Source organism: Sander lucioperca, chromosome 11 (assembly GCF_008315115.2).
Source record: "Sander lucioperca isolate FBNREF2018 chromosome 11, SLUC_FBN_1.2, whole genome shotgun sequence".
In the NCBI taxonomy this organism is placed as follows: domain Eukaryota; kingdom Metazoa; phylum Chordata; class Actinopteri; order Perciformes; family Percidae; genus Sander; species Sander lucioperca.
In genome coordinates, this window is record NC_050183.1 from 11,530,926 (window position 1) to 11,652,821 (window position 121,896).

At 41.9% G+C, this 121,896-nt stretch overlaps 3 protein-coding genes and 1 long non-coding RNA gene across 7 annotated transcripts; 2 read left to right on the plus strand and 2 right to left on the minus strand.

The window, feature by feature from the left end:
• Positions 1 to 21,485: 21,485 nt before the first annotated feature.
• On the minus strand, positions 21,486 to 67,988 carry anos1b (anosmin 1b). The gene is made up of 15 exons (XM_031313895.2): positions 67,619 to 67,988; positions 56,978 to 57,025; positions 39,154 to 39,216; positions 38,186 to 38,393; positions 37,430 to 37,614; positions 35,514 to 35,643; positions 32,724 to 32,817; positions 31,934 to 32,177; positions 29,051 to 29,189; positions 27,306 to 27,542; positions 26,739 to 26,833; positions 23,602 to 23,764; positions 22,901 to 23,133; positions 22,444 to 22,587; positions 21,486 to 22,329 (listed from the first exon to the last, which is right to left on the minus strand). The coding sequence occupies exons 1-14, from the start codon at positions 67,793 to 67,795 to the stop codon at positions 22,447 to 22,449; spliced, it is 2,157 nt and encodes a 718-aa protein (XP_031169755.1). The 5' UTR covers positions 67,796 to 67,988; the 3' UTR covers positions 21,486 to 22,329; positions 22,444 to 22,446.
• Positions 45,081 to 60,949, plus strand: LOC118496311. Its single transcript, XR_004898861.1, has 3 exons — positions 45,081 to 45,223; positions 56,873 to 56,879; positions 60,939 to 60,949. It is a non-coding gene; the product is annotated as an uncharacterized LOC118496311 (long non-coding RNA).
• An 8,306-nt stretch (positions 67,989 to 76,294) lies between the features above and the next one.
• Positions 76,295 to 105,070, plus strand: swt1 (SWT1 RNA endoribonuclease homolog). 2 transcript variants are annotated; one of them, XM_031313893.2, is made up of 17 exons: positions 76,296 to 76,397; positions 77,909 to 77,978; positions 79,264 to 79,337; positions 79,466 to 80,549; positions 80,732 to 80,858; positions 81,417 to 81,518; positions 82,597 to 82,788; positions 83,857 to 83,950; positions 84,445 to 84,677; positions 85,305 to 85,453; positions 85,823 to 85,961; positions 89,153 to 89,292; positions 89,625 to 89,755; positions 90,098 to 90,244; positions 93,824 to 93,890; positions 94,040 to 94,107; positions 104,891 to 105,070. In XM_031313893.2, the coding sequence occupies exons 2-17, from the start codon at positions 77,913 to 77,915 to the stop codon at positions 104,997 to 104,999; spliced, it is 2,922 nt and encodes a 973-aa protein (XP_031169753.1). In that variant the 5' UTR covers positions 76,296 to 76,397; positions 77,909 to 77,912; the 3' UTR covers positions 105,000 to 105,070. The 2 variants fall into 2 exon arrangements, 1 of the variants encoding a protein (XP_031169753.1); XR_004898889.1 differs by lacking the exon at positions 104,891 to 105,070 and having other exon boundaries at positions 76,295 to 76,397; positions 90,103 to 90,244; positions 94,040 to 94,096.
• A 3,619-nt stretch (positions 105,071 to 108,689) lies between these two features.
• On the minus strand, positions 108,690 to 121,476 carry ivns1abpa (influenza virus NS1A binding protein a). Of its 3 annotated transcripts, none has more exons than XM_031313887.2 (15): positions 121,209 to 121,476; positions 117,221 to 117,511; positions 116,900 to 117,033; positions 116,406 to 116,575; positions 116,233 to 116,308; positions 115,947 to 116,120; positions 114,547 to 114,672; positions 112,838 to 112,948; positions 112,140 to 112,281; positions 111,686 to 111,910; positions 111,343 to 111,464; positions 110,989 to 111,115; positions 110,463 to 110,594; positions 109,996 to 110,169; positions 108,690 to 109,886 (listed from the first exon to the last, which is right to left on the minus strand). In XM_031313887.2, the coding sequence occupies exons 3-15, from the start codon at positions 117,008 to 117,010 to the stop codon at positions 109,624 to 109,626; spliced, it is 1,953 nt and encodes a 650-aa protein (XP_031169747.1). In that variant the 5' UTR covers positions 117,011 to 117,033; positions 117,221 to 117,511; positions 121,209 to 121,476; the 3' UTR covers positions 108,690 to 109,623. The 3 variants fall into 3 exon arrangements, with proteins under 3 accessions (XP_031169747.1, XP_031169748.1, XP_031169749.1); XM_031313888.2 differs by lacking the exon at positions 121,209 to 121,476 and adding an exon at positions 119,034 to 119,279; XM_031313889.2 differs by lacking the exon at positions 121,209 to 121,476 and adding an exon at positions 117,937 to 117,957.
• Positions 121,477 to 121,896: the final 420 nt, after the last annotated feature.

The following is a 121,896-nucleotide window of genomic DNA, read 5'->3' on the forward strand; positions in this document are numbered from 1 at the left end:
ACTGAAGAGTTGTGTTTTGCAAACACCCAAGACCGTGACGACTCCATGCACAGTGGATTAGAGTGGACTACTAATATGCTGTTTAACCTGTATGAGAACCACTTCAATGATCCTGAGTATCTCCAAAGATGTATAGTGGAATCAGTAAACGATGTGAACCATCACAGTGGACAGCGGCCACTGCGGTCCCCGCAGGCCCAGCTTCTGGTTCCTCAGCCAGTCAACCATGTTGTCGAAGTAACTGACCCAGACATGCTACAATTACATCCATCTGGCCATCAGCTATCAAGCCTCGATTGGGGACAGGGTGTAGCAGTGGCAGGGCCTGTGACGGGACCTGTGGCGACATTAGGACCTGTGGCGACATTAGGACCTGTGGCGACATTAGGACCTGTGCACGCAAATGGGGATGTGACTCTTGGGCCCTTGGAGACGCCTGAGACCTCACTGAGACGGAAACGCAATTGGAAAACGAGAGGTCTAACTAGAACAGAACTGAAGAAAAGTCACTATCAACCTTACAGCGCTATTGTGTACGAAATATGTGACGATATTGTCCAAAATAACGGTAGTACTATACTTCTTAATAGCCCTGAAGATCCCGGACCCGTAACCAATCCTTGTACGGGCTTGACCAGGCCACTACACAAGGCGTGGGAGATACCACACAACCTATGTATCGTGCTACCAACGTTAGACCGCAGCAAGTGTACATGGCCTCTCGGCATCGAAATCAAGGTCGGAGAAGACGAGCTAGGATCCCCTGAGAAGTTTGACCACAACCGAAAGGTACCCTACAGTACACTGAGCTACCAGTCCTCTAGAGAAATATACCGAACGGTGAATCTGGCCGAGCCTCCCTGTGACGGCTTCAAACATGTCGACTTGACAACCGACAAGGTACCGGTTTTGAAAAGGAGTGACACAATGAAGCTCCTTTTGGCCAGAAGTCACAAGCCAAAGTACCTGGGCTTGGTCTACACCATGCAAAATGTGCCTGGGTTGTTGGTGCAGAGGGTTATGTATAAGGATGTCAAGATTATAGAAGACGTCTTGGACATGCACACATCTCTCCAAGTGCACCCATTCATATCCAGGACGTTCGCTCTGCACCTTTCGGAGAACCCGTTCGAACGGTGTGGTGTAGGTACCTTTGTAGGCGAGGCTGTAGGAGACTGGAACTTGAGCTGCTTGCAAGAAAGGAAGTTCCCAGATCAGGAGACAGCCACGCTAGCCTACCACGTCTTACAGTGCCTCCTACGAGCACAGATCTTAGCGCTCAGGGTTCTGGGGTTCGCTATGAAGTGGCTACATCCGGCGCGGATTTGGAGATGGAATACTGGATTCAGAGTTGACTTCATCGGGTGCCTTGTTGACACAATACATATGTGGGACAGTGTTGATTCCCCACAGAGTGGGTCAGGTGCCATAGTCAGGACACTGAACCAGCTGGGTTTACTTAGTTGTTTGCCACGCCATGTGATGGGCCCTTTAATTGTGGCTCGGGCAACTGACACCGAGGAAGAAGCACTCCACAGTGTGTACAACCTGTGTCAATTCACAGAGCGAGAGACTTCGGTGCACAGTGACCTGGAGACCATACTAGGCTCTGACCGGTACAAACACATCACGCTGGACACCAGGAGCTTCATCCTCGAGCCCTACGGACCATTCAACATACAGTTTCACAACCAGTTCTTCCAGTGGAACAGAGCCATTGTAGTGGAGCCTGTCCTTGAGACGAAACATCCAGTCCTGGCTCAAGTAATAGCCACCAAACCTAAAGCGCAGAGAGCCAAGAGACTGCCAAACTCGGGCAGCTTCGGTTCTCAAAAACGAGCCTCTGGATCTGTGCCTAAGACTCCTGCAAGGGCTACTGTGAGTCTCGAGTAGTGCGTGAGTGCAGTAGCTGTCGATCGAGACCTTCACATTCACACTAACCATTCACACAGCTGGTCCAACTCTCTCTCGAGTAATGATTGTATCAGTGTCCCTTTTGGCTCTTGTGGGGATAGGAAGACAGTGTATTTCTACTATGGCCTTTTATTGCCTCTGTGAATCCCCTTTTGCTTTCTCTAGTGTTACACACCGTGCCTATAGACTTTTGCTTTTGTGAATGTCCCTTGTTGTGTTTATGCTCTTTCATGTTTGGAAATGCAGTGTCTTTTGTAGTATTTTGATTATGCCTGTGTTGTACGTTTAGCGGACATTAAAGACACTTCAAGTGTGTATCTCAGTTTGTTTTTATTTGCACACCAATCACATATGTACATTCTCACAATGTCACAGACGTGTACTCATCACTGGTTCGTAATGCCACTTTGTGAAAAGAAAATGACTACAATCTGGGTTGTAAATGGGAAATGAGTGTTCTGTGATCATCACTGGGAGCTTGCCATGAGCCTTGAGCATCAAGGACACTTCGTCCACGGACAACCACCGGTTGTACTGCATAAGATGATCAGTCAGACCTTCAGGGTCAACCTTTTCAACACTTAGGTACGACTTGATGCCCTCGTCGTGGCTATTAGACTCAATGTATTTGACAGTGGCGTTGACCAAGGTTTTGCGATCCACCCGGCGATCATCTAGACCCAATAGAGCAGCTACTGTGTGGAATCCGCAGTGGTTGTCGGACGGCACTTTCACAACATTCAGATTATTCAGTCTCGCGTAAGCGCGTAATGTACCCTTGTGATAGCAGTGTGCGTCTGTCATCTCCTGGGGTGCATGTACGGTACGTAGGTTGAGACCATGGGCCATTACGTGCCAGAGACCCCTATTGTAACAGAGGAAACCGGGAGCCCACGACGTGTAGTGGTTGTTGACGATATAATAATTGTATCCACTGACATTGAGCTCTAGGTTGACTCCAAATAAACCTCCTACAATCGCTGTTACAGGAATAAACTTGTCTTCGCTATCGCACGTTTTTTTGAACAGAACACGTATGTCATTGCAGACAGCAAGTATCGAATCATTGTAGTTGAAAGTCTTGACTGCTAAATGAACCATAACGGCCAGGGCTTCGGGTGTCAAAGGTTCCGTAGCAGTGGCAGCAGCTGTCTCGGTTGATGCTGATGTAGCTAAGGGGTTCCTCTTTGAATGCATAAAGAGGACCCAGAGTGCCTCTATGAGTGTACCATGAGAGCACGCACACGCTGTCACAGCTGCCGTACCCGGACTCTTTCCGTACACGGTAGACGCGATGTTGGCCATGCAAGGGTTTTTGATGCTCGGTGATATGTCCTGGTTCGTTTTTGATACCGGTTGCACATTTCTGTTAGTCAGGAATACGCAACTTTCGCGAAATCCTAACTTGTCTACGTCGACCACTAGCCCATTGCATATGAGCCGAGGCCCCTGGGGTCTGGCACGTTCACCATCGGCACCGGCGTCCTGCTCTGGTTCAATAGTCTCAATACGGCGTTCGTGTGTTCCAGATTCGCAGATTGGAGAAGGACAGCGCCGGATGTCCTGCCCCCCAGACTCTCTCTGTCCATCTAGACATTCAAAGGTCTCAACCGATTCATCTCTGCCTGCCATGTGTAACATGCTATCGAATTTGTAACCGTTCTCGTCCTCGCTAACGCGAAGCGTGTCGCACCACGGGTCGAACTCGTTGCCGGGTCCACGCAGGGCCTGTGCGATTGGTCTGGCTTGAGACCTCGTCAACGTGCCCTGGATGCTGCTATGTAGCCCGTGCGCGATATTGCCAAGGTATGTGAAGCGTGGTTCGCCTTGTTCGGGGTAGACGTTCCCATGCTCTTTTGCAAACCAAATGTCTCGGCTCTCTATCGCACTCTTCACGCTGGCTGGGGTCTGGTTCAGTTTCTCTGTGTAAGGCAGCTGAGCCAGAAGCTCGGGCACGTACACCTCCGCGATGCGTAGCACGGTCCCTGTGTCAATCAAGTCGCCGAAGACTATCCGTAGAGCATGTACAATCTCGCCGTGGTCAAGGACTACGTGGGTATCAGATCCCTCGGGTGCACGATTAAGTTTCAGAGCAGCGCACAGGTGTTTGTCAGCATCCGAACCGGTTTGGGACAATCGTGTCTTCAATACGGGCTGAATGTGCAACGTTCCCACGTACACCAGTATGTACCACGCTGCAAAGTACAACAGGCCTGCTGAGGTGACTGTGTGGCGTGCGCCGTACCGATAATCACCCTCGCTGTCCTCGACCCCAACCACGCGTAGGCCACAAGCTGCGAACGTCAAAGCTATTGTGGAGCTCACGAGTCGGTCAGGAACGCTGTCACCCTGTACCGCGAAGCACGGTAGAACACCTTTGCTCAATACGTCGATCATCAGACGCCTCTCAGATTCGCTTATGAGAGTGACTTGGGCTAAGGTGTTCAAGGGACCCAGGAGGTGCTTTGTGTAATGCGCGTAGTTGACTCTGACAAGCCCTCCGGTGCCCATTGGTGTGAAACGTTCCAAGACTTGGCGCGTCACACCTCTCCACGCTCTCGCCAGCAGCTCAAGTGTGTACTCGGAACTGGATGACACAGGGAGAGCCAGGGCTTTGAACAGCTGGTAACATGTCCTGGTGGAGTTGACAAACACGGGCCATATTCTACCCGAGAACTCACGCGCGTTAGGAGCCTTCAGCGTGAGATCGTCCAGAGCCGAAGCAGCAACCCTGGGGAAGCACGACACAAGAGCTTGTGTTATCACGCGAACCTCTTGAGCCCTGGCCTCCATCGCGTCGGGGGCATTGGTCAGGACATCCACCGCGGTCGACATGTTGGAGTCATTCAACTCGCTTGTAGTCGGGTACGCGGCAGTCCCGCGCGTAGGAGAGAATCCCTGGTTTTGCGTGATGGCATTCACCAACTCGGCTTCGGGAGTGAGATCTGCGTTATGCTCGAGCTTTGCGCTGCGTGCGGGCTTAGATGACACGAATGGAATGTGATCGTTGGCAAACATGACAACGAGAGCCTCCAGGTCAAACGAGGCTCCCGTGGCCTGGCACTCCTGGAAATTTATTGAGTGTGCCATGATTGACTGAGTCCAGGCTGCTAACAACTCGCGCACGTCAGACCGTGGAGGCTTGTGGATTTGACACAGGAGCCAGCACAGTTGAATCACAGCTTCGTTTCGCACCAGCCAATCGCGCTGGCGAGAAGCCTCGACTGCAGCACACTCCATGAGAAACACGCAGGATGTCAGGAGTCTACGCTTACAGTCTGGACAAGGAAGCTTTACAATGCGAGCCTCAGCGCAGCGCACTGACCGCACGGCGGACCAAGGGGTGTAACCGCACCATTTCATCTTGTTCATTATTGCCGTTACGAGTGTGCCACCGTGTACAGTGCGTTTGGCTTGGTTTTGGCACGTGCCGTGCCGAGCAAACACCAGGGAACCGCTCCTGTTCTTGGCCACAGACTCCCAGTCGTAAAACTCCTGAGCCCAGCCAAGTTTCAGCTCGTTGTTTGTGCCACTGAGTTCCTTGCGGTCATCGATCCAGTCTGAACGAAGTGCTTCACGGAGAATCGGGGCGAGCATCGCGTCGCAGGCAAAGGGTCCGAATAACTCTATGCATTGGTTCATGTTTTCTTTCTCCGAGAGCCACTTGTGTGTCAGATACAATAGCCCATCGTCGTTTTTTTGTTCGAGGACTATTCTGTTTAGCTCTGGTAGTTGTATACACATCAGACCCGCATGTCTCAACCTCGACACCGATCTCAAACACTGGGCCCTGTCGCTGAGCCATGTGCCGTTGGGTGACACGTCCTGCGTATAGATTGCACCTTGTAGGGCTACAAGGCGTCCATCCTTTACGTAGAGTATAGGCTCGGATTCCGGGAACACGGTTAGCTCTGGCTGCTCTTGGAGAATGTCTACGTAAGGTACCATGCGCCCCGAGTTCCACTCTCCTTGAAACGAGACCGTGGGTATAGGTTCGGTGCATCGTATTGGCTTGTCCTGAACCTGGTAGTCGACACAGACTAGACAAACAGTGTCAACATTGTTCTCACTCCTGTCCTCTTCTGCGTCGTTGCTTTTGTACACCAGGTGATCACAATCTGAATCCATGCTGCATCAAACAATCGGCGATACAAGAGATTAGTACATGCACTCTCCATCGGTCAACATCGAATGTCAGCCAAGTGCGGTCACTGTAGCGCATTCATTTCCGTGTGCTGGCACCGAGCTACGGAGTCTCTGAGCTTAGATCGAGTCTGAGCCACCTGCAGCTCCAGAGAGCCCTGGTTCCTGGTCAACTTCCTCACTTGCGAGACGAGCATAGACCTTTCGTGCAGCAGAGTCTTCACGGAGATCTCTCCCACTTCTGTCAGGGCTTCGAGTACCGCAAGATCGCTGCGAATATCAAAGTACAGGTCGGTCATGTGAGAATCCCAACTCCACTTGTGCGAACTTCTGTCCAGGCAGCCGCGCATGTCCTCTAACTCAGCGTGGATGACACCTTTGCGTTTTTCAAAATCCTTAGGCGCCGACGAGAGGTTGAAGTCTAGGGTTTTCAGAGCACGGGCGCAAGCTTCTCCTACGAGCCCTTGGGGTGATGGTGCCCACTTTGGCTAACATGCGAGCTATGTAGGCTTTTGCCTCTGACCAAGGCTCCCCGTGGCTCACACCAGGCCTGTCCTGAGTTAGGTTCATGAACTCCATGACCGTGATGTCCGTCGACACCTTGGAACACATTTCTCTCCACACCTCTATGTAGCGAACGTACAGATTGGTGTAGCGCTCGAGTATCATCCTGAGCGCCTCACCATCGGTGTAGCACGTGTTTAGAGCTTCGTGGACCGAAACTATGGCATGGTCGAACTTAGCCTCTTCTTGGCCGGGCTCGGTTCTAAATGCCTTTTGCGTTTGTCTCTTTGTGGCCAGGCGAACCATCTCCTGCACAAGGTTGTTGCGCCCCAGCGCAGCCTGCACCATGTAGTGGAGATGACCGTCGCTCGACTCGACCCTAAGTTCAGGGTACCTCTCTAGGACTTTCTTGAAGCCCATCATGAGCTCGGAAACGGTCTTGGTGTAGCTGGTCAGGACCCGTCTGTAGTTCTCGGCCGCGTCCTTACAGTGAGCGTCGTAGGCCTCGCATCGCAAACATCTCTGCTTGAAGCTGGTTGGGGGGCCCAAATGCGCTTCCGCTGGTCTTCTTTCTCTGGCTAATAAGAAGTCCTCGGTGGTACGCTTGGTAATTCTCCATGACTGCTGGGCCTGATGAGACTCGAGAGTGTCAACGTCCTCTTCGTGGTGACGATCGCTCAGGTTTAAATTGGATATTGACATATACTCGTCACTGTCGCTGCCTTCGACGCGTGTGAGTCTAAGCGAGTTCCTAGGTAACTCCTCATCCCAGGAATCCTCGGAACTCATAGTGTTGTCGTCGTCGTCGTCGTCTTCATCGTCGTGATGCAGGTCTGTCTCGCTGTCACATATCTCGTCCATGGGTCCCAGTTCCATTGACTGCACATAGCTTTCTTGTTGGGGAGCCGAGACCCGAGCGCTCGCTTGATCCTTGACGTGTTGGTCGTATTTTGCGAAGATTTTGGATACCGCGCAGGTCAACACATCTCCTAATGAGCAGAGAGAGCCATCAAATGTGTTGCCTCCTCTCTTCCAGAGCGAAGTGGCGACCATGGCCTGGTATACGAGCTTTCCTGAAAGAGGAAAAGCGCTGACGGCAGTGGAACATGTGGAACATTTATTTATTTCTTTGTTTCACATTGCCAGGTGGGGCTGAATAAGCATCTGTGCATTAGCAATGTATGAAATGTAGAACATGTACGTGTAACAGTCCAACTGTAGCCATCATCTGCCTATAAGCAGTCCTCAGTTGCGAATGCGATACGGTTTTTGCCGCTGAAGCAACGGGGATTCCGGCGGTGAGAAACGTGAGCAAGGTGAGTAACGCTAGCACACGAGCCAGTGAGAGGCTGAAGAGGAAAGCCTTGACAAATGAAGAGAAGATTTTTGAGAATTTGCGTCTCCTAATGAGCAGAGAGCGCAATCAAACGCGTCGCCTCTTCTCTTCCAGAGCGAAGTGGCGAGCATGGCCTCAAATACGAGCTTTCGTGAGAGACACAGAGCTCTCGTCGCTACCAGATCAAATGTATGTAGCCCGATGCCTTGTTCGCATGAACACCCCGTGGCTGCACAAAGTTGCCAACATCCGCGGAGAAAACGGGGAGCCGGCTTACCATGTAGTCTCACAGAGCTTCAAGTGTAGGCGTCACGAGAGGGAGCCGGGACTGACGTGCGCCTGCCTCGGGGTGTACTGTCCTCAACACATATCCGTAGACAACCATCTGAAGGAGCTGATGAACATGGTCACGCCAAAGGGATTCGAGAACGAAGTCACGGGAAGCAGCAGCACGTCATCCACCGACACCAAGACCGACAACACCACTCCCTTCGAGTCCTCGGTCATAAACAAGTTCCTGTCGAACAACAGCGTCACCCTGGACCACATGAGACGGGCGTCCGTGGTCAGAGCCTACCTGTGTCTCGACCCGACATTCGGAGGAGGCTCTAGGTCCTGTGCCGGAGTGTGCTGTGCCGTGGAGCTGGCGGGTGGCAATCTAGTGGTGAGTCGGCTCGCACGTTCTCCCGGGGGCGAATCTAAGCCCGAGACCAGAAGATCGCTAAATACGTGTCCGTAATTTAAAGGTCTGTAGTTTTCGCTACGCTGCTGCGGTCCGTTGTTAACCACCGGCCTTAGGTCTAACAGGGTGCAGATGTATGCGCTTATACGAGCCTCGTCCTGTATCGTCAAGGTGGTCTCCGTGTCGGGCACGAAGCACGAGATCAGGTCCAGGGCCTGGGTCCAGATGCCGCATGTGCACTTGGAGTTTGAGAATTTCACCATCCACCCTGTTACCGCTAGCGAAATAATGGTGTGAATAGATCCTCTTGTCCGCACGCTCTCCTTGATGACGGCCATGTACTTTAGGGCTCCGCTGCGAATGGTCTCGGCCGACGCGAACGCCGCCAGCACCATATCACAGTACCCCTTCCAGTTGCAGCTCGAGATACACCTGTGCACGAACTGCTCTGGGACATGGTTTCCGATCGCGAGTGTTACGGCCCTGGACAAGTCGCTGGGAACGTGGAGCGAATCACACGTGTTTTTACCCAGGTCCTCGCTTGTTGTAAACGGCGACTAAAGTGTCGATCACGAGTATTCTAGCGGGTGAGAAGGACACGAGCTGACTGTACAGGTTTCTGAGCTGGCCGTGATCCATGTTAGAGTAGAAGAGTACGTTGCGATGGAACATAGTGAACACTATCATGAACTCGTACTGTGATATCAAGTACTCCCATGGTATTCCCATCACGTTTCAACTTGCTCTCGAGCCGCCAGACATGTGGGACGAACATGATGATGATGATGATGATGATGATGATGATGATGATGATGATACTTTGTGTTTGTAGTCAAATCCTCCTGGCCCTACAGTCTGTGTTATACCTTTCTCTCGTTGTCTGACACCTCCCTAATCCCCCTTCTGTGCCCTCACCACAGGTTATGGCCCTGGAGAACTGGAGATACGCGACTTGGATCATGTTACTCGTCTACAGCTCTCTGCTAAGCGCTCTGTCAGACTGCTGAAGCTTCTCATGCCCAGAGTCATGTGAAGAATCCCCGTGGTCATAGTATTTGAACAAAACACCTACGTCATGCCCTGGTTGATGTGAACTCTAATCGATCACTCGCTAGCACGCTCCGGTTCAAGGTGCTGTTCTACAGCAAGTGGTCACATATCAACAACAGTACATGCTAGGAAGCACGTGGAGCAAGCACCACCTCCGCTATGGTTCTCAGTAACTGTGTCGCGATCAATATAGAAACCTGTATTACTGTGACACCGTCATGTCCCTGGGCTTGGCATGTTATCCGAGGCCATAAAGAAAACTAACATACTCAATCGAGCATGGCCACCGCCAGGGTTCGGCTCAGTAGCAGATGGCTCCACTAAGGAGTGTCATGTACAGCGCTCGCAAAGGTGAGTCATTGCCACAGATATCACAGCGAGTGTTTGGAGACACGCGATGTGATAACATTGCCTGACCTAGGCTCGCCGCAAGACCACGCACAGCAAGGTAAAGTTCTCCTCGGGAATTGAGAGAAGAGCTGTCTACGGTCACTACACCGAGTCCGCTGAGGTACACGGTGACCACAGGGGCAAGAAATCTGTAAACGTAGAGTACACCAGAGACGACATGCTCTCGGCTTTCTGCTTCTGTGTCACACGAGAGCGAGATACCCAGCTAGACAGGTCTATCAGACTCGGCGGCGAGGTTATTGCAACTAGCATGCATGCATGTATGTATGTACTATGGTGTCGCTGTTTACTATGTTGCCGCTGTACCTGCAACTTGATCTGATATAAAGAAGTACACCATAGAGAGTCTCGGTTGTTGTTTTTATTGAGTAACTGTGTTACGACACACATCACGTAGCTAGTAACCTTCAGGTTTCATAAGCAATAGAACATGGCTCACGTAGCATAAGCACAGGCTGTGTCAAAGCCAAAAACACATTGAGTCACATACACAAACACAAGAAAGCACAACGTTTGACAAATTCAATCGTTTCACAGATCCTCTTCAAACACGACTCCTTTGGGCCGTTGATAGCAGTCGAAGAAGCGTACACCACTCGGTGTATACCAAAAGCCTGCACCGGATTCTTCGTGGAATTCTAGACCATTGCTGCGCCGATATGCAACCTCGTCTTTGTGACAATAACGAAGAGCGGCATCAGAATCTGAGTCTGAACAATAAGACTCTTCCGTGTCTCGGTCGGAAAAAGAGTCATCCGTGTCAGTCTCTCTGTCTGAAGAAAACACAGGGTCCTGGTCACCAGGTCCTTCGTACCCGGTGTCTGCGTCTTCATTGTACAACGCCTCGTTTTCGTCTGTAACGCTCAGGTCTCTCCGGTACCTGACCTCATTTTACCGAGTACCACGGAAATTGTACCTCCTTGGCACACGAGTAAGTAGAAGTTTTAGTGTTCCCCTGGTTGCAGTTCTGGTGTAAGGGCAACCTGACTGAGCGGGTCCATTCGGCTGCAACTTGTGGAATCTAGTGCGATGTGGTGTGACACCTGTGGCGTTGACTCTCACCAGACACCCGCGGCTGAATGGCGAGTCTGTAGCGAGCGTAAAGGAGCTAGCTCGTAGTTTGACGACAAGAGCCCGCGCTACAGTCAGAGATGGGCTACAGTCAATGTTGTAGTCGGTTCTAATTCCAGTCAGAGTTCGACTCCCCTTTATCTAACTCCAGAGCCTTTGGGCAAGACATCCACCATTGAGACAAGTAGAAACCTCCTCTCGGATGAATGTGCAAGCTCTGTGCACAGATGAATTAGCTCTTTGCCGGATATCACGGACTTCTTGCATCTGTGTCACACAAGACACGAGATACATAGCTGCTAAAGGTCTATCAGACTCTCGGCGGTGAGGTTTATTGCAACTAGCATGCACGCCTGTGTTGTGGTTTTGACTTGATCTGATGATAAGAAGTACACCATAGAGAGTCTTTGTTGTGTTTTTTTAAACTCATGTAATTTAAGCACAGGCTTTGTCAAACACACACACACACACACACACAAACTCATTATTTGGGCCATTGATTGCGGTTGGAGATCTTGATGTTGAAGTTGAGGTCACCGTCTGTATACCAACAGCCTTGAGGTCCACCTTCATTTTCTCGGTACTCTAGGCCATTGCTCCGGCAAAATGTAGCATATTCTTTGGTGAAATAACGAAGTGAGGGATCAGAATCTGAGTCTGACTGAGAAGACTCGTCCGTGTCTCTGTCTGGAGAACAGGGTCCTGGTCACCGGGACGTTCATACCCGGTGTCCGTGTCTCGATCGACAGAACGTGTACCTCGTTGGACACGGGTCTTCACCATGGGATCACCGTTTGCCACGACAACTGAACCTCGTGTGGCACATATTGAAGACCCTGTTACACCGTGTGCCACGACTATTGAACCTCTCACATATCGAAGACTTTGTGTTACCGTGTGCAATTACGATTGAACCTCCTTCGGCACATATCGAATCAGAATCAGAAAGGGCTTTATTGCCAAGTACGTTGCACATACGAGGAATTTGTCATGGTGTTGTTGGAGCATGTCACACATACAAATATAAGAAGGATAAAAAGATATAAACAATATAAGTATAAACATATACACACAGTACGTATTAATAACGATAAAACAAATTTAAATAAATAGTAAAATAAGTTAAACGGTAGTGAAAAGGGACGCTACAGCAGAGTAGGTACAGTGGCATGAGGAGCCAGAGTTGGGGTGTGGAGAGAGTCAGGATGGATTCCGAGCCTTGTTTAGAAGGCTAGTGGCGGAGGGGAAAAAACTGTTTATGTGGCGTGAGGTTTTGGTCCTAATGGACCTCATCCTCCTGCCAGAGGGGAGTGGCTCAAAGAGCTTGTGTCCGGGGTGGGAGGGGTCAGCCACAATCTTACCAGCACGCTTCAGAGTCCTGGTGGCGTATAGGTCCTGGAGCGGCGGCAGATTGCAGCCAATCACCTTCTCAGCTGACCGAATGACACGCTGCAGCCTGCCCTTTTCCTTGGCAGTGGCAGCAGCGTACCAGATGGTGATGGAGGATGTGAGGATGGACTCAATGATGGCTGTGTAAAAGTGCACCATCATTGTCTTTGGCAGGTTGAATTTCTTCAGCTGCCGCAGGAAGTACATCCTCTGTTGTGCTTTCTTGACGAGGGAGCTGATGTTCAGCTCCCACTTGAGGTCCTGGGAGATGGTAGTTCCCAGGAAGCGGAAAGACTCCACAGTGTCAATTGTGGAGCCACAGAGGGTGATGGGGGCAGGTGAGGCTGGGTTCTTCCTGAAGTCCACAACCATCTCCACTGTCTTTAGAGCGTTGAGCTCTAGATTGTTTTGCTTGCACCAGGTCACCAGGTGGTCAGCCTCCCACCTGTAGGCGGACTCGTCTCCATCAGAGATGAGTCCGATGAGGGAGGTGTCGTCCGCAAACTTCAGAAGCTTGACGGACTGGTGACTGGAGGTGCAGCTGTTGGTGTACAGGGAGAAGAGCAGAGGAGAAAGAACGCAGCCCTGGGGGGATCCGGTGCTGATGGTCTGTGAGTCGGAGACGTGTTTCCCCAGCTTCACATGCTGCTTCCTGTCAGACAGGAAGTCAGTGATCCACCTGCAGGTGGAGTCAGGCACACCAAGCTGGGAGAGTTTCTGCTGAAGCAGAGCCGGGATGATGGTATTGAAGGCAGAGCTGAAGTCCACAAACAGGATCCTGGCGTAGGTTCCTGCGGAGTCCAGGTGCCAGAGGATGTAGTGGAGGGCCAGGTTGACTGCATCGTCTTCAGACCTATTGGCTCTGTAGGCAAACTGCAGGGGGTCCAGGAGGGGGTCGGTGAGGTCTTTGAGGTGTGAAAGCACAAGGTGCTCAAAGGACTTCATAACCACAGAGGTCAGGGCGACGGGTCTGAAGTCATTAAGTCCTGTGGTCCTTGGCTTCTTAGGGACAGGGATTATGGTTGAGGTCTTGAAGCAGGCTGGCACGTGACATGTCTCCAGTGAGGTGTTAAAAATGTCTGTGAACACTGGAGACAGCTGGTCAGCGCAGTGCTTCAAGCTGGATGGGGAGACAGCATCCGGTCCAGCAGCTTTCCTGGGATTCTGTCTCCTGAACAGTCTGTTGACGTCCCTCTCGTGAATGGAGAGAGTCGTCACTGAGGTGGGAGGGGGGGTGGAGGTGGAGGGGACCTTTAAGGAGGGCATTGGTGGGGGGGCCCAGGACCCTGCTGAGGTGGGCGGGGTGGAGGTGATGCACAGTGGCTGCAGCTGTAGGGAGGTGTCGTGGGGGATGGTGTGAGGACTGTCCTTTTGTCTTTCAAATCGACAGTAGAACTCGTTCAGGTCGTTGGCTAGGTGTCGGTCATTGAAGGAGTGGGGGGTTTTAGGCTTGAAATTGGTGATCTGCCTAAGTCCTTTCCAGACAGTCGCAGAGTCATTAGCTGAGAACTGGCGTTGGAGCTTCTCAGAGTACCGATGTTTAGCCTCCTTCACTGCCTTGCTAAATTTGTACTTTGACTCTTTAAATCTGTCTTTGTTCCCACTCCTGAACGCCTCTTCCTTAGCCAGCCTTAACCTTCTGAGTTTGGCTGTGAACCAGGGTTTGTCATTGTTGTAACTCACCCTGGTGCTTGATGGAACACAGCAGTCCTCACAGAAGCTGATGTATGACGTCACAGCCTCTGTGTACTCATCCAGACTGTGGGTAGCAGTCCTGAACACATCCCAGTCAGTACAATCCAAACACGACTGGAGATCCTCCACAGCTACACTGGTCCACTTCCTTGATGTCCTCGCTACAGGTTTGCAGAGCTTTAGTTTCTGCCTGTAGGCGGGGATCAGGTGGACCATGACGTGGTCAGAGTGTCCCAGTGCGGCACGGGGGACGGCGTGATAAGCATCCCTGACTGTGGTGTAACAGTGATCCAGAATGTTCTCCTCTCTGGTCGGGCATTTAATATGTTGTCTATATTTAGGGAGTTCATGAGTGAGGTTCCCTTTATTAAAGTCACCAAGGACAATAACTAGGGAGTCCGGGTTGGTCCGCTCCACACACAGTATCTGGTCGGCAAGCATGCGCTGCGCGTCCTGCACGTTGGCCTGCGGTGAGATGTAAACACCGACCAGAATGAATGAATGGAACTCACGGGGTGAATAAAAAGGCTTACAGTTTATGGTGAAATACTCCAGGTCAGGAGAACAATACTGATGGATCACTGTCACGTCGTTGCACCAACCGCTGTTGATGTAGAAACAGATACCTCCACCTTTAGTTTTGCCGGAGAGAGCCGTGTCTCTGTCCGCTCTGAAAAGCTGGAAGCCTGCCAGCTGCAGCGCAGAGTCCGGTATTAATCCACAGAGCCACGTCTCCGTGAAGCACAAAGCAGCAGATGAAGAAAAGTCCCTGTTTCCACTCAACAGCAGTTGTAATTCATCCACTTTGTTGGGCAGAGAGCGCACGTTAGAGAGGAATATTCCAGGTAACGGTGTGCGTGATCCTCACTGGCGGAGACGCACCAGCGCACCGGCCCGTTTCCCTCTCCTCCGGCGTTTCTCTGCGTGAGCAAAGGTGAGCGCACCTTTGACCAGAATGTCCAAAATTTCCAGTGAAGGGAGAAGAAAAGTGGGAAATAAGTCTGATGGTGTTGTTGCCCTGAAGTTCACGAGCTCTTCACTTGTGCATGAGATACGGGTACCATCGCAAGAAACAAAGTTAAAACACAAAACAAAACAAAACAGAGCGCTCCAACACACCGTGTCGCCATTCTGCGGCGCCATCTTTAGGTCAAAAAATGAGTGGTGGTCAATAATGTGTCACGTCATCCACAAGCGAACGTCATCCACAAGCGACAGCAGTCGGCGGGGACGAGGCAGCCGGCAGCTGCCTTCAACCTCCTACCTAACAGTCGGCTCTATCGCCTAGTTTTTATTATACTAATAAAGTGTTTTTAAAACCAAAGATACATTTTTACGTGTAAGTAAGTATTAGCCTCACGCTAATTTATCAAGACTAGGCCTACCGGCTAAACTAACGCTAGCTTCATGGCAACCTCTACACCTGGCGAGTCCCCACTCCCCCTCAGGATTTCCTCGTTGTTCAATAATACAAACAAAGAAATTGCTGACCTCAGGGAAGATGTTCGTCGGCTTTCCGAGGACTTAAAAACCAAAGATGCTTTGTTAACCGCCTGCTTGGACGTGGCTCATAATCAGTCGCTCCGGATCTCATCTCTCTCGGCGGCCTTCCAGGATACCGCGCCATGGGACCCAGCTGCCTGCCCACGCCCATCGTCCTGCTCGACACCGGTTATCAAGCCACCCTGGACTGAGGTGGTTTGCGGCCGAAAGAGAGCCTCGGGTAGGGCTCCATCGCCTCCTGCCCTCAGCCTCTCCAACCGCTTCAATGCTTTGTCGGAGTCGGAGCCGGTGGTGGCCAGTGCGGCTCACCGGGCTCGCCCCGCTTCAAAGCAGACTGACCAGCCGTCGTCACGGAAGACGATTGCTACCGCGCGGCGAAAGCTTCTGAGGGATGCGGTAGTCAGACGGTCCGGTGGCCTACACTGCCTGGATCGGCCAAATGACAACGTTCCTCAAAAACAATCTCCACAACCGAACGGTAAGCATTCTTCCTCTTCTTTTCCCTGCCCATCTGAAACCGACACTGACTGTTTTGCTCCCGTCACCGGCTACCCACACCCCCCCACTCCTCGTCCGCTCTTCCCCCTAACCACAGTAATTATTGGGGACTCCATCACTAGAGACCTACGGTTTCATAATGCTGTCACACACTGTTTTCCCGGAGCCAAAGTTGCAGACATCCTGGCTAAAGTTATGGACCTGATACCCTCATTTCCGACCTCTATCAAACGCATCGTGGTCCATTGTGGACATAACGACATGTCCACTCGGATTCAGGAGTGTGAGCGCACAAGGCGAGACTTTACCACTCTCATTGAGGCTTTAAAAAGCACTGGGAAGTCGGTTTTTATTTCGGGCCCACTTCCATCTCTAGGTCGCGGATCAGGCCTCTTTAGCAGACTACTCTCCCTTAACACCTGGCTCCAGCTCACATGCAGTATTCACAGGATAGGTTTTATTGACAACTTCAATCTGTTTTGGGAACGTGGCTCCCTGTTCAGCAGGGATGGGATTCATCCCAATACACGCGGAAGCCAGATGCTACGTGGAAATTTGCACCACGCCCTGCATACCCAGACCTCTGATTGACTGTTTACATCCCGTAAACACTCCCACAAGCACACTGACCAGACACACTCTCCCAAAGTCAATAATCAGAGATACAGCGCTATACGCCCCTCTGTGCTCCCTTCAGAGCAATCACCCATTCATAATCCCATAACCACCGTGTCTGTCCCCCGACTGAGACCGTTTAAACCAAACGCTAACAAAAGAGGTGCTATACTAAACAACCTAATTGGAATTAAAACAACCACTGCAACGACAGAACAGAATAGGAAAATCAAATGTGGACTATTAAATATTAGATCTCTGTCATCGAAAGCATTATTGGTAAACGAATTGATATCAGATAACCACATTGATTTATTCTGCCTCACCGAAACCTGGCTGGGCCATGACGAATATGTTAGTTTAAACGAAGCCACTCCTCCCAGTCATAATAATACCCAAATTCCACGAGGCTCAGGCCGAGGAGGGGGAGTTGCAGCCATATTTGACTCGAGCCTGTTAATTAATCCTAAACCTAAACTAAATTATAACTCGTTTGAAAGCCTTGTTCTTAATCTTCAACACCCAACATGGAAAACAGTACAGCCAATTATATTCGTTGTTGTTTACCGAGCACCAGGTCCATATTCTGAGTTTTTATCTGAATTCTCAGAGTTTTTATCATGCGTAGTCCTTCAATCAGACAAAGTACTTATTGTAGGTGATTTTAATATCCATGTGGACATTGAGAGCAATAGCCTTAGTACTGCTTTCAATTCACTGCTAGATTCTATTGGTTTCAGTCAGAGGGTGCATAAGGCCACGCACTGTTTTAACCACACCCTCGACCTTGTGCTAGAATATGGCATCAAAATTGACGATTTAATAGTATTTCCGCAGAATCCTTTATTATCAGACCATTTTTTAATAACTTTCGAATTCCTACTACCAGACTATACGAAATTAAATAAAAGTTTCTACACTAGATGCTTATCTGACAGTGCTATAGCTAAATTTAAGGAAGCTATTCCAACAGCACTTAACTCAATGTCATGCCTTAATATAACAGAGGACTGTTATGTTAACTCTAGTCCCTCCCAACTTGATAACTTTGTAGACGCTGCTACGGCCTGCCTACGGACTACTTTAGACTCGGTTGCTCCTCTCAAAAAGAAGATGATGAAGGAAAGGAAACTAGCACCTTGGTATAACTCCCAAACTCGCAAATTAAAACAAATCTCACGAAAACTTGAAAGTAAATGGCGTTCCACCAAACTGGAAGAATCTCGTGTGGATTGGCAAGATAGTCTAAAAAATTATAGGAGGGCCCTCAGAAATGCCAGATCAGACTATTACTCAACACTAATAGAAGAAAATAAGAACAACCCAAGGTTTCTTTTCAGCACTGTAGCCAGGCTGACAGATAGTCACAGCTCTATTGAGCCATCTATTCCTATAGCTCTGAGCAGTGATGACTTCATGACCTTTTTTAATGATAAAATTATAACAATTAGAGAAAAAATTCATCACCTTCTGCCCACAGCTTCCAACGACTCACCATTGGGCGCAGGAGGGCTAGAGAGAACGATAAGACCTGATACTTATTTAGACGGCTTTTATCCTTTAGACCTCCAACAATTAATGTTAAGGGTCTCTTCAGCTAAGCCAACTACCTGTCTCTTAGACCCCATTCCAACGAAGCTACTTAAAGAAGCACTACCTGTGGTCAACACCACATTACTAGATACGATCAATATGTCCTTATTAACGGGTCACGTACCGCAGTCTTTTAAAGTAGCTGTGATAAAACCTATTCTGAAAAAACCCACCCTCGACCCTGAGGTCTTAGCCAACTATAGACCTATATCTAACCTCCCGTTTCTCTCCAAAATCCTTGAGAAGGTAGTCGCTAATCAATTGTGTGACTTTCTGCATAGAAATAGTCTATTTGAAGACTTTCAGTCAGGATTTAGAATGCATCATAGCACAGAGACGGCACTGGTGAAAATCACTAACGACCTTCTAACTGCTGCTGACAAAGGACTTGTCTCCGTACTTGTCTTATTAGATCTTAGTGCTGCATTCGACACTATTGACCATACCATCCTCTTACAGAGACTGGAACATTTAGTTGGCATTAAAGGAATCGCACTAAGCTGGTTTAAGTCCTATTTTTCTGAGCGATCCCAATTTGTTAATATTAACGATAAACCATCCAAATACGCTAAAGTTAGCCATGGCGTTCCTCAAGGCTCAGTGCTTGGACCAATTCTATTCTCTTTATATATGCTTCCTCTAGGCAATATTATTAGGAAACACTCAATTAACTTTCACTGTTACGCAGACGACACCCAATTATATCTGTCAATCAAGCCAGACGAAAGCGGTCAGTTAGCTAAACTTCAAGCGTGCATTAAAGATATAAAATCCTGGATGACCCACAATTTTCTGATGTTGAACTCAAACAAAACGGAAGTTATTGTGCTGGGACCCAAGCACCACCGAACTTCATTATCTAAATATATAGCTACCCTAGATGGTATTGCCCTGGCCTCCAGCACTACTGTCAGAAATCTAGGAGTCATTTTTGACCAGGATCTATCCTTTAACGCCCACTTAAAACAAACCTCAAGAACAGCCTTTTTCCATCTTCGTAACATTGCCAAAATCAGGAACATCCTGTCTCAAAACGATGCTGAAAAACTAGTCCATGCATTCGTAACTTCCCGGCTGGACTACTGTAATTCTTTACTATCAGGCTGCTCAAATAAGTCCCTCAAGACCCTCCAGCTGATCCAGAATGCTGCAGCACGTGTTCTGACAAGAACTAACAAAAGAGATCACATTTCTCCTGTATTAGCTTCTCTGCATTGGCTTCCTGTAAAATCCAGGATTGAATTTAAAATCCTTCTCCTGACCTACAAAGCACTAAATGGTCAAGCACCATCATACATAGAAGAGCTTTTAGTACCTTATTGTCCCACTAGAGCACTGCGCTCCCAGAACTCAGAGCTACTTGTGGTTCCTAGAGTCTCTAAAAGTAGAATCGGAGCCAGAGCCTTCAGCTACCAGGCTCCTCTCCTGTGGAACCAGCTCCCAACTTGGGTTCGGGGGGCTGACACCGTCGCCACATTTAAGAATAAACTGAAAACCATCATCTTTGATAAAGCTTATAGTTAGGGAGTGAGGAGTTGCAGCATAGTAGAGTAGAGTAGAGGGAGGCAGGAAGTACAAGCCCGTTCCGGCAGGGGAGAGTACGAGCCCGGTCCAGGGCCCCTCTCTTTAGCCTGCCTCTCTTAGTTATACTATTATAACTCTAGACTGCTGTGGGAAGCTCCTTCCAAGGACACAATGAGCCGCTCCCTCTTCTCTCTTTTCACTTGTCTCCTTTTGTGTGCATCTTAGTCCCAGAAATGCCTGTTACTAACCTAGCTCTGGGGAGTTTTCTCCCCGGAGTCCCTTTGCTTCTTTTCACCCAGAACATCGCCTTGGAATTGGGTGGCACCTACACCGGGGTCCTGGGTGCAGCTGACGCTATGGACTTACTACACCCTGCTACGCTCTGCGTTTCCCCGCAGTGTCCGACTGCGTCCTGCCGCGTCCAACCGCGTCCACCCAGGCTGCTGTGCCACACTACACCCCGTAACGCCCTGCTGTGCCCTACTATGACATGAACTACTATGACTACCATTGTGATCACTGCTTCACTATCTTTATTATGACTATTATTGCCACCATTCACCACTCCCCCAACTGGTGCCGTCAGACACCGCCTACCAAGAGTCTGGGTCTGTCCGAGGTTTCTTCCTAACAAAAAAAAGGGAGTTTTTCCTTGCCACTGTCGCAATAGCTACTGCTAATGCTTGCTCTTGAGGCAACCACTGTAATAGTTGGGGCTTCGTAAAGTACAGAGTTTGGTCTAGACCTACTCTATCTGTAAAGTGTCTCGAGATAACTCTTGTTATGATTTGATACTATAAATAAAATTGAATTGAATTGAATATAATAACCTTCAAATTCCGCTTCATGTCTTTCCTTTTAATCTTCTTACTTCGACTTCTTACTTTTACTATTTATTTATTTAGCCATAAAATATCGCAGCCGTTTTGAATTTGAAAAGAGACGACAAGAACATCTACAACAATATACCTGTTTAAATTGTAAATGTAAATGCATGTAAATTAGTCTGTGTTGCCATAGAAAAAAAGGAAAATAGTGGATTAAGAGAAGGAAAACAATGGCAAAATATGATTTTAAATATAATGCTAAATATGATACAAACTGTTATCATAATTTCTAACCACCAGATCACTGACACAACACACAATGTATCTTGATAATCTTTAATTACAAAACACTAAAACAGGAAAACAATAAATAAAACTAAAGGTCAAAAAGTAAAGGAATTAAGTACAGAATTATCAACAGTAACATGTCATAGAGGTTGCATAGAGATAATTAACATTATAAATAGGCCTACTGGTGGCTTGACACCAGTAATTTCCCACCTTTTCAAAGTAATGCCATGACTTTTGTTAACAAAGAAATCTACTACAGGTATATATTTACTGTGTAAAAATGACACATATTATTGTTTAGTGAAAGGGGTGTACCATGTGGAGGATGGTCTGGCAAAGTGAGACTAGGTGTACCATAATGCAAAGTAATGATGCACTAGGCACAAATACGTCAAACAAGCAAATTCAGACCAATTTGAGTGAAGAATTAGCTTTTTTTAACATATGAATAAAATATTAAAATATATTTGAGCTTAATTCAAGGCTTTAGCTCACCAACTCAGAGCCACTGGCTTCAAAAATAATGTAGCAGATTATGCATTAAAATAAACACAGTCAGTCTGTTGCTATACATTTCTATTTGTACACAAGGTCAGTGCTGTATCATTCTCTACTTGCATGATCAAAAACAACAGGCATTATAAGTCTCTTTACAAGTGTCATTTGGCTCAAGTGATGTCAGATGCTTAGAAATGACCTGATCAGTCCCATCTAAACACCAAACATGTATAGATGCAGCCATGCAAGGAGTCTGACTTTTCACATACATGTCCTGCATTGCTGCGGCGCTGTGGCACTAATGCCAAGTGGAGTCATTTGGAAAATGCTTTTAATACAAAAATAGAAAAAAATATGGTTAAAGGATACGCATTTCTAGACTAACTGTAAATACATAGTGCTTTTTTAAACTGGCACCATGTACAGGTACAGGTTTTTTTTTTGTTTTGTTTTTTACAATTTGTACAAAACAATGTTGACTTAGGCCTTAACAGCTACCAAATTAATGGTTGACTAGATGAATGATTGATTTTTTTTCTATTTAAAGCGAGCTCACAACCTTCATGATGTTTGAAAAGTGATTAAAGTATTGGGGGGGGGAGTCAGAGTAGGAAATACCGTTCATATATGACAGTGATCTACTTTACAGAGAAACATTCTTTATTTTACAGCTTTGGTCATGTTTTCTGCACTGTAATGAAAGCAATTGTGGAAGACAGAGGAGAAGTGGATGTTGGTGTAGATGACCGTGATGCAGAAGACGGTGACAGCTGTGGGGTTTGTGCCTAGAAGAGATGATTGGTAGGATTAAAATGTATGCTGTTTTATCATGTACAGGGCTAAAAAGTGTGTCTATAGCTACACAAAAAAGCAGTGTCTTGCTGAGAAAGCACGATTACCTATCAAAGTGTGGTGTTGATAGCTGGAGTTTTTATGGTCTTGGTGATTGCGGCGCCGTTGCTGCCCCCTGCTGTTAGCACCTGGAGCTGAAGCTGGTAAACACTGTCAGCCTGAAGACCATGAACTGACACCGACCGCTGAGACTGTGGATGGTGAAGCAGGGTACTGTAAGTTCACAGACACACATGTACACTATTCTTGCTTGGCAATAACAAAAATATAGAATGTCACTACATTCATCCTTTATTGTACAATAATGTGTCATTATGAAATTAATCTTTTATTTTTTAACCTTTTTATTCTTTGAATGTTGAATGTCTGACTCATCATCCGAACTGAAAAGGCACACGCACACGCACACGCACACGCACACGCACACATCCCTCTCATATTTCTAAGGCATTTTCCTCCTGCTGCTATAGCACAACACAAGGTAGACCTCTTTTCGTGTCTCACCGGTGCGATTGTCTGTGTCTGGGAGATAACTGTGTCTTCCTGCCCTTCTGTTGCAGTGGTAACCCCTGATTGCAGCGTCCAGGTGAATTGGAATCCCTCCACAGCTGGTGGGTGCAGGGCATGATGGGACATCCTCCAGCGGAGCGTCATAAGCAGGGTGCCATTGACTTGCTGAAAGTCTACAGTTAGTCGTTCTGGACGCAGTACCACCTTTCTGCCTGACAGGAGGCGCTCTGACACCAATAAAGGACACAAAACAGTTTCTCATTTATGACAGAAGAACACTTTAAAATTATTTTTTAGTAGGTTTAATTTGTATGCTAAAATGTCAATACCAATAATCAAAGTTTGTTCATAATAGCAATTATTTGGAGTGCATTTCAACTACCGTGTGCATATAAAAAAAGATTGTTTGGCTACTGAAACTACTGGAATTTTGTGATATATATATAGTGTTTCAATGAGTGCAAGTTTGTACTTGTGTTTGTACTATGTTTTGAGTTACCAAAAGAAGACAAGGAAACCACTTTCAAGAACTACTTTTTAAATATAGGCATTTAGGGGTTACAGGATTAATTAAATAAATGAAACTTTTATAAATAACTTTTATGCCGTGCGTGCATGCGTGTGTGTGTGTGTGTGTGTGTCTGTGTGTGTGTGTGTGTGTGTGTGTGAGTGTGTGTGTCTTTAGTTACTCTTACCCTCAGTGTTGCAAGGCAAAGCTTTGCCTCCTCTGACCCTGATGGAGGAGCAAGTCGGGGTTGTAACCCAGGCAACAGCCTCTGACCCCAGGTTAGTGTTGATTGCCACGGCGACCCGATACTTACAGGCGAACAGCAGGCCTGTGATGGTGTGATGGGTGCCCTGGAGAGAGAGAAAATTAAGTCGAATTAGGGATAAAAAGAGTGTTTAAACTGAACACAGCTGGTTGTTAAGACTGACATATTACAGGGTTCCTTAAAATATACACATTACCCCTATTTTTGTTTGGGAACCTGTCTCATATAAGCAGCTTGTTAGCTCCATGTTAAAATAAACACCACAGTTTGAAGCCGCACTTGGCAGCGTTACAGCTTGGCAGCTTCAAATGGTGAGAAATGGCATAACTTTTTAAAAAAGGCTGAACTTCAATGAACAGAAATCATGCTCTGTGACATCAGCAAATTTCACACAGCACTTTGATATTTATCAACCCACTGGGTCAGTGATCATTTTAGACAAGAGGTTAAAGGTGCACTATGAGTTCCTGCATGCACTCTAGTCACGCTCATTCCGCTCCCCGTTTCCAGGTTAGCACTCTACCAATCAGATGGGTCATTTGAGTCCGACTGCTGGCAGTGCCCGCCCCGTCCCACCAATTATACATGTTAAATCGGCCAAAATGAAGGCCGACGGCCCCTCGGATGGACGACGGCACGGAACACACCGAACAGACTTGAGTCACTGACCTCGCCAGACTGTCCAACAGCCAATTATCGGCTTGGTGTGTCTCGGGCTAAACACTGGGACAACAGTGGGTAAAGAGAGTTTAGATTCTCGGCCCGAGCCCGAGCCCGACCCGAGCCCGACCGGACCTCGGCTCAGTTACAAAATGCAGCACGTGTCATGCGCGGAGTCTCCTCCTCTCGCACGCATCACACCGGGAGCTTGAAGATGTAAAGAAAAAAAGAAAAACAGGAGAATTAACTTTGAGCAAGTGTGGAGGAAAGTCGGAGGTATGGAAGCAGTTTAAAGAAGTCGTGGTCAGTGACAACAATATGTTGTTCATCATTGTTTCTTTTTTTTAACGTTTCTTCATTCAGATCCACTTGGCGATCCGTTCCATTCTAAACAAGCAGCGCAGTTTACATGCTTCGTCCTTGTTGTATTATTCTAAACGTGTCGGGTATAAATCGGGCTCGGGCTCATAATTACAGTTAATGTGTCAGGCCGGGCCGGGCTCGGACGCAACGTGCTCGGGCTCGGGCAGGTTCGGGCTTGATTTTTTGGGCCGATCTAAGCTCTAGTAAAGATATAATGTTGGCAAGTCCAGTTTTCTCTTGATGAAGTGCTGTGGGCAGATATCAAGTGCACTAAATATACTCAATACCAGTTCATCTTTTGACATGCTCCTCTCTATTGCAGCTTTACTTCATGATTTGGGTTTAAAATAGCTGCAATAGAAGGTGTTTTAAATGCAGATTTAAAGTAGATTTTGTTTTTCCAATTTCAGAATCAGAATCAGAAAGGGCTTTATTGCCAAGTACGTTGCACATACGAGGAATTTGTCATGGTGTTGTTGGAGCATGTCACACATACAAATATAAGAAGGATAAAAAGATATAAACAATATAAGTATAAACATATACACACAGTACGTATAATAACGTATTTAATTTTACATTTACAGTTTTTCTGAATTGCAAAAACACAAAACCCCATTCTCTGAACCAAATGTTCAGCGGCCTAAACCCATTTGTCAAATCAATCACTCTTCTTGCAAAACTCTAAACACATTCTCACTCGCTAAAACATATTTCACACTGTGATGCACTATTGTTGTAAAATGGTTAACACAGGCAGCAAAAGTTAAACACAACTACAACACAGTTGTCATCGTTTACACACGACTCAAAATTGTACACGTTTCCAGGTGATCAAACCAATTGTAGAGAATATAAACCAGTTCAGAGTGCACAGGTGGAACAGTGGCATACTGATGTCTGATTTTGCGGTTTCTCAATATTTTTTAGTGTACTGTCATGTGCTTTTCATTTCATGTTCTTTGTTCTTTGGCCTTTTGCAGTTGGACTACTGTATTGTTCTACAAGTGCCTAATACTGTAAACAGACATTTACACAAGTTGTGATATACTTTTTGTTTTCATTGCAAAATGTGTTTACTGTATGAAATAAACTTTTTTTTCTGTAACATGCCCTGGACACTGGGTTCTTGAATATGTGAGGTAATGTCTAATGAATGCTCTGTAGTGTTTAGTTAATGACTGGCTGTGTTTATGATCTGAAAACATTGTTTGATTTTGCCAGTAGAGTCAGGTGTTTTGTGAATATAGTTTGAGAATTTGGTTTACAGTTTTGAGAAAATGTGTCATAGCAATCGAGAAAAACTGTAATAGTCATTGCTGAGATGGTTCTGCAAATCAGTTCATTTTCAGTCAAACCCCTTCCTGTCATTTTATATTTCAATAAAGCAATATCCGCCAGGGATTTGACAGAGTTATGGTAAAAGTGATGTTAGGCAGACACAGAGCGAGATGATGGCAGACAGACAAAACAATAGATGCAACATTACGTCATAACTAATTGGATAATCGCCGCCATGTTACTTGGGTACTATTTACAATCGCCAGCTACGAGCATCAGCAACTATATTGTCAGCTGTGCAGCACATATTGCTTTACCAAAAGGACCAAAGAGAACAGGGAGGCTGACATTACTTTCCACACGTCAGTATAGAGCAGATAAAAGATTTCTTATTTACATATAGGTCAACTAAAACTACTAAAAATGGTCAGTGAACTACCTAACTTAATGGTTAGCTACCAACGGACCAGCTGAGTTCCAAGTCAAAGTTATGGCTGCTAGTTCTCAAAAGCTTGTTTCAAGCTGTTTATATCTATGGCTCTCATCCTCTGTCTGTGTGTAACTTTGTCTCTCTGCCATCATCTCGCTCTATCTCTGCCTAACATCACTTTTACCATAACTCTGTCAAATTGACTCTGATACACACATACACACATAAAGACACAAGAACAATGCTCACATAAAACCAAGACATCTATACACAATTTCACAAACACAGAGACACATAAAACTCAGCCAGGGAAGTTATACTGTACCTGCACAGTTGTTGTTCTCTCTGTGCTTGTAACATTAGTACTGCAGGTATGTGGACGCCACCGCAAAATGTATGGACCAGGGTGTCTCTGCCTGCCTGTAAAGCAAAAGAGAGGCAGCAAGACAGACATTACAAGTGGGCATGTGTTTGTGTTTATCTTGTATACATTTGTCATAAATTAGACTGTTTGAAAACTAAGAAAAAATGTGTTGGTAAACTCTGGATTCTGATTGGTTGTAAGGTGTGGATTCATTTTTAGTAACCGGACAGTATAACTGGACACCTGTGATGCAGGTTTTTGACTACAGTTCTAAATGAATGTGCAATTATTAACATGTTGGTGAAGACTGCAACAATAAGCCTCAGCTAAAGAACTTGGAGCGAGGGTTATTTGTGTGTAATAGGATAAGTAGCTTCTCAGTAAGAAGCATGCAATTTAATTAGTGTTAATTGTGTTTGATATTTTTGTGAATCCGGACAACCAAACAGTCACAGAAAGGAAAGAGAGGACTTTTAAAATAATGTTAGCTTCAATGAATATATTTTGTGTGTTTCAAAATCAACTCACCATGGTGAGGCCACTTCCAGAACACCTTGACCTGCAGCTGGTCGTCATGGTAATGAGGGGCAGCAACCTCTAGGCGCAGGTTGCCAGGGGTGACCCCCCCAGGGTTAATGAGGGATTCAGGGTGAGGCAGAGAGGATGAGAGGGGGAGGTCAGAGGAAGAAGGGGAGGAGGAGGAGAGGGAAGGAGAGGAGGGAAGAGATGATGAGGATGAGGGAAGCTCATTGGAGAAGTCTTCACCTTTCGTGGAGGAGAGGAGAGGAGAAAAATAATAAAGGTTACAATTTAAAACATTGGCTGATTTGACAGTATGTCTTCTGCAATGAGGGCAGTAAAAGGTAAAAAAAAATATTTTGAGTTTCAAGTTTGTAAATAACGAGGCAAACCATGAAACAAACTTGAAACTTTAGATGCTGGAGTGATATTCATTGTGTTTTTATGCGTGTATTGAAGAAGCAGTTTCTTAACCACTCTACAGTAAGCATTATTTATATAGTAGCTGTTCTGCCTATAACTGGCAACATCACAAAAACACATAATATGAATGACTGGATGTATGAAACCTGTTATATAGCACATGGAATATATAAATGTATTATATTGTGCCTGGAATATCATAAACTGGTGACGAGGGTGCAGCTGGTAGCTAGCATCCCCGTTAATTCATTCACATAGAAACACTAATTGGCTTTATCTGGCCTTACTGACCCTCAGGGGGAAAACCAAGCCAATATGTGGACTGTGTCAAATATTAATGCTGCTAAATTATAAATGGCAATATGTTCCATATAAAATTGTTGGTATGTGGTTTGATAATTGAGCTGCAGCTGGCTATAATCCTCTGCTGGGCTGACCGACAGGTCGCCTATAAATACCTCTGTTGCCTGGACAACCATTAACATCACCACTTTCCTCTTTTTTAAACAGTGCAGCTGTAGGCACACAAAACATGCTGACAGTCAGTAAATTATGTAGCTCTGCACAAACTAACAACTTACTAGCTAAACTCATTGACTCAATAATCTACAGCTCTGTTAGCAAATGGGTACAGTGGACTGTATGTACAGTCCACTGTACCTGTCCACTGTCTAATAATGACATGACAAGTTAATGAAATGTTTAGATGTAATGTACTTGAGTGAGTCTCTATTTGGGGTAAGGTTGCTAGGGGGTCCTTAGGAGGCTTTATTGTTGAATCATAGCAACACAAAGAGTAAAGCTACAGTTTACACTACTTGGGCAAGAAGGCTTGGGCTACTGAGCAACACTTAGCTTTATTTATAGCCCCTTACGGTTTTGTTCCTCTAAGACAAAACTGTACAAAACCTACTGGAGATTGGAGCCTCCCTTAAAGTTATATATTTCTAAGTGACTTTACACCTGCAGCTGGACATATTTATTAGTCTATCTAAAGATGTGATGCTTATCCATACTGCTGAGAGAGGCAATGGTGAAAACACTGTATTCATGGTATATGAAGCTGCAGATTTCTTATGAAAAATAATTAGTTCTTAGTGGAGCAAACTGCAGTCACAACATGCACCATGTATATGAAACTCTGTACAACCACTGTAAAGCATATACATATTAATAGACAGAAAAATAATTACTACCCTAAACTCTTTAATGCATTTTACGTAATCACATTCTACTGAAATTATGACGAGAAAATTAGATATAATGGTAAACAGTGTTACTGTTGAATATAACAAGTATACCATGAGGAGGAAGATGCTTTGTTTGTTTACCTGTATGAGTTATTGTATTGAAGACAATTTGGGCTCTGGGACTTTTCAGCCGTTTCTGACCCCAGTAGGCCACCGTCTGGACAGACAGGAAGTAGGAAGTAGCAGGCAGCAGACCCTGCAGCCACAGCTCACACTGTGCCTATAACACATTAAAGAATGGGAATGTGGAAAGATAAGTTTTCTTAACGGTTAAGAACAGTGGTTCTTGGCTACTTCTTACTCTGTCTGCCCTAATTCACTTTCACTTGCTAGATGTGTCCTTAAATTCGAAAATCAACTCAGAATCCCCACTATAGCCAGTACAGTTACTGCCACCATCTTCACCGTCCTTACTGTCATCATAATCCTCACTTTGAGTGCTCTGTGTGTGTGTGTGTGTGTGTGTGTGTGTGTGTGTGTGTGTGTGTGTGCCGCTTTGACAGTGCAGACCTGTTCTGCATTAGCCCGCTGTTTGACTGACAGCTCATTAACAAGCTCTTAGTCAATGAGGTCTGTCTGTCTGCATGGATTTGAGCTAGTCACAACAAAGAGATGCTTGGATGATAACAAGTTTGTGTGTGTGTGTGTGTGTGTGTGTGTGTGTGTGTGTGTGTGTGTGTGTGTGTGTGTGTGTGTGTGTGTGTGTGGAGTTATGTAAGTGCACACACTTAAGACAGAATGAGACAAAAGCAAGTTAAAAGCAGTTTTAGTGACCTGCAGACAAAATGGGGTTGAAGTATTTCCATTACTCTCAAGATAGACAAAACATATGGCCTGTACAGCTGTGTGTGTGTGTGTGTGTGTGTGTGTGTGTGTGTGTGTGTGTGTGTGTGTGTGTGTGTGTGTGTGTGTGTGTGTGTGTGTGTGAAACAGAGAATGCAAGAGAAGCCTGGATTTCTATTTTGGTGCATAATGTCAGTGGACATTATATGTAAGAGGCTGATGTATATTTAAAAGCACTGATTCAGCAGAGGTCTTTTCGTGTTTGAATATTTCCTCCAACTTCCCCTTTTACTTCAGGTTTAATGCTAAATCGCCCCAGTCCTGCATGAATTCCTGACTGACAGGATACACGTTTTATATCCATCTAGGGAATGTATGATCATGTGCTGACGGAGAGCAATAAAATATCAATGCTTTCCGTAATATGAAAACTATTTTACACAGCGTAGAAATGTTATTCTGTTCCTGACCTACCTGTTGGGATGCTGCTGTCTGTGTGTGTGTCTAGATGCAGCTGCAAGTAGGAAACACTAGTTAGGGGGCCTCATTTAAATTCCAGGCCTCCCAGCCAAGCAGAACAGAGGACCAGACTAGAGATAAATGGCTCCACAATGCTCAGCCTGGGATCGCCATTACTACTTAGGATAGCCAGGTCCATATGAAGTGCTTGCATTACAACCCTCAAACTTTGATGTTTATGTTTTTATTTCTTCTCTTGAAGTGAGTGCTCACATTAGAGTTGAACATTTAAGTGGGTCTATATCTGAAGGATCCTGTGCAAAGAGTACTGTTTACTAATTTGAAGAGAAAATGCTCAGTCACTGCATAGACAATCATAACTGTTGCGTCAAAGCTGTAATAGCGGTGTTGTTTACTGTGATTATGGGTATTTTTGCGTTGCTGACTGGACATACTTGCATCGTGAACATATTACATCACCGTCACGCCTATAATCATAATAGTAAAATCCACCCTCTTGATTGTTATTGCTGCATTAAATATCATTTTTAAAAAACAGTAAGAAACAGGTTACCGAAGTTACTCTTTGAATTGAACAACAAGGAGACAGTAGTGATTAACTTTATTCCTCTGTAAAATAACTTCCCATCATTCTCCTGGTCTAATGCTTGTAATGATGATTTACATGTTGTGCTGGCAGCTACAGTAATAAATATTCATCTTAACATCAATCATATAAGTCTACCTTTGCACAGTACATTTCCAGATGCTTTGACTTGAGTTTAACATGTTATCTAAATGCACGAAAGCCACTTCTCTCTGTTGCCAGTCAATCTATCATGAGTAAGTAGTCATGTTATTTCACCGCTGTAAAGCCAGACCTGTGTGTTGTCATAGCACTCTAACAAAGTTATGTCCCATGAAGATAATGGTCCGTATGTCTGTCTGAGGACAATATTGCATTTTCAGATTCACAAGGAACATATGCACAATATGTCTGCAAAAGTAAAGGAAAGTGTGCCAAACAGGGATTTCAGTGTAAACACGTCAAAACCAGATCTAAAGTAATGTACATGTAAACCTTATTTTGGTATATATATTATGTAGAAAACCTTAAAAAGTTAAATCTACTTTAATGACATTAAGTGTCAAGTTTTAAGTATGCAAATTCAACAAAAAAATGCAGAATAGCAAGAGCATTTTTTTTCATCACCTAATTTTTTAGCAGTTCCACTATGCCTCCACCTAATTTTCATTTGTAGGATTTTTTACTGGTTTACAGGCTCAGCAGGACATTCTTTAATTTGAGGTAATAATTTCAATGTCTAACATTAAGAATGAATATGAAGAAATGTTGAATGTGAGTACCATCCATTCTTATGGTGTTGTTTCCTGTTTACTCGTGCTGAACTTTAAACATACACAACATACAGATTGCTATGATCATATTAAATGAGTTAAATAGTTTGCTGTAAAATCACTGCAGTGTACGTGTGCGTGTGTGCGTATGTGCGTGTGTGTGTGTGTGTGGTGCATGGATTTACAGAGCCAGTAAAATCTCTCAGGTGCAGCTATAGATGTGCATGTGCACTTTTCATTTATTCGTTTTAAGGACTTGTGTGCCATGTGTTCATACATGTGCATTTCTGATGGGCATAGACAGTTAAATCATTGTATTCTTTTATTCAGTGTAACTGAGTTTTAAAAAAAAAGTTCCCTTACCCCCTGAGTCACTCTGGTGTTGCTCTCCTTTTTACCTTGTTCTGGTGTGCGTGAGTGTGTAGGACGTGTGTGCATGTTATTGTGCACTGTATGTGTGTGTGCATGCAGTGTGTGCATGTGTTTGTGTGCTGTGTGTGTATGCCGAGACATCCAGGTGACTCTGTAGTTGTGGACTGGCAGGTCGCCCTCTCTGGGGGGCTCCCAGCTTATTAAGACCGCAACTGTGACCCCACTTCCTCCTGACCTGAGGGGAGAAAGCAACAAGTCAAACAACATCGCAGCATGTATGTAAACACATTTGTGGTAATAAAGTAAAAGTTTAGAGTTTAGATTAGAAGTAATTGTTTATGAACACGTTGCACTGGTGTGGTAGATAATTAGTTGCAATACTTGTTTGTCATCTTCTTTCAATGTTGGGTTTCATATATTTAATTTATTCTATGTATGTGCTGTCAGACATGTTATCATCACGTTACAATTTGAGACCTGACCTCTGTTTGATTGCAATATTGCTGCTGATCCAGGAAATGGTCTAAACTTTATATGACCTTGTTTACCATTAAAACACACAAATAGAAAAGGCGCTGCAATTTATGATTGGAATAAGGTCAAGGCTGAACTGTAATTTGCATGCAGCTACGCCATCAGACAGGCACTGACAATTGACTTAAACACATTTTATGACTTACAACTGCAGCCTGCAGTCCTGAAAGGATGCATAGCAACTAACCCAGCAAGGAAAATAGCAAAGACATTTATCTATCTAATAATATTTCATCTATTGAGATACCTTTCTGTAAGATGGGTCCCTGGTTGTGAACCCGTCCAGTCTAGAGTGTGGTTGCTCACTCTGACATTCATGGGAGGCTCTGGAGGTGAGGGGTCTGCAGAGAGAGAGATAGTCAGAGAAAATGCTGTCAAGAGAGAAATGGCAGAAATGATCATCAAAATAATAGGTGTAGGTACTTTTCTCAGCTGCTGCCTGTTAAGCTTATTGCTGTGAGCGTAATAATTGAAGGTGACTGAGATGAGTCTTTCAACATTGTATTAACTCAAAGCATCTTTCATGGGGATTTGACAGGTAGACAGAGGGCATTGTTTAGAGAGATTGAAGTCAATAAATCAAAACGAAACTGTTAAAGAGGATAGGACATCCCCTGTGAAAATGACACCCTTGACATGTTTGTCCCAACTGTTTCTAATGACAAATAGCATACCCTCATACTCTCATCTCTTCTCATCTACTGCTCCAGTGGCAAGAAAGCATTACATTTATATGGAGATTTAGTGAAGACTAATTGGGTTTAAGATCATGATTCCTACAAGGCAAAGACTGTTCAACCAGCTTGACTGTATTGTAATAACTCAATGTCTGGGGGGGGAAAGCTAATTTCCTCTTGGTCTCATTCAAGTCTACAAAGCCAATTAGATTTCCAGCATCAAAGGTGAGCGATACTGGAGAAGCCTGAAGCCTCCTCTTTCAGTAGCTACCTCAACACAGACCAAAGACGACCACCACTAGTCACTGTTTGCATCCAAGATTAAATACTGTGCTCTTTCAACACTGGCTCTGTATCTCATTAGAAACTGAAACCCCAATCCTGTATTTGATTAAAACTACAAAATATATCTGATTAGAACTACATCCCCCATGGCAGGCCTCCCACAGGCCCAGGCTGTGCTTGGCTGACCCAGATGCAGAGATCAAAGTTAGGGCAGCATATTCGGAGTGCAAGACCTGGCCTGTTTGTGTGCATGTGTTTTTTCTTTGGAATAAGAAGGGTATATCTCAGTGCCAGCAGTAATTGCCAGATCATATCCAAGACACACGTTTTCTTTCACAATCAGCCGATTTCAGTCCATTGTTTCATAAGATGAAGACATCAAGATGAGTTCTCTGAACCAGACATTCCCTAGTAATTACTGTTGGCAGGCACTGTGCAACCCTAATATCTGAATGAACAGGAAAGGGGATTTTCAAATTCAGAGTCTCTCTCTGGTTAGAATAAGGTCACAGTGGAGGAACTCCAACCATTCTGACATCTCCCAGCTTCCTGATTTGTGACCCCTGACCTCCAGCCCCTGACTAATCAGACTAATGAAATGGAAAAACAAGACTCTGACACCGATCAGATGTTATTTAGAAGTGTCTTTAACCTTTAACCCTGGCACTCACAAATACACACACACACACACACACACACACACACACACACACACACACACACCGTATCTTAGAGGAATAATTCAGTACTTTGGGATATAAACATACTTGCTTTCTTGCAGAGAGTTAGATGGGTAGATCAATACCACTCTCATTTCTGTCTGTTGTATATAAGGCTATAGCCAGCAGCCGCTTAGCTTAGCATAGCATAAAGCCTGGAAACAGGGGGAAACAGCACCTCTAAAGCTTAATCCATACAAAAGCAAGCAACCAGCAGAAAATTCTGGAAGTTACTGCTCCCAGCAAATAAATAACCCACATAATCCACCGTAAAAGCACAAATTATATTTTTTCACTGGCTGCTGGCTATCGCCTTAACCTGGAATTATTATTCTGCAGAGATACACGTAAACCTATTTGTGAACCTATGCTGGGAAGAGTGTTATGAGTAACCTTAGGTCACTGACATGCACACAGCCCAGAGAAGTATAATTCCAGGTTTATATGTAAAGGACAGACATTAGAATATGTTTGTCTAACTCTCTGCAAAAAAATATTTCTTTATTATTATTGTTATGTATGTATCAACGTTGATAGGCCACCAGGACAGCCAGAGAAGTTTCAGTATACCGTGGCACAGGTTGTATATTCTCTAAACATTATTACATGAGGAATTCTACTATTTGGTGTTTTGCTGAAGGCGGTGGAAAATGCTATCTCAGACACCTCTTTATAATCTCCCATAAGTGCTCAACTGATAAAGAACCTTTTTCCAAAGCTCAGTCCAACCTGAAGTCATTATTCACATACAAACATGCTCTAGCCAATCCTGGCAGGGGATTCATATCACGAGCCAATCCTGGCACGACATCAATATGACCTAAGTCTGCTAAACATTAGAGCTAGGACCTCCTACTGTATGTGTGTGTGTGTGTGTGTGTGTGTGTGTGTGTGTGTGTGTGTGTGTAAAACTGTCTTACTCTCACTCTTACCCTGTCACAAGGGTATTTGGCACTAAACCAACTGAATGAGCATGTGTACTGTATGTGTGAATAAGGGCATGTGCAGTTGTGTATTTTCTGTTTCCTGTCTGTGTTTTATGGACTGCCTGATAGTGTTCCTGCTGTGTGTACCTTATCCATCAACTCTGAGTGAAAGAGAGAGTAAGAACAGGAAAGAAGAGGACTGGAAATGTTCCAGAGTTTCTGACTTTTCCTCAGAGAGATGTAATATCTCTCATAAAATGACACAAATGGAACGGAAGAATATGTGTTTTGCTCAGTGTCTCACGACAGAATATCAAAATTCAACAGTGAGTTACGGAAACACACAGGAGGAATCATCACTCTCTGTGGGACTCTAGTAACAGCTCTCGAAAGAAAATGAAAGCATGTGTTTAAACTGTGTTTGTATTACCTTTACTGGAGATGTAGTGTTTGCTGGGTGTGGTGAAGCCTCTGCCGCCATGGCTGTTGATGGCTGCTACTCTGAACTGGTACCAGCGCTGAGGTCTCAAATCTGACAGAACCACATCTTCAGAAAGGGTCTGAAAATACAAACACATTACATATAACAGTTGCATGACAGAGAAAGACTTTTGTTCAAAACAGATACAATTATACATGATTCCCGACAGATTCAGAGTCATAACATCCCCTGAAAATCTTGTTTTTTCTGACCTCCAGTGGTTCAACTTTTCACCTTACTACAGCGATGTACAGGTGTACTCCAGGACACTGTGACATCCCGACCATCAGTGATGCTAGGTGGCGTCACAGGTGAAACAGGCTTGAAATGTTCAACCAGAGAAGGCAGCAAAACAATGTTTTTTCAGCCTGGTGTTCTATATTAAACTCTTACTCTTTAAAAACAAGTCTCACTATTGTCACGTCATAATTCAGCGTTGGCCCCCACGGTTGGGGTGGCTGGTGGCCTATCTGCATCACTGAGCTTAAAGCAGAAGTGAAACAGAGGGATGGGGTCAGTCTAAGGAGGTGACAGTGGAAACAGGCTGCATGAGGGGATGAGCGTTTTCTTGAGCTATTTGACGTTCCTCACTATCAAGTTATGTTATTGTAATGCCCGCGTCTTAATTGTTTAACAAATGAACTGTCAAGCGTGTGGCAACACCGTGGGAAGTTTCACCGGTTGACGAGGGAACGATACATTTATTGGCAAAACATTATTCCAGGTCCTGCAAGTTTTTAAAAATGATATCAGTGTTATTTTGAGTTTCTCAATTTGTAAATAGAAAGTTTGCTTCAATCCAAGCCCAATTTGGGCAAAAATATTCCGTCATCTTTCACAAATCCATACTATCTTCTTTTTCTAAAAAACATGACAGAGCCCTGTGTACTTTTAGACGTATAAGTTTCACAAGTTAATGAGGTGGAAAGTCCGATGAACACAGCCGGATTGGAATTCCATCTGATTATAGTAAAATGAAACGATTTGCCCAAATTATGGTTCAAATTGCTAAAGATTCACATGTTTTGTCTCCCTGACAGTGCAAATGTAATCAACTGCTTAAAATCTACTCATCCCCACACACACACACACACACACACACAGACACGAGCTGCCATCTATTTAAGTCTATAATGAGCGTTCAGTCATTCAGAGTCAGCCGGTGGAACGACTGTGGCTGCCTGTGGTTCCTTTTTAAGCTCTGCTTATTTACCTAACCTCACACAGGCACACACACATACGGACGTACAATGCACGCACGCGCGCGCGCACACACACACACACACACACACACACACACACACACACACACACACACACACACACACACACACTCACTCATTCGCACACACAGACATACGGTTTACCCTGGCAGAATGGGAGACTGGCTGGGGTGGAGAGGTTTAGACAGCAAGGCAGCAGACTGATGAGGTGGAAACAGAGTCTAACATCCATCTCCATAGCTGAGAAGTTTCATCATTCGAGGCAAATTGAGAGTTATGAGTTAAAGATATGTTACGAAGTTTGTGGTGCTGCTCCACTGTTAAAGGCGCAGGGAACCATTTTTATGGCTGCAATGACTCAAGACAGAATCAGCTATGGGCCATGTTGTTACAAGGTTGTTTTTTTCTAGCTAACAGCTACCCCTCATCAACATCTCCATAGCTAATATTCCCCAATGTGTGTGTGTGTGTGTGTGTGTGTGTGCGTGGGGGGGGGGGAAGGTATTAACAGAATCTGTATCTCTTTAAATGTGAAAAGATGATTAAAAAACTGAATATGAATTTCAATATCTTGAACCTTCTAATCGTAAAAAAATAAAGACCCAGGGTGAAAGGTGAGATGCTGCTGGTTACTGTAGTTACCATGGCAACAGTAGTCCATGGAGAGGCATGGTCTTCACTGGGATGAATCCCGACGTTCCAGCGGGACTGCAGCATGTAAACGACCGGCTCCACGCTGACATTGAACTTTGACACCCACACCACCTTCACATGGCCCTCTGAATTCTCCACGAAGCTCATCTCTCTGCGAGGCTTCAAAGGAACACCTGGAGCAAATAATTACTTAAAAGGTCAAAACAGGAACGTGATGTTATTTGAAAGTTATTTAAAAAAACATTAAAAAAAACATTTACGTAACATCAAATAACACAAAGTCATTGTGAGATTGATGGTCTACGGGTAGAAGGGTATTGTATGTTATACAATGCAGTATCTATTGTATGTGTATGTACAGATTGTAATTTGGGATATATAAATAAAAATGACTTGACTATCAACAAAGTGACACTAGGAACAAGCGTCACAGCGTCTGAGGCAGTTTGTACTCATGACTAGCTCCACACAGACTTGAGCTGGAGCTTTTAACCACGGCGGGGCCGTCTGGGACTTCAGATGCAGTCAAGCAGGCAGTATTTAAGGATGGTTATTACATTAAATTGCATTTCATTTATTTGGCAGACACTTCTAACCAAAGAAACTCACAATAAGTACATTTAAACGCCATAGGAACAAAAAACAACTAAAAGCATGTTCACTGAACAGCAGTGACAACAGTGACAGCAGCCTCTCATAATAAAACCCACAAGATGTTACACACAAGTCCCAACCTGCCTTTACCTTTATATAGATTGGATGGGGCTTGGCAAGTGTGTCCACAGCCATTAAAGCAGCATTTCCTGGGGGAGGGACAATGCTGGTCTGTTGAGCAGCCCTCCACGCAGGCTGCAGCGAATCCGGTGGCTCTCTGAGGCGGAGGGCAGTCCCCCTGACGAGACAACCTCAGAGAGGTCAGAAACTCCCTGCTCGTCACACACTCGGTCTGCTTCTGCGAGAAAGAACAGGGGGAAATTGTTATTATTACAGTTGACACACAACGGAAACAATGCGTAATGTATGAACACACATATGAAGGCAGAAAAACACACAGCAGAGGTGAAAGTGTATCCTGGTACATGGTATGGTAAACTCCTACTGACTCTTTGAAGCCAGCCCTTGAGATCTGGTCTAAAAGGGGATGTGTGTGTGTGTGTGTGTGTGTGTGTGTGTGTGTGTGTGTGTGTGTGTGTGTGTGTGTGTGTGTGTGTGTGCGCGCGCGCGTGCGTGTGCGTGCGTGTGTGTGTGCGCGCACATGGCAGAAGATCATCAAAATGTAAACACAAGCTTTAACTAATAGCTCTAAATTGCCTTGTGTTCCCAACCAGCCAGCCAGCCAGCCAGTAACATGCTTCAGCTATTGTGATGAAAAACTAATATGAAGACCACAGCGACTGGCTTTACAAATAATCATTCAGGGCCACACACACACACACACACACACACACACACACACACACAATATATACAATATATACACACATAACCACTGCACACTCCCAAATGTATACATTTAAAAGCTCACAAACATGTTATTCATAACACACATAAGCTTGCATAAACACACACATGAATGCTCATTCATGGCATACACAGTCAGAAAACAGCTTCATGGTGCCAACAAAAGCAAGTTTTGGGTGCAGGAGTGACACAGCCACCAAGGGTGTTGTGACACACACACACTATCACACACGTCTCTTTTTCTGTCTTACCTCACAAGACTTTGGAGAAAGGACCTTCCTGGTTTCCCACAGTTCTTTGCATGGCTGTAGGCACTACACATAAACAAACAAATATAAATAAACAAAATATGAGGCTTTAGGCACAATAAAGTAAGTACATTTGATCATCAACACCTTCTTAAAGCAATAGTTCAACATTTTTGGGAAAATAGTTATTTGCTTTCTGGTGGAGAGAGATGAGAGGATCGATATGAAGCTACAGCCTGCATCTGGTTAGCTTAGCTTAGGACAAACACTTCCAGCGCCCTTTCTAGGACCACAGAATCTTCGAACTCTACACATGTAAAGCTTCATGACTGCATCTTGCACAGTTGTGACGCTATCGCGGTAGCAAAAGACATACAGACAGCAAAGTCCTCAAAAACCACCTCTGTGGTAGTTCCCGCTAGAGTAGATGTCTCCAGGACCACATTTTGCAATGATTAAGACGCACAGACTTAAAAACAATGCCAGCGTTGCGGCTGGTTATTAGTTACCTTTAGAGATGCTGGTAGTCAGATTTTATTACTTTTGGACATTGTCAGGCTAGCTTTTTCCCCTTGCTTTCAGTCTCTGTGCTAAGCTAAGCTAACCTGTTACTGACTGCAGCCTTATATTAGATGCATACTTACGAGAGTGGCATTGATCTAACTCCATGCCAGAAAATGAAAATAAGTGTATTTCCGAAAATGTCTAACTGTTCCTTTAAATAGCTGAGGTTTGAAGAAATACAAGAAAGAAAATGTGTTGGAACAAGGATAAATGACAAAGTGTTAGAGGGTTTTAGCATTTGCAGAGGCCTTAGTGTTTAAGCAGGTATGGAACACAGAGAAAACACACACTCCTAATGCACACATGCACACACTCATCTGGTTTGCCACCTCAGTGAACTGGTGAATGATGGCTCTTACCAAATTAAAACCAGACAACATATAAAAACTGCGGTTTCACCCCGAACCTCCGTCCCCCCTCCTCTATCCCTCCCTCTGTCTGTCTCCCTCCCTCAGCTCCCCAGTGTGCCTGGCTTCAATCATTTCTCCAATTTATTCCATCGTACTGATTCCACGGGAACAAACAGAATCAACAAAAAGCCATAAAAACTTATTTTGCACAAATAAATGGGCTACTGTTAGATGAAAAAGTATTTTCTCAAACCCCAGCTGTTTTAGATTATTATTATTTATTTGCAGACTGGTGATTATGAACACTTTAAGGGTTATCATCATACGTGAGCACTGCATTAAAGACCATGTAAACTTTTCATTTATAAAATGAAAGACAAACACTTCATAGTTACTTGTCACTGGGATTCATACAGCATCAACAAACCAAACCCAGTGAAACCACATGTGCTGGTTTCATAGCATGTGGGACAAAAAAATGGAGTCTCGGCGTGAAGCATGATAGCGGTTTAATGTTGTACAGTCGGCTCATTTCATTCAAGTCATGGATGAAAAGGTTTGGGTTAGCTTAAAGTGATACTCCACCCCAAATTCTCCCTATTGAGTATTAAACACTCTTGCTCTGTAGATTTGAAATGTGGCAGTAAAAAGTTTGTTTCTCCACAGGGCTGTAGTCAGCTAGATTTATGTAAGTTACAGTCGATTCCAATAGTGACAAAATAAAAATCTATATGCACAACCATAGCAGGTGTTTAGGCATCATACACCTTGATGCACTCCATGCATGTTAGACTGCCCATCTCTGCCAGATCAACATGAATATTTTGGCACACTTAGTTTGGAACACCCTTACCATACAAATGGACAGCAATGTGTGCTACACTTTAGAAGTTTCAATCGACTTCACAATTTAATCCATTAAAACTGCCATAAATCCAGGACGACCTCAACCTTTGTTCCCCATGAAGAAGCAAAGACTTTAAGTTATTTTTCTTTTTCTCCTTTGTAAGTTAGTTATGTATTCCTCAAGGAAACTGGGAATGAGGAGACAATACAAGAGAGAGAGAGAGAGAGAGAGAGAGATAATACATGACACACCCATAGTATTGTAACCAGACCGTTAAGTGCAATGTATTTCTTCAAGGAGCTCTCGTGGGTCTCTGCACTCAACCACATGCTGCTCAGGTTGTCAGAATCTCCCCAAAAACAACTCTCACACACACACACACACCCTGCACTGCCTTTCTCTACCTCCTTACTTTCCCCTATTTCAACACCTCTCATCTCCTTCTTCCTCTGCTCTCCCTGACTTATCCTCCTCTAATCCAGGGTTTATTTGGGGTTTTTTTACCCAGCTTGCAGGGCATCCCTGTGAAATAAAGGTTTAAATAGCTGACTTTGTAATCACAATGTCACAGGTTTGAGTCCTTTTCCTGTCATTGTCTCTCCTCTACGGTATCTAACAAAGGCAAAAATGCCCCCAAACCTAGATAACTAAACATCCCATCCCACAATATATCCATACCATATATTTTAGATAATAATGAATACTAACTCTTGCAAACACCAATACCAAACATTGATATATTTGTGGTGGCCCGCAACACAATCAATGTTGACCGCCACATACTGCCGTATATGCTCTCTCTCTCTCTCTCTCTCTCTCTCACACACACACACACACACACACACACACACACACACACACACACACAAACAAAACAGACCCTACTCCTCCGTGCAGATTAATTAATGCCATTGATTATTCTACACACTCCCAATACAGTAATGTAGGTGGCGGTATGAGCTTTAAACTTGGTTTGCGATCCGTTAATTAACACACAGAAGAAGAAATTGCTTTTTCCGACATCAATCTTTTTCCCCACAGAGAAGACGGCTAGTCGATCCGGAGTTTAATGGTTAGTATTATGAAGTTATTACCAGTATTTATTCAGGGTTCCTTTTCTAACTTTGTTCGGTGTTTCACTATGGGAATTGCCTCGGCGTGACCAACTATGGAAGCTCCAATGACACCACGTCTGTCCGTGACAGACGGGTCGAACTGTGCTAGGGGCACGCCACCTCATATAATAACAGTCGACCAGCTCCTTACAAATCATTTTCGCTTTCTTCCCGTGAAGAAACTATACTAAGCTCCCTCAGCACTTCTAGGCTAGCATGGTTGGTTATCTGCTAAACAGTTTCCGACCCAGTCTGGATTTGCTGAGTAAGTACTTCGCAAGAAGTTTTTACCTTGTGGTTACACAGTTTGAAAGCAGTGTCCACGTCAAGGCAAACTGCTCTTCTGTCGGCTGTCGGTATTTGTTTATCGGTTGCTTAGCTGTGTAACTCTTTTACCCTCTGGCTAACGCGTTACGGCGAGCCTTCCTGGGTTTGGTTAGCATTTGTTTGTTAGCCGGACCGGGTACCTGGAGTGAGCTAACGTGTTACAACGGGCTACTCTTTTGGTACACTGTTAACGTTAGATCAGGCTAAACCCTGTGTGCTAATCTTGCCGACAGGCTAATGTGTCATGACGCGCCTGCTAAGGTTGTATATTTACGCCGTTTTTCTTTCTTTCCAGTCACCATGTCCTCGGCAGCGCCCTCCTGCCAAAGGGTCGGAACCGAAGGCTAGTGAGGCTGTATCCTGCCTGTCCTCCGCGTCAGTGGGGCAACCATCTCGGGCAGGGACCCTAACCCAATGTGCATAGCCTGCATGGGCGCTAAACACGCTGTTAGGGAGAACAGTGAATGGCACATGAAACCGGAGGTTAGCCCAGGCTCACATAAATGTCTTGGAGCTTATGGTGGTGTTTCTGGCTCTAAAACATTTTCTGCACTTTCTCCAAGGTTGTCATGTTTTAGTGAAAACAGATAATTCCACTGTGGTTGCGTACATCAACCGCCAGGGCGCCACTTGCTCACTGCCGTTGCACAAGTTAGTTCGCGCAGTGATTTTGTGGAGCAGCAGGGGACTGCTGTCTCTTTGAGCAACACACGTGCCAGGTGTTCTAAACATGGGTGCAGATCTCCTGTCACGGGGGAATCCTCTGTACTCAGAGTGGACTCTCCACCCACAGGTGGTAGAACAGATCTGGCAGAGATACGGTCAGGCAGCCGTAGATCTCTTCGCCTCGCAGGAAAACACACAGTGTCCAGTGTTCCTCTCTCTGTCAGGCGTAAATGCACCGCTGGGTGTGGATGCTCTAGCCCATCCATGGCCAAACGTGCTACTCTATGCATCCCCCCCCTCAGTCTGATCTCCCCCACCCTAGCAAGGTGAGAGGACAGGGCATTGGGTAGCAGAGATAATACAACTCCTGGCAGGAGAGCCATGGCCTCTCCCCATACGCAGAGACCTTCTCTCCCAAGCGGGCGGGGAGATCTACCACCCTCACCCAGACCGCATAGCATTCTGGGCTTGGCCCGTGAGAGGTGGAACCTTTCACCATTCAGAGTGCATCCACCCGCTCCCTTTACAGTGGAAAGTGGCGGGTTTTTGAGGAGTGGTACGAACATAGGGATACTGAGTCTGGGTTCAGAAAAGCGGATCAGCTGTTCGTGTCCTGGGCTACTCCCCATAAGGGCAAGCCATTATCCCGCCAGAGGCTGTCCCACTGGATTGTGGAGGCCATATCATTAGCCTATGAGTGTAAAGGTTTGCAGGCCCCCCAGGGCCTGAGGGCTCATTCCATAAGGGGCATGGTCACTTCATGGGCCCTTTTCAGGGGTGTGTCAATGAAGGAAATTTGTGCAGTGGCAAGCTGGGCTACGCCTCACACTTTTGTGAGATTTTACAGGCTGGATGTTTCCGGACCATCCTTGGCACAGGCTGTGCTGGAGGCTACGGCGCCGAGGTCAGTGTGACTCTTGGTTCAATATGATTTTGGCTTTGGGAGATTCATGTAATCTGGGAATGGTCTATATCTCCCATAGTGACACACCGAACAAAGGTTACTTTAGGTTACTTAACGTAACCCCGGTTCTTTAATAACAGAGTGAGCAGAGACTGCAAGGAGGGACTGATGATTTCATGATTTGTAAGGAGCTGGTCGACTGTGATTATATGAGGGGGCGTGGCCCTAGCACAGTTTGACCCACAGTTTGACACCACGTCTGTCACAGACAGACGTGGTGTCATTGGAGCTTCCATAGTTGGTCACGCTGAGGCGATTCTCATAGTGAAACACCTCACTCTGTTTTCAAAAAAACGGGGTTACGTTAAGTAACCTAAAGTTTTTAATGCATAGAGAAAGATTAGGCACCCCCCAAAGAGGTTTTAGCCAGCGTCAGAGGAATATCAGGAGCGCCAAAACGTCTGATTTTCAGCTACCAGCGTTTGCAGAGTCAGACTGTACCGGACTCTCCAGGTGACCATGCTGCTCTGGGGTGAAACCACTGCTGACGGACGCAGAACTCTCCACCCGCCTGAGCTCCAACTGCTGTCTATCTGTGCCGTCTATCAGTATTAAATTGAGACAGTTTCATAACCTGTAAAAATAAAAATGTCTCGTATGTCGCGGTAAATACATTTCCCCGTGTTTTGGTACAGTCAATTTTAACACCTGATGCGAGCCATATGGGAGTAACCTACACATGAAACTCAAAGTTTTGAGTGCTTTAGCAGCATTGTCCTGACTCCCTGAATATGCAGAGACGTCGTCTCGCTCCGCCTCTCTGCTGAGGCCCGTTCATGTAACAGCATCAGTTAAACTTTATTTCACACTATGATGGTGACATTTGCAACAATTTGCGGTTCACATGCATGCCGAACTGTCTGTCTGTTACTCTACATCACGGACAATTTATCTATCAATATTTCAAAATAGAAAACATTACACTTCATAATGGTTTGTATTCATAACACTATTGTATTATTGTACAAATTAGCTACAACAGTAATAGCAGTTACCTTAAGTCACTCCTACATTTTTCAACTGAGGAGCAAAACATGCTCCTTGGGAAAAAGATACGGTTGTGCCCTGTTCATACTAATCAAATGAGCCTGACTTTGTTGTTAAGTGTAGTCAGATGTGAAAGCCCCCTTTCCTTACTGCATTATACCATTACATTTAAAATGTTGAATTGTTACCTGCAGAATTGTGTATACAAATATTTGCAGTACAATTAATATAAGAAGTCTGCACCTCTTTCCACGTGTGCAAACCCCACCCCGGGTCAGTTACCACCACAAATAGAATCTAATTATGTGGGGAACACTAAATACCAAATATTGCTCTTCTTGTGCTTTATTTACAAAAGATATAGTCCCCCACTGCAACGTGACTATTCAACCTGAAACTGTACTTTTTTCACACCCTGCAGTCAGCATACCCCTGACAGTGCAGGTGTACACAGATGTTATCTATTTTGTTATTATTATTATGTTACTTTTACAGACTAGTTGTGGTTAAAGTTAAAGACAACTTTCAAACTTTATTGTCCCGACAATAAAGTTGTATTTTATTGTATTGTACAGTGGTGGAAAATAAATAAGTAAATCTCCAGTACATTTCATTTTACACTATAGTTATTACTTTTTCCTCACCACATTTCAGAGGGAAATGCTGTACTTTCTACTCCACATGTATGTATGTAGTAGTAGTAGTAGTAGTAGTAGTTAAAATTAGCTCTTCCTTGAACCTGCCTCCAACATTTAAATGCTGCACACATGTTAATGCAACAGCAATAACAATTCAATAATATATAATTTAACACTGACAGGGGCCATTCTGCATAAGAGTTACTTTAACGTGTGATACTTTATATATATTTTGCCAGTAATAGTCCTATACTATAATAATCTCTACTGTTACTAATGCTGAATGCAAAAGGTTTACATGCAACAGAGTATTTTACTTGTATTACTAAAGTAATGAATGTGGGTTATGTATTATTTTACTCTCAGTAGTGAGAGAAAGGCGAGACAGAGAGAGAGCGAAGGGAGAAAGGGAGGGTCGACGCAAATGGATTTAAGCTGAAAACACTCGAGGTATGTACGTGGTACACACCTTACACTCTCAAATATCACTTGGATATTGTAAATCACTGAAAAGTACATGCACCGTATTTGTGTAAGTGGAGCTGAGAGACGAACACTTTTGGCCTTGAAGGCGACATGATGAGTTATGTGTGTGTGAGAGAGAGCAGTAGACAAAGCAGAGGTCAGAGGTCAGGGGTGTTACTGTTTAACACACCAACACACTGTAACAACAGAGCCTAGATTAATGACTGTGTATGTGTCCGTATGTGTGCACAGTTTGCATAGTGAGCTCCTCAGATATCTGTATAATAATTAATCACACACACACACACACACACACACACACACACACACAGACAAACAGACACACACACACACACTCACACACACACACACACACACACCTAGTCTCTCGGCCCTGCTTTGGCCTCTCCTGCTGTTTTATGGCCTCACCTGCCACGATAGAGGGATGACAGCCACACTCAGAGAGAGGGAGGAGAGGAAATGGGAGAGGGAGGGGAGGAGAGATGTGGTTTCAGAGTGGATGGGGTGAGTGTCAGTTGAAAAGGAGAGAAGAGATGAAAGACAAATTGTGAAACAGGTCCAGAGGAAAGGGAAAGAAAGAGAGAGAGAGACAAAGACAGCCACAGACCAGATGTGCTCATTCTCCATACACCATGACCAGTTCACTGTGTGCAATGTGAAAAACCATTTATGTTCATTTATGTGTTCAGTTGTTCAGAGTCTTCTCATATTTTTTTCCCATAAAGTACATATGTGTAGTATTTAGGATTAGGTACCATTTAACTTCTTTCACTACTCCTTTAGTTTTAGTGTCAAAATCATCAACAGTGTCAACATCAAGACTTTTTTTTTTTTTTTTGCAATTATGTTTTCAATCCCTTAAATTGACAAATATAAACATGTTTTCGACAAAACCCTTTATCTCAAATGACACGCTCAAATGTTAATTGTTGTACAACTGGAAACTAAATATTAAAATTGTAGATACAGACACATTTCAGTCTGCACCAAGAAAGTATTATGGTACAATACCAAGCCCTCGTAGGATCTTTATACATCTTTCTATCAGTGTGAATGACAAGAAAAAGAGTTGTAAAATTGTAGCTCTGACGGGATGCCACAATCCCACGGTACTGGTATGACCAATTATCTCTTAAAGTTGAGACCAAATTTCAGATAAATCTTGTTGCTGAAAAAAAAGGTTATTTCTTCTTCTGCAAAATATTCTCTTATTCTTAAACACAAAAAATAACTTAAAAGTTATTTTTCCATCAGCTTTTCTTATCTTCCACCAGCAGCTATTTTGAGAACCTGAAAGCTCTGTTTGAAGTGAAAAATAGCATCCTCATCATGTTTTCTCCTGCAAAGCAATCCAGCAGATTTCCTGCGAAATCTGACGTGGTGGCCCACATTGTCACATGCTGTTCAGTGGTGGATGCAGTCCCAGTGATGTCACATACTGACTTCAGGTTAAAGGTGTAGTGAGAGAAGTAGAGGGCCACCCAAACAACAAACTGACAGGAGTGTAATTGTAAGGAAACAATAATAGTAACTTTAGGCTAGTAGTCTGCGACTACTGTCTGTGACTAATACTGATGAAATATCTAATTGCAACTTTTCTCAACCAATGTTGTGAGTGTTATTGAAATCACAGTCTGTTTAGTATCTATGTGAAATGTGGTTTTGAGAAAACGTGAAAGAAAAACTTACAATACGTGTTTCTAAATACTTAAGATTACGAAAAAAAAGTACATGCAGACGTTTAATAACTCGGTGTGAATATAAATCTAAATTTTGCTTTTTCATGTATGCCTTCCTCATTTCACATCATCAGGCTTAAGTTAGTCAATGATGATCAAACTATTGCGGCACAATTAATTCACAAGTGTTGATTTATTGATGTCACAGTGCTACATTCAGTAGTAACCACATTTATATGCTAAATAAGATTCTACAGAACATTACTGAGGGCAAGAACACACTTTTATATTTTGAATTTGCAAACACGCATACAAGTATACACACATGAATACACACACTTCAGGCTTTGTGGTACGTGAGTGAAAAGTAGCGGAACAAATTCCACAAATCCCTTTGAAAAGCATGTTATACTTTTGCCAGACCTTTGGAAAAACATGTACAACAACCAGAGCTAACTTAAATCAGCAGCTTGCGGGAGGAGAGGAAAGGCTAGAGAAATAGAGATTGGGAGGATAGTCAAAAAGACAAATGCTTCGAGATAGTTTGGTGGTTAACTTCCTCACCTTTCAAACCCACAATAACCTCAGACGAAATCCTGCCAGAGCTTTCTCTCTCTATGTTTCCCCTAATCATTTTCTCTCTGTGCTTTCTCTCTGTCTAAAATAAGATTGCTAGACTGACTGCTCTGTTTGGACGGAGAAAGGAAGGAAGTATGGACAATTAAGAAACTGACGTGTTGATGGCAGGTGGCGGTCAAAATACTCGACCTACAAGACATTTTGCTGCTTTGTTAACTTTCTAAAAGGCCAAAATATCAGGGTCAGATTTGAAAATCTCATGTATTCCTTTAAATGCCCTCCGAGCATAAGCTTGCATTTCTAACAATATTTTGACAGAATTTGCACTTAAAGTAAATGTTACATATCTCAACCAGACATCTTAATAAACTACTGGACAAGTCTGAACAGCAGAGGGAATGGAAATGACTGTGGGAAAAGGAGAAGAAAGACACAGAATTAAGATTGTTATGCAAGCTTATACAATCTAGCAAGCTGTTGTTTGCAGCTGTTGTACTGGGTTGAGTTGTACTTTAAAATCTAAGGAGGAGAGTGAGATGGGAGCATCGAGCTGGCAGACAGGGATGACTGCCTGACTGTTGAAACCCTGTCCAACATATTCCTCTTCAATTATTTCCTGCGGCCTCTTTCGATTATAACATTGTGAGTGCCGATTTCATTTTAATCCAACACTTGATTTGAATACGAAGCAATTGAGGCGAGATTCAGCACCTTCAAGTGTGTGGTAAAACAGTGGACAGCCCCCACTGGAACAAATTTCTGCCCTAAATAAAGCAGTTCAAATATGTTGGGATCTTGTTCATAAGTGAGGGTATGATGGAATGTGTGTGTTTAAAGGTGGATTGGTGCCCACACTATTAGTGTTAGGTGTTGCATCGGACTGTTGTGGTGAAGGTGGAACGAAGCCTGAAGACAAAGCTCTCAATTTACCCGCCGGTATATGTTCCAACCCTCACCTACATACATGAACTCTGAGTTCAGACAGAAAGAATGACATTGTGGATACAAGCAGCTGAAGGAAGTTTTCTTTACAGCTTGTCTGGCCTCATGGTGCGTTCAGTTTTGTACTCTGAAGTCGGAATTTCCGAGTTCCAAGTCGGAAATTTTAAGTGGAACGCCCCCTGAAGTCGGATTTCTGTCCTGAAAAGTCGGTGAACCCCACAGTACCCCGAGCAAAGCCAGCCTCAAAATCCAACATGGCTACTCCATGCATCAACAGTAGTGAAAGCTGTAGTAATAGTTTAATAGCACTTCTGTATTATTTGTGTGTCATTAAACCAGTCATACACACAGTACTGTCCAACTTCTATCTGTCGACATGTTGCTACGGTGTTTGAATGCTTAAAATACAGTGTAATGCGGTGTTCATCAACTGGTAATGCTAACAATGGTTAACCTGGCTAGCGCAAACATTCTGACTTGTTGTACTGGAACGCGATCATTCCCAGCTCCGGCTTTCGATTTCCAAGGTCAATCTACCTATGGATATACACCAAGCATGTGTGACTCGGAGGAAACCCTTAAAGAATCCAGGAAAGACGATGGAGGGACTACACACACATGCATAAGGCAGTCCTTCCAGAGTTTTTTTGTGATTGTTGAGGGCAAAAATCCTTGATTATGCGGCACGTTTTCTTAAAAAATGCAATGGAATATGCAGGATATTTATGCAATTTTATGGGATGAAATTGCGGGAACTTGCAAAAACTGTGGTTTCATCATGGCTTCATCGCGGGGTTTGCCGCTTTTCGATGATGTTCACGTTGCGTAATTACGTCACTTCATGACGTTCCCATGGCAACAGGGGAAAATGGCTGCTAAGATATATGTGACTTTTTTGCAAAGAAAATGCGGGGATTATAAAATCATGCAAGCCCCGCATATTTTGCACGGAAATCGGCAATTTATGCGGCGAAAATGCGGCGTATTTGAAAAAATGCGGCCCCCGCATAAATATGCGGACTTTGGCTGATTATGCATTGAATTATGCGATCGCATAATCGCGTTTTTCTGGAGGGACTGATAAGGCTAAAGCGTGATTTATGGTTCTGTGGAGGCTCTACACAGAGCTTTCGCCGTAGCCTACGTAAGTGGCCTACGTGTGTTGGTGTGTTGTGTGTGTTGGTGTGTCCATCGATCTCTTTAAGAAAATAGCAGGGCCGGCATGTGTGTGTGCCTGGGCGAGTGAGAGAGTGATAGTGATTAGCTTCAGAGCGAGTGCCGACACTAGAGGCATAGTGAGAGAAACGGGCCGGGATATATACAACTGTGTGGCAGCTTGTCCTATCGCCTCACGCTGCAGTAGCTGCTTCTGCTGTTCACTCGCTTTTTGATTCTTCTTTACCAGTAGTCTCTTCCGGCAATAGATGTTGTGCTCTGTGCGTGATCTTGCGGGATCTCGCGCGGTAGCAGCCGACAGGAGTATCCATCAGGCAAGTGTTATTTAAATATACTTCTGGTGTAGTTACAAACTTTCTAATGCCTCGTTTTATAAGTAAAAAAACTATTTGTACTACTGTAGAAGTTTGGTATCATTCCGGGCATTATTAGTGGGGTAATTTACGAGATACAAACATGGATCCATTAGCGCCTGCACTAAGATAACGCTAACTCGACCAACGTTATCACAAGGGAAAAAAGCTTATGGGGGGTTGTTTGGCTCGAGGTCAAGGTGCAAAGTAGACTCGTGAGACCGTCCTGATCTCGCGAGTTCCAGTTTTCCACTCGCAGATCAGTCTGGCATCTTGAGACAGAGAAAATTTGGAGCCGTTCGCCAAACGACCGACCAATCAGCGTTGGTTTTGAGGCGGGTTTAGGTGTGACGCAACGAGAAGCGACTGTTAAGTCTAAACAACATGGCAGCTTCCACGGATGAGATGAGCGTAGCTATCGCGCAAGTTTTATCCGAATTAGAAAGTATTCCTTCATTGAAAAAAGAGCAAAAAACGGCACTGGAGGCTTTTCTCGGAGGAAAAGATGTTTTTGCTCTTCTCCCGACTGGTTTCGGCAAGAGTTTGATATATCGTTGATCTGATTGGTTGATTTGGCCCATCTATCACCAACATAGGTGGTGATAGACAGATGGTTTATCCAATCAGCTAACCAGTATTTTCGCCCCTTCCCAAAAGTTCTCCAACGGAAAGTGGATGGATATGCCGAGCAAATGCGAAGCAATCCATCTGGCGGAGTCAGGTTATGTGCAAAGCCTCCTAGGGTGAAATTACTCCGAACCATCACTTTAATACTACAATTAGAGTTCTAACTCTAAATTTGAAATCTACCAAAGCTAAGCTAACACAGCGATAATACAGCCATAACTATTCCAACTGGTATGACAAGTTATGTGAACCTCTTAATAGCAAGTAATGAGGAATGAATAAGAGAGATTATGATAAGAGAAAGAGAAACAGTGACTTGATAGCTCTGTTCTTTGTTCTGTATCAGACCTGTTTGCTAGTGGACATTCTGCTGCCTCACACACCTGGTACACATTACTACGTCTACTTTGCATGTGTGTGTGAGAAAGAGAGAAAGAAAGAGATAAAAAAGGAGATGGACTGATGGACAGATGGAGGAGTTGAGTGAGGGCTGTAGTTCATTTTTAGTGAACTCCCATGTGTGTTTCCACGAATGAGAGTCTGATGATGTGACACAAACCATATGAGTTGGGGCAACATCTGCCTGGTGCGTGTTTGTGTCTTCAATAGAGAAATCCTGGGCCGTATGTAACAAAGGAACAGATAAAGCACAACATTCAATGAGACAATGCTTACCTTTACCTTTGTCTCTTTCTCTTATCCTAGCATATTAAGGGATTCACTAGATGTATACCTTTAGACCATTTTTATCCTTTTTTATTATAAATGTTTAACATTATTTATGTATAAATGACAATGTCATGCAATCAATGATTTGATATAGTGGGTCTATATATGGAAGACTAATAATACATGTCCTACGGATGCACTTTACAGTCCCCTATAAAGTTTGTTTTTGAACAAATGCTCCTGGTACTCTGAGAGTAAACATTATTTAAGAACATGCCATGAAATTGCTAAAGAAATTATTCAAATAGCTTGCTGTTTGTAATTGTTTTGTGCCATTTCCAGTGTGAAAAAAAAATGGATCATTGCAAGCTTTCAGCCTCCTAAGTGAAACATACATGGGAAATTAAATTAATCCTTTAGCTTCCCAGTGCACCACTTTGTGTGTGTGGGTGTGTGACTGTGAGCGATTAGACTGACTATGTGTTACACGTCTTAAACCTCAGTGAGAACAACCTCATTCAGCACTGCTCCAAGTCTGGGTAAGGAACCAAAAAGGAGTTAAAGGAAAAGTAAAACCAGTCCCCAAATTATTCTGTAAAAATCTCTGTCAAAAGTTATTCAGTATGTTACACTGCCAAAAGGCTTTATGAGATCTGCAGTGGAATGTAGGTTGAGACCAAGTCACATTTTGTTAAATTTGCTTTATTAATAACCCTAAAATTGGGTTTATAAAGATAAGTGGCTCAGTGGAGAAAACGTCTGAAAATCAATCTGTGCAGAGGAGTGTTTTCCTCCAACAGATAAACACTTCCTCCCCTCTGACTCTCTCCTTCTCTTTTTCTCTCTGCGTATGAGTATGAGTATTGCACCTTAAAAACAGTGTCCTTAGCACTGATGAACAAAAAACATGAAGTACTGAAAACTAGCATTTAATATCTGGTCAGATTTATTTATTCTTTACTCAGATTATAGTTAAATTTGAATAAAAATTTTGCCAGTCTCTGACTGTATTTTATACAAGCAAAGCTCTTTTCTGGCTACTTGTGATTAGGCAACAATTAATATTTGAGAGCTTTGGCTTCAGTTTATATTTCTTTTTTTAAAACATATTTTATTGAGATCAGAATCAAGTTTTGAAAATAGACATTTTGTACAGATTAGATTTTAAACAGAAAAAGACACAAAAGACAAAATGACAGAGCACAACAAATTATACATAAAAGGTAAAGAAAAAAAGAATAAATAAATAAAATAAGGCACACAACTCACCCACCCACCCCACCCTGGCTTAGTTGGAATCATATGCATACATACTTTACAAAATATAACAGAACTTAGTCAGGTATAATGTTTACAATGTTCACCATTCTACATTGCTAACATTTGCTAATTAGCACTCAACACAAAGTACAGCTGAGGCTGATGTGAATGTCATTAGTTTTGCAGGGATTTCGGCATAAAGAAAAGATTTGGACAGATTGATATTTTGGCCTGTTGATGGATGATGATGAAAGGTCGGCACACTAAAGTTATTAATTCATGTTCCGGAGTGGAACATGAATGTCTGTACAAAATGTGATAGCAATCCATTTAATGGTTGTTGAGATATTTCAGATGGGCCAAAGTGGTGGACCAACGAACTGACATCGCCATCCCCAGAGCCGATAGCGTAACTAAAATATTTTAAACAATAATCTGGTCTGTCTCTCTGCAGTTCATTTTAAGCTGTTGTCGGGATCTGTAGTTTACCTTTTTATATCAAAAAGTTACTAGAACGGGCGCCTGGGTAGCTCACCTGGTAGAGCAGGTGCCCATATATAGAGGTTTACTCCTTGATGCAACGGCCGCGGGTTTGACTCTGTCCTGCGGCCCTTTGCTGCATGTCATTCCCCCTCTCTCTCCCATTTTCATGTCTTCAGCTCTCCTATATAAATAAAGGCCTTAAATGCCCAAAAAATAATCTTAAATTTTTTTTTACTAGAACAAATGAAGAATTAATAGAATAGAGTAGAATGGAAACCTGGGAATATTATGTATGTATTATGTTTCTGTTATATTTATGTTAGCCTAATGAAACAAAAATAAAGTGGACTGTGCTTATTGTGTAATGCTCCCAAGGTGCATAATCAATAAAAACAAATAGCAAGCCTAAAATATCTCCCACATATCCTGTTAACAAATATACACACCTTGGGAGCATTAAACAGTGTTGGACTTCCTCTGCTTCATAATTCATTATTTTGATTAATCTTGGCAATTATGCCTGAGGACTGGGATAGATGCTTTTCTGTTCTAATTTATTTTTGTTGGCCTACCCTGGTGACTTTTACAAATTGGGCTGCGTCCACTTTCAACAGACTGTAAAACGGTAAGAATTAATAACTCTGCAATTCAAACAAGCTAGAAGAGACACTGTGCATGTCTGTGCAGTATCAGCCTGTCTAAAAGGAAAATTGTGGTTTACACAGAGTCAGCCCCCACTGGCCAGTTTCAGAGACTGTTATTGGACGTTGGTTGCCACACTGGTATTCACACATGTACAACAGCAAGACATAAAGCCAAGGTAATAAAGTTTAGATGTGGTATTAAACTAGAAAATATTTTCTGTTCTCATTCTCTGTGTGTTTGTTGAACTCTAAACATCAGGAATAGAAACAAAGGAAGGGAGAGAAGGAAGGATATAGATAAGATTGGGGAAGGTCAAAGGAGCTGTGCATGTTTGAGGTGGTGAGGGGGGTTAGGAATAGCCGAAGGTTGAGGTCTGATGTTTTGTTCGTTGCGGTATCCACTGCAACGGTCTGTTAGTGGGAGTTTTGGAGGGGGGCATGCCCTTGTCTGTTGTTGACATTAACCCCAGCTGACCTAAACATACACACACTACTGATCTACGCGCTGTACAGAAGAAGAAAAAGCTCTTGCTCTCACGCCTGTTTCTTGCTTTTACTATGTCCAACTGTGCATTTGTAGCAAAGCTTGGAAATGTTGCAAGAAGTAAAATACGACTCAGATGCACTTTCAGCTGTGATGAAGTTTGTAGGTGTGAACCTTGAACGGAGAGTTCAGAATCATCAATAAGAAACCAGACAGAATATTTCAAGAAGTCATTAATATTGAGTAAGTTAAGGTCAGGAAGTAAAAGGTCATGGTGGACAGATATTTTGCAAACAATTTTTGGGCTGTGGCTTACACAACATCATTAATGCATAAAATAGTTTCTGATCTCACATACTTTGTTTAGTGATCAAACCTTTTATTTTCCATCTGTTTTTTTTCAATACTGAAGATATTTTTTCTGTTTTCATCTTTTAGCCTGTCTGATTTAAAACATGATGAATTGCATCAAAATATGGAGACCCCGTTTATGTCTTATCCACAAACTGTCTGCGTGTTTGATTTGGGACCAGCGGTCTAAATCACCCACAGTAATGTCCAAAAAGCTGTAACAAGCAGGAACTGCTGCAGAGTGGACAGACTGGCAGCTAAAAACGGCATGGAAACTCCTCTTGAATCAAACAATGAATTAGCACACGCGCGCACACACACACACACACACACACACACACACACACACACACACACACACACACACACACACACACACACACACACACACACATACATACACACACACACACACACAGTAAAGCCTCCTGGCAGGCAGTGTTAAGTGAATAAACAGTGGATAATTTTTGCTCCAGGGTGGATGGATAATGGGGATATAGGGGAGGACGTTATTTTAACTAAAAACACCACCTTTGCTATTACAGGAGTCGTGTGGTGGGTGTAAAGATTCCATACACAAGGGAAGCAAGAGAAAGACTCTCGGTCTCTGCCTCTCGAAGCAGAGTCTCTGGCTCTGCTTTTACTGTTGTTGTGTCAGCTTTGTTATATTCTATCAGGATACCTCGTTGTGTGTTATCATACTTATACTATATCCACTTACTTACTTAATACACCAGTGACAGTTAGATGGTAATGTAGCACAAAGCAAACATACTGTTGTTACGTTTTAATGTACCTTGCGCATTGATTTAAACTGTTGCACAGAAATTAGTTTGAGATGTGCCAGCTAGTCAGAAACACATATTTTCCATGGCCCCTTATACAATATGATGTCCCAAAAAAGCCATACCTGTGTTCTGTTTAATGTTCCACGACAGCCCTTTGGCCGGACTCATAATTTTAATCACTGAGTCAATGAAAAGAGATTAAAACATTTGAAATTAGATTTTTTTTTCCATTGCTGTTTTTGCCACCAGTACCTTCTTGTTGTCTGGTATTATGCTGTAGTTTTGGGAAAGTTTTGTTAAATCACTGGAGAAGAACTTGCCCCCTTCGTCATTGAATATTTTTGTTCATATTTAAAGACAAATTCTGTCCCTTCAAGATCAACAACTTATTTTATAGTTACCGTAAAACTTTGCCCTGTTTTTGCCCTTTTCACTGCCTACTCTACTGTTTTTTTGGCAGTGCTGCACCCGCTTCTTCTCAAGTGCAAGCAATGAGCTTCACTAGGTGTAACATGAAGATGGTTCTCCCCAACCCGTAGGAGTTGCTAGTGCAGCAAAAATGACAAAAACCCTCACAGGCTTACCACCCAACAACCCGAAGACGGCCAATTGTGTTTGATGGAATGAACTACCAAATCAGAGTTAATGTTGCCAGAAGTTTGACCCCTGGTCTTTACTCCTACATTGAAGACTCGGTTTTAGGGTTATGATTGGCTTAAAATCAGGGTTAGGGTTGGGGTTAGGCACAGAGTGATTAATGTTTGGGTAAGCCTTCAGGGAATTGAATGCAAGTCAGAAAAATATCTTTAGAAGTGAAGCAGTACAAGTTTGTGTGTATGAGTATTTACCTGCGCACAGCGTCTGTGGTTTTCACACCAAACCAGAACTTGGTCACTCTGGAAGAGACGGAGAGGATGAGGATTAAAACAAACAGAGAGAGAGAGAGAGAGAGAGAAATAAATCTTTCACAGACAAATCCTGTGTTTGACACATTCTGCCCACACTTGACCCATTCATGTGAGACTGCTGTCTAACATACAAGGAGACAGAAAGCTAAATATTGTTCATAAAAGGTCACCATATAACCAGAGCAAACCTGACATGCAGACAGACTCACACTCAACCTTTTTCTTATTTACATATTATCCTCAGGGTGCAAAATGACTTAACACACTGTGTTTGTGGTTGCTGAACCAGACAGAGACCGCGTCACTTGGTGAGATATATGTTTATGTGTGTGTGTGTGTGTGTGTGTGTGTGTGTGTGTGTGTGTGTGTGTGTATGTGTGTGTACAGTTGCTGCTAAGTGAGTCAAGACCACCAGTAAACATGGCTGCTATAACCACCGTGACAGAGGGAGACGTCATCTCATGACCACAGGGACAGAAATACAGATTAATCCAACCCCTCATCCTAAAGTCCTTTCAACTTTTCAAAATGTTCTTCCATCCAAGAAAAACTCTTTAAAATAAACTTGTAATCATCCATACTTGGTATTGAACGCACAAGGCCACGCAGACCTGCTTTTACCTGTTGATGTCTGAGCTACATGAGGTATTTTTTTGTCATTATTATTAGGTAATTGTGAAATGCCATAAACAAATAACAAACAACCAATTATCAAAATTGTTTTAAAATACATTATCTATCAATTGAGTAATTATTTAATCGACTATTATTTAAGCACTGCATCCCATAAAGCCTGTTGGTTTCACAGTGTGGATGTTACATTAAAACTTAACTTTATTTAAAGTTACGTTTTTATTAAATTTTTTAGGACATGTTGGATCACTTACTGTAAATAGTTTAATTGCAGACTCAAAACCCTATCAGCTGTTTTTAACTTGAATTGGTGAGATAGTCAGTCAGTGTGGCAAAACTGCTGCTCTTTGCTTTGTCATCATCAGCACAATCATGATGACATCATCCAACATCAAAACAACTATTACAATACGGGTGTGTGTGCAGTTGTGTATCTGTCTATTGTCATGTGTGTGTTCCTCCAGGGAGTATATGAGCCTCTAGTGTGTGTGTGTGTGTGTGTGTGTGTGTGTGGTTGTGTGTGTGTGCATGTGTGTGTGTGTGTGTGTGTGTGTGTGTGTGTGTGTGTGTGTGATAAGCCCTCTTAACGACTCCTAAACCATCTCCTTAGTGTGCTGTATTTAGCCTGAACTAAGCTTATCTCTTTACACACACACACACACACACACACACACACACTTTTCAGAGCTTCTCCTCTTTTAAGTAGCCTTTGTGCTGCTGGTATGATGAGGGTTAAGGGGTTAGAGCTGGGGTAACAGTGCAGAGGTTAAAGTTTAGAGATTAGGGGTTAAGGGCTTTCACGGTACAGAAGATATTGAATTGACTCATTCACTCTTAACATTCAAAACAAATGCATAATGACTATTATTGTAAAATACCTGCTAAAGGAACTAAATTGGACTTTGATGTATGAATATGAGGACTAATTATATTAACTTATAAGCCCTGTAAAGATGCTGCATGCAGCAGCTAAAAGAAGTTACTGTCACTAGAACAGCCGAGGATTTTTCCTGAAGTGAGGACATGATTAAGGCTGTGACATACTTTTAAAGAAGTGCTGGTCCGACAGTACAGTTAAAAGCTTCTTTCTGACTGTAGCATGGGGAAGGCTGCCTCTCGCAATTTTTGTAAATTTCTAAAACTGACAAACCATCAGTCATGCCTGCTTTCTGCAGAGACTGGCCATTGAGCATATGTGTGAAAATGGTCAGAGCTCCAAGTTCTCCACAAATTTTATTTGCCTCATTCCTCTCATACTCTTACCCTTGTCCACTGCTACAGCTGCTTACTGTTGCCTCGGTTGACCAGCTGTTGGCAGCAGTGAAGAGGTGGTTAGTTTTCCAGAGTGGAGAAATCAGGAGTGCAACCAAAATCAGGATCAAATTCTGAACAAAGACCGCAACAATTTCATTCAGAGTTTACAACGCTTAAACTGAAATTCTGTCTGTGAAATGGTTGTTGGACATAACCTTGGGAGAAATACAAAGGTATTTCTTGCCCATGCTAGTATGCCTTCAAGACTTAAATGAGTAATGATGGGGTGGACACCTCTGACTTAACAGTAATCTGTGCTAGTTGTTAAAGAGGGATAATGCTGAGGCTGCTGCTTAACCAGCCTCTATAGAGATCGATATGAGAGAGAGAGAAGAAGAAAGCAGCAGAGCATAAAAGTAATGGTTAAATCTCTGATGAACATATTAGGTAACAAGTCTCTGGGGAAGGATGGATGGAAAGAGGAATAGATGAGAGGAGAAACAGAGGAACGGCTGTCATGGTGTCACTACAGAGACAGACCTTCCTCCTCTGCCCACCTTTTCTCTCTTTCCTCCTGTCCTCGAGGCACTTTCTGACTACGCATAACTGATGCCGCCAAGGGGCTACTGAATGCATAAATAAATGGATGCAGGTAATATAGTAGCAGTGTAACTCAATACTTTAATGGAGGAGGTTGTTAGCTCTCTCAAACATTAAAACACGGTTGTGAATAACATCACTAATCTGTAGTTTTATTGACACCAAGTCTCCCTCTGCACTTTCACCATTTCCACTTCTGGATCCATTGGTATTTTTTTCAAAGACAAACTTTTGCAGACATTAAAACACACAACTGTAAATGGGTCGCATGTTCAGGACATAAACAGGTTTAAGAGAATGAAAACATTTGCAGGTTTAAGTGTTACATTTAAGCGTTACAAGCTTTGTTGGATATTCTACATATTCTGAGATCCAACAAAGCGTTGAATTTCATTCCTCACAAAACATTTGCAAATACAATGTTTTATAACATTTTGAAACCTACACCATATACATTTTAAGTTACTTGCTGGCAGTCTTCTTCTTCACTGCTTTTGTCGGGGCATTGCTGCTTTCTGTGGCGCTTAACCGCCACAGTGGAATAATGTGAAAACATTGGCAGGATTGTGTGTTTGCATTGTACAGACAAACAAAACGGGGATCCATTCATGAAAACATTGCTCATAGTGGTCAAAAACTCCACAGGGTACCTTTAAGTTCCATTAGTGCTGCAGAATTGGGATGCTGGGGGTGCAGCGGTGAAGCAAATTCCACCCTCAGATCCCCTTTCAGCATCAGTTTGTGAGGTTCTGTGAATTCTTTGTGATGGAGTGATATCATTTACTGATTTTATTACTTTGGATTCTGTTACACATTCCCCACATTTACCAGAATTTCCTTTAAAAGTTGCCAAATGTATGTACCTGGACTGGTGGGGTTAATATGTAAGGTGAAAGACCAATATGTGTATTGGTGAAAGAGTCTTACAGCTGCATTGCAATGTGGTCTAAGGTTGCTAGTAGAGAACAATGTTTCTAACTCTTTAAAAATATATATAGATATGTTCCTGTACGACTGCTGAACAGTGGAACAAAATGATAAAAAAAAAATGGAAACATTATACTATATGCTGTGGAATTAATTCAACAGACATATTGTGATTCTTGATTGCAATATTTCTCTGCTCCATCCTGGGTTGAACATTTGTACTCTAACAGAAGGATGGTTAATTCAACCAACCACCCTTCTGCCTTTCTTTTAGTAGAGTAAAAATTGTTACAGGAAAAGCATTCTCATTCTCTGCGTCTTTCATTTGTACCCAACTCTTCCTCTTAGTCTCTCCACATTGCTGTCAACTTCTGTAAAAAAGTCAGGAGAGGACTTAAAAATGACTGTGATGATATACTGTAGATGCTCCAGTCAAAGAACTGAGGACAGTTAAACATCTCCAGATTTTCACTGAGGAGATATAAAGCTGCTTTCCCCGTTGCTGGCCTCACATCTTCATCCCATATCTTAATCTTTTTCACGCTCTCTTTCTTTTTCTGTCTTCCTCGCCATAACATCCCCCTTTTTCTGTCACTCCTCATCAGCCACCTCTGCAACACACATTAATGCATGCATACATGGATTTACACGTACACACACTGATCACAAGTCAATTTCATGGGACATATTTGCTGTCAGAGCCAATCAAGGCAGTTGAGATGGGCCTGTGTGCCGTATGGCTATTAAACGGTGGTCAGAGTGGGGTTTCGTAGGGTCTCAGAGAGAGAGAGAGTGTGTGTGTGTGTGTGTGTGTGTGTGTGTGTGTGTGTGTCTGTATGCGGCAAAACAGCTGCACATGTTGAAAAAGTCAGGGGAGAGAAAGGGAGGATTGGAAGAAGGTGACAGGAAGAAGTGAAAAGAAGTTGGATGTGGAAGGCCGAGAGGAAATGGTAGGGAGGGAGGAAGTTGAAAAGAGCAGAGGGAGACAGACAAAAGAAGGTGAAAGATGAAAATAACTATTAGTTAATAGGAGCAGAGAGGAGACTGGAAAGGAGTAGTGGATACTAGTTGTGAAATAGGACGCAATAAATGTAGTTAGTTTCATCTGACTGGGGTTATTTTAATAACAAAAGGCCAATTCTTTAGTGCATTTTCATCCATAGTGGAAGAGCATTACTAAAATTTACAAATGCATTTATTGTGGCACTATACTTCTGGTTATGGATTACATGTAAGTTGTATGTGATGTATTTATTTACAAAAGTATATTTATTTATTTGCTAAACCCATATAAAGAACTACAAAACATTTCGGTCCAAAAGTTTTTGTGCATTTTATGGCTCATGCACCAAAAACACTGTTGCTCACAAGAAGCCTTGCATGAAAATTATCAAGAGAATTCCCCTCCAACCCAGTTTACGATGTATTACTTTGAACAAAAACGTGCATAAATCCCTGTTCATTTCAATTATGGATTTCCACATGGCCAACACTAAAAACACAGGGTTTTTAAAAAAAATGTTCTATCCTGGGATCTGCAAGAGAAATCTGTCTGAGCCTGAGACACGAGAGACCCGTCAGAACCAGAACTGACCCACGGAGTTAGAAACACTTGCACTAAAGGACTTTCACATGGCTCTGATGACTGCTGGATCCACAGTAATCCTTGTTGAAGAACAACAACCTGATATCACTGGATGCAACAGCAGGAAAGAGGTTGGGACACAAACACAGACACACACACACACACACACACACACACACACAGAAACATGTGCACGGTCAACATGCATGCGCACAGCTGCACACACCCTTCAGTGTTTGAAAGAGAGTGAGATATAAATCACACTTCTGCCAGATGCAGCGATAAAAAGTGAGTGTGTGTGTGTGTGTGTGTGTGTGTGTGTGTGTGTGTGTGTGTGTGTGTGTGTGTGTGTGAGAGAGAGACAAGGGCAGAAAGAGTATGTGCACATATTATGTGTGTGTGTGTGTGTGTGTGTGTGTGTGTGTGTGTGTGTGTGTGTGTGTGTGTTGTGGTCAGTGTTTGCGGTGAGGCGCAGTAGAAAGTCTTTTTAACATGAGGCATTAACTCTGCTAATCACACCCAGATGACCAGAAGCAAACGTGTGTGTTTTGTGTGAGTGTGTGTGTGGTAAATGCATCATGACTAACTTCCACTCAACAGAATATGAAGTTCTTCCAAAAAGGTCCATGTTGAGGTCTGAACATTCCCGACAGAAGCCCCTAATTAGCTTACGTGCGTGCGCCTGTGTGTGTGTTTCCGTGCACGTGTGTCAACGTTATGTGTTTGTGGTGCCCCACATCCTGTAAACAACAAGAGTCACAACAAAGTGGTTGTTATACGGTCCTGAACTTTGCATCATCCGACAATTACGTCGGCATCCGTCTTTCTGTTTCGGTTCACTTCCAACAGCAGCAACGATGAAACTCCATCGATAACTGAAATACTCTAAATGATCAAACTAAAAGGAAAAGTTCAACATTTTTGGAAACACGCTTATTCTCCTTCTTTCCGCCAGAAGCCAGCTAACTTAGCATAGCATAAAGACTGTAAACAGGGGAAAATCAGCGGAGACGTCGGGAAGGTACTGGTCCCGACTGAGAAATAAAACTGTGATTTGTCATTTTTTATCTTTTTTTTGTACAAATGAAACAAATGAGATAAAAGGTGTTAATTAGTGAGCTTTAGAGGTGCTGGTCAGCACAAAAAAAGGCAGGCTTGCTGTTTCCCCCCGTTTCCAGTCTTTGTGCTAAGCTAAGTAGACCTGCTGCCGGCGGTAGCTTCATATTGCATAAATGAGAGTGGTTTCCAGTGGGAAGAAGAATGGATTTAATTGCTCAAGTATCAGATAGAATATGCCATCATGGTTTTCTCGCTTTCTGGAGCTAAGAGAACAAAGCCCTGCCGCTCAATGCTTTGCCATTCCAGCTGTAATTTACGGTCTTGGAATTTCTTGTCCTGGTTTCAGGTGAGAGTCACTCCTACGCTACCACTATTTTATCACCATCTATCTCTGGCTCTGCTGATCAAATGACAGGGCAGTCACAAAGCCGCAGAAAGAGGTAGATGCTTTATCTCTGAGGTGAATCAAAGTCTTTGTCTCCTGCCGTCACCCACCCTTCTGCCCGTCTCTCTGCTTACCTATCTGCTGACCAGCATGTCAGAGCACACTTTTTAGGCAGTGTATTAATTTGTCAGGTTGTCCGTCTTCATGTACGGTATGTTTGTTACACCTGTCTGTTTGCGGCTACCTGGCTGCTCAGGCTCACGTTTTTCTATCTCGTCTGTCTGTCTTTGTGCTTGACCGCGTCTGTCTACCTGCCTTTATCTCCCCATCTGTCTCTGTGCAACCTGACCTGACCGTCGTCTCTGGTCTTTTTCAGAGCGTGACTGGTTGGCTGACCGACCATTGCTGATTAGAGTTACCTACCGCAGAGCAACTGGGACACACACACATGCACACGCACACACACACACACACACACACACACACACGCACACACACAAACATGAATGCACAGGCAGCTCATTCAGCTTCGCACTGGCCCTCAGCCCTGGCTCGAACCGCTAACCATCCGCTCATCAGCACCACAGACCTGTGAGTGTTTAAGACACGCAGTCTAATCTGATCTACTACGTATGTGCGAAAAGATCCAGCTCTGCAGGCGAGGCTGCAGTTTTTTTCTTATTTTTAGGAGTTTACATCAAGGAGGAATTTGGGAATATGACAACATACCAGCAAATATATGCTCATGTGTACACACACACAAACACAGGCACATAAAGAGCTATAATTACACTATTACACCATACAAGGGAAAAGTAGTGGAAAACCCAGAGAAGAAGCCGTAGGAGAGGTGTAAATAGAAAACTGGTGACTCACATTCTAGTGGCTACACACTAGCCACACACACACCCACACACACACACACACACACACACACACACACACACACACATTGAGAGAGAAAGAGCCAAAAACACAGGGTTCACCCAAATGAAGCCAAGAGGAAGCAATGTATGTGTTTGTGTCTTTGTGTCTGAGTGTGGTGACAGAGTAGGATGAGTAAAGCTCTTTTTGCCCTCCCTGATGTTATAGTTACTGGAGCTGTTATTAAAAGTTGTTTTTTTAACATAATTTTCCTTAAATGAATGAATGCTCTGACACACAGTCTCTCCCGCCCATTAATCACTCTGTGTTCTGCTACACCGTCCTATAATAGGTTTAGGGAGTGATGCTGTTCCCCAGGATGTGGCTGAGAGGAAACTTGTTTCCTTGTTTGCTCAAAATTTAGAGGCTCTTTTTAATTTGGTAAAGCACACAAAGTTTTCAGTGCCCCTTTATATACTAAAATGAGTTTCTGAGTCACACGCAAGGGTTAAATTGGGCCGCGGCTGTCCGGGGCCCAGCACCAGCACATAGGCCTACACTCTCCTATCAGAGGACGCTTAACTTAAAACTTCAACACATCTTCAATGCATATATTTTTTTATACTTTTCTCGGTAGGAAACATAGCCCTAAATGAAGTGATGAAAGAACTTGCAAACATCAGACATTTAATTGGTTTCCTTTTTGTTGCTGTCCATGGGTTTCTACCTAGCAGATCGGCGACCTTAGTCTGGGAGGCGGCAATGCACCTTAACACTGGTTGCCACCTGCCATTAAAACTGAAAAAAGAAGAAGCAACCTCAATGCACTTGTCAGTCAGTCAGACAGCACTGATGGCAGATATTGATAGGTGGATGGCAAGGTAGGGGGAAAAATAGGTCAGAAACTGACAGGTTTAATATATATTATTTTTTTAACAGAATTTAAATTGCTCTGCTTAAACAATGTTTTGCTTTTACAAAATGATACTATAACTTTATCGCAAGACTGTCTGGGGCAGGTTGCTTCCAATCCAGTGGATTGTTCCCCAGTGAGTAAAAGTGCATTAAGGATCGGACTAATCGAGTGAGTTACTTTAAAAACTACTTGTTTCAGGAAGCTTCATGAATCAACCTCTGTGTTTTTACTTAAAAGATCGGCCTATTTTGTTTCAAGGTGTTGACAGTCTTAAAATCTTCCTGAAACAAATCAAATGTATATAGTGTAAGAAATGTCTAATAACTTCAGTTGTTTTAATAAAAATATTTAAGATCCACCACATCCACCAAGTGGGATGACTAAATATTTATTTCCTTTCTGGATTATGGGTTATTTTCTCAACAATTGGTAAATTGTTGAAAAAATATCAGCGTAAAGAGAAATATCCATGTCAACTAATCCCAAAAACATGACAGAAAATACACTCACACAAGAAATTAAGGAGTTGTATCAGGATGGAATGCAACATTTTGTTCACTTTAAAAAAAATAAAACCCAAGTAGAAAATGAACGTCTGGTCTGTTTACTACCTCCCAGTCAGTTGGTTTCATTTCCATCGCTGCCGTTTGATGCTCAACATCTGACTACTGCACTCCACTACATAAAATTTAACCAAATGTTCCCTTTCTCACACCTCCATCATACACACATCTCACTCTGCTAGAGAGTCATCTGGGGGCCACCCTCATTACCCAATGCACAGGTGCCGGGAGTCTATTCTGGATGGACGAGGACCAGACCAAACCTTCGTTTTATACATGAACATATGCAAACCCGCACACACATATTTCTTCTACACACTTCAGAGCCACTGGGGCTGAACTCTTTAGTTAATGACTTTCCCACCCACTACACAGCTTGCACATGTTGAAGCTGTTAACGATAAGTGGCTTTTCGAACTTGGTAACGTCCTAATGTCCCCGTTAATCTCACATTCCTCACTACAAAGGCCACAGAACATGGGCCAGCGATTTCACTAAGATGAGTAATTTTGTCAACTATTATAAACTAGTAGGCTACCCAACATTTTTCAGGGTCTCTTTGGCCCTGAGTACTGACACGGGGCAACTACAATCTGAGCAACATCAAAACATTGGTCCAAACCTTCCTGATGAAAACCCTGTTGGAAACAACTCACCATTTAAGGTGAGATCACAGTTTCTTCTGATTAATTATTTAGGCAGCAAGTGCTCCGCTGCGCTCCTTTTCTGTTGTGCATAACAACACTGTTAGCTGATCTAAAATATTTGCACAACATGGCATTTAGTGGCCTTTGTTTCCCCTTAAAAGGAAATAATGGCAAGCTTTATTAAGATATTTGGATGATAACTACAATTTGTTTTAATGAGTATTTCTCCAGCAAGCAACACAGTTCATGACAAGAGTGACACAACTAAGTGACACAACTGTGAATGGGGGTTAGAGGTGTAGGAATATCTGGTGTGGCTTTTTTACAAATCAGACCAAATATAATTATTGTTGTAATAATCTTTCATGATGCAATTCAAAGTTACAGTAATTTAATGTTAATGTCTGTGGTTGAATGCATATCTAAGAGCCATTCAGCCATTTGTGCATACTGCTCTATCTGACAATTCACTGAGAGACCATTATGTCCTGTTATGAAAACGTACAAACTTCGACCTTCTGATTTATTAAGCCTATCAATTTGACTGAAGACGCTCATGCCTTTCAGCGCTTCTGTTCCTTCAGTATCCCCTGTGAAATATTTCAGGGAGAAAGATAACTCTGAATATTTAAGCAAATAGCCTCCATTAAAATAATAAAATTGCATTAAGCAAAATTGGGTTAAGCGACTATTAATACCACAAACGAAATTAATGACCTCCCATGGATTAATACGGATACAGTTGCAGAATACAGTAGCCTATTTCAACCTATTTTGTCAACAACACATGCCGTGATTGCAACTGTACAAATACAGAAAATACCAGTAATGCACCTTTTAAAGAAAGAGTTTAGAGGGTAAAACAGTCTGAAGTTGTGCAGCCTAACAGTCTTTATATTTGAGGAATACAGTTTACTCACCTTTGAGGGTCACATAAATGTTTGAAGTATCAAACTAATGTAATTAGACTGGGATGTAAGTGGTAAATACCATCGAAAACCCTCAGTCTTGGCTGTGTGTATCTTTATGTTACGACTTCTCATTTATTTTGTATGCACTAATGGTCATGTTGACCGCGGACTGCAGGTCATATTTGACCTGAGGGTCGGTAAACACTCTTAAATAAGGGACAAAGTGGCTGTAGGTACCTGGAGGTGTCTGAAGGCGGCGGTTAGCTGAGTCATATGCAGAGTGAGGCACCTGGACGTGCATCTGGCGCTGTTGATTTTCTCCTGCACATCATCCTGTTCGGGGGAACTCCTGCGGGCACTAGTCACCGCCAACACCGCGCACAGGAGCACCAAAACAGCCCGACAAACAGACATTGCACCGCGCGGAAATACAAGAACACCAAATAAAGGGACGCACAAATTAAACGGCAGACTTTTCTTCCTCGTGTCTGGCTCGTCAACGTCTTGCTCTCGCGACCCCTTAATAAGTTCAGAATGAAAACATCTGAGCGCTGCTCGTGTCTGCGCGCGAGCAGTGAGTGGAGCGGCTCTACCCTCCTCTCGGACACTCCCACCACCGGTACTACAAGTGCGGCCACGCGGAGTTATAATGGTTTTCAACCTAATTATCCTTATCATCATCATCCTCATCACCTCTGCGATTTCCATAACGTGTTCTTCCAAATAGTCTCATCATTATCATCATCATCATTATTATTATTATTATTATTATCACTCAAACACTCCCATCTCTTCACCGCTATCACCAGTGCTTAAGCAACTGGCTCTTTTTCTGATAGCATCTGCAGTCCTGATTTATTCTTTTTTTTTTTCAAAATCCCCAAAATATTAGGATCAAGTTATCCATTTATTTTGTCAATATCACTCTGCTCATGGCTCAGCCAGAGATCAGCACCCTGGCATAAGAAGACTTAGACCTTTTTTTTTGGATGTCACAGTACAGTAGGAAAAGCCAGGTGTAAATAATAAAATAAATGATGGCTGAATTCCATTTAGCTGCTTCCGTTTCAGGTCATGATAGTGTTCCTGATAGGGCTAACTCTCACACTTTCATGACTTAGTGTGAATATAACAAAGACATTGGTAACATATCATGATCATCATTATCACCATTATAACCCTGCATACCAACAAATCTAAATCAACATCCTATAATCTTCTTTTATCTTGCTTCACTGGTGCTCATGCAATTATGCATCATTATCATCATGTTCATCATCTTTATTCTCCTTTTTTTCATCACCATCCTCACCACCTGATCTTTAGTATCTTTATCTTCATTATCATCATCATCTCAGTAATTGTCATTACATCATCATTACCTCACCATCTCACTTTAAGCTTCATCATCATATTTTTTTTTCTTGCCTAACCTTTATCATCTTAATCTTCTGTCTTTTCAACATCATCCACAACCTAATTTCCTCATCGCCATCATCATCACAAATAAACAGGTCCATCAACTATCAACTCAGTGACTAAATAAGGAACACTTTGTTGAAAATCAAAAAAGTTCCTATAAACACATTAAACATAAGGAGATACAGTGCAGTGAAGCAAGAGAAGGCATTTATAGCCTAATGGTTTGCATTGCAGGCTTTTGTTCTAGGCCTATTAACACTTTACTATTACTATTCTGAAAAACAAACTTCTCTTTATAGTCTGGTAATTCTCCCTGGTAATTATTAGAGCAGACTCATAAAAGAGTATGTATTAATGGGAAAGAGACCTAAAGAATGTGTTGAGGTAGGTGTCTGTCGCAAAGCCAGTCAGTGTGTTAGTTACCACTTTTCAACAGCAACTGCAGAGCCAAATGGGTTTTATTAGATCCAGGGCCAAGTCAAGAAGTTTAGGACACATTGTTTGAAAGCCCTATTTGTTTACATAAAACTATAACCCAGCAGAGGAGTCATCTCTGTTGGCAATGAGATGTAGAAAGAATCACCTACGTTTTGATTTATGGGAAATGGAAACGTATAAATATTTAGTAAGTACTGGCAGGACTGTTCTTGGCCCTGCAGTGAAAACCAGACTTGATTCTGTCCTCATATAGAAAGGACTGCATACTGTAGGTTAGTATAATAGTAAAATCCAGTGATTTACATCCTAAAGATATCAGCTATAATATGTAGTTGTGATCCCCTCATCGTGGGTATAACCTTAGTATGAACATAAGCTTTGAGAAGTTCAACCAAATATTATTTCCTCTCAGATTCTTTCATTTAAAGGACTTTTACAAGCCGTATACAGTATGTGTGCACACATGCACACCTGACCTCAGAGAACCTAGGCAGTCCAGTAAGTCTCAGTAAGCATGAAATCAATTTTTACACACACACACACACACACACACACACACACACACACACACACACACACACACACACACACACACACAGTAGTTGCCCATTATCTATATGACCGATATTTTCATATTTTCATAAAACACCCTGCTCAGGTTTCTGAATAAACCATTAGTGGAGTAAAGACCCTCCCCAACACATACTAAAACATCACAACAGAAGCATTCACCGTCTGTCCAAATCTGCTCGTTGATTAAAGCCAAATGTCTTCGAATTTCATGAAAAGAGAGAGACGAAGAGGGATAGAGAGAAAGAGAAACAGAGTGATAGAGACAGAAAGAAAGAAAAAAAGAAAGAAAGAAAGAAAAAGAAACAGAAAGCAAAGTTCTGGCCTGTTTTCAGACATCTTAATCAATGCCTGCTATCTTATTTTTTCAGCGATCTAGATCTAGATATTGAAGTGAAAACGGAAATAACTGTATTCGGTCTAATGATCAGGCTAAGTGCTTGAGCTCTTGTTGAAGAAAATCAAAGTTGTGTCCTGAATATCGTATCAATGAATTTGGGAGGTTTAATGACTTGAGGAGGAGTTTAAAATCTACAATTATACAGAAATTACTCTGAAGTTCTTCATCCATTCAAGATATTCAAGAGATATAGAATTGAATTTCTCCATCAAAAATGTATTTCTGCCATTGTGGGGGAGATCAAATTAGCAAAAATATTTATTTTAGCAACTAAATTCATAAAGTTATGTGGAAAAGAAACATTTTACAGACTTTTTTGGGATGGCTATTGAAACATTTCTTGGGGTTGCTGCACTGAAGGGACTTTGGACTCTTGACCTAAGTATTTCTAAAGTCCTACAACCCTGTAAACTAGTTTGTAATGAAGTTTGTGTGGAAAGTGATACGGTTGTACTGTCTAATCATATTCACTAAGAATAAAATTAGGACATATTTCCAATTGTGTTATGGCTTTTCATGTTCACAGAGAAGATTGAGTTTCATGATTCATGCTATTATACTGCTACGTGTAGCCTTCTGATGATGAAATCTTATGAACCGGTCTGTTTGACATCTGAGTTCTAGGCCTTCCTTACAATGTACCACATAAACACAATTTCACAACTAAACCCAGCAGAATTAACCGTCTCTATGAACTACAAAACAGAGAAGCTGTTTCCAATTTCCAAATATGATCTCTATGTATTTAACATGTCACCAAACTAAACTTAACTGTGTCATCTACTGAAGCCCAATCCATTTAAACTGTTTTTGCCACAATTTGTACACGTTGTTATCATTCCTGTCCAAGATTATTGAAGTGGTCAGAGATTATTCCCTGCAGCTGGTACTACTCACCGCTCATCTGTTAGTCGTCTGATCTCTGTCACATTCAAAGTCTTCAACAGAACTGTTTCTCAAGCCATGGTCCAGGGACCCAAAGGTGGCTCATAGTGGATGCTCAGCACAGTCTGTGTATGTCAAGAGCAAAGGAAGGCAGGGCGTTTGTGAATGGAGCTACAGTGTCACTATGTGGCATATCACAGCAATTGCTAATTTAGTATGGTTTCATAAAGGACAATACTGTATAAACCAGTGGTTTCAGCGACTTTACTTAAGTTAAAGGTGCTCTAAGCGATGTCACACGTTTTTTAGGCTACAACATTTTTTGTCACATACTGTACAGCAAACATCTCCTCACTATCCACGAGCTGCCTGTCCCCTGAACACACTGTAAAAAAACACGGTCTCTGTAGACTAGGGCTGTCAATCTTCCTCTATAATACTATTCGAATTCCATTTGTTATTTTATTTAATATTCGAATAATATTCGAATATTAAATGCTCAAATTCATCCTGTTATTAATATTTACGATATTACACAGGCTTATGGATCGCCAAAGCCACTATCAGCATGTGGTTGTTGTTACACATTCTGTCCACTAGAGGGACTACTAACATTACAAAACAAACTTTTGAAACCAGGTGATCGCTTTCTTATAAACAATAAAACAGCGGGACAAAATTAATGACTTTAATTTGTCAACTTTAATGTACCTTGGCTCAAGCTTGTGAATAAAATCTTTAAATCCAGACCCCTGCGTGATGTTGATCGGTCTCATATCTTTACATTTGAACCGTGTCAGTTTGTCCGTTATCGCCTGGCGGACAGCTGGTAAGCCCCGTGATGAGGAGAGAGGCAGAAAAAAAGTAATTCTTGCCCGTTTTTAGCGGCAATTCCTCGGACAGATCGCCTAGCTTGTCAGGGTGTAACGTTGTCAGGTGTGCCCTCAGGTCGCTCTCCGCCATTTTTGATAGTATTGTGATGATGATACCGCGTGGATGTATGTATTAGGGAACGTGTACGATTGTGATACAATTCAAAAACTTTATTGTTCATCAGACTAAACAAAAGCATTTAATTTTCACATGCATGTAGGCCAAGGCGACGAGAAAGGCAAGATTGCATATAAAACATTAAAAAAATTCATAAAAAAGCAATATTCGAATAGTAATTTTAGCATTCGAATAGTATTGATTTTTTTAATATTCGAATTATATTCAAATTTCGGAATTCGTTCCAACAGCCCTACTGTAGACAGCCCAGGCTCCACAAATGACAACAAAAACAAATTGTGCCAACCTGCACCACAAAATATACACAAACAATGTTCCAGCGTTCCAGCCAATAACCGACAAGAAGGATTTGGGGGTTGGGGTGGGAGGTTAGTGCACAGAAGCACGGAAGGGAGGGAGAGGGGACGGTGTCACTCAACGGGATGAGGAGGAGGGAGGGGTGAGCTAGTCTCGTTTTGTTTGAAAATACTTCGAACGTCAACAAGAAGTAACATCACCCAACATCGCTTAGAGCACCTTTAACCTGAGAAGATTAGCATGACATGCATCATTATGGAGGTAGTGAAAACGTGACTGTGGACAAAACAATATTGCAAATGACCACCATCATAATGCCTATATAGTTTTTCAAAAGCTAATCCTTAAAATAAGATTGGCAATCATGCAATGCCAAGTTTAAAGTCTTTAACTTAACGTAATGTTGGTGTGCTGAAGGAATTTCCCTGCAGATTTTGTTTTATTTTCTATCAGAGCACAGTACTAGACTTTTACAGATTATTTTATGGTGAGGATTTAAGGTAACATCCCAAAAGGAACTGATATTAAATTAATAAAATGTTACTGATTACACAGAAATGCAGACTGTGTTCAATTACTCTTCTACAGGCAGGTTGCAAGAACGCAGTTCAACAATACAATACAGTTCCTCTGTCTTGCTCCTGAAGCAAACTACTTGTTTCTTATTATTAAGGAATTTAACAGACTCAGTGTAATCTCCAAAACTCTCCGTCATGCATGTCTAACATGCTGCCTATCTGCTGAGTGGTTGTATTGCTGTAAAATGTAATTTACAAGGTGAGAGGAAAACTACTGACCTAACTGCTGTACAGCCTTAAGATAAGATAAAACTTTATGGTCCGTTCACTAGGAAAGTTTCCTTGCATCACATGCTCCAACAATCGACAGACTAACATAAAAACAACATAAAAACATCTGTAAGGTCATCCTCCAGCAGTCATCAAAAAGACATGATACAATATAAACATCTGACACGCCTGTCCCTCGTCACACGCACATTCATTTTACATCCAAACATATATTATTTATGATTGTTATGAGCACAGTCCCTGTCTGAGTAAAAAAAAATCTGGTGTAACCTTGGTGAAAATAATGTGTTTGTGTAAAGAGGTCAAGATAACACACTCTCAGACAGATACCTTATCCTGTCTAAATCTCTTTACAATCCAACAGTTGTTCTACTATTATATACACATTTATATGGGATGGAAGCACTAAAAGTACCACACAGGAAGTAGGGGTCAGAACAAGGCTAAATTGAGTTCACTAATTCTAATACTGGCCAAAGGTTACTGTAGGGGAGGCCGGGGATAGTTGTAACATTTTTGACATTTCTGTCTGTATTTTGGAGCTCTTTGAAGCCAGTGCGTTCAAAATGTGATACATACTAGTTACATGTGTCTGCTATTATATAGTGTAGCGGTTATCTCTGCAACCCAAACAGAAAATGCACAGTTTACTCTCAAACACAAGAAGGAAAATGTTACAATTAACCCCATGGTCTGGGTTAGTTGTACCATACCTTGGGGTGAAATGTAACATTAGCCGCTTTCCGACCAAGTAGTTACAGGAACCTAGTTATAGGAAAAGTCCACTTCTAAACAGATCTACTAACTACAGTCCCCCAAAACCATTTTTTCCATTTGCATTCGCACTGGCCACGTGGCCATAGGGACTATAGGAGGGGTAAGGGAGTGACGCAAGCACGACAACGGTCTTTATAGCGTTAAAATCAGAAAACAAATACACCAAAAACAGTGTGACCTAAATACTAAATCTAATGTATAGCATGTATGAGGCAGTCACGGCCGAGCGACGAGCAGGCGGCCGGGGCAGGCGCTTGCTGGCTGTCGCCTCACTTCATGGAGCTTCTCAACTCCGAAAACTTTGAAGCAAATTGTCAATTCGGCATCAATTTTCGCAAGACTACCTATATTCGAAATCTAACCATTTCATTTCTCGCCTAAAACGTTGTCAGAAGTGAATTTAGAGAAAAGACCCAGCCCTGAAGTAGGAGCTAAAAGAGTTACAGGAACTGCGGCGGAAGGAACTTAAAAATACCCAAATTGGTCCAGTCAGAACACGAGAAAAAAAGGGTTCTAGGAATTTTATGTTCTAGGAACTGCAAAAATCCCTCAGGTCGGAAAGCGGCTATTATGATCTACACTGGGGTAAAATGTAACATCATGAAATTAGGATCATGACAAAAATTGAGAGTGAAACTTTTATTCAACACTTAAATGACGGTCCATTTTTCTTTTGCAAGACTGAAATTTAAAGAAAAAATATAAATACAACCAAAATTTAGCTTGGGGTAGGTTACCAATGTTCAAAATTAACTTTTTCATCCACCAGCAAAATGGCTATAGTGAATTCTACCAGCCACTCAATATATTACCATTGTTTTTTGGCTGGTGAGTGAAGCATATCCACTGGCCACTTTTACCATATTTTACCAGCATTTGGCTAGTAGAGGTGCTATTTTGAACCCTGGTTTTAACATTTTCTAACCCAGACTATTACAACTAACCCAGACTGTTGTTGCCATGAACTAGCTTAATTTACAGCTAACAGCTAAAACATAAGCACTAACAACCTGCCTGAAAAATATCCACATAGACACCCAATAAACATGATTTAAGTTTGCTGAGGTTAGCTACAAAGCTGGCAATGCTATCACAAGAATAAAAGAGGTTAAAAAATACTTTCTTACCTAAAAATGTGTTTTTTCTTTCTAAAATGTGCAGTCTGTCACAGGGTGCTGCTTCTTTACATGTGTAATACTAAACAGAGCATGTATATAGTGAATCAGGTGATTCAAAACCTGTTCCTGATTGGAGAAATTCGTTATTAGTTATTAGTAATTAGTAATTAATTAGTATTTACAGTCAGTTACAACCGTTAACAACTGACCCGTGTTACAACTACCACCGGTCTCCCCTACTACCATCATGAGACATAACAGAGCCACGTTTATGTATGGATGTGTAGGATATATATTTTTTGTGAGAAAAAAGTGAGAGGCTTTAGAGTTCATGAAGGTGACCGTAGTCTCTGCTTCCTTGGGTTATGAGAGGCCATCTGTTTTTTTAGAAGTGATAAGATATTATAAAGGGAGTACGGGATATTGGCACCCAGGAAATGATTGGAAAGTTGAGAAAAGGCCTCCTCTGACCACGGGAAGCGGAGATGACAATGGAGCAGCGGTGAGAAGTATGGTGCAGGTTGTGAAATGTCCCTGGCTCTCAGGACTTCTTAAAGTCTGCAGAAGATAAAGAAAATACACAGGGTCCGGCTGGAACCGAGAAGATCTGGACTGTATCCAAACTGATGACAGCACCACCAGAAGATGGGACAGAAATGGATAAAAAGACAGGTTTCTAACTGAGCGACATCAGATGCTTGGCGAGGCTCTGTCGGTCCGTTAGGAGAGATAGACTCTGTATTGTAATATCTGATCCGTGTACACTATATTCTGCAATGTCATTCACTAAAGTTTGTTATATTTTAACGAATCCTGAGTTTTATTTCTGATTTACCAGTAAACGAACACTTAATATTTGAGGGTGTGAGGTGTAGTGATATAAGTGGAGGCCAGACCGGTCATCAGTCAAATTTATTCCTTCAATAGCAGCATTCATACATCGGTTTTATGCCTATTTATCATTGGTTACAGAAAGGACAGGTTATAGTTCATCAGTTACATCAGCAGTCATTGTGGTGTGTGTGTGTGTGTGTGTGTGTGTGTGTGTGTGTGTGTGTGTGTGTGTGTGTGTGTGTGTGTGTGTACAGTAATAAATACGTGGAATACATACGAATTAGGCTACGAATGGTACAGTGCAACCGTACAGTGACAGTGAATGGTACCACGCGCAGATCTCCACCACCCCGGTCCAGTCTGCGGCGGTAATGTAGCAACCAGATGAAGAAATAGGCGTAGTAGAAGAAGAAAGAAGCGGAAGAGCGGCGGATGTTTTGATCTGTCGGCTTACAGTAAGTTCATTTACATTTACTTGGTTGTAAATTATACATGTATTCCTACCAGGTGTGCTTTATTTCACTGAATCAATGTACGCGAACGATTTATGATATCAAATAAGACAATTAGCTTGACCTGTAGCGGTTTTGTTGTTATTTTTCATCAGCAGCGTCATCTTAAAATAGCTAACGTTAACAGTAACATTTAACTTAGCTTTTGGTCGTGTGTCGTGTATCTAACAATCAGCTCAACACTTTGTATTTCACAGTGTTACCTTAGACATTAGTTTTATATTAGATGTATTAAATATAGTTATGTTTGTGTCATTACACAGTTCGCCCTGTGTTAGCCCCAGTTTGTTACTCATGTAACGTTAGGCAGGGTAAGGCAACTTTATATGACGTTAGCACATTTCATATGGAGACACTGGCACAAATGCCTCTTTTTAAGAGTATAAATCATGTATATGTATATATATATATATATATATATATATATATATATATATATATTATATTATATTATGACATTGTATTATGCCTCTGGGATTATTTATGTAGGCTATTAAGTGTTGTAACGTTATGTATTGTGCTGTCATGTTATTGGACCATGAGTCCGTAATAAAGTCTTATCAGCAACAAGGCAATTCAAAGTGTTTTACATAAAACATTAAAGACCAATTAAACAACAATTAAAACAACAAATTATGAAAAAAAACAAGCTAAAACACAAAAAGACAGGTATAAAACAGAAAGATAAAAGTTACAGTGCAGTGTAAGAAATGAAGATTTACTTGATTTCCTAAAAGGCAGCGTCAAATAGAAAAGTCTTCAGCCTTAATGTATAGGAACTGAGAGTTGCAGCGGACCTGCAGTTTTCTTTCTGTGGTGCATAAAAACTGAACGTTGCTTCTCCATGTTTAGTTCGGATCCATGGGGACAGAAAGCAGTAAGTCCCCGGCGACCTGAGAGGTCTGGATGGCCGTAATGTACTAGAATATCAGAACTATCAGCACTAAACTATGCAGTGCTTTATGAGAGAAAGGAATCCAGTGTAAAGACCTCAGAACTGGAGTGATGTGATCCACTTTCTTGGTCTGAGTGATATACTCTCAAACAGCAGCATTCTGAATCAGCTGCAGCTGTCTAATTGATATTAATAGATATTAAAAACAACTCGTCCATATTTTTGAATTGATGATTACATTGACTTCTACCAGTTACATGAGAGGCACAAACTGGGACTAACCAGTTTGTGTGGCATATTATGGAAATACATGCAGCCTTGTAGACAGGGCATTTAATCATTTAATATTAGGTGGTATTGCCAATATAATTTCAAATTTGTTTTCGTCCTCATTAAGAGAAGTTTAATTCTGTATTAGTTAGACATATGGCACACTTTCCTGTTATATTGAGGTCGAGAGCCAAAGAAGGGGGGGGGTCTTGTTGAAGATTAAAATGGATGGATGTGTAAGGATGATGCATAGTCACTTAATACCTGCTTTCAAAATTATTTTTCATAGGAAAATGTCAAAAAAGTCAAAAAAGAGAAAGCGCAAGAAGTTGTCATCCTCAAGTGAAGAAGATGAGAAGGTAAGATGACATTCAACAGTGTTTACTATTGTTGCTATGGGTGGTTGATTTGGATAAAATACTGTATTTGGATTAGAGATGGTCCGATGCCATTTTTTGCTTCCCGATACCGATTCTGATACCTGAACTTGCGTATCAGTCGATACCGAGTACTGATCTGATACCAGGGTGTCATATATTTTATTATGTTTTAACAACTGTATTCTACTATCCCTGTATGGATGTGATATGATTTCTACCTTTGTTGTCAGTCTGTCCAGGTTAAACTCTTTGTGAAACATGAACAAACACAAACAATTTTTATTATCCAGTTTGACAAACTGGAAAGACGGAAAAAGAACATAAATAAACTACTTTAATGTAGATTTTCTTTAGGGCTTTATTACGTGGTATCGGATTGGTGCATAAACTCCAGTACTTCCCAATACCAATACCAGTGTTTTAGGCAGTATCGGAGCCGATACCGATACCAGCATCGGTATCGGAACATCTCTAATTTGGATACAGGTTATTTTATACCATGATATCAATATATAGTTGGTATAATGTCACATAAAGTCGGGGGAAAATCAGTTGAGAAAGTGTTCATGGATTAAAAGAAATGACAGAAATGTCTGTTTTTGGCTAGCCCAGCAAATACAGTACAAATCAAAATGCTTCATCACATTTTGAGTATAAATAAAGGTTGAATTAATGAATGAATAATTTGTGCAAAAAATCATTTAAAAATCTAATATTGCCATGAAATAGTCCTCATTGATTTGCAGACAAATAGACTACAACCAGAGATATTAGACAAATTCACATCGTTATGTACTGTACGTCTGCAACTAAATTATTTTTTTCATTATCAATTAATCTGACAATTACTGTATGTTCTCAATAAATCATTTTGTCTTTATCTAAAGTTAAAAAATATATTTTAAATATAAAATACCCATCACAATTTTCCAAAACTGCACATTGATTGTTTTGTTTGACCAATGGTCCAAAGAGATATTTGAGAATATATCTGTATATTGAGCAAATAGTTTGCATTTTTGCTTGAAAAATTACTAAAACTAATATATCAAATCCCCAAATTGTTGCAGATTAATATTCTGTTTAGCGAAATATTGATGAATCAACAAATTGTTTCAGCTCTAGTCTCACCGTACCGTACAGTATATATGCATTGTATATTGTACACAACCAACTGTAGGTGTTTCTGTCATCAAGGGTCTACTCTGTACTCACAATAAGCTGCTCCCAAGAGATTTAATGTTGTTTTTTTTCATGTTTTCAGGCATCCAAGAAACGAGATGTTACCAAGAAGTGCAAACATGGCAAGAGAAAGCAAGATGTAAAAAGTCAGGAGAGGTTAGATACAGTATACTTGACTTTAACAACAAATTTATATTTATATTATGTAGTTGAAAATCATTCACATAATTGATATGTTTGTTAATTATCTCTGACTGATATTTCGTCTGTTCTTCTACATGTAGCTGTGCAGCAAAACCGGAAAATTGTGCTTTTTCTACCGTTAAAGATGTTTCCCAAAGCACCCGCCAGATCAAAAAGCCTGTCTACAGACTGGCAAAAACACAAGCAACAGACCAGAAACCTGTTAATAAGGAAGAAGAATGTACAAAATCAAAACGTGTCTTAGTGCCATCCCATTGGGGAAAATGCTCTAGTAAAGCAAAAAACGATATTTCAGGGAACGAGAATACTGTCAGTGGGAGTAAGACTGTGAAAATGGGACACTTAAAATCCTCGAACAATGCAGGTACAGTTCCTCAGAGGACAGACAAGACATCTAATGAAAGATCAGATAAAAAGTCTTCCCAAAGGAGCCCATCCAAAAGAAAAAAGCAGCTAATGAGTCCCAGTTTGGTTTCTGCTGAACAGAAAGAACAGAGGCAGGATGTCCTGGAGAGGGAGCACAGAGCTGAGGAACCATCAAGGACTGGAAATGACAGCAACACCATCAAGACCAGGGAACCAGACAAGACTTCCTCCGCTTCCAAGGATACTTCGTGGCAAAAGAGAACCGAACTGTTCGAGAAGATGTGCCAAAGGCATAAAAAAAATAAGGCCAAAAGGAGCCTGTGTACAGAAGCCAAAACCTCCTCTTCCTCTACCACAAAGCATTCCTCCACTTCAGCCAAGCAGACTACCTCAGTGAGTAGCTCAAATGTGGTGAAGAATGTCACTTCAATCCCAGGGAATGCCACATCAGTGTCACACAAGACAGCTAAGTCATCATCTGCTCAGCAACAAAAATGCTCTATCGCATCACCTCTTCCTCTTAATTTTAAGATACCAAAAAAGGTTCAACCAAGGCCAGTAGGTAGCACAGGTAGGGATAATGATGCTAGTTCTGCAAACAGAAATCTCAAACATGGGACTGAGATTTCAGCCTCTGGGGCCTCGAGGAGCAACTCCAAGCAGGAAACTGTCCAACAAGCTCACAGCTGTTTGGATGTTACACCTAGTTGTTCATCTGAAGGACAAGATAAGAGGTCATCTTTGTCAGATCAACTCCCAGCTACGTCTCATACCGTCACTGAGCCGTGGTATGACCAGGTAATAAAAAGCATAATTCATTTAATGTGAACAAGTCAGTCTTTGTTTTACATTTATTGTTTATCTTGACAAAAATGATTCAAATAATACCATTTTTCTAGCTAGTATGTTAAAATGACATCAGTATTTCGTTGTTGCAAAATGGGAGAGATTGTTTGTTTTTAAAATGTGTTTTTCTTTAGATGCAAGTGGTTGAAGAGCTACATCTTGCCCGTTCTGAGAAGAGATTGGAGGTGAATGTAATGCAAAGCTATGGAGAATTAACCTGTATGGACATAGACCTTCCAGAAGAGGGAGCTGCAGACACATGTAAGTTTTATTGTTTAATTGGTAGACGCTTGACATCTTGTACACTCATAAGTGTAAAATGTAAACTCTTTTTGGAATGTAGTCTCAAATGACCAAATGCAGGCACTGTATGTTAAGTTCAAAAGTGTATGCATTGTATTGGCCTCACATTTAGTGTGATTTACCTGAAACATGATACGTAAGCAAAACAAAAACCTTTGCCTCAGAAAGACACATGACAATATTTACAAAATAAGACCTGTCAAGTTACAATTTTATATTCTTCACTGGCTTCTGGAATCAGGTCTCCGAATATAGATTAGTGTCTCCTCCTGTCCTTGAAAATCTTGTAATTATTTTAAGATTATAGAGTAACCCCACAGAAGATGCGAAAAAGATAATAGTGCCATGTAGGTAAAACATGAGGTCACATAAAAAGGTCAACAATTCTGACCCATAACCTTCACAGGCACTAAACTTACGCTGAAATTGTTATGTGCAATTTTATTTATTTTATTCAGTTGTTAACTTTTGACAGTCAACAAACAATTCACTAAACATGAACTTGTCTTTTTACAGGTAAACAACCTCCTCAGCAAGACCTAATCCTTGTTTTGGACACCAACATTCTCCTCAGTCACCTGGATTATGTGAAAAAGATCAGATCTCACGGCCTTGGAGGTGTTGACATTTATTTTAATACTTGATGTTTCTTGTAGAATGATTTATAATGATTTTATATGTTATATAATGATATAACACATGCCATTATACAAGGTATCCAGATAGTTTATTACTCCCAAGTGTGTCCACACATTCTATTTACCTCGGAACTCGGAAGCCGGAACTGGGAATGACGTCATACCCGAGTTGAATGCGTTCTATATAAGTTGGATTTTCATTGTTTTCATTAGCTCTAGCCCGGTTAGCTATTGTTAGCAATACCAGTTGATAACAACGCATTACGCCATTTTTTGTGCATGCAAACAGCGTAACAACATGTCCACAGATAGAAGTTGGACATGCCTGTGTGAACGACTGATTTAGTGACACAAATAAGACAGAAGTGCTGATAACTTTATGTTACTGCAGCTTTCACAACTGTTGATACAGGGGGCAGCCATGTTGGATTTTGAACTCGGGCTACTGCGAGGTTGTCCGAGTTCCGAGCTCATAAATCCGAGGTCAGGGGGCGTATTTCCGACTTTGACCTCGTTAAAACCGAGTTCCGAGGTAAATAGAACGCAGCATAAATGCTAGAAGTTATTCAGTTATTCATCAAGAGATGTCCCCACCCTTTTAAACACAACATGTGTTTGCATCTCTAATAGAAAGAAGCAATACATGTTTACCTGTCCTCAGCCCTCTTTGTTTAATTTTGTTTTTGCCCTTATTCCTTGCCCTTACATTTTCCGTATCATTTTAATTAATTTAGTTATATTTTAGGACTAATGAATGATGTCAAGTCCTGATACAATGATCATAGCACACTTGAGGAGCAGGGAGGTAATCTAAGTATGCAAAGAGGAGACCATGTTAACCAGCATCTGCTCATAAAGAAAGAATTTCATCACAAATTCAAAAAAGTGGAAAAGGACATTATCATTGGGACATTATCATTAAAAAAAAAAAAACATATCCAAAGAAAGTAGGATTTCCACATTTTTGGGATTTTCTTCTATTCATGATGAAATGCACTTAAGTTTTGAAATATGGAATCATCACTACTTTGCTTTCTCCCCACTTCATGCTCTCTTAGCCTTGGGATTCCCTATAGTCCTGATCCCCTGGGTGGTGCTTCAGGAGCTGGATTCCCTAAAACGGGGGAAAGGCCTGTCAGGTTCTGTGGCCCACCTGGCAACTCCTGCCATCTCTTACATTTACAACTCTTTGAAGAATCGGGAACCTCACCTCTGGGGACAGTCTATGCAGCAGGCCGCTGAGAGCAGCAGTGAGTGCTGATTTAAGGAAAATATGGGAATTTTCAGTGCACTGAAAGTAGTATGAATTTATTACAACCTAGTATGGAACCTAAAGGTTAAGAGTGGTTATTGTCTTCATACGCTGTCCATGAGCCCATATCAGATTTCTATTTGGGACTGTTGGGTGTTATCTTAGACATAAACAGGATGGCTGAGCAGGCTAATATACATAAATGTCACCCGTGGTTACAAAAGATCACACATCAAACATTACAGAAATTTGCAGGCAAAACAGTAAGCACTTACGTGGAACATTTCTGCTTTTTCTATGGGTAAAAGCATCACAATATAATAATATATCTTTCATATCAACACTCAAGTCCTTGTGGGATTTTTGGCTGTAAACATTTTTTTTTAGTTCTATTAGAACCTGATCATTGACTTTGATGGGTTTGCATTATTTATTTTTTGCAATTAGAGCCAGTATTTTGAAAGTCTAGTATTGAGCATGGTATAGTGTTTAAGTTGTGGGAGATCACATCATGTTATTCCTTCTATAGAGCTTTTCTACCTTTACAGTAAGCTATTACATAAACAGCAACAGAGCTGCCATGCATCCCTGCCCAACACTAATATAAACACTAGGTGGCACTAGCACTAAGCTTGTCCTCCACAATTCATCTTCATAGCATACATTGTGAGCATCTCAAGGGCAGCCATGCATAAGGTAACCCACTTCTTAGCTGTATGTAATATTGATCAGACATCAATATTTCAACAGTGGTATGAGGATATCTTCGAAAAGATCTGTGAAAAGGAGATTTAGCAGAGATAGTGTTTAAGTATTTCGGAGGATATAAGCATTTAGTGCATCTCCTAAAAATAGGCCTGAGATCTCCATCTTGTTTTCTTCATATTCCCCCTTGTCTTTAAAAGAAAAAAGACACCCTGTTGTTGTACAGTGTGGTAACACGCTTACCATGAGCTATCGGTATCGTGAATTAAACGTGTCTCTTTGTCCTTATACAGACTGTTTCTCTCTGTCACTCTTCTCTTCCTGTCCCTTACTCTTTCTCTTTGTCCCTCCTTGTCCCCAGATGGTCTGAATGCTGAGAATAATGATGACAGGGTGCTGCAGTGCTGCCTGCAATACCAGAGTCTCTACCCAGAGTGTGCTCACATTCTATGCACGTGAGTTTCCCCTCCCCCTATGGTATACTGCTGCTGCTGCAGAGTCTGTGTCCTCTGCAAATAATGCACATGCATGTGACACAGTGGGTCCAGCCAGATAGTTCCAGTTGAAATAAAAGAAAGAGAAGGCCAGACAGAGTAATTAGGCAAGAATAGATGTGCTGAGCAGGGATTAGTTCAGGGATTTTTCGGCTTACATAGTGGGGTGGCCATTGTGTTGTTTCACCTACTTTTTCCTTTTAGCCTATTTCTCTGACTGCCACTATTTCCAGACATGTAATTGATCATTTTGCTAAATTAAAGGAGAAGTTAGTGGGCAGACATTCGATTAGTGTTGCACAGCAACAGGTCAGATCACTCTGGATTCGGTTTTACCCACCAAACCTCCAGGCTGCTGTAAAATAGATGTGTCTTAATGTTGTTTGTGTGATCACTGCCATATAGACTTGCCTGAAAAAACAACAACAACATATTATTCCCTCTTTTCTCTCTAGTAATGATAAGAACCTATGCAGTAAGGCCCTCCTGAGTGGGGTGAAGGCCCTCAGCAAGAGTGATTTAGAGGCAGAGGTTGGAAGATCCAGACATGGCTTTCATCCTCTGCAAAACATTAAGACTCCCATGCTGCCTCACATCAGCCCTCCTGTCTCCTCACCAGTGCCAAGGAGGAGCTACACGCCAGTCCAGCCACACAGTCAAGAGAGAACAGGCATTTCTGAAGAGAAAGGTGAGTCAGGAATTAATGTGTGCTTCTTGCAAATGACCGGCCATATTCCATCATAGTGTTATAGTTAACAGCACATACCATCCAATAGGGGTGTGCAAAAAAATCCATTCATATTCGAATCGCAATTCAAGCTCTACCGATTCAAAATCGATTCATAGAATTCCAAAAATCGATTAATTTTTTTTATTTTTTTTATTGTATGTTTACTGCAATCACATGGGAAAAGTAACTACATTTACATACTGTGAGTCGTTTTTTGAATTGAGAATCGTTTCTGAATCGAAAATCGATTCGTGACATTTTCTGAATCGTGCACCCCTACCATCCATACACCTGCCATGTCTTCCCAGCCCTTCCAATTTCCGTGTTTTTTTTGCCTCACTTCAGGTCCATCTGTGTTCAATTCAGGTGACGTTTTAGCAGTTTTAACAAACAAAAAAGGAAATATAATAGAGTTTTAATTAGTGTTAGAGTTAAAATAATTATGATATGCTCCTGCTCTCTCTCCTACTGCACATACATGCATATAATCATGTAATGTAAAGAATAACTGCAGTCCTGCATTATGTGTTAATTGTGTGTATCTACTAATATACAATATGTATGTATGTATGTAACTGATCACAGATGACAAGCGGCTGACCAAAAGAGAGGATGAAGAGAAGACAAACTGGGACCGTGGCTGTGTTTCTGAAATAGAAGACTGCCTGCGAGAGGTGCTGTCTGATGTGTTAGAGGTGGAGATGAAGGCTGCTTACCAAGAGCTCTGGCTAGAGGTAAAATTGTGTTTCACTTTATCTTTTAGACAATATTTTAAATAGTATTTTACTAATAGTATTTAGTGCTGCACATTGCAATTGCAATACCAGTCAAAAATAATCGCAATTACATATTTTCCTTGTATCGTGCAGCCCTACTGGTATTCATTAATTGATTAAAGGCAAGAATTTGGTTTAATCTTTGCATGAGTTTAATGACTCTTGTAAGTCATCTTAGATCAGATTTATGGGTTTTTGTGTGGAAAATTGTAATCTCTTATGTGCCATACGGGAGTCTAGATGTGCCAGATTGAATGACATTTTGAAAATTGCAATATTTTTTATTTTTCGTGTTGGCTTTTGATTGTTTTGTTTTTCTGTCAACAGATAGTTTACCTGAAACCACCATGGACTCTTCAAGATGTCCTGCATTGTTTAAAAAAGCACTGGATTGCTGTTTTTGGACACATTGTTCCACGGAGGAAGCAGCAAACTGTTTTAAACCTCATCGACTTCTTCAACTCAGGTATGTAGGTGGATGAGGGGGAAGGGCTATGATGTATTTTGAGTGATTTTCAACGTACATATTTTTAAAATGCTTTTTTTTCTTATGAACAAAAACATTTATTTTATTATATTTTACCCCAGTTAGAGATTATTAAAGATCCAGTACAGTCTTAGGTTTTTTTTTGTGCCAGAAATAGATAAATAATGTCTACAAACAGATAATATATAAAACAGATAATAAATAAATAATCATTAAATCAAGTAAGTTTAGAAATGAGCTTTTATCTTCAGCTGTGCAGCCATATATGGAGGATATATTTATTCATAATTCAAATTGAAAGTCCAAAGAGAAAACAAAGCAAGATCAAATTAAAAATAGTATTATTTTACTACGCTACTAGGAAAAATCATGCCATAATTAAATGTGAAATGTAAAAAGCATGTATTTAAAAGCTCAAATAGAAAAAAAGAAATAATTTTATTTTAGCCTTTCCCTTTTATAATTTTCAATTTTCAATTTGACATTTTATCTTTTGAATTTTACGTTTTACATTTGACATTGACATTTTAAGATTCACCTTTTACATTTTGATTTAACGTTAAGCTTTTCATTTAGAAGTGACAGGTGTCAATTTAAATGAGGAGGCGTGGCCCAACTACTGGTGGGAGGGTCTGAAACCACTTCCAGCTGACAGCGGGGTCTCTGAGCATTACTGGCCGACCAGTAAGCAAGCGATCCCGGCCACCGCCAGCTGGCTGTCACCTAACACTGGAGCTTCCAAGTCCGACAACATATCGGAGCAAATGTGCAATTGGCCATACCTTTTTGTAAAACTGCCCATATTCAAACTGTACACAGTTAATTTCTCGCATAAAACAGTCTCAGAAATGAATTTAGTGGTGAAATAGAAGACGAAAAAAGCAATCAATTCTAGAATCTAGATTGGGAGTTTGCCATAGTAGCAGCAGGCAACAACAGGAAACCTTTTACAATTTTAGTCTGCTATTTCACCACTCATTTCCCCACAACTTTATCTAACTATAAGCGCGGTTCAATCATGCGAGGCTCAGCTGCGGCTCATCTAGAGATTCGGCATCATCGCCGCTACAGCGCGTAGCGATGTGCCCCGGCCCCGGGCAAGGTAAGGAGACAGGCGCTGTAGCGGCTTCTCCAGCAGGCTGAACCGGTTTCCTCCCTCCCTCCCTCCCTCCCTCCCCTTGCCCGGGGCCTGGGCACATCGCTACGCACTGTAGCGGCTTCTCCAGCAGGCTGAACCGGCTTCCTCCCTCCCTTCCCTGCCCGGGCCACATCGCTACCTGGATGTGTGATGGCTAGACTAAAAAAAGGGGACACGTCGAATCTCTATGAGCCGCAGCTGAGCCGCGAGATTCAAGAATTGATTGTTTTTTTCGTCTGCTATTTCACCACTAAATTCATTTCTGAGACTGTTTTATGCGAGAAATTAACTGTGTACAGTTTGAATATGGGCAGTTTTACAAAAATGTATGGCCAATTGCACATTTGCTCCGATATGTTCAGAGACCCCGCTGTCAGCTGGAAGTGGTTTCAGACCCTCCCACCAGCCGTTGGGCCACGCCTCCTCATTTAAATTGACACCTGTAACTTCTAAATGAAAAGCTTAATGTTAAATCGAAATGTAAAAGGTGAATCTTAAAATGTCAATGTCAAATGTAAAACGTAAAATTCAAAAGATAAAATTAAAAATTGAAAATTATAAAGGGGAAAGGCTAAAATAAAATAATTTCTTTTTTTCTATTTGAGATTTTAATTTAAGTATTTCCATTTAAGCTTTTACATTTCACATTTAATTATGGCATGATTTTTCCTAGTAGCATAGTAAAATAATACTATTTTTAATTTGATCTTGCTTCGTTTTCTCTTTGGACTTACTGGAATTATGAATAAATATGTCCTCCATAGAGCCATAAGGTTTGATTTCTAATATGGCATACGTTGTGTGCAGTACATCAACTCAAAGTGTGTTAACTTCTGGCATTGTTTTTTTTTTGGCATATTCTAATCGTCCTTCGGATGTAAACAATATATTTTGAAAACAACAACAAACTTGAGATACTACATGAGATACGAGAGCAAAAAATTTTACTTCTGTGGAAACGACCAAGCCGAGCTCCCAGAGGTGTATACATGCAAAGATATTCTTTGTTCCACTGTAACAGTTTTAAGACTGTAAGCCGAGCATTTTTTCTCCTTTTTATTCTTCCCCGGACAGCGGTGTTGAGATACTGAGTCATCCCCCAGATAAAACCCTTACTCCACTGGGGTATGACGTGGTCTGTCCTGCACTGCGCTAGAACCCTACAGAACTACATACAGAATCAGGTCATCTGCTAAAACAGGACACTCCAATGTGTGTCAGAAAGATGCTGAGTTGTTCACTGCAGCATTTCTTACTCTGGATCTCATCACTGGACCAAATTAAATTACACTAACTGTGTGTGTGTGTGTGTGTGTGTGTGTGTGTGTGTGTGTGTGTGTGTGTGTGTGTGTGTGTGCGTGCGTGCGTGCCTCTCATTCAGTCTCTGTGTCCACCTGTCTGGGGGTGGCTGCTACATCTCTTGCTCTGTGTATCCTTGGTACACTAACATGATTCTGGATTTCTTGATACCACGCAGCCTGGCTCTGTGCCAGGACTGTGAGAGGAGGACGAGGAGGGGGAAGAAAGGAAGGAGGGATAAACTGAACAAAAACAAATCTAGGAGTGGAAAAGTACTGCAAGTGTGTTTGTTGTTAGCTGTAGCTACACTTGTGAGGACAGACCTTTTAGTTCAGGGAACTTTAGTCACATTTTACTGCGTATTGATAACTGCTTAGGTTACAGTGAGGGTAAGGGTTACCGAAATGTATGTATCTGTTATTGTTAAGGTTACGGTAAGGTCCCAGAGAATTAATGTGAAAGTCCATACAATGTCCTTTCAAGTATTCAGTATAGCAAAAACAGAGTTGGACATAAGACACATGCTCACAGTTTCTCAGCTGACTTGTTTTTGGCCAGTGTCTAGCTGCCTGACTCTTTTGTTCCTCTTATATACACAACACATCCATCTTCCTTTTGCCTAGGTGTACCAAACTGGCAACTGATTGTCTGTATATTTTGAAGTGCATCTATGTGCATCTACTGGCACTGACCCACATGATGGGTGATATCTATCTCTCATGTGTTTACCCAGGTGAAACTGCGGACTGTAGCGCTACCTCAGCGGCCCTCCAAGAAGCTAAGGAGCTTGTGAAAGCGTTTGGGAAAAGTTCAAGCCGTGTTCCCAGTGCCATCTCCATAATGGACAACATTTACAATAAGCTACAACCGCAGGTCAGCTAGGAGCAAATTAGACACCTCAAAGTATTCCACTTCCGGTCTGTTCAAATAGTTACCTCCTTTTCTAGGACTGCACTCTCTTAATTGTTTTTACATTGTGGTGGTTTGGAAGCACAGAATATTTTCATACCCTGTTTGTATCGTGTGATGTGTTTATACCCAGATAGCAAGTGGGGAAAATCTATTCTCTTTTAGATTTGAAAGAGTTGATTACCACAATAATAATAACCCAGACAGCAGGATGCATTTTCATACTATACACAGGTTTTTAATTGACACAATTGGATTTTATATCTACATATGTGTATGTGTGTTTGTGTGTGTAGTGGGAATCTCCTGCCTGTGATGTTGTCATGAATGATGATGATGAAGACAAACAACCCACATCTGCTCAGGTTTCTCACCAGGAAGTATGGGCCCTGTTTGAGAACATCTGGGCTAATGTGTTCCAATTAAGGTGGGTGTAACATGGATTTGACTGATGCAGTACTGGGATGATTCTACTGCAGACATTTGAGAATGATATGTTACATATTTGAAGAAAAAATGCCTTGATTTTTACCTGGACTTTATGTCACCTTACATTCAAAAGTTGTTGTTTCCTGCTGCAAGAAGACACCATTATATAGAGTGAACGAGGTCTCTTGCAACACTTCTGCTAATAGAATGTGTAGTGGAAAGTAGAAAGAAAATTAGCAGGAACAAAACAATTTGGAGGTTGTTTATTTTTATATTATTGTGTTTTTTCCATTTCCATTCCACTGACCCTCTAAGGTCATTTGTTTCTGTCATGTTTCAGCTTAGAAGTGTTCAAAGCTCTGGGCTTTGACCCTCACACCATGCAGAGGGCTCAATCAGTAGGAGGCCCTCCGCCACCACAGGACGCTTTGGTCTGTTTGCACAAACTGTCCTCCATGGTCTCACAGCTGCTCCAAGCCTTCAGCAGGTATCTCAGCCAACTCATATCACTAGACATTCTGCTTCTCTCCCTGTTAGCCACTATGTCCTCTATGTTAACTTTATATTACTCACTTTGTACAACTATGTGAAAGGAGGTAGCCTGTGGTGATGAACCCACAAAGATTTATCACTCGACTATGCCGTTCCCCTCAGCTCTACAGAATATTGTAGCGACTTGTAGCTCATTGTTTTAGTTTTCCAGCCCGCAATCTTTCGTTTCACTCTCTCATAGTGTTTTTTTTTTTTTTTTTTAAGCGAAAAATCTCTAAAAACCAAATGCACACTACCTGCCCGGCAAAGTTAGAGACTGTCTGGTAATAATATTGTGAATTGATTGATCGATTCTCTGACACGATTTATTTCTCACGAACTGTAATGTTTATTGCACACAGGAACCATGACAAAACAAAACAAATTGGCAGTACTAAACATAGATTTTTTTTTTTTGCCACCTATAGCACATTGCGCATCACCACAAGCCTGTACACATAGAGGCTTCAATGAATAAAGAAAATAAAGTACATACTGGCCATTTAAATACAGTAGGCTACCAAAAATAGTGACATATAACACACTGAACTAAATATGGCCCTGATGCAGGCTCTATCTGAACTCCTTAAACATGTCTTTACATAATTAAAACATGTCAGTCAACATGCTGCAGCTACAGCTTCAGTCTCTAGAGAAATGGAGTTTGTCAATTGCCAATTTAAGTACAGTATCAAAAACAGAATGATTTCTTAGCACGCTCTTTAACTGCTTGCCTTTCATGTCTGCAGCTGTCCTATCAAAATAAAGGCTGAAAATGCCCCCAAAAAACCCGAAGTCATTTAAAAATTAAATCGCGAACAGGGGTGAATCGAGATCGCGATTTTATAATGATTAATCGTGCAGGCCTACTCAGGAGATGGTGGAGAACAAATGCAGAGCTAAAAGGACTGCCTTGTATACCAAAGTTAAACTTGATTGCTATAGCTGTATCCATATGCAAAATGTGTTACAGACCCCGTGTTAATCCTCTGTGGGTTTAAAGAGCCTGGGTCATATGAGAATAAATTGAGGTCAAAAATTAGGTTTCTGAGCAGGAATTCTGTGGCACCTCTGAAAACCTCTCCTGCAACACCCTCCATAACTATTGTGGCGATCTCTTTTCATCGTACCAACTTGTCCATCTTCACTAAACCCTCTGACTTAACCTTCCTCATGCCTTCACAGGTGTCTCACCTTTGTCTGGACAACCAGTCCCTCTAAGAAGCCCCTTTAAACTGTCCTTCACCTGTCCTTAACCAGCCTACGCCTTCCTGTGTCCTGATTATGTGTATGAGTTGTATGCTCTCAGCTGTCAGGCCCTATTTGCATGTAGTGTTAATCTGCTTAACCTTGTAGCTTCGCCTTATCACCTTTGCCATGACGCAACAGAAAGCGCTACACTGTAAGCACTGCTTAATTTCTCACAATGCCTTCGAGAAGGAAAATGCTAACAGTTATGCCTGAGATGTCTTCACCTCCTGTAGGCTTTCCCACGGTATACTCAGGCATGCAGTGGCATCTCAAAATATTTGTACTTGCACAACATCCTTGCAGTCAACTTGTTTCCCGTTAGGTTAGTGATGATTAACAAGAACACATTCCACAATTTAGAATTCTTGCGTCACTCTGAATTCTTACTCTCTCGGCCTACAAAACCAGTATAAAAGACTTTTCCTTTTGGTTGTAATGTACTCTGAAAATAACCTTTAAAATGTGTGTGCCGATTAAATCAAATTGTGTTTTGTGTCTGCTGTGCATTATTTTGTTATCTCTCGGTCGGTTGTGCTCCCCTCTGAATCTGTAACATGTTGCTTCATGTAGGAAAACATCTTGTAGAGCAGGACCTGTAGAACCAGTAAAAGCAGTTGTAAGAATTTGGACAATGTTTTTAACAACAAGATAAGTGTGTTTTTATTTATCTCTGTGATGATAGATGAAGAAAAGAAAAATGATGCTCTTGCAGGGTTTTGTCAGCTCAGTGGTTATAAAACAGACAAAATAGCCCTCTTAGATCATTATCCACTAAACTCCTAAGTATGTGTCCCAGGTGCACTTTATTACCACTTCCACCCACCAGGCCTTTATCTCCCCTGTTTATTGTGTTTGCCAGCCTTTGTCTGTCTTTGTGGGATGTTAATCAGTCTGAAGAGGAGCAGTGTCCTCCAAAAGTTGTTTGTAATGATAATACTTTTTTTTTTTGCATGTGGAGCTGTAAGTGTGCACTCTATTGTTCAGACACTGATATCCTGCTAGTGCACAATCAAGACCTAAATCAGGTGAAGGTGCAGATGTTCTCTCTGCACAAAAAAAACCTCAAGTTCTACCACAACTGCATCCTCTTTTAAAAGCAGATTTTGTTGGATCTTGCTTTTCTCTCAAGCTTGTAGTCACCGTGTGTGTGTGTGTGTGTGTGTGTGTGTGTGTGTGTGTGTGTGTGTGTGTGTGTGTGTGTGTGTGTGTGTGTGTGTGTGTGTGTGTGTGTGTCTTTGCTCAATTGTGTGGCTTTTGTAGATATATGTCAAAGTTGTACATGTTTGTGATGGATTTCCCCTTTGGTGTGAAGCACATTGAGTTTATTTTAAACTTCACTTCACTTAAATGTTCAGCTATTAGTTATAAATAACAGTCATTATGCTTACACACCCACCTCTCACCCAATGTCTGCTGGAATTCCCTTCTAAAGGATAAGCAAGTATAGCTAATGGAGGGATGGATGCTTACACATGCACTCAATATAAACATGGCGGTTGTGTTTGATACCTTTCTGCAATAACGGTGAATTCTTTCGAATTTTTTAGCACACTTATATATCCTTATCTATACAGATGCGTGTGTGTGTGTGTGTGTGTTGGGCTGCTCAAGTACCATTGCCTAGGAGACAGCCAGACTCATTTCCACATGTTTGAGCGGAGCTATGACTCATTTCATACAGGCTATCTTTTTTTCGTCTCCCTCTCACTAATTTTTCTCATTCTGTGGACACTAGACATGTATAATTTAGGTCTCTGCTAAAATTACCATTTTCTATTCCTCAATCTTCCCTCCTCTACTTGCTTTCTTTTTGTCTGTTACTTTATGTTTTCCTAGGCCTTCAGGGTAGCCCTCTGTAATAAAGCTATTGACAGTGGTGTGTGTTTGCGTGTGTGGAGTTGGGTTAAGTGCATGGTAATGAATGGATGAATAGGTAGAGAAAACATTCAACTATCTGTGTATTCATTTTATCTGCAGCTGTGCCAAAAGATTGTATATAAACTAAAAAGAGAATTATGTGCTTTATCATTGTCTTCTCGACGTTAAAAACTCTCTTAAGAAAGTTAGTAAGGAGTTAGGGGTAGCAGGACAGAATACATTGAAAACGTCTTATTGCATGTAATTTAATTTACTATTTAAATGCTCTTACAGTAGTGAAAACAAAAGATTGATTCACTTACACTGACCAAATGCTGCACTGAGGTAATAATTAAAATATCACACCTTTTCAGGCTTCACCTGGAAGAGAAGTCATCTCTAAAATGTGTGTTTTTCTTCATCCCAGTGTCTTGTCCTCAGCTCCTGGTTTAGAGGAAGTCCAGACACTGCTCGGCATCATCCACTCTAATAAGGTTGGTGCCATTTCACAGTTATTGCTATAAAATTAGATGGGTGCCTTTTTAATTGAATCATTTGGCCTTTTTTCAAATGTGTCCTTTGTCATGTTGAACTCACCTTGACCTGTTCATTTTCAGTTCAGCTCATATGCCTTGTGTTTCAGATTGTTGATGTGGATTCCAGATTGACAGCAAAAGACCTTCTAGATTGTTTCTCACAACAAGACTACAGGTAGGACACACACACACACACACACACAAAAATAATAATGATTATTGCATATATATAATAAATATATAAATATATATAATATTGTTGATACAGAGCATACATTTAAATGGTTGCTGTTACACTATGACTTCTGTCTGTCTGGTAAATCAGATGGATTTTTTTGACTCAACTCACACAGTTGCTACAGATTTTCTTTTTAAGACATTATATAGATTTCTCAATATATATACTACTTATTCACTCCTAATTCCGCCGATATCAGCTTGACCAGATAGATAGTTCAATTGTCTCCCTCTTCTGATAGATTGAGGATTCGTATTTTGCTGTTTCATCTCGTCTCATTCTGTTTCCTTGGGCATCTCACTCAACCTCCAAATATTGAAGTTGTTCTTCCACAGAATTCATTCTCTTTTCTTGTGAATTGATGTGCACTACTTGCTTGTGCAAGTCGGAGAAGAGAGATTTCATTTTCTTGTCCAGTGATTCAACTTAAGTTTCAAAAGATTTCACTTTATGTTCAACTGACACCAGCATCAACATTCGTTTCTCAGCTTAAAGTGCCCATATTATGAAAAAAACACTTTTTCTGGGATTTGGGGTGTTATGTTGTGTCTCTGGTGCTTCCACACAGATACAAACTTTGAAAAAAATCCATCCATGCTGTTTAGAGTGAGATACAGTTTCTGAATGTGTCCTGCCTTCAGTCTCTGGGTGAGCTGTTCAAAATCGGCACGGCTTGTGACATCACAAGCCGAAACGAGCAGGCTAACCGCAACCATTAGCTCGTAGCGTTAGCGTGCTAACGCTAGCATGCTACCTCGTTCTCAATAGCAAAGCACTGCTACAACACCACACAAGTTCACCATAATCTACAAAAGAACTACTTACATGTGCGCCCTCATTTAGAAGTCTCCCAGCTAATCCTGCCTTGTAACTGACTGAAGTTGTAGAAACAGCCTTTCTTTTACTGTCTATGGAGCTAGCTAGCTGACATGATCTACATCTGAGCTACTGGGCATGTGCAGTGCAATCAAAGATGGTACAGAAGAAGAAGAAGAAAAGAGGTCTCACTCTGTAGCTAAAACAGAGACCAGCTGAAAAGAGGATCTGCAGCAGTGAGAGAGAGCACTGCAGTACAACAAAAATATGGTGTTTTTTGAAAATTAAACCATGTAAACCTATTCTGGTGCAACATTAAAATACAATTATGAACCTGAAAATGAGCATAATATGGCTGCTTTAAAATGCTTTACCTATGCATTACTGTCCTTTGCGTCTCCTGGTTGTTCTTTGTTCTCTTCGTCTCTGGCCTTTGAGGAAATGGTTGATTTGAATGTCAGCGTTTCTATTCACTGACAAATGCGGCAGATTTCTCAAATCTTTTACAAATATAAACTTGTACTTGCTTCAGAATCAGAAAGGGCTTTATTGCCAAGTACGTTGCACATACGAGGAATTTGTCATGGTGTTGTTGGAGCATGTCACACATACAAATATAAGAAGGATAAAAAGAATATAAACAATATAAGTATAAACATATACACACAGTATGTATTAATAACGATAAAATAAATTTAAATAAATAGTAAAATAAGTTAAACAGTAGTAAAAAGGAACAAGCCTATCTTCAAGCCTATCTTATCGCTTCCATATGTTTTAACATCCAGGATGAGCTAAGCGTCCGTTTTTGTCACTTTCCTTTGGAGGTTAGGTGCATTAAAACTAGTGAAATAGATCCAGCGCCTTGATTTAACATGTAGCCACTGAGTTTGATGTATGTGTATAGCAACGACTTTCTTCTGACCAGAACGACAATGTTTGATTTAAAGTCAAACATTCTCAAGTTTTCCGAATTCTTGTGCTCTTTGTAGAAGCATGCCCGGGCAGGTACTGTATGTGTGTTGTTTATCCATTGTCATTACCGTTAGTTTGTCATAGTTGCCCTCCTCACAGATATCCCCAGCAGAGCTCTGACAACAACGGTGGCCATGTCAACAGTTCCAAACAATTGTGTGTGTGTGTGTGTGTGTGTGTGTGTGTGTGTTATTAACATATTTCTTTGAAAGAAAGCTTCATAGATCTTTGTACTTTTGTAATCTAATGAAATGATGAAAGGCACACCACATTCAATCAACTCATTTTTATTTGACACATCGTACAAGGTACAATTCCAGTGAAATGTTATTACCCACCAGGCTAGCATATAATGGGACTGCTATGCAGTTACCTGGATCACAAATCAGTTGTTTTGTTAGCTGTTAAAACATGCACACACGGTGTCTTGCTGAGTCAGGATTTATCTGTTACATTGAAAAGAATGATGCTGGTTCTGTACTAAGTTGACCTTTTCAAGTGGCAGTGAGAATTAGAAATACATGTATGATCGGCTTTATTTGAACCATGGAGATTAAACAGTGTATGGACTGCTCCTGAATGGACTCCCATAAACTCTTATACAGAGTAAAGGAAGTGTTGACTTAGCAAGCGTAGCTGGGATCACAGCTGAAGTGAGGTATGTGTCACTTCACCAGGCTATTGTCAATGCCATCTACCTCACACACCTTATTTCAACCTGTGGCCTATTTATGATTATTTTTAAGTTGAAAATTATAAGCATCTTTTGGAAGGAGTTATCTTGTGGAAATTATCTGTAAGCACTACAACACACTTAAAGGTGCACTATGCGTTCCTGCATGGTTTCAGCGTGATTTCATTCTCTTCTTGATCCGCTAGCTGCCTGCCCCCTGAATACACTGTGAAAAAGCCCGGTCTCGGGAGACAATACAGGGTGTGTAAACGTCAAACAAACACTAGGGGGACAGGATAGGCACCAAAATAAAACAAACACGTTCCAGCCAATCACCGACAAGATGGTTGGGGGAGGGAGTGGGGATTAGTGACAGTTAGTCAGTTAGTCGTGACAGTTACGGAAACATGGGGGGAGGGGCGAGCTTGCTTTTGTTTTGTTTGAAATTTACTTGGAACATCAACAGAATTAATGTCATGCAGGAACGCATAGTGCACCTTTAAAATGATGCACAAAAACACTGATGGATTCAAGATCCATTATAATAAAGTTATTAGGGCCCGAGCACGAAAGTGCAAGGCCTCAACGGTGCCTTGCACTGAAAGTGCGAAGATTATTATTCCGCGACGTCACTAGCATTTTTGAGGGGCTTAGCATGCTGGAAAACTCACAAAAATTTGCACACATATCAGACCTGGTAAACACTACAAAGATTCGAAAAATTACACACAAAAAAAACGTGTTTGACCCTATAACTCCCAAACCGTACATCGCACATTCAAAAACTATGTATTCTCGTATTCCCTGGATTCAACTGAATCTCCTGATATAGGCCACGCCCATTTCCGCCCTAGACTTTTATGCGTGAAATATTGCGATTTATCGAAAACCTACTTTGCCGAACTCCTCCTAGACCATGCGACCGATCTGCACGAAATTTGGCTAAATATGCATAAAAAAGGCAAAATTCGGATAAAAATTGCACAAATTACGCACAAACAAATTTGTGTAGCTAACTAAAAAAACACCAACTTTGCCATATCTGGACCAAAATTAAGACTACCAACGCGAAACTTTAGATTCTTGTTTGCCATGACCCTCTGGAGGTCCTCCACACATTTTACGAACATTGGCCACTAGGGGGCGCTACAAGTAGAAAAAGTTTATATCTCATGAACAGCTCATCAGATTTTTACAAAATGTGGAGGGTACCATCTAGGGCCAATCCTGAGGCCACCCCTAGAGTAAGGTACTGTTTGGTCAAAGTGGGCATGGCCTGTGGGACCCTAACTGGTTTTAGCCCTTGGGCACATTTTTGACGGCCTCAGTATATACGAAAAACTCACAAAAATTGACGCCCACATAAACTCCTGGGAGCTTTGCGAGACTGTTAAGCGATTTGGCCCATACCTGTAAGCGGGCTCCATAGTGCCCCCTAATGCGTGGAAGGTCTTAACTTGGACATAGTTGCTCCGATCTTCACCATTTTTAATATTTAATACACATATTGCTCTAATCATTGTGGACATATTTCCCATTTACCTTCATTAGTTTTTTTTTTTTTAATTTATGCATTTTTCATGTGTTTTACATTCTTTCGAACTCGTCCTAGGCCGTGATTTCAATCTTCTTGAATCGTTGCAGGTAGTATCTGTTGACCCTCATGACGAAAAGTTATCCAAAGAATTTTGATAGTTGAAAAAATGCGCAAGTTATAGCAACTTCCTGTCTAAACAGGAAGTTGCATTATCTTGGCAACAATTATTTCGATTGCCCCGAAACTTGACAAAGTTTCCTCATGGCCGGTGTAGCATCTGTGCTAAACTTGGCGGCAATCGGCCATTAGATGGCGCTGTTTTAATTTTTTGAAATAATCAGCAAAATATCGATATATGGGAAACCTACTTTGTCTAACTCCTAATGGCCCGTGAGTCCAATCTGCACGAAAACTTGGATATAGATTCAGTGGACCCTCGTGACTAAAAGTTATCAAAAGAATTTTGATAGCTAACACAATGCGCAAGTTATAGAGGACCAACTTCTTGTAGGTGGCTGTTGAAACAGGAACGGTTGTATCTTGGCAAAAGTTTTCCAATTTACATGAAACTTAGAATGTGTGGTCTACATGTGATATTGAGCCGTCCCCTATACTCTAGCCACACCAATGTACACAGACCACGCCCCTTGTGAGAGGTATCATTGAACTCAGCAAAGAGTTCCTTTTTAATTGGTGACGGTTTGCCCCGCCCCATATGCTTAAGCCATGCCCCCTTTAATAACTAATGACCCGTTTCTTGTACACTATTGTGTGAGGTATCATTGAACTCAGCAGAGAGTTCCCTTTTCATTGGTGACGATTTGCAATGTCTGAGTGCCGCACAAATGCACGGCCGCAAAAAGCGGCATCCGCCAGTACCCACAACCTGCAAGGAGGCGAGGGCCCATTCATTGCTGCTTGCAGCTTTAATTCTTCTTCTTATTATTATTATTATTATTATTATTATTATTATATAACAGACACATACCTCAGGAGGAAAATGGTGTCTTCTGATCAGAGAGACAGAAAATGCATCATGTATAGTCTTCCCAAAACAAGACCTGAGTGTCTTAAGAGACCATAGGCTGATCAGTCATATGTGCAGCATCTGACTTCTCAATATAGAATGTAACCGAGATACGATACGAGATAAGTAGTGTCAACAAAGCATATGATCTCCATCTGACTTGTTTTTCAGTTATTAGCAAACATGTGATCTCAGTGAACAATCTTCCCAGTTTCCAGATAAACAGAGTGAGCAGAGTCACAGTAATCAAAACCGGCATAAATGATAAAACAATATTTCATGAAGGTTCACTTGCACAGGTATTTGTGTGCAGTTTGAGAAAAAGAGGAGCTGCCGTTTAGGACTACAAAGTGACCTCCAACCTTTCTCTCACTCGCTCATGTAACACAAGCTTTACTCTTGCGCCTTCTCCAAGATTATGCCTGTCTCAAGACTAAATTATTAACACATACAAGCGCACAGTCATCCTACTTATCCTGCTTATGCTTAGCTGCTTTTTTTCCTACTTGTCACTCGTAATATGACGTATTTTAACATAATCTGCATACTGCTTTTGCTGTTAGAAACAACCGGTAATGGAAATGCTAATACAAATGTTTTAGTCCTGAAATTATTAGTTCAATTTTGGTTAGTCGATCAACAGAAAATTATTCACCAGCAATTTTAACAATCAGTTAATCGTTTATCAAGAAAAAGCATAAAGCTAATGCTGATTCCAACTTGCGTTCTGTGTTTTATTGACATAGAAATGTAATATCTTTGCTTTTTGGAATCTTGGTTGCATGTCACACAGTTTCTTTGACATTTTATAGACTTAACAAATTGACAGATTGATTGATAATTAAAAAAATAATAGTTAGTTACAGCTCTAAATATTTGCTTACATTGCATTTTTGTGTAAATAAGCTATATTTTATTTTATACCCTCAGTCCCCCCATGCATGAGCAACAGAATGCACACATACATACTGAGATGAACAGAATCAGTAACCCCGCCACTCCAGGTCCATCATGATATGCTTCCAACGCTAAATTGCTGCTGCAATTCTTTTTACTGCAGATTGAACACAGCAGCTTTCATGGAAACAAGCCAGACTTCTATGTATTCATTAAATCTCTATTTGTCTCTTATCTCTTAAAGTTGCTGCCTGACTGTCAGAAGCTGTTTCTGATGATTTCATAACCCCATAAAATTAATATTGACTTTCACTAACAGCACAAGTGATTTTATAGCTGGTGGTCACTTGAAAAAGATAATTCTGTATTTGGACTGTGGTTACTGTGGTATATTGATAATGCTTATTGTATAACCAACAAGTGTTACCATCAGATAACTGAATGTTTTACTGCATTTTAAGGAGTTACTTACTTACTTGGAACAATGACTTGAAACCATGATGAGACCAAAGGTTTTCAGGTTACCACTAAATATTTGATTTTGTACATTCACTGTGAAGTGATGTAGACCATTACTTAGTGACGCGTTATCTGTGGTGTTAAATATTTGATTTTGGTGCTCAGTGCGGTAGTATGATGTCATCTGTTATATAAAGCCTTAAGGAGGCCCTTTCCAGAAGCATGTCCAGTCACTGGCAGGCAGTTTTCAGTACAAGTAGGCCTCGACGACAGATAAGATTTTCGAAATGTCCGATTCTGTGTTGCTTATCATTCTTGATAACACAAGCCTGTTGGCTTCATGGCTGTGGCTCAGGAGGTACAGTGGGTCGCTGTAATCACAAAGTTGACTGTTCAATCCCCAGTTCCTCCTGTCCACATGTCGAAGTCTTATTGAGCAAGACACAGGTGTGTGTGAATGGGTGAATGAGAGGTAAATTGTAAGTGTAAGTATAAAATGACTATAATATACTAAATATGTTGCAATTTAAAGAAAGGTACAAAAGATGTATTTAAAAAAAAAAAAAAAAGTACAGATGTAAGGAAGAGGTTTTGTTCTTCCTTATCTTAATAGCTAGATAAAGTAGGAAGTAAACTGGAGTAGTTTGACTGTGAATTAGTTGTGGTAAAGGCGGGGTAGGACCTGATAAGCCTATGGCTTCTACCTATCCCTTTTCGAACAGGTCCAGTGTTATGTTGTAATTTTTTTTTTTTATATATATATATATGTGTGTGTGTGTGTGTGTGTGTGTGTATATATATATATATATATATAAATCTTTAAATTGTTCGAAATAAAGATTTCATTCATTCATTAAAATTGTAAATGCAGTCCATTTACCATGGAATAAAACAGATCAAAAAGTAACCAATATAGATATATTTATAAAACTACTAGAAACACCACTTCAAAATTTTATATTCTTAATCAGAGTCTGACTCTGAACTCTGTCATTAGATACATTTGTCATGTATGTGCATGTTCCTTTGCCGTTTTTAGCTGTTAACTTGCTACTGCATTTGAAGAGTGTGAGCATACAGTAAGGAGAGCTTTAATGTGGTCTTATAAATGATTTGCAACCCAGTTGGGAAAGACACACAGTGCACTTGTGTGTTTGCATAAGCCCTTTTCAGAATGCCATCTCGATTTTACTGTTTTTTAAGAGAGTGGGTTGGAAATGGAACCAAACAAATGTGTTTCCCAGGTTTCTGTTTCTCAGCTCAGTTCGCCTTCTGCTTGAAGACATTCAGGTCCAAGAAATATTTGAATAAATGCAACCTTGCATCTCTTTCTACCTGTTTGTGATGTTTTCTATGCATGTGTGTGGTGCTCCAATTGTCTGTGATTTCCCTGGTGACTTATTTGTGTGAAACTGTTGAATTTGCTACACCTGGCTTCTTCTCACCTGTGGATGTGCGTCAGTATAGTTGCCTGATGCGTTTTAATACAGCTACGCTACAAATAATCACAGCCAACAGGCGAGAGCAAATACCTCAGTTGTAAGATATCGCCTCTCCCTTACATTGTATGTGTGAAGTCAAGTTGGCGTGTTACCATCAGTGTTTAACATGCATACCATTTCTCATACAATAAATTGACTCAGACACACAACCTTAAACACCAGCTCCTTATCCATAGCAGTCAGCCCTTTTCAGCATTGTCTTATATCATAATATTTACACATTCGTTTTAAATAACTCAGTCAAGCAGAATGACTAGGGGGAAATACTGTACTGCTGTTTTCATAAAACGAACCATCCTATAGGGAACAGCACATCGTTTGTTTATAGAAAGCCTAAAGCCTTTCATTAATTAATTTTCTGTTCTTTTGATTCAAAAGCTACACTGAAGAGAAACTGCTTTGTGTTTGATAAAACAGATCATTCACTCTCAGTTGTTTCTCACCAAGTCAATATTTTTGTTTTTCGACAATTAAATGATAAATGGATTATAGCCATGTTAGAAATAGAGCTTTTCTTTCATCCTCTATTCCATAATATTACTGAAGTATAATACTATTTCATCATTTACTAATTGGACTGTACCAAAAGCCCTCGCAAGCCTTTGTAGGTCAAACATTTCCTAAGCAAACCCAGGGCCACCTTGTTATCATTAACTGGCTTTCCTTCGTAAGCCTTTCTGTGCGACTGACTTACACTCGTCAGGTCAATTTTTAGGCTTTTAAATCAACGTCAAACGGGAAAACTCTTAAAAATGCCTTAGCTAGTTAATATTATCAACGTGTGCAACAGGATTCATTCTTTACAGCGTAATTGGTGTACAGTGAAAGAAGGGAAACACTGTTCATGTTAACAGCATCAAGAGAAAATCTCAAAGCATGTGTCCAACCAAAAAAGAAATAAAAAATATACAGCTAATGTTTCCAGATAATCAATTAATTATCTTTTATAAAAAAAAAAGAAAAAGAAAAGCAACCCTCCTGCACATGTTTGCCTACTATTCTGTTCTTCTTTTTCCTCTGATATTAAGAAGTAGATTGTGGAGACCAAGAGTTGGTCACCATGGAGATAATCCATGTGTCCATAGCAGCATAACGTGATTGGCTTGAGAAGAACAGCAATCAGTTATGTCATCCTAATGCATCATGTGGTTCTATATTCGATTTGGTACAAATCGTTGCTGTCTCCTGGGGATATCCATTAATTATATCAAACACATACAGACAGTTATGTAACACACAGAAGCAGCACAGCTCTCCCTTTTGTGTGTGAACATTGTGGGTCTGGGTCAGTGACTCTGCACAATTCATGTGCGTCACTGACTTTGTGTGACTGCATTAAGAGATCCTTCCTGCAAGAGCTCGATGCTCTTTGTCGTGACCACTATGTCACACTAATGAATCCGTAGTTGTAGCCAAGTAAACACGGTGACAGGAAGCCTTTCACACAGTCCCTCTGTCCACGCAGCATGCTGGAATGTTAAACCAGATCATTTGTGACAGACCAACACAATCTGGGAGTAGCTTAAACCTGGCAAGAGTGAAGAGTCCGTAACACAACCTGCGATTTCCATGGGTTATAAAAACACACAGCTGCACTTTCGGATGAAGAAGGGGGAGGTGGATGAATGGATGTAGGGTGAAAACAGGGGGCGTCAACAGCCGGCAAACACTGCTCTTTCTTTCCTCCTTCTCTCTGCCCTGCAGTTACATAATGTTCTAATGGAAACAAAGCAGAGGAGGACACAAACAAGCAACAAGCTCCCTCAGTGTCTCTGCTGCTAGGCAGCTGTTGCCAAGACTCTGACAGCCAATATGCGCATGTGTTTGTGCTCACGGGTGAAAACTGGTTATGTGTTTTGTCTGTACATTTGTAACTACATGGATGTATGCAGTGTCGTAACTAGAAAAATGTAAATGAACTGGAGGGAAGTGTGTGAAAAAAGTTGTCAGTGGGCTTCTGGAAGCAGCAGCCTACACAGAAGCTCTTTTGTCTGTTAGGAACATTCAGTGCTGAACATGATCAGCACATTGAAAGTTAACTCGTCAAGATGTCTGTGTGGAGTCGTCCAGGTTCACACGAAGGGAGGTTGCACAATTCAAAACATTTAGCTGCTAGTAAGAATGGATAAAAAAACCCACTGAACTAAAACCAGAGTATATAAACCCTAACAACAGGCTGTGGCTTTTGCTAACACCCCAAATAGAGCCGTAGCAACCAAAAAAAAAAAAAAAAAAAAAGCAGGCACAACATTGCTCTCTACCTGAGAATTTGTGCTAAACACAACAGTCCTGTGGCAAGCTTAGCTTACCTGAAAGGCTGTAAACATTCAACAAATAGACATGTAGTAGTAAACATTCAGTAGACAAATAGTAATATAGACACATACTGTACAATAGAGACAACAATATACATATAGGCACATATCAACATAATATACAAAATGCAAATATACAAATAAGACATAATATCAAGACAAGTACACATGGAGTGGGATGTAAAGTGCAAATTGCATATTGGAATGATAAGTATGTAATGTGTGGAGAAGTGGGTGAGTGGCCAAAGTGGGGATGACCCCACTTTATCCGCAGTTCAGTAGAGTTAATGCAGATTGGTGCATTAAAGCAGGTGACAACACCTTTTTCCTTCCACTTTAAATCGACCGCAGCAAAAGACACAAATACAGAGTTCCAACTTGTGCAGAAATGTTTTTGTTCATGTAGGACCCCGAGACGATTGAGGAAATAGTTTTTAGGGCCGTTAAGGCCATTTGTCCATTGGTCAAGCTCACTGTTCTGTTTTTGCGTCTAATTTATCTCTTGACTTGTGTTCCCAGGGAGAAGCTGAGAGTTGGAGGGAACCAGTTAATGGGGCTGAAAGAGGCCCTGGATCGTTGTGTCGGGACCTCAGGTCAACAAATCCCCTTTACCACATCACTGTCCTGACTGGATCAGAATCAGGGAGTCTGCACATCAGCCAAACAGATGCGCTGAATAGACGATATCCTTTACTTGAAGTAAAACACTTGAATTTGAAGCGGTGTCTGCTCATACTGTGCCTCTGGTGACTGGAACTGTTTACCCTTTTTTAATTTCCATGTATGGATGTTCTCCGACATAGTAAAGGGCATTACATTTGCTAAACACAGCTTGTATTTTCTGTATCTGACTGTTTTACATTATTAAGAGTTTAGAGTTTAGAGACCTCTAATATTCATTCAGCTACATTACAACTGGTTGTCATATCTCCTGCCAAATCACAGTTGAGCAGTGATGAGGCATTTTATATATCATTTTATATTTCAGTTTACTAAGTCTAACATTTATGCACAGAACGTATTGTATTATTTTGGTACCGGTAGTTAAATCACAGCGGTGGCTTTCATTATTATTATTATTTAAACATTTATATTTGCTTTTGAAACACAGTCTGTTACATAGTGTGCAAACATAGAATTTTGAGATATTTATTTAGTGATAGTTTTAGACGATATGAATGTGTGGTGACGCAACAATGTCTGAAGTTTTAGGTTTACCCCTCGGGCCACTGTGACAACTGACAGACAGCTTTCTTTTAATGACTAGAGTTAACTATATTTTAATGCCTGTTCACTATTTTTCATCCCCGACCCTATTTAGCAGTTGGTTCCCATTATTTACGATTGTTCAACTTCACCGAAAGCTTCAGTTCACTGGGCTTAAAGAAATAGTACGTCATTTTTGGTAAATACGCTTATTCGCTTTCTTGCTGAGAGTCTTTGTGCTACGCTAAGCTAACCATCTTCATATTTTTCATATTCATTTTACCAAATTAAATAGTCACACAGCATGCTTAAGTAGGGCTGGGTATCGTTAAAGAATGTTCGATACCGGTTCCTAAACGATACCAATTTTATAAAACAAAAAGAGGTTACAACATTACACATTACGGCACAAATTTTTATTTTTTATTTTTCAGCGTAGAGTTTTTCTTGCATGCCTCTACGACGTGTAACATTAGACAGCCAATCACAAACATTATAGGTCTTGGTAGAAGCATGCTGCATACTTATTGGCTCACTGACTCAATGAGATTTACTCCTTAGGTAGTGAAATTGGGTATTAAATGACAAGGCATCTTTCGATACTCAATACTTTAGAGGCAATTCAGTCGGTGTCTAAGAGTATTGAATTTCGGTACCCAGCCCTATGCTTTAGACTTTACACAACTAACTGCAAATGTAGCTAAGAGCATAAAAACCAAAGCAGTAACACCCGATAGAGAGTAAGGTTTGACATGCCTGGCTATCTTTTGAGCTTCTTCTTTTCGAAATCGTGATTTTTGAAAGCCAACAGATTGTCTCACGGTCCCAGTTAGAAGCTGAAATCAAATGACTATTTTTTTATTATTTTTTTTACTAAAGGTATTGGTGGAGTTGTCACGTATAATCATAAATGATAAAGAACAAAACTTTAATAGAGTCTAGTTGGAAAACCAGTGAGTGTTCAGATTTTGCTAGTTTTGGTTGATTTTGAAGTAGAAATGTAAATAATTTGAGAACACTAAATATATTTTATGTAAAAAGACTTGAATGTTTACAACAAGACATTAAATGTTTTGAAGCTTTGTCTTATGAGAGATTTCTTTTTCTTGCTTCCACTGATCTTTGAGTAGTTCAGTCAGGACCACTTTGTCAAAATAGGTTAATTCATCTGCTATTTGTATTTGGCGGTATGGCTCTGTTCTGGGGCCTCCCCGCATTTCCACGTGCATACGTGGAAAGCATGAGGCAGGGAGAGCACACCCCCCTGCCCTTCCATATGCATGTATGGAAAGCCTTAAGCGGGGAGAGCAGCAGTGCAGTTTAAATAGAGCGCGCTATTTGGAAATCCAATCAAAAGAGGGAATCCGCTGAGCCATCAGCTGGTGTGCTGGCTTAGGAACTGTCAGCTATGAGCTGAGATGATAGCCAAGCTTGACTCCATGACCTGCCAGAATTTACGCTATGATTCATAAGTGATTTCCAAACGAATGTAGCTTCAGTAACAGTGACTTAACTTAATCTTGTGTAACTGCTTTCCTTGTGGTATTTACTGCAGTTTTTAGGACAGGCTAATCTAGTATGTGTGCTATGATTGACAGCCTGAGTGTGAGTGCATGGGGTCGCGTGTGTGTGTGTGGTGACAAAGGGGATTAGAGTGCAGGTGACGCCAGCAGACTGGCTGAGATTACACCTCCTGCTGCTGTGACACACACAGCGAGGCCAAAGCATCAGACGTCATGCAGGTGTAGGGAGAACAGGTTACAAGGGCCAATGACGATCTGAAGTCATTGAACTTCCTGTCTCATTAAGTCATTGCAGAGTTGGACACTACGCAGACTCGGCTGTAATGGTGGACTCTAACCTTTGGCTTTTTGTTCCTGATGCGTCTCCTGCGTCATACATTTTCCCACGTAATCATTTATAAAAGTGTGCATTGAATTTTAAATGTCCTTTTACTTGATTTCTAAGTTTAAACCATTTTCCTGCCGGAGCAGTCTGTGCCAAAGGAACTACTTGCAATTAAGCTCACCTTGAGTCAAAGAGACCTTTTCTGTCTTTAGATACTGTATAATCAAATGCTTGGCTAAAGTGAAACAGCTTTCATTCCAGATTGTTGATGTGATGGAAATTTCTCTCAATTTCCACAGAGAAAAAAAACAAACACCAGTTTTGTATCCTCATTTCATTTGTTTTAAGAAAGCTCTTGTCTTAATTTGTTTTCCCGTGCTGGTTTTAAATTGTGAATGTGTGAACAGGAAAATGACTAAATACAATATGTTTATACTCTTATTTGCACGCTTAGTTGCCTTAACATTTTAACAATAGATTATGCCCTTGTCTTTTGTTAATTTACCACTTCTTTGGTTTAGTCGGTCATCCAAAGAGGAAGCCAACAAAACTGTTAAGAAAAGGGGTTGGACATTAGCCTACATAGTTGTTTTGCCATGCAAGTCTAAGAGTACAGACTCATCCATGTCTAAGTATTTAGTAGTCCCTGCTTCCTGTAGCACATGGCCCATCTGCTGCTTTTTTTGCTGTGACTGTCAGGTGTGTCAGCAGAGATTAGCAGACTAACTTGTGAATGGGCGCAGGGTAGGGATTTAAACTGTCGACAGTCAGTGATGTCTGAGGTCGTGCAGATGCGGCTGGTCCCCTCTCAACACTCCTACAGCCCAGTGACTGGCGTCCCCCCCTACTGCAGAGGTCTGTTAGCCAGCTTAGTATAATCTCTCCTAAAAGACACTTAGAGAGGAGCTTAGTGTGGTAGTCCCCGGGAAATGGTGGCACTGTAGGCTTAGACAGCAGGGACCCAGGACACAGTAATTTCTCGACAGTAATAGCAGAACATGGGGGGGAGACGAGGTGGCAGTAAAGTCTAAATTTAGCAAATTTAGCAAATCAGCTGTTGGAAACTTAGTCCAGGCTTGAAGCACCTGGTTCAGCTGCTGATCTACGACAAACTGCTGTCACAGCCAGACATCTCTTTAATATTTACTTCTCTAAGTACCCTCCTTGGTTAAAACCAATCAGTCATGGCAAAAGGTACAAATCTAAATATTAACAGTGTAAAACAAGTTATTACTTAATACATACATTTAAAAAAGGAGACAAATCTGATTTAAATGATTTATTAATTAAGAAATGTTATAAATGTGATTCTCATTCCAACATTTCTTCCAGAAGAATCTGCCCATGCCTGACACTTTAAAAACGCAAAAGAAAAAAAAGGATTTTCAGTAAACTGCATCTCTACCTACATTAATTAGTTAAATTCACAATAACAAAAGTTTGGTTAGCAGAAGCATGGTTGTGCGTGTGGTGTGTGCACAAAAAAAAAAAAAATTTACTAAAACTGGCACTGGTTAGATTCGTTGACTTGAAGCTGTCTGCTACTAGTTTTTATTGTATCAGTAAATCAGCAGTGTATAAAAAAATATAAAAAAGGCCATCATTTAAGATTCATAAAGCAATCCAGCTAGTTGAAATGACACTAAAAAAAAAGCCATGAGGTGTTTATCAAGTTTGAGTAAGGCTTCAAACCACTGACCTTTAAATATGTGAGCAAAATTACATTTCCGCAACAGAAAATTCTTAAATAAAACTTCACTTTTAAGTCAATTGTCACCACTCCATACTGCCACATTCCAAGTGACCAATAACTGCTAGCTCATCTGAAAACCCTCAAAGTGACAAACCTTTCAACTCTAGAGAAGAAAAGCACTAAGTGTATTAAATGTTGGCATATGACAAAAAAATGAGGAAGAAATAAAATATATACAGCACGAAAAACATTGTATGCAATATGCAAAGGCTTCATGTTGCTCTGGGCAACCCACCCCACCCCTCCTCCCCACCCTCCAAATATAAGCCAGCCTTCACTGAAGACCCCTCATCCCAACAACCCCTATCCCAACCCACACATATCCGCTCATACACACATACAGAACATCACGAAACACGATTACGTCACTAAGCCTGTTAGTTTGGAAAAGGTGAAGCACTGTGAAACTCCCCAACTCCCTTCCTCCTCCTTGTCTTCCCCCTCTTTAGTCAGAGAGGGGAGACGGGGCCTTGGTGCAGTCGTCCCACTCGTCTGTCTCGAGGTTGTACACCTCCATCGTGTTGAGGAACTCGTTTCCATCGAAGCCGCCCACAGCGTAGATGGTTTCTCCCAGCATGGCCACGCCCGCATTGCTGCGGGAAGATGTCATGCTACCCAGCATCCTCCACTCATTGCGGGCGGGGTCGTACACCTCCACACAGCGAAGCGCGTGGGAGCCATCGAAGCCGCCAACAACAAACAGTTTGCCTGGACAGAGTGAGAGACCTCATCAGCATAATGACCAAAAAAAAACAGAATCACTGACATTCCTAACAGTTTGCTTCTTGTCAACACACACACGTGGTTGTGGGCTTACCTGCATGGACAGCAACGGCGGCCCCCCTGCGAGCCACATTCATGGGGGCTATCAGGGTCCAGGTGTTGTTCTCAGGGTTGTAGCGTTCCACAGTGTTCAGGCAGTTCCACGACTCCGCCCCTCCAATCACGTACATGAAGCCATCCAACTCACACACTGCTGCCTGGTGCCTCCCTGAAATAAAAATTTGCTTGATGAATACAACTCTCCTAGTTTCCCCTCAGGCTGCAAATATCACAAGAGCTGCTCTCTGAGGAATAGTTATCCTACTTTTGGTCTCGTTCTTAAACATAATGTATTCTTTGCTCCAACAATCCAATTTCCCAGAGGGAATAATTAAAGCTTTTTTTTTATAAAAAAAGACATTTGTTAGCTCGTTGAAACAGATATTATTCAGCTTTATGCTTGGGGTTAGACCATGTTATAACTGTCAAAGGGAAGGTTCTGAGTGTATGTGGGACACGTACTGATGTTAAGGGAGGCACAGTTGGACCAGATTTTGGTCACAGGGTCAAAAGCGTCACAGTTCTTCAGGCCCTTCTGCCCGCAGGGGTCCGACCCTCCCACAACAAAGAGTTTGTTGTTCAATGAGCAGACACCTTTAAAGAAAGAGGACAGGAATGAGCTACTGTTAAAAAATAAATAAATAAATAAATAAATAAAGAAAAAAGGCAAAATAGCCTGAAGTTGGTAACAGATGCTACTGGTGTATTTCTGGATAAAAATCATTAAAGTGCTCATATTATGCTAGTTTTCAGGTTCATAATTGTATTTAGAGGTTGTACCAGAATAGGTTTACATGGTTTAATTTTCAAAAAAAACACCATCATTTTGTTGTACTGCACATTTCTGCGGCTCCTCTTTTCACCCTGTGTGTTGAGCGAAGCATTGCACTTCTGTTACATCTTTGTTCAGAGTCATAAGCCAAAAAGCACAATGTGAGCACTTTAAATTTCAATAATCAGTTTATTAATCCTTGCAGGAGGGACTGACCTGCATTGCAGCGGTTTGTCCTCAGCTCTGGCACTTGAGCCCACTCGTCAGCGTGTGGATCGTACGTCTCCCCGCAGCTCAGCTCGTCAGAATGTCCATTTGAACCTCCAATCACGTACAGCTGACCCTGTAAGGTGGAAATGGACAAATCATTAGATGATTAGAACTACAAGGACCGACTGACATCAAGTTAAGACTTTAGAAACCCAATTATTTGGACAGGTAATAGGGAAACACCCAAGTATTTGCACAAGACTATTGAAACCTGGATAGGTGCAGTCCTAGGCCAATATCCAACATGTCATTTCATTGAAGAGCCAAAGAAATCGGATAACGATGAACAGTAAACTGTACCATGAGCACAGCCATCTGAAATCGAGCCCTTGGAGTCCGCATGGGAGCGATGAAGGTCCAGCGGTCCTCTTTGGGGTCATAACACTCCACAGTCCTCAGACACTCCTCTCTGTTGTAGCCTCCTGCAGAAACATAAAGATTAAATTAAGATAAACATTAAGTATTTAAGACACTAATGTCGAGATAAGTTTGGCGTAGACATTGACGGTACTCAGCGCTCGAAGGTAAGGATTGTCTCTTAAGCCAAGAGAGAAGCATGTAGCTTCCTGTGTATCCCAACCTCCAATTATATACACATGATATAATAGTCTATTCTAACGTTATAACCCCGTTTACTGCTAACCTGCTGCGATGAGTTTTCCGTTAAGGGCTGCGGTGCCCAGGCCAGAGCGAGCGTAATGCATGGGTGAGAGCGGCTGCTCCTCCAGCTCCTCGGGCTGGGCCTCGAAGCTGAGGCTCTTCATCAGGCAGGGGGTGGCAGAGGGAGAGGTCTGAGGGCTGCTGCGACCGTGCAAGAAGATCACACACAACACACCGTCCAGCACAGCCAGACACAGGTAGGTGTTGTCTAGAGGTAAGATTGAAGATTGTTAGTTAAAAAGTTAAAAGTTTTGCGATTAAGCTCAGAATTCCGATGTGTCCTTGTCCCATGTCCTTTCAAGTAAAGTGGGTTAGTTTTGACTTCTGACTTAAATCTCACACTTGCAGCATATGAGACGTGTGCACTAAATATATTGTAATAGAAATAGTTCCGATTGTACTGTGACAGATCACATGTAGTTAATGCACACACTTACTTGTGGTCTTCTCAGAGGCGATGTACTTCCACTCTCTCCTGCCGGTCTGTTTCTGGGCATTTGCTGCTTGGTTGGAGGGCGACAGGCTTCCTGAGGAGCTGCAGCTCATCTGTCTCTGGGTGCTCTCACGTACGGGTTTCTTCTGCAAGAGCACAGTGCAGCTACAGAAGCCAAGCTTGCACCACAGGCCCACCAGTGGCCACAACACCAGCTAATCATACCCCAAACTACGCTTTGATCCAGCTGATGTAGACGTTTGTATTGAGCAAGTACTGAAATCTCACGCCACCTGAAGCCAACAGCACTGCAAACTACAGTCTCAGACCACACTACAGTCAGATCTAACAGCACGCAGTTGAGTCACAACTCAAAATAGAGGGTAAAAAGCTGAGACAGCCATTACTGCCGCATTCAACTGGTTGAGATTAGCTTCAAAAATCCAAGTGCGGTTTTAATATATGCTCAACAGCATAGCCAGGCAGGCAACATAGCTCACGTCTTGCTAATCTATTGACATTGGTCTGACATTGTGGCTAAACTGTGGTATTAAATGAGCCATATGTACTTCTTGCCAGGCACAGGCTGTTTAGTATTTTTTGCATGGCCAGGCACAAGTTTTCAGCAAGTACAATAAAGCTACACACTGCCAAGCAAAATGTGGTAGAGACTTGTGAAGCCAGGCACAAGCTGTTGAGTACCTGCACAAACTGAAGGTGGTCCTCCTCGCCACCAAACATCTCACTGTGCCCATCAATCACCAGCCCTCCATCCACCAGCTTATGGTCAGGTGAGTAGTACAGCGTTTGCACCTGAAAGACAAACAGGAACAACACACCCATGTGGCTGTCTCCATGGCAACACACTGAGAACCCCAGCATAAGGGGAGAGGAGGGAGGGAGGAGGAGGAAGAAGAGGGCAGTGCTGTGAAGAGGAAGAGGGGGGGGGGGGGGGGCGGGACGAAAGCATGGATCTTCAGTCACTTGGATGGAAATCTTCCTTTAAAAAGACACACACGCTGCTGCTGCTGCCACTGCAAAGAGTGGTTTAAGTATTTGAGCTCAAGAAGGTATCGGACAGTGGCTCTCCTTAATTTGCATCTAAAAAAAATAAAAAAAAAATAAGAGAGAGCCGGTAAAGAATGAGAGGCTGCATCTGGAAAGTTCTTCTGTGAAGAATGAAGAGAAAGAAGAGGAGGGGTTGCATGTGACCCTTTTTCCACCTCTGCTGCTTGGAAACCGGTCCTTTAGCTAAACAAGTTGGTCTTTGTGATGGCAGCCACAATGGGCAGTCAAATCCAGATGACTAAAGACAGTAGCGCTGTTGTAACAACTATCAAGCTAAGCTAATCTTAACCATTACCCATTAATAGATTAAATCCAAGAAATCAAAGCCACATGTTCTGTGTATCTTATGTGTTGAAGTCACTCAGTTGCCCATCTGAAGGGAAGATTTTAGAAAAGAAAAATGCAAAAAGGCTCCTATAAATTTTTATAAAAAGTTGCTGAAAATTATAATTTTACCTGGATGGTTAATCATTAATTTATAGACCAGTGGAATACAATATTTGTACTGAGCAAATCACTATGCTTATGTGCAGTGCTGTTTTCTGTCCAATGCCCAATTTGAGTGGTTCTTGAATGGCCCGTGGAAGTATGCCTGTATGAGAATATATTGTTATGTGCAGTAAAGGGCATTCAATTAGATGTATTTATAGATTAAGGTTTGTGAGCAATGTATTCTGTAAATGCAAAAATGGGGTGCATCTGTATATGTGGCATGGACAGATGGGAGCACAGTGTTGCTTGGCTGCAAAGAGAGGCTGCTGAGAGGCAGTAGTGCTCCTCTCCTCCCTCTCTTTTCTCTGACTCATTACCCTGGTGGCTCAGTCCCGGCTCTTCAGTCTGGTCTCCTGCTGCTGCTAATAAACCTACAGGAGAGATAAATCAACGGGGAGGAGTGTCTGTTAGTGCTGGAACAAAAAACATGCACCTGTTCAGATAGTAAAGTGGCAGTGAGACAGTAGAATCAAGGGTCACACCTTTGAGAACCTGTGTTTTTGTGTTTGAGGAGAAGAGCACTGTAATACTCAGATGGGGTTGAATGTAAACCAACCACATACCCAAAGAGAACAGTGGAAACACACAAGAGCAAACAGCAGCTCTTTTTGGCTCACCTCTAATTTGTAGTATGGTTCAGGGGTACAGAGTTTCTTACTGCAAAAACCTCAACAAACCAGAGGGAAAAAAAAGAACAATCCTGACATAGCAGCATGACAATGTCATGCTATTTCTACTTCAGCCCGCCTAATGACTTCTTAATGTCAAAAACAGGAGTCAGAGGGAAAGGAAGGGGCAGGGTGGGAATGAAAATCAGTCTGAGAGTTTAGACTGCACGCCCTGGTACTGACCTCCTCCATCAGTCGTTCCAGTTGGTCTCCATTCTCCCAAAGGCTACGCTGCACCCAGTTGAGCACCTTCGAATAGAGCTTGCCATTGCTGGGCAGGGTCAGGTTGTCTTCTAGCATTACTTCTAACTGTAAACACACAAAAGGGGACAAAACAGGAGTTAGGTTTACACACAGTAGGAATAAAGTGACTGCTTTACTGAAGAAATAAATTCCATGACCCTTATTGTTCACTGGAAAACATGATCTCACTGGCTGATTATTATTTACCTTAGAATTAGATACATGTGATTCATTACCTGCATATTCCCTTAATTTTGCCATGGTGGCAGGATTCACCTTTTGTAATCTTATTAAGGTGCTTGGGGAAACATTCACACCACTAATTAAACCAGTAAGCGCGTGGTGCAAAATATGTATACATGTTTGGATTAATCATGGATTCATCAGGAAATGTGTTTGAAAAAATAGAAATGTTGAAGTTGCTGAAGGTTGCTTTTTTAAATTCATGTCTTGTCTTAAATAATTTGTTGTTACAGGTGACTCAAATAGGACAACAGCAATTAGCTAATGGACCAAATAGCTGCCAGCCATCAATATTTTTTCCACAATGCTCAGTACAGGTCAAGTTTGTGGTTCACTTCAGGAGAATTTAACTGATTGTTCTAACCGATAAAAAAAAGCCTCAAGGTATTAATGTTACAATGACATAGAACTAGCAAATCTTCACATTTGAGAAGCTGTAATTAACAAAAGTTTGGTATTTAATAGATAAAGTATTTCACTGTCAGATAATTAGTGATTTATTGTATGACCAACCAACTTATCATTTTAGCACTAGGCCTACTCCCACTTAATGTACAATCCTAAATCAGGGTGAAGCACAATGAAGGCCAAACAGCATGCACAAACCCAACAACTTCATTCAATTGATCTGACTTGCACAACCTCAACTAGTTAATCTCGTAGAGTACCTTGTGCAGTCCTCATGGTGAATAAAAACCTATACAATGTACCCTCCTCTACTAGACCTTACAATTGCATATGTTTAAAAGTCACCTGATCTAAATACATTCTCAGCAGGCTGTAGCAGTAGGGAAATCTATTAAGATGCACACGTACGTACTAAGTATTGTTAATCTCATGTCAAAGTCAGAAAGTTAAAAATACAAAAGCTTAAGCCAGCATGTGTCCTTCAATTTAAGACCACCAATGCTGGTTAGTTCTAGTGCAGGAGTCAAGGGGGACTAGAATAGACAACTCTCAACCTGTGTTGCCTTGTAGCTTCATGATCAGAGAATGGCACCCACTCTTTCAAATCATCTATAACTTACTAGTACCACTTTAACTGACTATAAAATACTTAAAAACATTATGGCATGTGTGCAAATTGAAGCTAGTACCTTGAGGCGGGGAAGTTTGAGGAAGTCCTCCTGTTCAGATACTTCTAGTAGATGGTCCTGGATGAAGGCATCCACCTTGGCCAAAACTCTGACATCTCCCATAGAGCTGGCAAAGTTCCGAAAAGAAATGGCGCTCTGGGAATCCATTTTAGACAGCAGGTAGTCGCCACAAATCTAAGAAGTGAGTGGGATGTGTTAAAGTTATTTGTAACCTGCAAAAATCACACGACCAAAATTGTAGCACTGGGGTTATTTCCCCAATGCTACAATGTGATTAAAAACATACCTGTTTGACTCGCTCCATCTTGAACTTTTTGGCTGCAGAGTAAACTTCCTTGACCAGTTCCTTGTCTGCCTTTAGCCTGCAACACACAGAAGACAAACAGAACAAGAAGGTTGTCAATTGCTAAGATCAGAGATAAGATAAAATAAGAGGTAAAAGGTCAAAGTGCTACTAACTGGGCAGTATAGGCGTAATTGAGCAAGATCTCCACAGCCTCTGGGTCCAAGTCCTCAAAAGTGACATGTGAGACTCCGTGAGTCTCAATGTCACTATTAAAGATTTCAAACAGGTATGGACTGCAGCAAGCCAGAACAGCACGGTGAGCCATCAGCTCATGACCACACACCTAGACAAATGAAGAAGACAAGCAATTAGGATGTCTATGAGTTTGTTAAAAGGGAATCTACTACCAAACATGATATTAGTGTTTTAGCATCAAGTGAACTAAAGAAATAAACACAATATTGATTGACAGAATATAATTAAAGCAACATGATCAATAGCTAAAAATCAAAGACACACACACACCACACACACACACCTCAAACTGTTGTGTATTCATCAACACGTTTTATCCCTTACTGTGCACCATACCCTTGTATGTTTTACAGAGTGACTCTGTGGCTTCTCTGATAAAGTGTACAAGTGTGTGTGTTTGCATTAACCATACCTGCAGTCTAACATCACAGAACTGACCACTCTTTCTCAGAGCGTTCATTTTGGCCACGGTGGAATCCAGGAAACTCTCATCCTCAAAGATCAAATAGCCGTTTGGAATCATCTTGGTGTATTTTGATATTATGCCTGCAGAGGAAAGGTAAGGTAACAAAAATTAATGTTTGCCTAGTAAAGCAATAATACCCAGCAACAACATAACAAAAAATAACATTGTTATAGCTGTCTTTATTAATTGATGACCAGAAAGAGGATTAGGTGCCTGTAATGTGCATTGTGTATTATAATCTGTCCTATGCATTAGTCATGGCCTTACCTAATAGAGAATAATGCAAATCCAGGGAAGCAACACTGCTGAGAGTAGAACCGAAGGTAGGCAATAGGCAAAGCAGACTGAGATCACAGTGGAACTCAAGTTTTCTTCACCCAAGAAGAGGGATGGGAAGTTGTTAGAAGAAATGCCAGTTGACTAAATGGCCGTGAGCAGAAGGGAGAAGGGGAGCAGCCGCACGGACAAACTATCAGGCTTGAAGCGACTGTAATCAAGTCCTCGGGATCCCGTTGGCTATAGAGTTGTACGTATTCTGTGTTGGTCATACATTATAACCTAGAAGAAAAGGAGAAAAAAGGGGTTTGTTATTTCTTTTAAGTGGAGAGAGGGCCTATTCTTGGCACCCATTCGATGCTAGCAAGAGTCAGTTCCACGTGGTAAATCAAGGCAAACTTGCGCACAGGAAGGCAGTTGAGAACACTGCCCTCCACCCCCTCTTCCAGCGTCCTTTTCACAAGCCATTTTCCAAAACATGCAGTAGTAGAGTACACAGTGTTTCCATTTTACCCACATGCCTACACAATTCAAGAATAGATGCTCTGATTCAGGTTATCCTCAATGAATTCAGAAAGAAAACTGGAATTAAGCATTTGATCCCAATATGCTGTAAACCAAATGGCGTACAGCATTGGTAACTAAGCCCATGTCTTTGGTACTCCTCCCTTACAACACCCTCCATTTACCGCTTTAAATCTCCACACCTGCTGATGTGTCTCACCAGGCTGAGCAAAACCGTTTAATCCGTTTCATGCCTTGAGCTCTGTCTCCTCTCTCTGAAGCAAGGCCACTCCAACTCTATCTTATGTGACAAGCCCCTTTGACTGGCTCCTCCCTATAGGAACCCTTTCATTCAAGCAATGGCCTATAAGGAAAATGCAGGAGGGAACAACTTGTGACAAGAGTTTCCACAGCCAGTCAATTGTGGAGATACAGTGATGGTCGGTTATATGTTGCTATAAATTGTGGTTGGCCATCATAGTTCTCCATATATCACAGGCCCCACCCACCCACCTACCCCCACACATCACAGCTATTAGAGATCATCCCATATCTCTCCATCTTAAGAATGTATTCTGCTATTGAAGAGTTTAGATTTCACTAGCCGTAAAGCCTCTGGCAGCCCATACTGAGCCAAACAAAAACACAGAGCTCACTTGTACCAAACCGATATTTACAGCAAAAATTTACACAACTGACGTAATCCCATGCCTAACCATGATGCCATCTGCAATCTGAAGCTCAGTAAATAAATTACACTGCAGTCCCAACAGCTTTATCACCATACATATATGGAGAGAGAGGACAAGATGGACCACAGCAGCTGCCCATAGTCTGAAAATGTATCCACAGTCCATGTCACATGGCTTTCTTGGGTAACCCAGTTTTGTGATTGTGTTCTGTATCCAATTCACATGCAATGATTCTAACTCATTAGAAAAGGCTGTGATTTACTCAACTGCTGCACATATAATGTACTGACTCTAGCTGCTGTCAGTGGCACATTCAGTAGCAGCCTCAGACTGCATTTAAAGTTTTTTTGTCTGTCCTTTGACAACAAACCGCACAATGAAAAGGAACAATAAGGTGCTGTACGACTGTTCCGGGTTTGGCAAAGACGTGTGTAGGCGGATGTGTTAAACTACCCAGCTAAGACAGCTGGGAGGTGTGCCAGAGATTTGGCACATGCTAGAATATGGTCTTTTTGTATTGTACCGAACAGCATGGAAAGCTATAATTCAGCCTGCCTGTGTGTGTGTGTGTGTGTGTGTGTGTGTGTGTGTGTGGAGAAAACAGTGACCCAGTTTTGAGTTGTGATGCAACATCTAGCAGAAGGTTCCTTGTGAAGGCTCAAAAGCCCAACTCCTCCACGTTTGGGTCCACTGTGCTCACCTGTTGCCTTGTTCCCCTCTCATTTCTCCACCTAACACTTACCCAACACTCTGCCAGGCAAGCCACGCCCTGAGCTCTCTGCATAATTCTTTAATACAGAGCCGTCTTAAATCACAGCTGTGATTAAATAATCTTCTGTAAACTGATAAGACAATCTCACGCCGTGGCCAGTGTTACTCTGGGAACCAGCAAATAGCAATTCAGGAATGATGTCTGGCTACATAAAACTGCTATGTTAAGCAAGTTTCATGCTGACAATGTATTAAATTGTTGCCTTCTAGGGAAATGGTTGACAAGATTCATGTCAAAACTAGAGTAAGAATTGGGAAATAACAGTGACGAGATCGAGTCAGTGCCTGGAATTTATGTATAGACAAAAAAAGCCAGGCAGACATGAGCTGCAAATGTGGATATTGGGGCATACGCTTAAAAATCAGCCAACAAAAGGAGAGAACAAAAGGCATCAAGGAGAACAAGTGAGATTGTTCACAACGTTGTCACAGAGGGTAGCCCTGAAAGTATTTTCTCTCTCCATTTTTCCACCTGATTAGTCAGTCACAAAAGTGCAGGCCTGACACTGAACAATCAATGCCTGTTAGACACCCCTCCAGTGGTGAAGAGAAGCATTGCTGGATATTTCACCCAGTTTTATGGTGTGGAACACTCAGAAATGTACAGTACTGCTTAATTTAACACATCTTGAACAAGGGAATCTATTAAGGGTGTGACAATAAAAAAAATGAAGTAGGCAGTAAATATTGTATTGGTTGTGTGCGTCTATAAAGATACAAAAATTGATCGAAACACTAGCAGAACTCAGATACTATAATACCTAAAATGTTTGTTTCACCCTTTTCATAAAATCAATAATCTACAGTGTGTTATTTGGAAATTTTCCACGTGGTTGCCAGCCTCAGAATCGGATTAAAAGCACACTAGGTCAAATACTATGCATGGCACAAGGCAACATGCAGCCGACTGACACTATAACGTTACACTAAAGCAATTTCCTTTAACTAGAAAATCGATACAATACAGCCAATAATGCTCAATGTCGACAGAAACAGTGGCGCGTCAATATTAGGCCAAGGAGACTGGTCACATCCTTTAAATCTGACACAATACGGCACTAAATGGAGGGTGAGTAAAGGACAGGATGTACCCATGCTACGTTACCCACATCATGCCATACCCCAGTGGGCAAGTCTTACAATTGCCACCCAGTATATTAAGTTTGCCTATTCGCGGCAAAGCAATGTCATTCATCTGCCTGCCTGCCTGCCTGCCTCCTCTGGTGGAGTACTGTAACGTTACGTTACCAGGGCCATGTCGTCTGGCGATGTGCCAAGTGTCTTTACAGCTAGCTAGTCTGTAACGTTACATACATCCCGCCACCAGAAGCTGGGAAAGAACTAGAGCCCCACCTGAGAAGAATCTGATTAGCTCGACTTTTACACGGATTACAAAAGCAGAAATATGTTAGCCATCCAGTTGGAGCCAAGCTAAAGTTAGAAACCTGAAGAGAGACGGAGATGTCTGGAAGATAGTGCACGCTAGCCTTCTAACGTTAGCTAGACAACCGGCTGCTTAGCTAGGATGAGAAGCCATGAGACAGCCACACCAGTTGAATTTATTAAATTGGACCTTGTTGAATACATTCGGTCGTCTGCCAGTGTCCGTGCTCAACGCGAGAACTAGCTTCACTAACGTTACTTCGTTAGCTGGTAATATGAGCCAAATACCTGCGTCATTATAGTTAACGCTAGCTGTATGCGGGAACGGTTTGTGATATGTCCGCGCCAATAACGTTAACATTACAATAGCTAGCTAGTTAGCTAGCTAGGTATTTCCAGCAGTTTCCACGCAGCCTGAGCAGAGACAGCAGCTAGTTAACGTTACCATTCATTCCTAAACGCAAAATATCTAGCTATAGCTCAAGATTTGTTGAAATTGAAAGAAAGACGGACACAATCAAGTTAAACATCTGCTGTAACTAATGGTAGATTTAACGATTTCTCCACATTTTAACAGCCACGTTAACGTTACTTGACAAAGACGTTAAACAAGAGAGAACAAATCTTACCTGAGGCGTTTGACAGCAAACGATATTAGACATATTTAATGCGAATTCAGAGTTGGTTGGATTGGGTTAAAGCAAAGACGCAACGCGGCTACAGGCACGGCTTGTTAGGCTAGTAGTAGATGTATGTTCCCTCTTCGTGGAAATAATACGTGCACTCTCAGTCTAGTTTAGACTAGATCTGACAGAATGGCTGGTTGGTGGTGACGGGAAAGCGCGCTCCCGGTAAGAAGTGTGCGGCCGCCCTGTGACGCAACCAACAGTGGGCGGTCCTACAACGTCTACTCCTACTCTGAAAGTGAGTGATGAAATCTTGCATTTTTACTTCCGGAACCCGCTGTAGGCGGGACTGTTGAGCTCTATGATACAGTGTACGAGTGGCTCATGGGCTTGTCTCAAGTTGTACTACAGTAGCCTATGTGTGAATATACACAATAAAGTTAATGACAAAAAGAGTGGCTCATAGGTCAAATAAATAAATGCAAAACATAACATATATATATATATATATATATATATATATATATATATATATATATATATATCTCAACGAAGTGAAGTTAAAGCACTTTTCCAGTAATTAGTTCATCAGCCTGACAATATCAGTAGTGGAAGAAGATGGCTACTCAAGTAAGATATTTAATCCTTTACTTGAGTAGCCTATATGTAGCAATACAAAAACAAAAATACT

Bases quoted from the DNA above. Each gene is read 5' to 3' on its own strand.
- anos1b (XM_031313895.2), bottom strand. From the start codon at position 67,795: ATGTCTGTTTGTCGGGCTGTTTTGGTGCTCCTGTGCGCGGTGTTGGCG. The intron at 35,644-37,429 runs GTAACTACAGTA...TTGTATTTTCAG, and splicing joins CATGGACTACTGTTGCCATG to ACCCTTTCTGAAGATGTGGT. The intron at 32,178-32,723 runs GTATCTCAATAG...TTCTCCCCTCAG, and splicing joins GGGACCCATCTTACAGAAAG to GTCAGGAGGAAGTGGGGTCA.
- swt1 (XM_031313893.2), top strand. From the start codon at position 77,913: ATGTCAAAAAAGTCAAAAAAGAGAAAGCGCAAGAAGTTGTCATCCTCA. The intron at 81,519-82,596 runs GTGTTGACATTT...ATGCTCTCTTAG, and splicing joins CAGATCTCACGGCCTTGGAG to CCTTGGGATTCCCTATAGTC. The intron at 84,678-85,304 runs GTGAGTCAGGAA...AACTGATCACAG, and splicing joins AGGCATTTCTGAAGAGAAAG to ATGACAAGCGGCTGACCAAA.
- ivns1abpa (XM_031313887.2), bottom strand. From the start codon at position 117,010: ATGATTCCAAACGGCTATTTGATCTTTGAGGATGAGAGTTTCCTGGAT. The intron at 114,673-115,946 runs GTACTAGCTTCA...GTGTGTTTACAG, and splicing joins TCAAACTTCCCCGCCTCAAG to TTAGAAGTAATGCTAGAAGA. The intron at 110,595-110,988 runs GTCAGTCCCTCC...CTTTCTTTAAAG, and splicing joins GACAAACCGCTGCAATGCAG to GTGTCTGCTCATTGAACAAC.